We start from the raw sequence: 144,179 nt of genomic DNA, 5'->3' as shown, positions 1-144,179 counted from the left end.
CCCGATGGCGGAAGGTTGTTGGGGGAATTAGATCGTGTAATTCCTTCGCACACTCACCGAAATATATTTTGTAGAACACCGACAGACGAGCTACCCTACGCCGATGATCGAGACTCTGCAACTTGGTGTCTGTCAGAGTAGGGTCACCTATGAGTCTCTTAGCTCGTTTTTCCACCGAGTCCAAAGTTGCCAGTTGGTATTTGGCGGATCCATCCCAAAGATGGCAGCAATACTCCATACAAGACCGAACTTGTGCTTGGTATAGTTGAAGCAGCTGTTCTGGAGTGAAGTATCGCCTGACCTTAGAGAGAATACCTAGTTTTTTTGCTGCAGTTTTTGCTTTGGACTCGATGTGTTGCCCAAAGTTCAGATTGGACGATAGCTCTACACCGAGGAGCTGTAGGGAGTCGGTAATTTCCACAGAAACATCCCGGAAAGTCGGAGCCAGGTGTAAAGGGCTCCGTTTAGAGGAGAACACACACGCCTGAGTTTTTGTAGCGTTGAACGTGACCAGATTGGCATCGCCCCATTCGGAGACTGCCTGGAGGGCGACGTTCAAGCGGCTGACCATATCCTCTCGACAAGACTGGATAACATCCTTACTAGCCCTCGCACCCGAAAAGTATCTGTCCGTCACTGTGCAGTCGTCAGCGTACCCAAAGGTACCGGGGACGAGCAGATCGTTAATATGCAGCAGGAAGAGGGTAGCGGACAAAACTGATCCCTGAGGAACACCAGCGTCGATAGCCTTTTGGTCCGACGAGTACCCGTCAAGGACAACTTGTATTGAACGTTCGCTCAGGAAGTCAGAAATCCAAGTGCAAAGGCCAGGTGGAATACCATATGAAGGAAGCTTGCTTATAAGGCTCGCGTGCCAAACCCTGTCAAAGGCCTTCGAGATATCGAGAGACACGGCAAGTGCTTCGCCGTGTTTGTCAATGGCCTCACTCCAAATATGTGTGGCATACACTAGAAGGTCCCCAGTCGAACGGTGCTGGCGGAAACCGTACTGCCGGTCGCTGAGGAGATCGTTACCTTCCAAGTGGGCCAAGAGTTTGTTGTTTAGTTCACGTTCCATAGTCTTACAGAGTATGGATGTGACCGAGATGGGACGGTAATTGACAGGGTCTGCACGACTACCTTTTTTGGGCACAGGCTGCACGTTGGCAAGCTTCCAAGACTTCGGCATTTTGCCAGTCTTAAGTGACAGGCGGTACAGGCGTGTAAGAGGTGGAGACAAATCAGGGGCACAGGTACGCAGGACTATCGCTGGTATACCATCCGGTCCACTGGCCTTGTTTACGTCTAGAGTTTGCAGAATTTTAAGGATCTCTTTTTGGCGTATGCGTACTTCTGCCATAATGCAGTCAGCACGAGTTGAGATTGGTGGTGCTTTTTCTGCAACAACCAGACGCGAGTTCTCAGCAAAAAGAGATGCAAACAAATCCGCTTTCTCTTTTGCAGAGTGGGCCAGTGATCCATCAGTCCTCAGCAATGGTGGAAGTGACGGCCGACAAAAGTTAGATTCAACGGCTTTTGCCAGGGACCAAAACGCTTTGCTCCCAGAAGGGTAAGAAGCTAGTTTGGCCCCAATGCGGCTGATATGGTTGAATCTAGTCCTGCGTAACGTCCTTTTACATGCCTTGGCGGCTTGGTTAAAAGCTTTCTTCAAATTCCGAGAATTTGGAGACTTGCGCGCTCGAGCTTCAGCCCATGCAGTGTATGCCGACCGCTTTTTGGCTTCTGCACGATAGCATTCCGCATCAAACCATGGGCGAGCTTTTCCATTCGTCGCTACGTCAGAGTATGGTATAAAATATTCCATACCCTGACGTATTACCGCGGTAATGGCTTCAGCGCAGCTCGACGGATCATCAGAAGAAAAGCATACCTCTCGCCAAGGATAGGACGAGAAAAAGTGACGCATCTCATCCCAATCCGCTGCCTTATATCGCCACACCCGTCTTGGGCCACATGGGGATTCTTCGGGTGGGGAACAGACGGATATTGATTTTACCAGACAGTGGTCAGAAGTACCCAGTGGTGCAGAAACTGTTATTGAGTACCTGTCTGGATCAGTTGTTAAAAATAGGTCTAAGCAGTTGGCGGTATGAGAGTCTACGTCTGGTACCCTGGTAGCACAATTTACAAGCTGGGTGAGGTCCAGCGTCAAGGCTAGTTTACGCACTTCTCTCCCAGCATAGTCGGTCACCTGGTATGGGTACAGCCACTCCTGGTGGTGGGCGTTGAAGTCCCCCAGGATGACTAACTGTGCCGAAGGGTAACGCTCTCGAGCCTTATCCGTCGTTAGGGTAAGATGGTCACATAACTGAGTTGTCTCCACGTCTCCACTGTGCGAACGGTAGACACAGGCATACAGGATTTTCTCCTGTCCTGTGTCCACCAGAACCCATAGGATGGAGTAACTGGATGTCTCAAGGTGCTTAAGACGCTTGATGCAAATCTCATCACGGACGTACACACAGATTCCGGCACGAGGTATGAACCTGTGCTCCAGAGAATACCCGGGGTAGCTGAGGTACGCCGTGTCAGCCGGACATCTGATCTGCGTCTCAGTGAGGAACAGCAGCTGCGGTTTTTCTGTTTCTAGGTGGTGGTGGACAGATTCGAGATTGGAGTGCAGACCTCGGATGTTAGAGAGGTGCACTTTCAGTGGGAGGACGTGCAGCCGCTGTGTATACCTTTTTTTATTTTTGTGTGCTTTCATGTGGAGTGAATAGGTGCTGGGGAATGCGAACTGGACGAGGCGGCATCCTACCTACCAGGTGTCAGACTCTACACCGCCGCACGTAGGGAGACTGACGCGGAGACTGCGGGGACGCCCGAGCCCCCCCAGAATGGCTACCTGGTCCTCCCTTCCGGTCGCCAACCGGCAAGGTAGAACATTCTGGGATTTTTCGTCAGGTGGCGGGGCAGCCTTTCACAGGTGGCTTTCCTGCTACTTGGGCCCCCAACTTCCTACGGTCGGCCAGCGGCGGCACCGTGCCTCGGATCCCGCTACCCTCCGAAGCCAGGCACCCGATGCGGCAGTGATGAGCAGACAGAATCGGTCACATAGAGTGCCACAACTACCCAAACACATTCCCCAAATGGCTGCTCTGGGACCCGCCCCGGAACACGGCAATTGCCGTTTGGCGGCGCGACTTTACCCAGAGGGTGGTAATTAAGCCACGGCCGAAGCCTACCACCTCAAGAATTTTGTCGGCTCTTACGACAGGCCTTCTTGCCGGGCCGTAGGGAATTGTATTCTACTGCCCGTCCCTACACGGGGAACTCCACGCGAAAAAAAACGCGCTTGTCTGCCGACCTAGTCGTATAAATTATTATTTTTACCACAGCCTATTTATTGCCATTTGCCTTCATTATAACAGGTAACACCCATAAATGGGTTCCCCTGCGATAACAAAAAAAAAGGTAATACTTTAACCTAAACTAATCTCACTTATTATTTGAAGAAAGGGTATGATAGGTATATTTAATAATATAATTTTGATATTTTTTATCGTCTATTAGATTTCTATTTAAGATAAGAATCAAACAATTTTAATTGTACTTGCATTAATATTAAAAACATCAAATACTATAGGAATCGATGGATCAACAACCTTTCCCATCGATAACGTACTACCCGTCAGTACCGATAGTTCAAAAGTTTATTGACATTCAATAAAACTATAATTGTCACGTATTTTATGTGCTATGAAAACTTATTAGTGTGTTTGATTTCTATACACAAGACAACCAATTAAGGAGCGTTTTAGTTGATGGAATATCTTTAGACATACAGAAAAAGATTGGCTGTACCAAGTTACTAGATAAAATGGTGTCTGACAGATAAATTAATTAATATTGTTAACAGCTAAAGTTTCTAAGTGTATTTGTAAATGTAACCATTAATATCAAAAACTATGGATCAGATTTTGAAATTTATTTTACTTGTGGATAGCTGTGTTATTCCTGATTGTATGCTATATTTTATTTTACGTAAGTGTTATAATTATAAGTTTCAGTTAAGCTAATTTACTATTTAATATTTAAAAGGCACGAAAAAAACCCTGCTGCGCAGTTTATCCGCTTATGTAGATTTATTGGTAAGTGAAATAAAATGTATGACAGAAATGTTCAGAAAGGTCCCCCGTCGCTCTAGCTGGCCACCCCACGTAAGGGATGCTCAACCTGACCAGTCTACCGTCTGCAGAATGGGGAAACATGTCCAGGAGCGTTCCCCCTCCAAGCCAGGGAGGCCTGACCTCCAACGCCTGGCTACATGGCGTTGGGGGTCAGGCCCGCCCGACCTCCAACGCCGGATCACACCGAGCAACCGAGCAAAGCTCCAGGGAGCCAGCGCAACCCCCCCGGCCCGTTCGTCTACCGGTTTTTGGTCCACGGGGGTCCAGGACCTAAAACCCCTACCACTCGCAGGAACCAGGCAAGTGGCGTTCCCCCATCCGCCACCTAGGGGACGCGCCCAGTTGGAGATCCGGCAACTTCCCCTGGGTTTCCAAAGGATCCTAGTCTAACAGTTACTAGCTGTAAATCCTAACTAACATCGGAGATTTTTTTACTTTGTTACTTTTAAGCAAAGTATAGCGCAGGTAGTATGTTTAAAAATTCCGAAATATTCAGATTTATATCTGCCAATTTTCAATGAAGGAGCAATGCGAAATGATCTGAATTAAAAAATCGGTTGCCTGTAAAGTTGGTTTACGGACGATAGTTTAACTTGACAACGTCATAACAAAACATCTCCTCGGACGCATAGGCCAATCGAGAGGATGGAATGGAAGAGAGATAGATGCGGCGCAAGCGTACAATGAGCGCAACAGGACAATGAGCATAACGTAACAATGAGTCATCATTTTTCGTTCATGCAGGCGGCGTTCATCGATTTATTAGACGTTGTCATGTCAAAAAAAAGTAACTTTTGGTAATTTACTTCACGTTATAAGCGACTGTGTGTCTCAGATGCCACTTGTTATACTGTTATTAAATTCAAGCGATAGCGATCCATTGTTTGTTGGCCTATTAAAGAAGAGTTGTTGGTAGTTATGTTAATTTATTCCGAGGTACAGCAGTTTCGTGTTTTTAATTAGGTTAGATGTCTTACACTCCGAAAGACGGGAAAAATTTTCTCTTGTATATAATTACTTGGTAGCTATAATTTATATAATTACTTGGTAGGTATAATTTGTACTCAAGAAATTTTAATAATTTAAATGGATAACCCTCATATTCTCTTCCTTTCCTCTCTGTACTACCACACTGTATAGACCACACAGATACATCGTTACATTAATTTACAGTATATACAATTATCTTTCTAATTTATTTTCATTAGTTTATATTTAATTTTCTAAATTATGTTTGGGATTTCTAAAATTTATAGCTATAAAATCAGGAAAATAAAGATAGCGAATTAAACTATAACTTACTAGAAACTAAAACTTATTCGTAAACGGGAACAACGGCCGCAAAAGTAGCTTTTTCAGTTCATTTCTTCGTACTAATACTACCAAAGTGCCTTAATTTATTTTCGGAGCCCTTCAGCTTTAACAAAATGATGAAAAAGTTGACACAAAGCTATCCTATTTAAGAAAAACTATTTTCACAGTTTAAATGAGCACTGAATGATTTTATAAATAGCAGTAGTTGAATTTAGATCTAACAGGATTTTTTTATTACTCAAACAAGCGTACGGCTCACCTGATGGATAGCGTTTACCGTAGCTTATGGATGCCTGCAACACCAGAAGCATGAAAAACGCATTGCCGACCCTTCCCCTAACCCTCTCCAGGATCTCTGGCTAGCTTACGACAGCACTACAATGGTACTTGAGATAATTTTATTATTTGGCTGTGATCTTTTGTAAGTTTGCAGTGTCTTTCAGCCCAGAGCTCCTTTGAAGACATTTCCTAATGTATTCTACCTCAATAAACTTGTTCAGTAAAATACATGTTGAATTTTGTTTTTCTTACATTCACCTTTTCACATAAACATTTTTTATTTATATACATTAGATACTGTTGTAGAAAGAACACGTTTTAAGAAAATATTTAAGAATATTTAAATCCCGTGTGGTTTTTCGGTTTGACGTGTACACTGGAAAAAAAAAAACTATTTTGTTCCTATTAACGATACTAAATTAAATGTTATTTTACAATACAAAAGCACTGCACCTCGCCAACACAGCTTAATATATATAAATGTGATGCAGTGATTAATCTGTAAGCACTGTAGGATTATCAAATAGATAAAAATTAAAAGGAATGACAGTAAATTTAGTGTTTTATCGACGCTGAATGAATGTTAATTTTATTTACCATTTATCAAATAATACATGTATATCCGCATTACGTTTTTACATAAATGATATACATTAAATAAAAAAATAAAATAAAAAAAGTATGTGTCAGCTCCAACGCACGACTGGAGCTTACTCCTTCAGATTGACTGTCTAAATAGGCACAAAAAAGGCTTACTAGTCTAAAAAAAAAGATGAATACCACACGAAATGGTCAATAAATGAATCAAATAGGGTTCTGATAGATAGCGTTATTAGTAAACGTCGTCGTTACTACGACCATACGTACTTCGTCGTAGAAAACGTCAATAGATGGCGTTACGAGAAACGTAACGCGGTCATTTGTTAAGTAGATTTTACTCCTCATTTTTTTTTCATACCGGGGGCTTTATATGAAAATCGATTGTTAAGGAGTGAACTCCTAACACAAAACCTAAACCGAAAATTTAGTTTTTCAATTAAGCTTCAAAAGCGCTTTTAAACTATTACTGTACAAAGTGTCTTCAATTCTTTAGACAATAATCATAATTGATAATTATGTATGTGCCACAAATATCTAAATGTATATGACGATGATATGTGATGATGATGATGATATGTATATGATGTGATGTGAATGACCGGCAAAAAACTTGAAAGCTATTCGTTTTAAAGTCGCCAATACATTATTTAACCATTGCCAATTCAGTCACATGTCCTGTTGAAAGGTCGGTGTTACTAATGTTGCCATCCACCGTTATTTATGTAAAGTGTACCAAATAATTTGTCTTTGCTTTTAAATTAATACAAATTTATTTGTTAGTTGTTGTCAAATGTGGCATATTTATGGGTACCAAAAGCCTTGAGTAATATACAGATTTTGCAAATGGGTACAATTATGGGTATATTTTTTTTAAAAGTTGATGTTGTAGAAGTCGATCTCAAGAACCAATTACTTAATTTTGCTATTTTCATATTATCTCAAGTGCGTACTCTTATAATAACAAAAGCAAACGATAGTTCTCGATGTTCAAGGTGATTCCAAGATTCGTATTATCGTTGTTGATTTCCTAGAATTCCCGTTAGACAATGTAAAATTAATATTACTTCGGGATTCTCGCTATAATAAGGAGTAAATAAACATTAATTTCATCCACGAATGCCTCGTGTAGTTTGTAGTGGGATCATTTTAGTGTACCGTTTTAATTAATCATAATTAGTTATAGAAGCTGACTATCCCGTTGGCGTAGTTTACAGTGCTCTGTTACGAGGGTTGCGGTTATTTAAAAAAAATATATGTATAACAGTCAGCTGTTACCTATAACATAAGCATTAAGCATATTGCTCTCCGAAACACGGTGGGGAGACCCACAAATACTGCACAAACACCCAGACCACGGCAAACACCTGTATGGCCAATACAAATGTTTGCCATGTACGGGGATCGAACCCGCAACCGCCAACGCAATAGGTACAATCAATGGCTGTCACCGTTGCGCCAACGCGGCGTCACTAAAAGGTTTTTATCCCGGAATTTTCGCGAAATTGGGACTTACGCGGAAAAAACGTGTTTACCGCGCGCAAGGACCTGCCACCTAGATAGATATGAAATAACCAAACGTTTTCTATTAAATACGACAATTTTTGCGAACAAATCTATACATCTATACCGATATTATAAAGAAAAAAAAAAGAAAAAAAGAAATATACCGATATTATAAAGAAAAAAAAAGAAAGAAAGAAATATACCGATATTATAAAGAAAAAAAAGAAAGAAAGAAATATACCGATATTATAAAGAAAAAAAAAAAAAAAGAAATATACCGATATTATAATGAAAAAAAAAGAAAGAAAGAAATATACCGATATTATAAAGAAAAAAAAGAAAGAAAGAAATATACCGGTATTATAAAGAAAAAAAAAGAAAGAAAGAAATATACCGATATTATAAAGAAAAAAAAGAAAGAAAGAAATATACCGATATTATAAAGCTAAAAAGTTTGTTTTTTTGATTTATTTAACACCTTAATCTCAGGAACCACACTGATTGGAACACCTCAAATTAACGTGGGTGTAAAATAGTATACAACACTTCTGCATAATGTAAATTTCAAATGTTCTAAGAACTATTTACTGAATTCGGTGAATTTTCAGTTTGTCGATTACCAACAAACTTTGCAATATTATATCAAAAACTTACTCCTCTACGAATTTATGTCATTCGCTCACTTGCTTCAGCCTGTAACATCCCACTGATGGGCAAAGGCCTCTTTCCTCATGAAGGAGAAGGATCAGAGCTTAATCCATCACGCTACACCAATGCGGGCTTGCAGATATATTCCATACTATCAGTAATGATCGCTATCAGGTGTACATGATAGCAACCGGGACCGACAGCTTAAAGTGCTATCCGAGGTACGGTGGGGAGACCAACAAGGACTAACAATCAGACCGGCATAAAATTTTTGTATAAACACAAATATCTATTCCGACCGGGAATCGAACCAGCGACCGTCGGCGTTTAGGCACCGCCGACATGGCAAACGTACCATTACGCCAAAGTGGTCGTCCTAGCGAGCTTATGTTATTATGTGTTTATATTTGCCGTTCAAACTTTCTATATGTATTCTCATGAAGAGCGACAATGTTCTCATTTACATTGACATTGAGTATAATTGGAAGACGCCAAATTTGTACGGCTTTATCACGCACTGTTATATCGTATCGTTACGTGTCAGAATAGATATATTATTTTTTTTAGAGGAAGGTATTTAGACATAAACCCCCCACTTCTTATCTTTCGTTCCACATATAATTGTGTTTGTTATCAAACGAAAAAAACCGACTTCAATTACATCGACAAGTAACACAAGATTCGACGAGGAACGTTACCTCTGTATACTTTTCTACGCGGACACAATTAACGTTACAACTGTCTATACTAAATTTATAAAGAGGTAAAGTTTTTAACTTTGTTTGTTTGTAGGGGGTAATCTTCGCAAATACTGATCCGATCATGAACATTTTTTCACTAACAGAAAGTTACACTTTTCAGGAGTGATATAGGCTATATTTTATTGTTATCGAACAAAAATTCAGTGAAATATAATAGTATATGTAATCAAGTCAGAGAAATGTGAGTGAGATGAAAACTTTGCTATATATTTGCATCAAAATAATAATTAACGCCGAACGAAGTGGGCCAGATATATAGAAATAGTTAGTTCTTAAGTTGTGCACTTTAAATGTGTACAATATAATAAAATTAAAAATAAATTTGTATTCATAGACTGAAAATTATATAAACAAATATTATTTTCCTTATTCAATCAAGCGGCATCGATTCATGTTTCATTATATAAACAACCAATGACCAACTGGCAAGCGGTCCTCAATCAAATTAATTGTTCTACAAGGATAATTATCGTACTCATTTGATGGTTTCGATACAAACAACACCTGAGGCTGGATTCAATATTTGTAATCGTGTTGTTGTTATAACTATAATATAACAAATGAGTGCGTGTCATCTGCCATTTACGATCGGTATGTATGTTTAAGTATTAAGTAAAAGCGAACTTTCGTATGGCATTATCTTCATATTTTTTATGTATTTAATTATACGTGCTAGATGATCTTTTGAAGTACTTACACTATTTATTTTTGATTTTAAACTTTACTATTACAACTCGTATTTTCATGAATATATTTTTGTTTATCTCATAAGTTTATTCATCATCATCATCATCATCATTATTCAGCCTATCACAGTCCACTGTTGGATATAGGCCTCCACAAGTTCACGCAAAAATGGCGTGAACTCATGTGTTTTGCCCCTAGTCGCTGGGCAGGCGGGCTGCGAAGACGTTGCTGCCCGTCATAGGCCTGTGTATTTCAAAGTCAGCAGTCGGATGGTTATCCCGCCATCGGTCGGCTTTTTAAGTTCCAAGGTGGTAGTGGAACTGTGTTATTCCTTAGTCGCCTCTTACGACACCCACGGGAAGAGAGGGGTGGCTATTATTATTTAATGCCGTAACCACACAGCGTATATATATTTTTATTTGCGAAAAAAAAAATCTAAAATTATTTATGTTATGTGTATTGTGACGATTATTCGTGTTAGACATAGTATAATATACATACAAACAAGTGGTTAACTACTTACCAAAAAGATGATAGTAACTAGAGTATGGTGTTATAGTATATATGGCACTTAATTCCTAACATTTTGGTACAAGACTTCACTGCCTTAAGTACGTTTCTGATCTGCAATCAAATTTACAACTATTATCCCTTCTTTTAAGCTTTAGAAAAACAGAGAATTTTTCAATTTCAGAGGAAGAGAACGAGTCTTTATTTTATTTTTAAAATTTTTGTGGATTTTTTGACGGACAGTTTTTCGATATACATTGAAAAAAATACACATTTTAATTTGCGCTCAGTGCTGGATATGAAGCAATGAACATACAAAGTTACAGCCCCGGGCATTCACAAAGGTTTTCTCCATTACAATACAGACTTATAATAAATATTAAAATTTTGTTAGATCATTAACTTCTGAAGTTTATTTTTAAAACGTCATTTTTACATTTAATTACAATGTTTGCACGATCATAATATTATTATTTTGGTTAATATACCAAAAAAACCCTGATACTGACACTTGTAAGTATTTTGATTGAGATAATTTATTGGGACTATTTATGACATTTTTGATACACTTAACTGAAAAAGAATTGTTCCTATTTTTCAGAAAATGATTAAGGGCCTCCTTTTTGCCCCAGGGTGTCCACAGCTTGAAAGGCCTGTGTCTGTTTGCGGTGCTAAAAGGTTGCAGTAGTTTTTTTAAGACTTGCTCGACACACAAGCTAGGAAGCGAGTTTGATATCTACTATTACTCTTTCATACCAGTTCTCGCTTTCATTCATCTCGTATTTTCATGTCTCTTACTATTTCTTTCTCTTATTCATCACCTTTCACAACCAGGGTGAGTTATCACTAATAAGGAGTAAGTTAGTTTATAAATAATCGGATTATTTTTTGTCATCTAATTAAGCAGTTACTTCTCATATAAAAAAAATTAGTTGAGCCAAATGCTTCGTTTTATGTAATATAAATATTTTTGAAATTATTTTTACGGCCATGATTTGAAACCGTAGGTATTCGATTTTTACGATCTGGCCGTTATTTTGAAAAAGTTAAAAACAAAGTAATTTTCCGACGGCAAAAAAATTCCAATTTTGAATAGTATGTTCCTCGGTTCTTTTTGAAATTTCAAAGTTTTAATTGGATGGCTAAAAAAAATTTTTTTTTACTTTAATCGAATTCCATTAGTGTATCTCTCATCAACTCGATTTTATACTATTACAATAATTGTCAAATTCAAGATAAAAGAGAGACTAATCAACTCATAGGTATAATCACACGAGAGTACTCCTTGCCTTGCTTTAAGTCTTTGAAAAATGTAAAAAGTAAAAAAAAAAAAATAGAATGCATGCCAGTTATAATTGTTTTTCGGTTTTAAAAATTATCGCCACTTGTTTATATGTGAAAATTTGGTCTACAAAAATTATTTTCACAAAGGTTTACTTTAAATAAAATTGAAGCGCTTAAAATTAATTAAGCCTAACCCACTCCATAAAAATTCTACAGCAAAATCAACTAAAAATCGACAACGACGACGCGTTGGCGGAGCTGTCTGATAGCACTGGCTGGTAGTGACTCGTGGTGGTCGTTGGTGGTCTTGGATCCGATCACCGCTCATTGGAAACATTGTATTGGACATACAAATGTTTGCCGTGGTCTGGGTACTTTTGCGTGTTTTTGAAACTGCGCTGAAATCCATAATGGTCGTGAGTAGGGTTTTTATTTATTTATTTACAACATTTCACACAAATGAACAGATTTTATTCAAGCAACAGATTGTCTTTTTTCATTTATTTATGGTTTCGATACTAATTATACATTACCTCTTTAAATAAATCAAAACACGGTACGCTTTAGTTACCTTAATACCTCTTCAAACTAACCTACTTATATAAATAACTCGGGTAACATATTACCAGTCACTTGTTAACGATACGATATTCCAATATTCCGTTGTATATTCTAATGAGATCACGCTAAAGGCGTTTTAACTACTTAACTATCACGTAAGCTCGATTCGTGTTCAACTTACACCGAAGTATTGTAATAAAACATTCTTGTCTCGAATATTGCTCCATAACGTCCGTCGGTTTAATTTATGCCGTTGCTAAGTCATAAGGTAGGACATGGAAGGCTAAGGATGTAGATTTATTAGATGAGACCAACGAAAGAGGAAGTGTATTAGTAATCTTTTGTATAGATATAGATATTCAGAAGAGTCTAATGTCTATAATTGTGTTTGCATGCAAACGAAATAAAATCTACTTCAGTTTATTTATTTATTTATACTTTTTGGACATCAATGCATAATTGACAAAATACAGAATTAGAATTATAAGTAACACAGTTGCATGAGTTGCAACAGGCGGCCTTATCGCTAATGCAGCTGTGGCGTATCCACATACATAATTATATACTCGTAGTATTTTTATATGGAAATAATAATTTTTGATAAATGTCAAGAATTTGTATTTGGAATTCTTCTTTATCATTTATGCTTTACAATTTATAAATTCTATTTTATATTTTAATACGTGCACGTTGTTTTGGAATTAAATTGTATATTTTGCTACGTTAACATTGTTTTTTAGTTTATTATTATTCTTCTTTAACAAAGAGTCGGTGGAGATAGTGAAGATCTTATTATTACTACAACCGTTAAATAGCTTATTTGCTAAACAGCGATTTCTTCCAGGCAACCTAAAGTTTACATCGACAAGTAATACAATGTAGGTTTTTTTATACAACTAGCACGTCAAAATCAAACAAGCGCTCGGCTCTACGGCTGATAAGCAATAAATAACCGTAGCCTATAGACGGGCTGCTCCAGATTTTGAGCAGGATATTTGCTGCTGTGTCAATTCTGTGTCAATCTGTCAATCCATTGTCAATGTAGGTTGTTGAACAAATAGACAATAAAATACGCTCATTATTAGGGATACCCGTCTGTTCCCGATTAACTTTAAATGGGACAACGCGACAAGCACGAGCTTTCGATTAATAGAAAAGAATCATCAAAATCGATACACCCAGTAAAAAAATTATGAGGTAACACACAAAATAATTGTGTGTATCGTGACGCATTTTCGTTTCACCGATTTTCAATTCACAAAGATTCTAAAGAAGTTTCACTTGGAGAATAAGTCGAATTAAAAGCCTCCTCCTTTTTTGAAGTCGATAAAAAATACAAAATACCGATTATAATAAGCTGTGACTATAATAATAAAATAGTTCTCGAAAATTAGAGAATACGAGTGCTCTATATTTAATACAAATAAATAGATACAAAAATTTAAAATACTTGTATAATACAAGCTTTAGTCTTTGCAAAGTTAATACTTTCAGGAATATATTCAAATAATTTCTTATCTAAGTTAATAGGATCACAAAGACAATTTGAACATTTATTATTATTATAAAAAAGATATTTTTTGGTTTTGAATATTCAGTTTTTCGTCATTTTTTAGATCATTCGACATTAATTACCCAAACTCGAAAGGCATGATAAATTTTGTAGTAAGATTCCTCGGGATGCGCTGCGTTGGTAGCGGAACATGGCCAGCAACTTAGTAACGTGCTTGTGTTGCTTCTGATGTTGCGGCAACCACGTACCACTAGACTGCTTGGGCGCTTGTTTAGCCTCCTAATAATACAATTGAGCAACAAGAAATTTCCAGCCCAAAGTAATGAGCAGCCCGACTGGGATAGTACCTAGACCTTACAGAAGATTACAGCTAAATAATAATGGTTTTAAGCAGTGTTGTGTTCCTGTTGATGAGTAAGATGACCAGAACTTCTGGGAGGAAATGGGGATCAATTCACTTGCGATGCTTCTGGTTTTGACGTCTATAAGCTACGGTAATCGCTTACCATCAGGTGAGTCGTACGCTTGTTTGCCGACCTAGTTGTAAAAGAAAATACAACAAAATAAAACAAAATTTTCTATTTCTAACCGACTTAAAAAAATGAGGAGGTTTGTTTATTTTTATGTATGTTCGGGGATAACTCCGTCGTTTATGAACTGATTTTGATAATTCTTTTTTTGTTGGAAAGGAGATATCCCTAGTTTAGTACCATGATAAGGAAACCAGGATCTGATGATGGGATCCCAGAGAAATCGAGGGAATCTCTCGAAAATCCGCATAGCTTTTTACTGGGTGTATCGATTTTAATGATTTTTAATTTAATCGAAAGCCGATGTTTATCATGTGGTCACATTTAAATTTAATCGAGATCTGATTACAACTTTTGGAGTAATCTTTGATAATGAGTATTTACTTGACTATTTTTTCGTCTACCTACGTTGTATTACTTGTCGCGATATAATTGAAGTCAGTTTTTCTTCGTTTGCCTGCAAAAACAATTATACTACCTTATTATAAATAGCAAAGCATATACTTCCAGTTATTTTGTATCCATGAAATGAAGCTGCCAAGCAGCGGAGAAACTTAGCGATTTATTATCATACTCCTTTCTTAAAGTTTTATCTTAAACGTTAGTAACATAAGCTGACACGTTGCATGCGGGTGTGCTAAACTATTATCACTTTATTTCGTTGTTTAAACTTTTATTCCAGTGATTTTTCATAAATTAACGTGTTATGATTAAATATTTTCAATTACTACGGATTTGTAAAATATATAATTACAGATAGCTTCTTTCAACTTGTTATATAAATTATATTTTTCTGAAAAAGAAAATCAGCTTTCGACATGTATAAATAACATATCCTTTGTCGATAAAACAACTTATAAAGCTGTCTTAATAAATCAAAATAGAAAGAGGGTTTATAAACATATAAACAAACTTATAAAAACGAGTGCGCTTTAGACCTCTTGACTGAAATAAAACTGGCTATGAGAGAACGAAAATGTGTTCTCGCACCTTCCACTCTCTTGCGCCACCTCGTTTACCTCGCTCACCTCGCCCGATCACACTTTTCGTAACACTATCGTCATGCATTCACCAGCTTACTCTCCAAGTCAAGCGTGCAACACACCTTACCTCCTTGCAATATTAGTTTAAATAATTTACTTATTAACACAATTAATGTTTAATTTGTTGAAAATGTTAGATTTAGATATTCTTGCACTAAAAACATCTAAAATGATTACGTTAGCTGGTTAGATAACTGGATTAAAATACTTATACACTATTTAAAACATACATTTTAATAACTGTACTTCATATAAACTATTTTTTAAACTTCAAGCATTCTAAAAATTCAAATTTTGAGGTTTCTGGTTTTTCATAATAATCTCCCCTTCAAGTAAGTGTGTCAAACTTGGCAGTAATATCAATAGAAGCAAATCGTGAAGGCTGATTGGCTATTATGTAAATACGTCAGTCTGTCGAGTAATACTCCGCACCGCCAATAAGATGCCAAGCCAAGCATTTCATTAGGGTTGAGTTTGGTTCAACTAATTATCATTTTGGTCTTAGATTGTTAAAAATTTATAACTTTGGCTGAATGATTTTTTAAAGCAATTTTTTTAACCCTTAATTACTCGCACAAAGAATATTACATTACTGCTCGCATGGGGTCACAGATGACCCCAAACAGTATAAGTAGTTTTTAATATATTTTGAAATATACAAGTAAATGAAACTATTTTATTATTAAAGTACTTTGGTTATTCCATAATATCTATAAGTAATAACATGAATTACTAACTAATTATACAAAAACAAGTTAAACTAAAATTATTATCAATAATCAACAATTTGTACTTAGGTATACTGAGATTATAGTAAATACTCATATTTTTTAGGGACTCTCCGAATCACTCTTGTAACACTGTTGAAAGTATATCTAAGAATGATCATAGCACACAAATCTTGTACATTCCTTGCATTTTGGTACTTTGCGATCACATTTCCTCGGGCAGCTGTTGCAACGTCCGCGTTTTGCAGTGGTTGGCGGGACGCGATTTTCCAACTCATGTACTTCCATTAGACGTTTTTTTACCTCCTTAGGAGTTGCTCTGACTTCAAGTTGTCGTTTTTGGTTATTATGAATAAGTTTAACAGACAATTGCCGCAAGAAATTACGCCTCATGTGAGTACGTGATTTTTCGGTATTTACTCGATGTACAATGAGTGCATTTATGCCTGAAACATTTATCAGATGGAAGGAAATGGCTAACGGCCACCGTTTGGTTCACCTCCCTACATTGAATGTACTAGACAAGTGATCATTGGTGTCCATTCCTCCATTAGTGCTGTTGTAAAATGTTATTATTTCAGGTTTTTGCTTATCAGTTGAGGCTGGGTTGATATGAGCTACATGATGCATGGAAGATAACAACACAACAGCTTTATTTGGTTTTTGAACATAAGAAACCTGACCCTCCCACTTCTGCTTCATCAGAACCACCAACCATTGCGCAATTTGCTGTTCTCTCCTATCCATGACTAACTCTGACAAAAAGACAAAACTCGTAGTAAGACGAAATTTCTTGGTAATTTCATAATATAAAGATGAAAAAAACATATTTATAACAAACATTTATTCAGTGAACATACAATAACACAAATATAATTCATAATACACAAAAAAAAACATAAAATAAAAAACTTACCTCTCCCAAAAAGTAACGTAATTACTCGCACGGGGTCACCGCTGAAGAGTGCAGCGACGCATCCTTCCACTTCTGTGACTTGGTCGCTAGTAAAATACAAACTTAGACGCGCGTTATGAAGCTAGCGAAGGCGCGTGGGAAATCGGGCCGCGCCAAGTGCTTCATTTTTTAATCCAAAAATGGTTTGACCCCATGCGAGTAATTAAGGGTTAAACATATGATTATAAATTATAAGTTACATGTATGTCAATATATCATAATTTTAGCGGTGGATAGTATTATTCTGTAATTTAAATCCAATCGAAGTGTTTACAATATTTTTTAATGACGTGCTTAAAACTATTTTAAAATTACGTTTCATATAACAGACTATTGCTGTTTATTGTTGAGTCTGAGGCGTTTATTATTAGGCATTATTTATTATTCAATTAATATTACTGACTGCGAAATTAGAAGTTAAAAACAAAATAGGAAAAATAAAAATTGATATCTACCATGATGGGTGACTCGTATTAAACGAGTGCATTTATCACGTCGGTTTGTAGGTTAAAAAGTGGTCCTCTTTCGAATCGCCAACGGGGTGAAACGTGATGGCACTCGTGTATCGCCCCCGGGTCCATCTCATCGAATATGGCCTGACGTTTTAGGGTTCCATGTTCAATATTTACTAACGAACCCATCCTCAAACCGTTTCGTTTTTCTATGTTTCTTTTTTCGTCGGTTATTATCATACCTGATGCGATCGTTTTATTGAAATTTTAAAATTTTGACGTCACGTTTTGAAAATGCTTTAAAAATGGTTATCTGTCATCATCATTTACGCTTCAGTCTGTAATATCCCACTACTGGGCATAGGCCTCTTTCCCCATGTAGGAGAAGGAGAACTTAATCCACCACGTTGTTCCAATGCGGGATATATTCCCTACTATGAGTAATGATCGCTATCAGGTGTATAAGATAACAACCGGGACCGACGGCTTAACGTGCTCTCCGAGGCACGGTGGGGAGACCCACAAGGACTGCACAAACACACAGACTAGATCAAACCTGTATGGCCAATACAGGTGTTTGCCGCCAGCGCAACCAGTACAATCCATGGCTGTAACCGTTGCGCCATCGCGGCGCCATCATCAGTTATATTTGGTAAAATTTTATTTATTTGTGCTAAGAAAATAAGCAGATAGACACACAAAGATACATAGATAGTAGCTAATATATAGTCTGGTTAAGTTTCTACCAATTACTGTAACACGTAAAAGCACACAGCAATTGTTTGGTACTAAATAGTAAGGACTAAAATATAAATACTGTAAATAAATAAAACTAAAGTAAGCGAGAGACAGTGTCGAAGTCCTAAGGAGTTTACTCTATATGGATAAAATAAATATACATTTTCTTAATACTTAATACATTTATGACAAGCTGATGATCACAAATTAATTTGCTCTAGAATAATTAGACATTAGATAAGTAGCGTATGAAAACATAATGAATGACGTGACTTTATATTAAAATTATCTCTTATTCGCGTCATATTTGCAAGAAATTAGTGATGCAGTTTTTTAATGGATTAAACTATAATTTGTCACTAGGACTAGCGGTGGGAATATTACAGGCTGTTAAAAGTACAGAGGTAATAAACTCATAGAGGTGAGATCGATTCGTGTCTTGCTTATTTACTTAAATTTTTTTTCACTGAGAATATAGCGACCGCCGTAAATATCATGTATGATTACATAGTATAAAACAAAGTCGCTTCCCGCTGTCTGTATGCTTAGATCTTAAAAACAACGCGACGGATTTTGATACGGTTTTCTTTAGTAAATAGAGTGATTCCAGAGTAAGGTTTATTGTTATAATACGTGCATAATATAGTCGAGGAACACTGATAGTTTTTGCAAACGTGCGAAGCCAAAGCGGGTCACTAGTAAGAAATAAAATAAAACGTAAGTGAAACCACGGGAGCTGCTTAGTGTCATATAACGGAGATATACTTATAAATACTCCTATAGATATCTGTGTTTGTATATCGTAAAAGGAACGTCTCACGATTTAATCTACGTCTTGCGTGTCAACGTCAGTTTCGCTACGTGTGAGGCATTTCTGTCATGTCAAGGCCGCACCAGGCGTCTATTAAGGTGTATCTTCAAATAATATGGATGAGTCTACGCGTATAAAGGGTAAATTAATATATCCAGGCCTATTTATATTTATAGTTTATACATATTAGGTTATTTCTCGTATCATTTTTAGTCTGTGATATTTTTGTTCGTTTGTTTATCTTTGTGTGTTCTCAAATATATTTTCATTTTAAAGGTCTCACTCCAAAAAGGGTCTATATTTGAAAAAAATCGTGTTAATGGTAAAAAATTGAAAAAAAAGTGTGTGTGTCCTTATGTACGCACGTAAGAAGTTGTACTTCATCACCTAGCTAACTTCACGTTGTTAACTTCTTCTTCGTTGACTAGCTAACTTTAGGGTGTCGGATTTTTTGTGACGGTGTGCGCGCGCATCGTAAAAATTTAATCTCATCATTTTTCCCTACGCACCGAAAAAGTATAACTTCAAAAAAAGTAGGTATTTTGATTCGAATACGTCAAACGAATCTTGCTCAAATGAGAAATGCAATAAAATTTTCTGTTACTTTTTTTCTAAGCAAGCATTTTATGGTGTAGTGCAGCATGTGCTGTGTAGGTGCCTAAACAGCGGTGATGGCCGGTTCGATTTCCGCTTTGGATGAATATTTGTATTTATACTAATGGAATACTCAGTTGAGGATTAAGTTTCAACTCTTTTTTTTTATATTACTAGGTCGGCAAACAAGCGTACGGCTCACCTGATGATAAGAGATTACCGTAGCCTATAGACGCCAGCAACACCAGAGGCATCACAAGCGCGTTGCCGACTCAATTCCCAATCCCCCCAGGATGCTTGAAAACAGTATTATTTAGTTGTGATCTTCAAATTGTGATCTGTGAATTCTGTACACCCTTTCCACTTTTTTCACATTATACCCTCCAAGCTGGTTGTCTGGAAGAGATCGCTGTTTAGCGATAAGACCGCCTGATGTACATTTCTTTTAGTGAATTGTTTTATAAATTGTAAGGTTCTTTTTATGTGTACAATAAAGAGTAAATTAAATTAAATAAAGAAAGAGGTCTAAACCCAGCAGTGGGATGTTTAAGGCGGAATCGATGTTTTACAGGGGTTCTAAATCCGACTATTTTATAAGATCAAAACGATCATCCCTAATAAATAATAAAATTTATTTGGGTTACCAAATAAAACTTAGCAATACGAAGCAATTTCTTTCATGCATTAGCAAAAAGTTATTCATCATATCGGCGAGGGATAGAATGTTAAACAAAATGGCGAACATTTTTAGGATCAGAAGGAATCGTTTTGTTTACGATATAATTCTATAATAATGTGACATTGTGATTCATGAAGCGTTTGCGCTTGGAATTAGTGTCATTACTTTAAAGGTTATATTCATATATTAGCTGTGCCCGCGACTGCTACCGCGTATAATTTTACAAAATGATTATTATTCAGTTCGCAATTATAAAAAAAATCCAAAATAAAAGTAGCCATAGTTACTCCTTATTACATCATCTATCTGCCAGTGAAAGTCCCGTCAAAATCGATCCAGCCGTTTCAGAGATTAGTCGGAACAAACAGACAGACAGGCAGAAATTATAAAAAAAAATGTTATTTTGGTATATGTACCGTGTATGTTCATTAATTTAGTTAAAAGCGATTATTTTGATATTACACACAGACACTCCAATTTTATTTATTTGTATAGATTTTGATACATATTGATATGTTATTTAGGCGGTTGATGGAAAACCTTTCAGTAGGTTGTTATATCACTGTGAAAGCAATATGGAAGTCAAATGAATGTATGACGCAAAAGTCTGTAGTTTAGGGTTGCCATAATAAATAATATTTTCAATAAACAAATAAATCGATTAAATCGATAATCGAATTTAATATAATTAATTGCTTGCTTTTTATTTAGTCAATAACAATGTTTCTAAATAGTTTATTTTTCACCAAAGTTAAATTTATTTTTACTAAATAAACTTTTATAGACAACTTTTTTTCTTATTAATTCGATTTAACAATACTTTTAATCGACTCTATCGACTAGCGTTCACATGACGGACTATTGCACTAGGGGTCACAAGTTAGTTTTATATGTGACAAATATTTGTATAAGCCGTGGTACGTGACAAAACATTTGCAAGTCTACAGATACCGTTTTTAAATATAAAAAATGGTACATATTTATTATTATTGATAAATTTGGGTATTTAAAATTTGAAATAAATGAAATAATAATCAGTGAAACTACTAGTCTGATTTTCAAAATCATGTGACTGAAACTTATTTTGTAAAATATAATATCAGTGTATATAAGTGTAATAGTTATAGTAGTGTGCTATATATTAAGATAAGAAATTTCAATAAGCAACTTTTTCTACTACTATGTACGTTTTCTCTTCATTACACGAAATGAATATTTCATATTCATAAAAAATATATTCATACAATATTGAGAATCTACACGATATTATATCTTATATTAAATTAACGTAAACGTAAATAATAATATCATCGAAAAATGATAGAACTATATGTCGCTTGAGAGATGTCAAAAGGTTTCAAGTTAAAAAGTTTTGATCCTTGGCATTGACTATAAATTCAAAGTCTGATCTAGCACATAATTTGTTTCCGGTAGAACAAGCCTATTCTTAAAATATTCGGGTAAGAGGGTCGTACACAAACATACCAACAGCTTCTCGGAATGCAAAGGGTCGCTAATGTCGTGATATTTTTCCATCCTTTTATTCTAGGTTACGCTTGTACCAAGTCTGCTATGTTTTGTGTGACATACACAATACTAACGTAGTACACATAATAATGATTGATTTGACACTTACGGTAATTTAATAGTCATATAATGTCAAATTGATAGAGTAATATGATATAAGTGGACTGTATATTGGAAAAGTCATTGAAACGTCACGCCTGCAACACCAGCAGCCAAGCGCATTGTTAATCCTAGCCCTCACCATCCCCAGGAATTCTGACCTTGATCACCATAGAATCACTAAGCTACTTAAAAGCAGTGTTATGGCTATGATCTTTTATAAGGTTGGGGTGCTTCCCCAGAGGGAATTCTCCGCATTTGGAGAACATATTTACTACGGTGCTCTACCTCGATACATCTTTATCATTGGCCTGTATTGATTGCCGACATTTCAGCATTTTCTTTATATTATATATGAGATGAACACGTGTACACGGCCAATATATTCTTAATTATTTATTTTGATTGTTTTTTTATATACACACACACACATATATATATATATATATTATATTTGATTGTTTTTTTAATATACATATATATATATTAAATAAAAAATGTTTAGTGACTATGATTATTCAAAAAGGTTTACGTAATAAAAATAAGAGTAACTTTCGATTCGACTATGACCAAAGTGTAAACCACGTGTTTGTCGTTTGTAAACCAATTTATTTCGTCCTTGATTATCTATGGATTAATTCACGAGCTAAACGCAAGTGTGGTTCCGCATTAACTTGATTTATCTCAATCCTTCGTACAATTTACAGCAGTCGTTCGGGATTACCGCATCTTTATCTCATTAAGACCTAAATTTGTTGTTTTACTGCTTTGTTTTTTTTTTCTTTTGTGTTTTCGCCCGGATTAAATATAATTTCCTTTGTATTTAACATGATTGCCGAATGAGTATGTGTAAGTTTTTGTGTGCGTATTTGGATATGTATATTTCTAATTGTGTGTATGTACGAATCAAGATAAATTGACTAGAAAAATGTTAAAGGTTTTTTTTTTTATTAAATTATTTGTATCCCTTGTAAAAAATATGTTGAACACTTTTTAATTTTCTTTCGAGTTGTATTGTTTGTATTGACGATATTTCAAAAACCAATGACTCTAAGTTATTTCATCTTATAGATCGTATACTTATTAAATATAAGATATCGCTTCAGCCTTTAATATCCCACTGCTGGGCATAGGACTCTTTCCTCATTTAGGAGAAGGATCAGACCTTAACCTACCACGCTGCTCTAATGCGGGTTGTCGGATATGTTCCCTATACTATGAGTAACGATCGCTATCAGGTGTTCATGATAAAAACCGGAATCGATGGCCTAACGTGCTCTCCGAGGCACGGATTGTAAAAACATCTAGACCACGGCGAACATCTGTATGGCTAATACAAATGTTTGGCATGTGCGGGTATCGAGCCCGCAACCGCCAGCGCAATAGCCAAAAACCAGTGCTGCGCCGTGACGGTTGAGCCAACGCGTCGTCATTATATAAGGTATAAGTAAAGTAAATAACAATATAATTGTTCTAGTATTTTCCAAAATTCTGCAACTCACATACGCGCACTACTCTATGCAGACAAAAAAGGGCTTTAGTTTATCAAAGTAAAAGATATACGAATATATACAAGTACAACAGTATATATGTCACAACTGTAAAAAGAAACCGATTAAAATAATGGTTGAGTTATGAAAGGCTGGCAATACGTTAACAGTATCAAATGACTACGCTTAGACTGGACTTCCACCATACTTGCGATACGTAACTATAATAACTATATTTAAAAAAGAAAAAAAAAAGTTTGATAATTATGTGTAAATGTATATTTATATGTCATATTAGTGTGGTTTAGTTGCTATTAAATCCTGTTAATTTATGATTGGATTTGATTCTCGAAATTATTACTTTTTGGTTTTATATGAGCTTATTGCTTCTGTTTTTATGAGTCATTCAGTCAATATGGTCTGTTTTCGTTTAGAATCCCCTTTAGTTAGTAATCTATTAGCTGGTTTTAATTGAATACAAAGGGTTGCTGGAAACGGAATATGTTTTAAATAAGTGACAGGTATTTTCTAATATTTACGCGAATTTTACTTATTATAATACCCATAGAGGTAGGCGTAGACCACTTCTCACCATTTGCTACGATCCTTACATACTTCTTTCGCTTCGTCCACTGTCATTATTCCCTTCATACGTGCTATTCGGTTTAGGGTACTCTTGACCTGGACTTTTTTCAAGACGTCCGTTATTTGGTCCTGGAACGTCCGCCTAGGCCTACCCGTTCCAACCCTTCCATTCACACGCGCCTTATACACTTTTTTCGTCAATCGTTCTTCACTCATTCTCTCGACATGGCCAAACCATATGGTAAAGGTATGCATGCACCTTTCTCAATTTTTGTCACTACATCTTCTTTCAGACCACAACGATTGCTTATCTCACTATTTCTTATCCTGTCACTCAGTTTAACTCCTATCATACTTCTTAACGCTCTCATCTCAACTGCATTTATTCTGCTTTCATGTTTCTTCTGCCATACCCAACTTTCATTTCCGTACATGAGTGTTGGAACCAACACCCCCTCATGCACAACCAAACGACCCTTGTTAGACACTCTCACACTTTCCATCTCTTGTAAACTTTGACCCAGATACACAAACTCATTCACCAGTTCAACGTGTTCATCTCCAATCACGATATTGCAGTCTGTCACTGCTTCATCTCTTTCAAACACCATCACTTTCGTCTTCTTTTCATTCATCTTCATTCACCAAACGACCCTTGTTAGACACTCTCACACTTTCCATCTCTTGTAAACTTTGACCCAGATACACAAACTCATTGACCAGTTCAACGTGTTCATCTCCAATCACGATATTGCAGTCTGTCACTGCTTCATCTCTTTCAAACACCATCACTTTCGTCTTCTTTTCATTCATCTTCATTCCCTTTCTTACAAAAGCTCCACTCATAGCAGTTACCATCTCCTGCAACTCCCCGTTCGAAGACGCAAGTAATACTTGGTCATCAGCATACAGAAGACATTAATTAATTGGCTAGAACACCGACACGGTCAGGTGGAGATGCAGGTTCGATCCCAGCTGGAACGGTCGATTTTTGATATGATATAAAAAAATGTTTATAAAGAAGATATTTGACGAGTAGCTCATTTATTCTCAACCTACTTTCATTTTCTTTTAAATCTGTTAAACAATTGTCCATAAACAGATTAAACGGCCACGGTGACGCTTCACATCCCTGTCTAACACCTTTTTCGATATTAAACCATTCAGTGTATGTGTAAAATACAGATAGTGATCTATTGATTAATTAATTAACTCTTGTAAAATAGTAGTGTTAATTTGATTATTATTTTTATTAGGTATATATATATATATATATATATATATATATAAAGTGTGCGTGTACGTACGTAAGAATTTATACTTTATTGGCTAGCTAACTTTATGTTGCTAACTTTTCCTAGCATGACAAAAGAAGTATAACTTTAAAATAAAAACAAGTAAAATATATAATAGCATTGTATAGTACAAGTTCAGTGGATGATCAAAGGAATACAAAACTATCGCATGACGGAGTTTTTGTAACAAGTAAAGTTGTAACAAGCGGACATCAAAGGGCCAAAAGACATCGTTATCTTTTAACTTCAGTTTTATAACCGGATCTCTATAAAGAAACGTAACTTTATCGCTATGTGGCGACGTCGTATACTTTGCTTTGAACAGTATCATTAAGATCTGGCCGAAAAACATAATGTTTATATTGAGTGTTTTATTATTTTAAAGGAAAAATAAAATGGTGCAAATAAAAGAGAAAGGAGAAAAGTAAATGACTACAAAACTAGCAAAATTGTAAGCACGTCACCGAATCTTCCTCGCTGTTAACATAGCGCGCACACAGGAGCTTTAGTATATTTGACTACTATATAAATGTAACATCAACACGAAAAAAAAACTGACTTCAATTACTTTGAAAAGTAATACAACGTAGGTGCACGAAAATTTAGTCAAGTAAATATGCGTTATCAAAGATTATTTTAAAAGTAGTAATCAGATGTCGATCAAATTTAAATGAGACCATATGGCAAACATCAAATTTCGATTAAAATAAAAAACATCACATTCGGTAGTACACGTAGTGAAAAGTTATATTATAACGTAGATCGTCGAAAAAATAGTCAAATAAATACGCATTATTAGATATAACTCTTATCGAGTTATATTTAATAATGCGTATTTATTAGTTACACTTGTCAGATATTAATTAAATTTAAATGGTAATCGGTCCGCTCAGTCATAAGTTCTGAGGTACAATACATTAAAAAAAAATACAATCGAATTGAGAACCTTTTTCTTTTTGCAAGTCGGTTAAAACCGTTTTAATTCGCTGTCATCATCATGTAGGTTTAAGTTGATTATAATTGGTTTTATATTCTAAAATCAAGAACCAATTTTGTGCTTAAATGTATCTATTGGTGTAGTAAAATATAGCTAGAAAATTGATGAGCCATTAAGTCAGTCAATAGAGAAATATATGGCATTGATAAAATAAACATTTAACGATATACGTATGTGATGAATTCTAATTAAAATATTGACTGGATATTACAATATCTAAGTTTATTAATATCATTAGAAATGAAATAAATAACTTCTAAATACCTGAATTTCAATAATACGTTGTCGCAGCGTCCATATTACTGACTGTTGTGTTTACTATCGTGCGTTCGATTCCCACACATGGCACACATGTATTGGATTCATAGGTGTTTGCTTTCTGGGCGTTTGTGTGCCTAAACCCCAACACAGATGAAAATTCTATTGTGGGCCGTTGACTATAAAGTTTTTGTTTTTTTATCTTTTTGAATTGATTTAGCTGTCAATATTATTATTAAGAATATCACACATATTTTTTACTGAGTAACCTAGTTTGACTTTGATGATTCTTTTATATAAAGAGAAAAAATTGAGCTTTTCTGCCATGCTTCTCAACTGTGGGTTGGTCGGTAATTTCTCGTTCATGTGTAAGAATCTAAATATGTATGATAAGGTTTTATTATTCAATGAGAAACATGCAAAGATACACGCCAAGAACAAAAACTAATTTTTGTTTAAATTATTTTGTAAGTATCATCAATACATCCACAATCTTCGGGTCGGAGTTGTCTTGAATGTTGCCTCATGTTGCCTTATGTTGCATTGAATGGATAGATTTACACATAAACATAATATCAGAAAGGTTGTCGATAAAAACTATCCCTACTATCCCTAATAATATTATATAATGTATGTTTGTTTGTTACGCTTTTACGAAAACTACTGAACCGATCATCATGAAACATTACAAACATAGTTCTCAAAGACGCGGGTAAAAGCTAGTTACTTAGGAAAGTAAATAAAAACCATAACCGGATCTTTAGGCGTGTTCATAAATCAACATCTATATCTTAAAAACCACAAAACCCATCTGTCACACTAAAAACGCCTAAACAAACAATCTGTTCAACACTTTTACAATACTATATTTAAGGTGAAACATCGTTGAGGGGTACTCACATATTCAATTTAATGAAAACGGATTCAATTAATATGATAGGCGGTTAATTGATGTCCCGTATGACATGTACATAATATCTGTTAATTAGAGAATATACGTCAGTCAATGAAGACGTCGAATTACTTTACAATGATTAATATAATGCTTAACTGGAATATGACGTAATATTACAAGAGGTGTTAAGTTTATTTAGGTCATTTCCTCTTCACTCCTCTTAGCTATTAAGTAGAGATGGCCTTATTGATAAAACGTATAGCTTGTGGTGAATGCCATCGTTCAATATTTTTCAAACGTAGACTGGCAAGCTCAAGTTTTCAAGTGTTACGTAGTTTTGACGTTTTATTTGCATAACACATGTTATGGAAAAAAGTCTTAGACATAAATATTCGCTAACCCACAATAAAGAAACGTTGTCAGTTTGAGTCTAAAAAGAGGGAGACAATCTTGACCACGAGGCGGACCGTTACAGGCTGTTTATAATACTTGAAGTTACATATTTTATTAAAAGAGTGGTCACAGCACAGTTGAACAGTATTTGTAGATATACGCATATAACTTTATTTTTAGATTAGACGTCTCAGTTTTATTCTTCAGGGGATAACTAAGCTAAGAGCAACCTATTTCATCTTTGGATAATAGAATAAAATAATAATTTAAGCTATGCCTACTAAAACTAAGACAAAATATATTAACAGGACTGGTATTTATACCCAAATTCGAAGGTATTGGTCGGTGAGTAAAATTGAAACCTATACGAATAAGTAATAGCTTATGATGATATATTTTATGTTTTAATAATCAGAACAGCTCATCGAGTAACATATTGTACGTCATAAAGATCAGGTTATTGTATAACTTGATAAGAGATTATCCACTTATAATGAATGCTCGTTCGGTTATAGACGGGATTAATGAAATACGATTATAGCGAAAAATGTTACGTATTTTATTACTGTATCAATAGGCTTAATTATAGTATGTCAATTTTTATTTAATGACTAGTAGTGCGCCGCGGTTTCGTCCTTGTTAATTTTAGGAAAAAAACGTACTAATATATTATACGGCCCATAACCGCCCAGTAAATGGACTATCCTATAGTTCCTGGGGTTAGAACGTTAACGTTTGTGAAACGTTCGTGAAACAAACAATTCTTTAGCTTTATGATACAATAATATACATAAAGCGAACGGAAAGTATCGTAATAATTTGCTGTACTAATGAGATGGATTTTAAATATAAAACCTTAATGCGTATGAGATAAGTACCTATTTTGTTCTTTTTATCTATGAAGTATGTAAATGTTTTTCTCTCATTTCGATTGGAGGATGTCAACGCACTCGCTTGCGCTCATTGTTCTATTCTCATGTTTTTTCGCCTGGATTATTGCTGAAAAATTTTAGACATATTTTGTGCGTTTCAATTCTTTTTCACGAAATAATATTCTTAGAAACATATATTCGACGATGCATTGGCGCGTTGGCGCGGCAGTTGGTAAACATTGGTTGTTGCGCCAATGGTCGCTGGTTCGATTACCACTCACGACAAACATTTGTGTAGGTCATACAGATGTTTGTTGTAGTCTGGGTGTTTGTGCTTGTGTTTTGTGTGTTCCCGGACGACGAGGCTATTGAGTGTAAACGTATATATATATATATGAATTATACATTTTAGTACAACATATAAACGTATAAGTAAATTAATAGTCTACAAAACGAACTACGATATGAAAGAAAATAATTTCATGGCCGAAAAAATCTTGAAAGACTCAATCGTTTCTAAGATCCATAAGTACGAATATGATTCAAGGTTTTTTTATTCAGATATTTTCCACAACGACAACTGCTCACTTTAAAGATTTATCACATGTTCAATGGGTTATATTTATAGAAGATTTCTAGACATTTTCCTGGATCTTGGAAGTCGAAATTTTATAGGATTAAATTATTAAGTATTTCAATGACTTGAAATGTACAATAGAAGGAATGCCGTAAACTCTATGGTTTTATATAAGGTTGTGCTTAAACTCTAAGTCAACGTCTTATTTTGTCAAAAGTTTCTAATGCAGAAAAATTATTTAATTTCTAAAATCCTAGAAGGTTCTCATACGAACTTATATACTGTATATACTGCATTATTATATTATATATATATATATATATATATATATATATATATATATATATATATATATATATATATATATATATATAATATAAATCTCCGAAACTATAACACCTACAAACTTGAAATTTGGCAGGTAGGCTCCTTATAGGACGTAGATATCTGCTAAGAACGGATTTTACGAAGCTCTACCCTTAAGAGGGTAAAACGGGGGTTGGAATTTTGTATGAAAGTCCTATGTTTTTGAAGTAAGAGACTTGAAATTTAAAATGTATGCTCTATAGATGGTGAGAAAATGTCCAAATAATGCATCGTAATCTATATATATAAAAAGGAAAGTCTCAAAGAAGGAACTCACTCATTACGAGAACTCAAAACCGCTGAATGGTCCATCCATCCAGGATGGACAAAGAACGCCGCTAAGAACGGATTTTGCGATATTCCACCGCTAAGGGGATTTAATTGGGGTTGAAATTTTGTATAAAACATATACAGCAGCTATAAGTACGCATGATAGGTTATTTATACTGCAGTCAGAAAATAAAACTAAAAATGTGGTGTATAGAGAGGTTTTATAAAAATAACTATTAAATTATACTAAACTGTGCCTTTTAAAAAATTACTCAGTGTGATAAGCCTTTCAAGTGACTTAAATACAGAAATAATTTGTGGTAAACATCTTAATAATAATGCATAATATTTTCATAACTACGCAGACGTAGTCGCGGGCAACAGTTAGTGTATTATAAAACAAAGTCCCCAAAAGTGTACGTGATCGATTCCCTCAATATCAGAAAGAGAGAGAGAGGGCTTCAATAGGAAGGTTTATGGAACGGCTAAGCCGATTTCGATGTGAGTTTCACTGGAAGTGTCTCGGGAAAACTTTGTGACACACTGATATCAACGCGAGCGAAGCCGCGGGCACATCTTGTTTATATATAAGACTCATTATATCATTTATATATTTACAATTGTAACATTTTCTGCGAGAAGTCCTACTGACATCTGCATATATAATAGTTTATGACTCATCCAAGTTATCCACGTACAAATATTTAGTTGGAATAGCATACTATGTGTTAAAGTTCCAACATATTCCGGAGTTCATCATATGTCGACATATTATAACAGCGATTTAGGTTGATAAATATGTAAATCTGATCTCAAGGGTATACCAAACTTTGACATACCCGACTAATTGCTTGACAAGCGAGTCGTGTAACTTGTGTAAATCCGATGCAATCAGGCAAGTTTCAATGACGTAGGTGACAAGCGGTTTAGTTTGATACATTGTTTCTGATTCAAAGATTGCCTTAACCGTTTTGTAGGGTGTTCGGAATTGGAGTGAACGTTTTAGTCGCAAAGACTTGAATTGTATTGAATAAAAAATAATGACAAAAAATATTTTAAAGACTAGCTGTTATTTTAAATGCGCTAAAAATAATACAATAAACTTTTCCATTAAAATATTTACTATTACCATATTACGTTATTACACAATTTAATTATAAAAAAGCTTGTCACGAGATTTAAGTACTCGTATTTATATAAATATTTATATATTTATTTGTATTTGAAAAATTAAAATCAATCAGATCAAGCCATTTAAGTTCCTTGTTTATCAACAAAGGTCGATCTCCATACGCCATTTTGGGTGTTTCGCCATGTTGGATTTAGAATGACGTAACATAGCTAATCATGCATTGTCATCCAAAGTAAGCATGTATACAAAATTTAAGCTCAATTAATCGAAGATAAATGCTTCAAAATTGAGTTGCTAGATTCCAACAAACATAGATTCTTACATACATTGAAAGTTAAATAAAATCTTCTAAAAGTAAATATAATATACGCTTCAGCCTGTAATATCCCACTATTGGGCATAGGCTCTGATCCTTCTCCTATATTCCCATATAGGAGAAGGATCAGAGCTTAATCCACCACGCTGCTCCACTGCGGGTTGGCGGATATATTCCCTACTATGAGTAACGATTGCTATAAGGTGTACATGATAACACCTAGGATCGACGGCTTAACGTACTCTCCGAGGCACGGTGGGGAGACCCACAAGTACTGCACAAACATCCAGACTACGGCAAACACATGTATGGCCAATACGAATGTTTGTCATGTGCGGGGATCGAACCCGCAACCGCCAGCGCAACAGGTACAATCTATGACTGTGAATATAATATATAATAATACAATTGTGTTTGTTCTAAAAAAATACTTTAATTTACATCTACAAGTAATATAATGACAACATCATTAATGTGGTCGAAGGTAACTACACATATATATAATAATGCACATCAAAATCGGTACACCCAGTAAAAGCCAAAAGGTAAAACACATAAAAAATTAATTACAAATTGAGAACATCCTCTGTTTTATCGGTTTTTTGGTAAATTCTGTCTTTTGTAAGTCGCTTAAAAAAACGAAAATAAATTAATAGGAAATCAAATAAGAAAGAGTAACGTTAGGTACTTCATGCATGTTTGTGAGAGAATGAATAGTCAAGAATAAAACGTGAATATTTTATTTTTATAGTTTAAACCCGACAGCGAAGTGCGAACATGTGACCCGAACGTAATGGCGAGAGTGACAGCTATCAATAAATTTAACCACTGTGCTTAAAGTGTTATGGAGTTCGAAAAAGCTTGTGTGAGTATTATATACACATGTATACAGATAAGGACTTTAATTCGACGCAACAAATAGTTCATTGGGTATTTCGTTTTTGTCAATTTTTTTGTATCATATGCTCAAAAATTTGCATTTTAAATACATGATACACAGACCGAAGAGGCAGTAGCATCTTCGGTGCGATAAAGCTATCCCTGCGGTCACCAACCCGCCTGCTCAGCGTAGTTGACTATCGACAAAGCCCTTATCTACCGCGGCAGAAATTTCGGCCTTCAGTTCCCGGCAAGTAAGGGGTACATTAAGTGGTATAAAATGTATCTCAATACGTGGAAATTTAGATTCACTACAAAAGGTTCAAACATAAAAATAGTATTTCTGAAAAAATAAAAACTTTTACTGCAATATCAAATAAAACACAAATGTTGCATTGTTCTGTATTTGCCCAACAGACTTCAACTAAGCGTGTATTTATTTTTTTATAATTAAACTAGGAAACAGACATTACCTCCATTTGTACTGCAATAAAACGTGGATTATTTAAATAGTATAACTTAGCTTCAGGTAGAGACGAATAGCTCTGTTAAAGAGAGTAATGGCTTTAAAAGAGCTATTACACACGTCGAGATTATCTTTGTTGCGGTTTGGTGCTAACTGTGATTGCTGTTTAATAAATATTAATGCTTTGGTCACATAGCCGCGTCCTCTACTGCCACTGCGCTAGTATTGTGTTGTTTTATTGTAATGGTATAAAACTTTCAAACAGAAATAAGTGCTAGAAGTATAATGCTCAATAACGTTACACGTAATGGTATGAACGTGTTCACTAGGAAGAAATCTTTATGTTTAATAAATACGAATAAATGTAATGATAAGTGTTGAGTATGATTAATTTGAGACACTGAGTGTTTGAATAATCCCAACTGGTATATAAATGTGAATGTAAGTTTTATTTGATAAGCTTTAACGTAAAACTACTGAACCGATCATCATGGAACTTTGTACTCATATTTTTGTAGGCATTAGAAGTAACACAGGATACTTTTTATTTAATTTTTTTTACGAAAGATTAAATCTCTCTATTTAATAGCTGCAATGCGAGCGAAGCCGTAAAAATTGGTTTATATTATAAAGTACTAGCGCAATTTGCTAATAAAGAAAGTGAGTTTAGGAACGAGTGTTAGATCATCATCATCATCATCATTACAGCCTATACAGTCTACTGCTGGACATAGGCCTCCACAAGTTTGCGCCAAAAATAACGTGACTTATGTGTTTTGCCCATAGTCACCACGCTGGGCAGGCGGGTTGGTGACCGCAGGGCTAGCTTTGTCGTACCGAAGACGCTGCTGCCCGCCTTCGGCCTGTGTATTTCAAAGCCAGCAGTTGGATGGTTATCCCGCCATCGGTCGGCTTCTTAAGTTCCAAGGTGGTTGTGGAACCTTGTTATCCCTTAGTCGCCTCTTACGACACCCACGGGAAGAGAGGGGGTGGCTAAATTCTTTAGTGCCGTAGCCACACAGCACAGTGTGTGAGTGTTAGATAATATGTACGATTTTATTTTTGTGTTACCCACGCATTAGGAATTCTAAACATTTTTGAATATCATATCAAAAATTGACCGCTCCAGCGAGGTTCGAACCCGCGTCTCTAACTGACCGTGTCGGTTCGTGACCGTTTCGCTTAAACCGAAAATAAAAAAATCATCATATCAAAAAATTTGCTCTAGCGGGTATATCGTTCCATAGCTTAATTGGCTAGAGCGCCGACACGGTCAGTCGGAGACGCGGATTTGAACCCCGCTGGAGCGGTCAATTTTTGATATGATATTCAAAAATGTTTAAATGTTACATACATACATACTTACATTAACATTATTACACATTACATCTATCAGTTACATAGGTGGTGCATTATTTGTCAGTATTTTTGAATTTGTAGCTGTTTTCCTAATCTTGACTGTTTACTCCATTTTATTCTACTAAAGTATCAAACACGCTTAGGATATCATATAGTCTATGGTCGCCTGCAACACTAGGAGCATTGGGAGTGCGTTGCCGTCTCTACCCCTGACCCTCCTCAGAACCTAGTACCCATAAACTATAAAGGACAAACACCTGGCTATATGACAACGGACTAGTAGAATATACATCTTCAGAGTCAAGATTTTAACTCACTTAGCATAGAATAAGGCATTTTTAATTTAGGTGATACAGCATATACATATATTTACTTATTAATATACTTTAAGGGTCACCAATACAAATAATTGTGTTTGCAGACAAACGAAAAAAAAACCGACTTCAATTACATAGACAAGTAATTCAACGTAGATCGACGAAAAAATAGTCAAGTAACTATGCGTTATCAAAGATTACTCAAAAAGTAGTTATCAGATCTCGATAAAATTTAAATGTGACCACATGATAAACATCAGCTTTTGATTAAATTAAAAATTATTAAAATCGGTACACCCAGTAAAAAGTTATTGCGGATTTTCAAGAAGTTCCCTCGATTTCTCTGGGATTCCATTATCAGATCCTGGTTTCCTTATCATAGTACTAAACTGAGGATATCTTCTTTCCAACAAAAAAGGATTATCAAAATCGGTACACCCAGTAAAAAGTTATTGCGGATTTTCAAGAATTTCCATCAATTTCTCTGGGATTCCATCATCAGATCCTGGTTTCCTTATCATGGTACTAAACTAGGGATATCCCCTTTCCAACAAAAAAAAAGAATTATTAAAATCGGTACATCCAGTAGAAAGTTATGCGGTATAATACAACGTAGGTCGACGAAAAAAGCGTCAAGTAAAAACGCATTATTAGATATAACTCGAAAAGTAGTTGTTAGATCTCAAATAAATTTAAATGGGACCAATTGACACATACCACCTTTCGATTAAAAAAAAAAATTGTCTAAATCGGTCCACCTGGTCAAAAGTTCTGATACATAAAAAAAAATACAGTCGAATCGTGAGAACCTCCTACTTTTTTGGAAGTCGGTTAAAAAGTACTCACAGATTGTACTTTATATGCAATCATAACTGGCGATAATGTATAACTAAACATTTCTCTTCACTAGGAGTCTTCAGCTCTTTAAAGGTCAACGAATTCGCATTCGTTGGATTCCCTCGGATTTATTTGGCGCAGTGGTTTATGCATTCAAGGCGATAAACAATGATCTGTGTACGAATGTATGCTAATCCCTGTTATTGTGAAGTATGAGGCTTATGCTAATATATTTAGTTCGTATATATAATGAAATGGGAGTGCAGTGTCTGGTTTTTGCTTCGGCTTTATTCTTGTTCATTTAATTTGTTTTTGTTTTAAATATTCAAATTTAAAAAAAATATATCAAAAAAACAATAAAAAAATATCAAAAAATTATAATTTTCTAGAGGTTGAAATTGTTTATAATATTCTCCACAGCTTCTCGAGGATTTCTTCCAGAACTGTAAGACTATGTTATGATTCTTTTTTTATACAACTAGGTCGGCAAACAAGCGTACGGCTGGTGGTAGGTGATTACCGAAGCCTATGGACGCCTACAACATAAGAAGCGCGTTGCCGACTATACTCCTAATACCCCCAGGAGGACTTGAAAGCAGTATTAAAATTCTTTTTCTAAAGTACCCCTTGCACGGTTAAGTCGCTACATTTATACTAGGTATAATAATTGATTTAATCGATATTTAGCCGAAAATCTCAAGGTTAAAGGCTAGTTTAACGAATCAAGTATTTCTCTATTAATCCGCTTAATAGTTTAATTTCTCAAACGAACCCCAACCCATGGGACAAGGAACTCATTTGAAAATTAGATTGTACAGTCGCTGCGAAAACACTTAAGACGAGAGTAGTAAACAATGCTACCTCGAATTACAATTGTCAATGTTTGCGACTGTACAGAAGTAAATAAGCCTACAGCTTAAACAGTGATTAAGGGGAAGGCAAGAGCTCCCAAAAATTATTTGAGGTTTTTAATTAGTGAATTTTTGCTTGAAATAAGTCTATAAAGCGCAATATAATGTCGATGTAAAGAGTAATAGACATTAGAATATTCAGCGATTACAGTTGATAACAAATACCGTTTTATTTTTTATTTTTTAGTTAACTCAGTTTTCCTTTTTAATTGAGCAAAAACTGTAAATAATAAAATAAAATAATGTATTGATTTTCTCTCTAACGGACTTAAAAAAAGAAAATATATCACCAGGCAATATTTTCTCCTTTATTAATTCTCATTTATTCTTTTCAGCACCCTCACATACTCAGACACTACGTTGATTTTTCTGCGCCCATATTGCTATTTATTTTTCTTTTTGACGTATGTATGACCACGTCACTGTTTTTTTTTTAAATTATAATTACAACGCGGTAAGCTGATAACGATGGATTCATTTAAGGGAATCAAAAGCGAATTGTGGTAACTAAAACTTTCTTATTATCAAATTTAAAAAGTCCTCAAAACATAACTATCCATACGTAAGTGTTGCGATAACTGATTGATGTTTTTATCAACTAATTTCAGTTAAGCTGTATAACATGAGAGTGAAAATAGCACGAGACCATTGTATGTAAATTTCTTCACAATTACGTAATATATCAAAAGAATTTCGTCGATATTTAGAGATCACGGGGACACAGATCTATGTACAATCGAAATGACAAGGGTTAAGGAGTTATTGTTCGCGGATTTTTATAAGACCGTTAAGCTTTTCCCGGTAAATCACTCCGACCCTCGCCTTTATTGTGACCTCGGGGGATAAGTTGAAGGAATGCGATTTATTCGGGCACTCTTTGAAGGATAAATGTATTGTTCATACCGATATTCTATAGAAATCCTAACGTGAATAATGATTTCGACAAACAAAAAAAAGCTATTATGCATTTGTTGAGATGTGTGTTATATCGTTAGTATATATAAAACCGGATTGTTTTTGTTACCAAATTAATGATATATGATATATTTTATTCTAGAATTTATAAATATGGCATCTCTACTAATATTATAAATGGGAATGTAAGTTTGTTTGTTACGCTTTCATGAAAAAACTGATTCACCAATCATCATGAAACTTTGTACATATATTCTTGGACGTATTAGAAGTAACATAGGTAACTTTTTATTGATTTTTTTTTAAATTATTTAAAAAATGCGAGCGAAGTCGCTGGTAAAAGCTAGTAGAATATACAACTAAAATAACAATATTATTTCTTCACTTATAAAAAAATTTTTTTTGGAGTTATTTTCTTTTCTTTTCTTCTTTTGGCATGTTAGGGAAAAATTATGAGTAAATTTTTACGATGCGCGCGCATACCGTCACGAAAAAACCGACACCCTGAAGTTAGCTAGTCAACGAAGAAGAAGTTAGCAGCGTGAAGTTAGCTAGCCGATGAAGTATAACTTCTTACGTGCGTACATAAGTATACACATCTTTTTTTGCTTTTCACAGAGAACATGTAATCTGAACGATTTTATTTGAGATTAGATATTGCGAATTATAAAACTTAAGACTCGGGTTATTAACAACCGCTCTACTGTAGTTTTGGGTGTGGTGGGCTCTAGTGTTGTCATCTGTGTCGCAGGACCGACGGCCGATGGCCGTTGGAGCAAACTAGTCCTGGAGTGGAGACTGCGTCTTGGCAAACATGTGGGACGTCCTCAGGCCCGTTGGAGCGACGATCTACGTAAGTTTGCCCCTGTAGGCTGGATGAGAAAAACTTGGGGGGGCCTATGTCCAGCAGTGGACTGCAATACGCTGAACAGATACTGACTAACTAGTGTAGTGGTGCGATTAATCGCCTATAACACCGACGGCTCGCGGGCTCGATTCCCGCTCGCGATGGAAATTTGTATTTGTACAAACATTTCATTTCCGGTTTGGATGTTTGTCCTTGTGGGTCTCCTCAGCGTGCCTAAGAGAGCACGTTAAACCGTTGTTCCGGGTTATTGTCAAAAATACCTGATAGTGATCGTTACTCGTAGTACGGGAACATATCCGCCACCTCGCAGTGGAGCAGCGTAGTGGATGAAGCTCCAAACCTTCTCCTACATGGCGAAAGTGGCCTATGACCAGTAGTGGGATGTTACAAGCTAAATGCGAAATAACTATTTACTGTAATATATTGTTGTTAATTTTAATGTTGAATAGCAATCCATTATTATTTCAACTTAAATAAGTTTTAGGAACATTAAGATGTTTACAGTCGAAAGGACTACATATGCCAAAAGTAAAAGATATATTTTCAATCTATTTGCGTGATGAAATATATATTAGAAGATTACACATATATTATATTAATGAAACGAAAATATTTATCAACATCTATACTAATATTATAAAGCTGAAGAGATTGTTTGTTTGTTTGAACGCGCTAATCTTAGCAACTACAGGTCCTTGGAAAATACTTTAAGTGTTAGATAGCCTATTTATCGAGGAAGGCTATATAGGCCTATCCAATGGAAAATGTTTCAAATTCAGTTTTTTTTTTCTTTTGAGAGCTTCCCCAGTTAGCCCAAAAGTGACTATTGCACGAGGACAAAGTCGCGGGCAAAATCTTGTTAAAATATAAAATTATAAACGGACTAAATAAACGTATGTTGTATGTTATATTTTATAATGCAACCTAGCCTTAAGATAACATGAATTATGAAAATTGAAAATGTAAGATGTTTTATTCCTAGCGAGGATTCGCTTCAAAAGAATTTCATTTACATAGAACTCAGTGGACGAAAAAATTGAAGAACTGAAGTCTCTGACCGACGCTGTGTTCATGTTTTTTTTTTAGTTCGTCTACTCTCTCTTGTTTGAAGTTAACATAAAGGTGTTGCTGTATTTTTACACACATGGGCACATGTACATATTTATATGTACAGATGCACATTCGGTCATACGTGGTAACGCAAACGTACGCACAAAACGCACAAACGTATTAGTGCTTGTTAATACTGTGCACTTTTTTCGTTTATGGGATCTTATTTAGTATTATTTATACTTTTAGTATCAAAATGAACCTCTTTTATGTTTTTAATTAAAAAGAAATTAATAAGTCAGTTAAAAAAACAGATTCGATTACGAATTAATATTAAAAGAAAATTTTTATTTTTCACATGTAACATACAACAACAACACAGCTGTAACTAAAAAATATTGAATAACTATTTGTATATTTCATAACGCTATTACTTCGTAGCTAACAAGACTGATTCGTTAGGATAAACTGACTAGGGAATGAAACAGAAGCGAACTTTCCAGTAACACTGTTTTTTAAAATAGAGTAAGAGATTTTCAAGAAATTACATTATTGTTAATGATTTTTGAATACCTGAAGTTGTTATATTGTTTACTTATGTATTTACGAGTACATTTGTATAAAATGAAAAATAAAATATTTTTTTCGCTATAAAGCAAACACAAACTTAACAAAGAAAAAAAAAACTATATTGATAAATAACCAAGTCTTGCAAAATCAATATAAAAGTTTAATATGTACTCAGTACTGAATATAATAAGTATTATTAATGATAATGAGTAATATGAGTTTGGTGTTGTTAAGCCATTTCTAAAATAGTTTCTATTCTAAAAAGCGACAATGACACTAGCCATCAATATTGACGGATGGACGTCAGTCAGACAAAACGAATGTGACGCAGAACGATTCTAAATAAAAACTCCAGCTTTTTTTATATATACGTAGAAAACTTTTATTTCTATTGGGTTCAATTTCAAAACGTTTTTGTACCGTTTCAAGTTAAATTAGAATTTATATTCGCTTCACTCTTAAGTCGGGCCATTTTTACATCAACGAAAGTTTCTCTTAAATAAAGTTCTATTTTTAAACATTACATTTTGTGTTTTGTTTTTTTTTTTTTTTGTATTAAATTAGTATCTTTTATGTAAACGATTGGAACTTTTTAATTTTGTTTATTGCATTTTTTATATATTCACTTTAAGAATGGTTTGGTTTTGTGTAATTTAGAAGTCAGTAGTGTTTTATACGTTTTCATTCGTATTAGTACAGGTATCTAAAAATGTTCCACTATCAAAATTCCACCATGTTTGTGTTTTATTTAAAAAGGCACACTAAAATATCTTTATATGCTAAGACAAATTCATTACGTGTGTATGTGTAATGTACATGTGTTTTGCCCATAGTCACCACGCTGGGCAGGTAGGTGGGTCGGGCACCGCAGGGCTGGCTTTGTCGCACCGAATACGCTGCTGCCCGCCTTCGGGTCTGTGCATTTCAAAGCCAGCAGTTGGATGGTTATTCCGCCATCGGTTGGCTTTTTAAGTTCCAAGATGGTAGTGGAACTGTGAACCAATACACAAATCTGTAATTACATATTTTTTAAATATGCCTTTTTGTAGTTTTTGTTCGTCTATAAAATAGTACTAACTTCAAATAAACAAGACAACGCTATAAAAGCTATATATGGAAATTTAATGTATTGTAAATGTGGTGTGCATACCAAAAACTCGATAAAAGCATATGATGTAGTTAGAGAACCCTAATAAAAAACACATTTCATCTCCCCAACGAATCGCATATCAATCATATGGTACGGTGAATTGTACGTATATTTTCACCATGGGTTATAGTTTTTATCTAATGGAGTTTTTCGTAAGTATAAAAGTTAACTATCTATTAGGAATTTGTTTTATATCATTACATAGTATATAAAAAGTAAATATAACAAAGTAAAAAACGGATTTTGAATCGGTTTTCTCTAGTAAATAGAGTGACTACAGAGGAATTTTTATCTGTATAATACATGCGTAATATAGCAGAGGAACACTGATCGTTTTTGCACCGGGGCGAAGCCGGGGCGGGTCGCTAGTTAAAAATATTTGTGTACGTGGGATCGGCAATTTTTAACGCTGTAATGTCAGTATAATTGTAAATTTAGTTTATTGTACTTATATTTTAGAATTAAATAGAAAGGTTTATTTTATAGTAATTGCCAAATAACCGAAATACCATACGTAAGCAGTTAATGAAGGAACAGTAAACGTCCCTACAGGAGACTCAACTTATAATTGTTGATATCTAATATCATTAGTATAAAGAAAGCAACAGAAACTAATCTTTCATACAGGCAACTCCGTTTATGTAGAAAAATTGCTTAGAATGTTACACTTAAATTTTTTAAGATATATGCGCACTTGTTCAATATTCACTTCTACCATTTGTACATAATATTCTCAGCTGTTGTGTTTCCTTACAGATATTTTCCTTTAATACGAAAATAGTAAATAATGACGTCAGTAAACAGACAAATTATCCTGCATTTTTATTTTATTATTTTTATTTAACAGGTTTACCGACAGTTATTTACATTAATATAATAAAATAATTAAAAATGTTACAAAATTAAATGTAATTATAATACAACAATATTATGTAACGATGTTTAGAATTTTAGTCTGTTGGAACGAAATCCGTTCAAAATGGAACATAGACGTTAAAACTATCGACCAATAAAACTTTCAATGTGTGCGTTGTAATAAAAAATACATCCAAAATGTTTCTCATCTCGCGACAAACTCGTAAGCTTTATTGACATTTGCCGGTGAGCACCTTTACATTTGATTGGCTTTTACAAGAATTGGAAAATAACGATAAGGTACTGCCATGCCTATGATGCCAATTGATAGAGTTTTATAAAAAAAAAATCGGGTTTGAAAATCTATTTGTTGGAACCGAATTTTTTCACGTAATTGGATCATTTGTTGGATAGTGGAATAACCTGATGTACAATTGATATTTCAATACGGTATTTTATAAGCTATTATTCTGTTACAATTATGAAATATTAACCTCTATATGTCCTTACTGTAACCTTATCTGTAAAGAATTGCTTTGATATCCAATCTGTTATCAATATTTTTCATTCTTAGGTTTAATTTGTTCTTTTTTGTGAGTGGCTATGAATTATTTTGAACAGTAACAGTATGGTTAAGCTTGCCTTACATTTTTTTAAAGACTAACTGCGGAGTTTCTTGCTCTTTCTTCTCTGGAAAATCGAACACTCCGGATCGGTGGTAGATTCACTTTTAAAAATTATGAAACATTGCACGTAATTTAATTTTTTTTTAAATTTCTGTATCTGTATTTAAGTAAATACCTTAGTGAATTAAGGATGTCATAAGAGAACAGGCAAAATTACCGAACTATCCTATCTTTTTTTATAAACGTTTTATGATTTGACTTCCATTTTTTTTTAAATATTCACATTGCAGACTCTTGTTTGCTATCTCGGTAAACAAAAAATCTAAATACCTTAGTTAACATAATGAATGAATACGAACATAAAATGTTATACCATATTATTCGAATATTTTGCACGTCTATCATAAAAATATACATGTAACTGAACATTTTAAAAATGTTTTCACCGCTCCCCTGACGCAAGCCAATAAAACGTCGTAATTGAATTTTGACAGGATCATCCCACTCAAGAGTCGCACGTTGATTGGCTGATATTCAAATCTGTGACTAACGACGTCATTCACGGTACATGATCGTGATGATGTTTCGCGGTGGCGAATACTTTCGCGTGCCCGCGGCCTAATATGACCTAATGGGCCACGAAATTGAGGGAGTGCCTTATTTGTAAGGGTGTGGTTGACTATTTAACGTATGATCTGTGTACATTTCTCATTGACACGTGTGTCATTTTTTGATATATTACAGTAGTAAGTAAGTACACATAGTGTCAGTTGAAAAACAAGTAAATGTTGTGCAGAAATTACTTGAGTGCTGAGAAAATTTGTGTGATTAGTCAATTCTTATTTAGTTTCGTTTTTCTTTAAAAAGTCTTAAACACGTTGAATTATTTAATTAATTAATTGGTGGAGTTTGTAACGTTCCAGCATTGGACAAAGCTTTATTTTTCCATATGGGGACACTGTTGGAACCACTATCACTCTGCCCAAATGCAGAATAGTGTATTATTTTCCTACCAAGAATACTGATCGTTATCGGTTAGTTGGAATGACACCCGGGGCTGGGAGCTTTACGTACTTACCGAGGCAAAGTCTGAAGATCCACAAGAACGTAAACCTAGACCAGAAAAAAATATTTATGCAAATAAAATATCAGTCCCGAGTGGAAACCAAATCTGCAACCACCAGCGTGTAGATGCAGGCACCAGAATGGTTGTCAATTTGAATGTTTTCATATATTTTGTTTGAAAAACGAGTAACAGATATCAATTAAAATAATCAAAATATTTTTGAATATCATAACAAAAATTGACCGCTCCCAGCGGGGTTCGAACCCGCGTCTCCGACTGGCCGTGTCGGTCAAAAATGTTTAGAATTCCAAATGTGTGGGTAACACAAAAATAAAATCGTACATATTAAAATAATAAACTATAAAATTACATAATGGTCAAATAAATAGAGACGTAAGCAACATTTGTGATAAATGATGTGTGAATGAAATTACTAATTTAAACTAATCGAGTTGCCATATGGTAACGACATGTTTATTAACACTATTATTATTCGAAATACAAACATTTCATACGTGAAATATGAATTAAACAATTAACTGACAGCCTTGCGAAAGTTTGGTGCGCGTATCTTCTATAATATAAAAATGAGTCGCTGAATGTGTTGCTAAGCGCAAAACTCGAGAACGGTTGGACCGATTTCGCTAATTCTTTTTTTAAAATATTCCTTGAAGTACGAGGATGGTTCTTACGGAGAGAAAAATTCTAAAAAAAAAATTAATTTCCTGAAAAAGTCTAAAAACAACACTTTTCTATACTCCCATACAAAAGATTTGTGATAATACTTAAAAGTCAATTTGAACTTTAATACCATACGATAAAGTTTGTGTTAGGCGATACGAAGTTCGCCGGGTCAGCTAGTTTATTATAAATTTTGATTAAACAAATGTATAAGATTACTTTTATTTGTAAATATTTTTATATGACGTCACTCAGTTCAGTCTATTGCAGTCTGCTGGACATGGACCTCCTCAAGTTTGCGCCAGACATCTTTGTAGAAATTTATATCAAACCTTTTTTTACGATCTCCATGATTGCTTGATTGAATCAAAAACTATGGTGATAGGTTGTATCATCGTAGAATGGATGTATCTGAGAGACAGCTATATCACTGTATGCCTATAACAAACTTACTTTTCTTAGCCTATGACGTAGCACGGTTTCATGACATTTAAAACTCAAAATTTATCCAACGGAACGATTTCAACGAGTTTCCAGAAAATTTGAAAATTGGCCACTAATTTTAAGCTTTTTTTTTGTATAACTTCTTTTTTTACATAAAAACAAGGAAGAACGTATTATAAGAAAAAAAAAACCATAGTTGATTTACTCACATCATATTATATTTTTTTATACAATTTTGGTGAATATATCTTTTAAGTCAAGAGTTATCTTTGTTCATTTCAAGAGCTGTTTACTTAAAAGTCGCCATTAGAAGATGGAAAAGGTTTTAACGGTGAAACGGTTATGGGTAAATAGAACACTTGACCGTCTTTATAAAGGTACTTTTATCAGAAAATTGGCCTAAAAGTGAGGAGTTTACCTCATAAGTGGTATTTTATATTCGTGTATTCTTAAAAACGATAAATTTGTAAAGTATTAATGTATAAGAATGATATATAAATAATAAATATACAGAATTATTAACGATACTCATAATTATTGTATGTTTTTATATATTTTTATATATATAAGGCATATCACATTAAAACCACTAAATTATTTTAAACGACACTAGTCACGACTTGATGTCGTACTATGAACAAGGACAGTGTATTGTACCTATATTGCACCACAGTTCCCTTGAAAGAAATTCACTTAGGGGGTATACTCGTAATAATAATAATAATAATTACTGTTTTTGGTGTTCAATAAAGTGAAACAACAAGAAAACAGAAATAGAACATACCAAAGAATGAAACATTTTAACAATATATCTTAAGGTACAAAAGGCGTTCTTATCGCTAAAGAGCGATCTCTGCAAGGTAACCTTAGGGCAAAGGAAATGGTCTAGCGTCTTCATAGGTGTACAAGTTACAATAAGTTTATAATAATTATAAAAATAATTAAACATATACATACATACACTCAATAATAATGATATTAATAAATACTTTATTTCCAGTAATTTTTACATAAATCAATTTATAAAACACTTATCAAACTATAAAAATAAAAATATATAATAAAAAAAAAATTGAAATATATAATCTGCAGCCGACAGACCCGTGCTCCACCTGTTAGTGCCATACAAGTTCATTTATATTAAGTATTGGGGTGTGAGCTTAAACTAATTAACTAATGTTATGTGATCTCAACACCTGTCTGCTGGCATTAGTTTTGACTCATTTTACTGTCAACTGTGAAAATTAAAAGAAGTGTAATTTATGAAGAATATTCCGAAAAGATTAAATAATTGGATAAGGGTCATAATAATCACTATTTTTTATTTAATATTGTTTTCAAATTGGTGTCAGCCCAAATATATTATTATTATATTGTCTCGGTGAAATAAGGTGTATATATATAAAAAAAAAAACTTATCGCTTGTAATTATTTTTTCCCTTCCTGTAGTTTCATATAAATTGGACAAATAATTATACATATACTCATCATACACACATACAACACAATATTACAATTATTATTCTAAAACATAACAAGAAATACAACGAATGCTTTCTGTCAATAATTATTATCTAAGGAATCAAGTCTCAGTTTCATTAGAATTGTTTTTATAGAAAATCGAAGAATATTTTTATTATTATAGTATATTATAATAGTTTTAATAATATTTACTTACAATCTCAGAATGTATACATTTTGGTTTAAAAAATTGAAACAGATCAAATTTGTATCTAAAACGGCAAAAATAGACAGTAAAATAATCAATAAATTATTTTATGAACAATTAAATCATGAACATGTGTAATTATATATTGAATTATTACATTGAAATTTCAACGTGGGATTTTTACAAATCAATATCTATCAATCAATTAATGACATTGAAAATTTAAAGAAATTTAAAAATAACTTCAAAAATGGAATGTTTAAAACTCACAATTTTCTCTTCCTCACCACGAAGATCTTTAACGCCCATAACGCTTGACGGACTATTAACACATTGACACACAGTTTTTCTGGTCAATTTAAACTCTGTTCATTTAATGGCTGAATTTATATAGCTTTTTTATGAGGCCATAAAGTTCTTAGGACGCAGCAAGCCCGTTAATCTTGGCGAAATGTCTACAACGACGCGAAATGGTTTATTCAATTAAGGTTTCTTTTGATTTTAAGACTAACGGAATGTTAAGAAACTGTTAAATATAATGAGATCAGTATCAGAATATACACAAATAAACAAAACGTATGCGAGTATATAAGTTTTTTAATATAAAAAGAAACAACATATAAAGATATACTTCTCATCATCGTCATTGTTAGCTTTGACCTAAATTGCTATTTGATGCATTTACATAATAATCTGCTACTAAAAATATATTTTATTAAGTAGAGTTGATAATCTATATTATGTAAATGTTTTATTATCATTTAAGCTTAGAGCAGTACATAGATAAAAATATTTTTATAATAAAAATAAGAAGGCAAAAAATTTAAATACATTAATTTAAAAATCCTCTGTAATTTCGCTTCTCTCTAAAAAATTAGGGCACATTTATATCAAATAATATACTCATTAAATTAAAAATACACATATTTTTGTAAAGCTGTTTCACTAGCCCGTTGGCGCAGTTTGTAGTGCCCTAATGTAAATATAAAGCCCTGCTTTCTGTTCCGCGGGTTGCGGGTTCGGTTCCCGCCTAAGTCTGCGTATAATATATGTATATGTATTATTTGTATGTATATATTAAAAAAATAGATCTAACAATCGGATGTTACCTACACAAGCATTAGGTTGCTTATCATAGGAACAGACGACCGTGTGTATATGTTATTTAAAAAAAAGAACATATATTTAGGCAACTTAAGAATTTGTGTTAAAAATCTATCAAACAATACATAACCACGTAAGCACACCTGACTTTATTAACCATATTATATACAAAATAATTTTGTAGCGCTCAGATTGATGCAGACTTTTGACAGCTTCAGTCAGAATCTTGCATAAGCTATAAATAGGAAAAAAATTATAGAAATGCTACTCTGGAGAAACAAAGAGAAGGGTGAGTATTTATTAAGAAATAAAAGAAAATTATTTTTTATGAGAGGTATGTTATAATAATATAAATATTTCGAACCAGGAATGAAAGTATGTTTCTATGCGGGCAAATCTGCAAGAAACAGCTGGTAGTTTACAAACTTTATTAATCAATATATAATATAAAGGAATATAATATTTAACAAACTTAGCAAATTGGTCACAGCACGGGGTTCTGGCTGTTGCACTGGCGGTTGCGGGTTCGATCCCTGCACATGACAAACATTTGTATTGGCCATACAGATGTTTGACGCGACCTGGGTGTTTGTGCAGTCCTTGTAGGTCTCCCCACCGTATCTCGGAGAGCACACTAAGCCGCCAGTTCCGGTTGTTATCATGTTCACATGATAGCGATCATTACTCATAGTCGAGAATATATCCGCCAACCCGCATTGGAGCAGCGTGGAGTATTAAGCTCTGGTCCTTCTCCTACATGGAGAAAGAGGCCTACGCCCAGCAGTAGGATATTACAGGCTGAAGCGTATTATTTAACACAAAACACTGACATTTAAAATAAACAATCTATTCAGCCTTGTTACTATTACAGAGTAATATTACGTAGATTAATTTTTTTCTATTAATTAATGGTTTGACTGCCTTGATATTGATATTTCAACATCCAAATGAAATTGATATAATTGCTAAAACTTCTTTGATAGCGAGTGAAAAATTTATTGTTAACATTTCCTTTGTTTCATCGGACTTGAAAAAAAAAAAAGATTTAAATCAATTAGCTTTTTGTCCAACCGTCTGACCTAGATTCACTACTCGGCCGAAAGCCTCGCTAAAGCAATAAAAAATAATTTAAGATTCCTAATATTGTAATTAAAAATACAAGTTTAGTAAAATTTTTATTCGTGTTAAAATAAAATTAAGACCTTACCTTTGTTCTAGCGTAACAAATACCCAACGCGTCCGTCGGTCTATATAAAAAAAAATTACATATCTAATCATCCGTTCTAGTACATGCCATTAGGCAAATTGTGCTTTTTGGCCTATATGTGTTTGTAGGGTACCCCTCACATCCCCATCCCAGCTGTCATAGTAAATTCTTCTTCTTCATGTTAAAATGGCTTTCAATAGTGCCAAATGAGCACAGATGGTTTCACGTAGAAATAGTAAATACTTCCTCAATACTACGCATCAACTACACTCAATTATTTATTAGATTTGTTTTAATTCATATAATATTGGTATCATTACCTACACATTGTTTAAAAGTGTCATAATAATTGAACCGGTTTTAGTACTTTGAATGTATGGTATCAGAGAAAACCTTAAATTACAGCTAGTTTCAAATAAAAGTAATTGTGACGAAGTCGAATTTCTGATAATTGAATCTAGCTTCAGGGGGTATAACTCATGCCCCCTTTCAAATCTCTGACGACTGTGCGTCTGTGGGGAGTCAGTTGTTTTGCTCAAACAACGAAATATAAATACACTATCGCCCCCTCGGGGCAGTAACGTGGAAAAAAAGAGATTTTCGTGTGGTTGAATGAATTTTGTCATACTTTTAGTGCCACTATTGTGTTGTTTACAATCATAAAACAAGTTACAAATGTGTGTATTTATTTATTTTTTACTAATTTACAGCTGTTAAAAGCGTCTTAACAAAAATTGTCATTAACGCTACGAAGTTTCGTAGCATTGATTCGTAGCACTCAGTACGTTAGTAGCTAGATCCATTACAGTCGTATTGTATAGCCATTTAATAATAAAATTATTGCAGGGAAAAAATATCGTCATTGTTATAGGTTGCAAGGATATATATAAGTCAAGTATATAAATTGAATATTTAGCTAACAAACTGTTTGAGTTTTTGTTTTTTAAATTGTCTATAGAATAGATGAAACGAAACAAAACGTTTATTTCCTTTAATGGCATAATATTCTACAAGTAATAATTTATGGAAATATGAATCAATAGGGGACAAAAGTTGGTCTGCATAGTTTTAGCAAGACGACTCAAGATACTATTTTTCTTAAGAAGTCAGCATGAAACTAACTTCAATATACAAAACGTGAAAATAAATGTTAAAAATTATTTAATTTCTTTTTTTACTTATTTATTTATTAGGGATAGTACACAACACAGAAAAAGTTGTAAAAGAAACGAGAATGAAATATAATCGTTAAGGCCAATTACGACCATCCATCCGTTTAATATTAAATTAACAAATGTGCAAATAAGAAAAGGAAAAACAACAAAAATAGCAAGATGATAAAACCGATCAACAATAAAAAAAAAAAACTTATTATCATATTAAACTAACGAATATACCATTGGGAATTATAAATTACAAACAATTAATGACATATTTGGAAGGTGATATAACATAAAAAATATGATAATAGTAGTAACGATTATATAAATATTTATATAATATATACAAATAATAAATGTTTATATTGCTGTGTGGTTACGGCACTAAAAAAATATAGCCGTCCCCTCTCTTTCCGTGGGTGTCGTAAGAGGCGACTAAGGGATAACACAGTTCCACTATACCATACCATCTTACTACTGGCCTTGAAATACACAGGCTGAAGACGGGCAGCAGCGTCTTCGGTGCGACAAAGCCAGTCCTGCGGTCTCCAACCCGCCTGCCCAGCGTGGTGACTATGGACAAAACACATGAGTTCACGCCGTTTTTGGCGTGAACTTGTGGATGTCTATGTCCAGCAGCGGGCTGCGATAGGCTGAAGTGATTAATAAATATTTCATTTTTTATTTAGAGCTAGTTCTTCTTTTTAATTGTAAATATAAAAAAATGATTTCGACTTTAAATAAAAATTAAAAAAAAAATAACATAACCAAAGAATATCGAATAAGGCCTTTAGAAGTAGCTTCATATATTCGATAATGACTGGTATTCAAACTGACAATACACTTTCTTGGGCTAAAGCCGACCATTCACTGGGGTGCCGTATTCAAGATCTTGGAATAAAACTTGAAAGGCTCTATCGCAATTCATTATAATACCATTCAGATAAATCTATTGTGAATTTGATCCATTATATTCTCATTTATTTAAATCCCGTGGATAACAATGGATTTGTCACATTTCAATTACGTTTTAAATGTAATTAGAAGTTTTCTTCCGTGAATTATAAGTTCCTGTTTACGTGATAGGTTAAATAAAGGAACAGCTAGTAATACATAAACTTTATTTGGAATATCAAGTTTAGTAGTATGAGTACTGAAACTTAATTTTAGTTTAGTGTGGATTACATTTACAGATAATCGAACAAACCGATTTTTTTATTATTATGTATTAATAAAGAAATAAATTCTTTACACTCAACAGCACTCAATAGGACAACAATACATCTACCATAAGTCTGGGTTAAAATATACAAACATATATATTTTCAAGTATAAAAACATTTGTGTGATATGAATGGTACGAGTATATATGAATGATTTTGACCATGTGAATAAGTCTAGGACTAAAACATTAAATCTTAACAGACATTTAGTAATATAGTATATGCTCAGAATTAACTGAGAAATTATATTATCTAATAAATATCTGAGCAGAGAGCGAATATCTTAATATGAAGAGACAAAAGCCGTCTTATCCAAATATAATTACGAGTAGAGACATCACCTGGGACCGCCATGCATTTTAACTCAACCGGTTGACATAAACGCTAATTATATTAATTATTCCGTCTTTCAACATGTGGATATACGAGTATGTTTAAAAAGTATTTAATTAATTTACATGTAGAATGTACTTGAAAGGTGGGTGGTAAAGTCTGAGGTTACAGAGTTAGTTAATAGTTTCCGTTTGCGAATATAGAGATAATTCTTAATTTCGCTTGTTGTCAAAGAAATATTGCATCATATTGTTTAAAGAAATTCTTTTGTTAATTGAGCTTATTATTTTTTAGGATTATTCCAATTAAGAAAATAATGACACATGGCTGTTACTCAGCTTAGCCGTGCCCTTTGATCGGTGAAATAAGGACAAACTTACATTAAATTTACCCTCAACGTAGAAACTACAGTTAAGCTATACAGTAATGTATAGTATATATGATGCGTTTTTATTTATTTATTTATTTATTACGTAATACTACTAGACAAATGTATCTGCTGATATCTACGAGTACATTTCGAAAAAGAACCTTGTAGCACACTTCCATAACATTGCTCAACTGCGAATTTTCGCTTGATGTAAGTTTAATCACAAAACATAAAGTTAGAGCACTCATATGTGGCAACCCTTGCAGTATTTCAGTTTTAACTTCTTGTGTTCCGCTACATTCCTACACTGAAACGTAATAATACAAGACCAAATTCTTTCTAATTAATTCGTGGCTGAATGCTTGGCAAGGAATTTTAATTTCAGCTTTGTTATGTGTTATTTGTAAACGAGCCGACTACAACTTCGCATACTCGGAGGAATATTTGCTTTGGATCATTGTTTGTCTCCGGAAAATTGTAATGTTATACTGGACAAAGTTGTGGAGACGGTAGGGTAAGATGGAGTAATATGGGGACTGCTACAAACTGATGATACAATGTAGTGTTGCGGGCGACCATAGAGTAGTTAATTGCTTAGTTACTTACCATCAGGTGAATCGTATGGTTGTTGGAACGAAGTTGCTTATAAGACGTTGCGGAGGGGTACCCTAGCCGGCAATAAATGTTCGTAACATTGAAAAAAAGGGTAAGACTTTTATGTATAGTGTATGTATGATGGCTATACAGTGTCTAATGTATAGTCTACGTGATGACTGTTATTATTATTGCAGTTTGCTATTACTATTATATTTTCGATAGAATTATTATATATTTATATAAATTATTGTAAATAAAATAAAGGTGTTAAGATAATTATGTAAAGCACTTATTTTTATCAATAAAAAAGCATAATAAAAAACGTATACCCGAATAATTATTTTCTTTATATCTCGAATACAACTTGAAATTAACATTTTATAATAAGGAACTTCGTTCCTATCTGGTTTCCCACGACACCACATGGTTTTTGTTATCTAATGGTACTCATATAAGAATGTAAATATAAAAGCTTAGGAGAGTATTAATTACTTAGTTACATCAGAATGACTGAATTTAACTAGATGAAACTGAGTGACTTAAAACTATACATAGGCTTATCTACTTATCCATACTAATATAATAAATGTGAAATTGAGCTTGGTTGTTTGTTTGTTCCACTTACACAGCTTAACGGATTCACCGATTGCCATGTTTGGGATGCAAATAGCTTAGGGACCCAGAACGGAGATAGGCTATCTTTCATCCGATAGCGAAACATCAGCAAAGGCCTAACAGTGACTTAATGGATATTTCTATAAATGTAAAGCCAGAGATCTCACAAATTCAACTAATATTAGTGAAAGAATCGCAAAAATCTAATAACGGATAAATTAGCCAAAGACAATTAGTTAAAAGAACTATAATATTATACTGTAGTATGAATATTATTATACCCGTTTACTCTACGTTTACTTTTTTACAAAGTACAAATATAGGATTAAATATATATATATATTTCTCAATTTTTAATCATTACAATATAGTAGGGGTTTCAGTTAGTCATTTATTCCATCATTTCAGCCTATCGCAGTCCACTGCTGGACATAGTCCACAAACTCGCGCCAAAAATGGCGTGAACTCATGTGTTTTGCCAATAGTCACCACGCGGTGGGTTGGTGACCGCAGGGCTGGCTTTGTCGCACCGAAGACGCTGCTGCCCGTCTTAGGCCTGTGTATTTCAAAGCCAGCAGTTAGATGGTTATCCCGCCATTGGTCGGCTTTTTAAGTTCCAAGGTGGTAGTGAAACTGTGTTATCTCTTAGTCACCTCTTACGACACCCACGGGAAGAGAGGGGGTGGCTATATTCTTCATTGCCGTAACCACTCAGCATAGTCATTTATTACCGATATTTTATTTTGAAATGACATGCAACTTTTATAGACGATGTCAATGCAAATTCATCTGTCAACTTTTTTTGCAAGTAGTTGATTCTTCGTTTTCGTTTTTTTGTAAGAGAAAAAGAAAACGTTAAATTAGTATATTTTTTAATTTTTTAGTCTTTTTAAACGTAAACAACTATATAAATATTCACATCTACCTTATATTTACGGCAGTATGTTTGAATACTTTTGGATATTCCGTGAATTTTATTCGGTATGAAAGTTTTAACTCAATTTGTATTTTGCTATAAATTTTGCTGGAAAAAATATGTCAACTAGACATTGATGCGTTATCTGCGTCTATGCGAAACTAAGAATTGTTTTATTTGAAAAACTGGATTTACTTTAAAGCACTTTGAATACTTTTAATTAGGGTTCAGTTATTTCGTGTAATTATAAGATGAAAAGAAAAAAAAGTGTATGTATTAACAACTGCTGCTTGCCTGTTTCTCTGGGGCATATAAAGATAAATATAATATAAGGCATAAATCAACATTCTTAACTTATAAATTTTAGTAGTAGTTTGTTAAAACAAAATTAAAATACACATACATAATAATAAAAACACTAACTATTTCATACATTATCTACTAATAAAATTGTTTAACGTTGAACATTCTTAATTTAATCGCTTCGGCCTGTAATATCCCACTACTGAGGCTGCTTTGAGGCCAATGACCGCCTAATTCCCCATGTAGGAGAAGGATCAGAGCTTAATCCACCACGCTGCTCCAATGGGCGTTGGCAGTTAATTATAATTTTTAGTAATGATAAATTAAGTACACATTAATATTTTGTCATGTGCGGCGATCGTACCTGCAACCGCCAGCGCAACAGCCAACCAGTGCTGTGACCGTTGCGCCAATGCGTCGTAATATAATGTGAGTGGGTAATAAGTATAAGTATAAACGGATATAATATAAACAACAAAAATATGCTATAAATATTGCCAACGCCCATTGGAGCAGCGTGGTGGATTAAGGTCTAATGCTTCTCCTACATGAGGGATGAGGTCTATGGGATATTTCAGGCTGAAGCGTGTATTTTACTTCATTAACAATTTTTACATTTAATTTGTCAAAATTTACTACAATTTGAATTACTCGCTTCTAACATCATAATAGTATACCTACCTGTTTTTGTAATTTATTTACTTGTGAAAAATAAATAATAACTGTGTATACAATATTAGAAAACAAAAATAATATCCATAATAATTAATTAATTTTTTTTTTCTAATGTTTACGCGAATTTAACTCATTCTAATGAAACAACCTTTTCATTTAAAAAAACCATAATAAACCGCGATAAAATCCGAAAAAGTTGTTTCATTATAATGTTTTTTTTTTTAATATCACTATTATTGAGATATTTAATTTAAAGTTTTATTTGAAAGTCGATGAATGTGTATTACCTATTTTTCAAAACATTTTTAAAAGCCAATAGAAACTTAAGGAAAATATTTGGCTTGGATAATATAGATTATTATTATTTTTTTATTTAATCAATAATTTATATCAACTTCATAAATTTTTGTAATTATTTTTGAAGTGAAACTCTTAAAATCTTATTATTTATTCTTATAAATAATCTTCCTTAAAAATCCATTTCTTCGCAAGCGAAGCCGCGATAAAAGCTAGTCGTTTAAATATTACCGAGGATAAATTTTGAAATAGTAAATAACGGGGGTAGAACAATAAGACAAAGCTAGTACGATGAAATGGGTTCACTTTATTATGTACTGCAAATGCTCTTATATTTTTAGATTAGAAAAATATAATTCAAATAATTAAACAACATTCTAGGAAACAATAATTTCCTCAGCTTCTGGGAATAAATTACGTATTTCAAGACATCTGTTTCACGTTATTATTTTATAAGTTTTTTTAATTAACCAGTTATTTCTTTTGTAGGTCATAATATGTTTTGTCTTTCAATTATTTTATGTAAAGTTGTACGGTGCGTTCATTTTTAACCGACTTCAAAAAAGGAGGAGGTTATTCAATTCGACCATATATACTTATCCCAAGTATGGTAGTTACCATGATAAGGAAACCATGATCTGATGATGGAATCTTAGAGAAATCGAGGGAAACCCTCGAAAATCGTAGTGATGACTAGTGCGTTTGTTATTTTTTTTTCGTCTACTTACGTTGTATCACTTGTCGATGTAATTGAAGTCGTTTTTTTTTTCGTTTACGAGCAGACACAATTGTATATATTAAACTTTTTAGTATGATGTATCCATAAGAACGTTGTATCTATAAGAAATTTAAATAAATTACTATAATTTAATATCTGTTCTTATTTGTTCTTTTCGTATCCAGTTTTTCTTTTGGTAATTTTATTATTACTCTAAGCAAATTCTAACAAAATTACACCGTAGTCTTTTTTATTATATAATGAAAGGCCTTTCATAAAAGTTTATCATATGGATATAGAACAACAATAATTTTATTTCAGCTCCGTATATCCAAGGAAACGTGTTACAAAGCAATTTATATTGTAACCAGCTGTTGTCCGCGATTTTCTTCGCGTTTAATCGCTGTGAATTATGCTTATATGCATCCCTTATTATTTCATGCTTAAAGATTCCTAAAATCAAACGTTTCTAGCTTTAAAATCAATATGAAAACAAAAAGATATTTTCATTAAAAGTTGTCTCATTAAGTTTTAAAATTACCTATATCTACCAAAGAAATAATTTTACTGTCTGAAATTGACATAATACAATACATACATAATATTGTACACAATATCTTATATATAAAATTCTCGTGTCACAATGTTAGTTAACATACTCCTCCGAAACGGCTGGACCGATTTTTATAATGTAAATATAAATTTTGTGTGCATATCGGGTAGGTCTGGATTAGGGGATTAAGGGGTTAATATGGCAAAACAACGTTTGCGTGGCTAGTATATGTATAATATAATACTAGAAAATAAAATCATAAAATATAACACTAGCACTTAACCAATGACCGTCAAATCAAGAAATATATGCAAAGTAAAGCGAGCAAGCTCGATAGAGAAAATATATAAAAAAAATGAACCCAATAACCGAGATAAATCGAGAAAGTTATCTGAAACTCATAAAAACTTCTATCTACGAAATCGTTGGAGATAGTTACTTGCTTCCGCAATCTCATTTCGTATGATATCTTTCTCACTATTAAGCTTAAAAATGAATTCTCCACATTTCCCTCGAAAGATCGTTTTAAATTCGCTACTTTGAAATATTTATTCGAATAATAGCATCTAAAAGGCCGTGAAGAATTTCTTACTTGGAAGTTAGTTTTGAGTTGATGAGTTATTCATACGCGTTTGTTTTAGACTTCAAGTGTAAGTGTGGAGTTTGCTTGCAGTTTATGTTCACCTATACCTCGCGAATATTATTTTAAACTATTTAAACAGTGTAACGATTGTTATTACGTGTTGACGCCGCGTTGGCGCAACGGTTACAGCCATGGATTGTACCTGTTGCGCTGGCGGTTGCGGGTTCGATCCCCGCACATGACAAACGTTTGTATTGGTCATACAGGTGTTTGCCGTGGTCTGGGTGTTTGTGCAGTCCTTGTGGGTCTCCCCGCCGTGTCTCGGAGAGCACGTTAAGCCGTCGGTCCCGGTTGTTATCATGTACACCTGATAGCGATCGTTACTCATAGTAGGGAATATATCCGCCAACCCGCATTGGAGCAGCGTGGTGGATTAAGCTCTGATCCTTCTCCTAGTTGGGGAAAGAGGTCTATGCCCAGCAGCGGGATCTTACAGGCTGATGCGAGTATACAGCGTTAAAACCACTTGTAAACGTATCACTGTGAGGTTAAACGTACTATAGTTGGAGTGTACCCAGCATTTGTGCACTGCCTTTTATTGAGCTGGTATAAAGGCAAGTATTCTTTCTTGTGAACTAAAATATCCATAAAGAAAAATACAACAAAAAATATTTAATAAAAAAATAAATAAAAAGCGCGACTGCGACTAATAACCACTAAATAGGAAAAAATATAAAGCTTTGCAATTTAGTGTGAAGTGTGTTAAGGGCACCGTGTATTATATTGCATTCGATACTTTCACAAACAAACGGTATTTTAATGTATTAATTATATAATTATATATGTATTTCATATTATTGCAGGTGGGGACAAAAACGTTCTACAAAGCACTGATTCTGCTATCAATTGAATTTATTTGGGTTATTCGTTTGTTCCTCACTATGTTACACTATGTTTGTTTCATGGTTATGATAATACAAAATGCATACATTATTAAAAATAATATAGGTACTCGTTTATCTGGCAGCTTTCTATTTCTATATCAATTCTTGAAATATCAACTTACATATAAATATTAAAAAAAAAGTGTATGGCTCAGCTCCGACGTACGACTGGAGTTTAAACCTTCAGATAGAATGTCTAAATAGGGACAAAAAAGGCTTACCACTCTAAGAAAAAGAATAATACAATTTCAAATGGTAAATAAACGAATCGAATAACGCCATCTATTGGAACCCAGTAGAGTTAAGTAGATTGCGTTTAGGTAGATGATTATTAGAAGACGTAACGAGGTCATTCGTTCAGTAGATTTTACTTCTCATTTTTTTTTCTTTTTTTTTTAATACGGGATCCTTATATGAAAATCAATTCTTAAAAAGTAAACTCCAAAATCGTTTAAATATTTACATTAATCAGAAGGCGATGTCTATAAAACTACAATTTCAACAGAACTATCAACTGATATTAAATTAAGTTCGCGAAATTCGTAATTGTTTGAAATGAACCTGCATATGCTGTTGGTTTCGAATCCTAGAAATTGTGATATTTAAATAAGTATACTTCTTAAAGCTGTGTTATGTTTCCGCGAATATTATTAATCATTTATAGGGCAAGTAGCGCGTTATTGGAACTGTCTTTCGATTAGTTTGAAGAACGTCAGTAAATAATAATATTAAGTATTTATTATAATATATGTATCTATTATATACTAAGCGGGTGGAGTGACATCCAGTCACATATTAATAATAATTCTTTATTTATTTGACCAAAAATACTGTACTATTTTATAATCTGCCAAACTGCGTGACAGTTTATCGGCGTAATAAGCTTTTTTTTTACGTGGGGAATATCCATCATGGATACTCTCCAGCGCGGGGGCGCCAGAGAGTTATGTCAGACTCCTACTGACTAAAAACCACCACGTGTGAGCAGTCATCCGCCTGGGTGGGGCGAGATGGGGTCGCGCTAGCATTCGCCACCTGGCGTAATAAGCCTAACTTAACTAGTTTAGTACAAGGAGTAGATTCTAAGAAATGTTTATTAGTAGTTTTTATTAAATAGATAGTATACGATAATAGTAGTTTGAAGATCCTGTCTTCATGGTCCGAAAACACAGACAATAGAAACAGGTCCCGGTTGTTATCATGTACACCTGATAGCGCTAGTTACTCATAGTAGGGAATATACCTGCTAACCCGCAATGGAACAGCGTGGTGGATTAAGCTCTTCTCCTACATGGGGAAAGAGGCCTATACTCAGCACTAGGATATTACAAACGCCCATACCATGATAAACACCTCTCCTTTTTAGTTATAACACATTAAATAATATCAGTTGTCTACCACATTATTTTTTAACCGACTTCCAAAAAAGGAGGAGGTTCTCAATTCGACTGTATTTTTTTTTTTTTTTTTTTTTTTTTTTATGTATGTTACATCAGAACTTTTGCCCGTGTGGACCGATTTCGACAAATTTTGTTTTAATCGAAAGGTTTTGTGTGCCAATTGGTCCCATTTAAATTTATTTGAGATCTAACAACTACTTTTCGAGTTATATCTAATAATGCGTTTTTACTTGACGCTTTTTTCGTCGACCTACGTTGTATTATACCGCATAACTTTCTACTGGATGTACCGATTTTGATAATTCTTTTTTTGTTAGAAAGAGGATATCCCTAGTTTGGTACCATGATAACGAAACTAGGATCTGATGATGGGATCCCGGAGAAATTGAGGGAAACTCTCGAAAATCCGCAATAACTTTCTACTGGATGTACCGATTTTGATAATTCTTTTTTTGTTGGAAAGGGGATATCTGTAGTTTGATACCATGATAAGGAAACCAGGATCTGATGATGGGATCCCAGAGAAATCGAGGGAAACTCTTGAAAATCCACTATAACTTTTTACTGGGTGTACCGATTTTAATAATTTTTAATTTAATCGAAAGCTGATGTTTGTCATGTGGTCACATATGAATTTTATTGAGATCTGATAACTACTTTTTGAGTAATCTTTGATAACGCGTAGTTACTTGACTATTTTGTCGTCGATCTACGTTGTATTACTCGTCGATGTAATTGAAGTCGGTTTTTTTTTCGTTTGCGAGCAAACACAATTATCGTTTATATTATTAATATTTGATAATCTCTACGTTTACTGTTTATTAGTGAATGTCAACACATGGTATAAGAAAGGGTAGGCAACGCGCTACGGACCTGGTATTGCAGGCGTCTGTAAGCGACATTAACCAATTATTATTAGGCGGACCTTGTGTACGTTTTTTTATCACCAGGGTAAAGTAAATACGTCACGCTACAAGTCGCAAAAGCTAAACAATAAACAAAACTAATAACGTCGGTGAAATAGCGTGGGTTAGACTTCTAGTAATTTCGTCACAATAGTAAAGAAAATATTACCCAAATTTCAAGTTTTAAGACCTCCATATTCTTTTAAGTGCACAGTAGCGCTAAAAGATATGAAGCATCACATGTTTGTTCTATTATTTTTAAAAGTCACACTTTTTTTATCTTTGAAAATAAAGTTATCTGAAAATTAAAATTACGTTCTCCTAAACACCATATTTAACGTTTGTATACCAAATTTAACTTTTATGTACTTCCTTTTAGTTGACACAATAACTAGAAATATATCATAGAAATGAATTAATTATTATATGCGATTCGTCTTAACAATAGTTAAGTAGACTCAACCCAATTAACTATATGAGTCAATTGATGCCATATAGAATGCACAAGTGGGCTAAAGAAAGGGCGCGAACTACCGCGCATGCTCCAACTAAAATAGAGGAAATAAGACCAGTCACGCGAATTCAGTCTCTTCATGAACACAACCCTGGATGGACGTATCCGGTCTAAGGGGATAAATTACGCGAGTGTATATTAAAAAATAATAATTACGTAATTAGAGTCGGGATGAGAGTTCGCAAGCGGTAATGCAATGAGCGACGTGCGTTATGCCACCTATTTACTTGATCGTGTTACTGACAGTGCTGGACTTGTGTGTGCCGCTGTACCACGATCAGTTCGCTCTGCTCGTGCCAGATGGCCGTGCAGATGAACTGGCCCACAGGCATGGCTTTATTAATCATGGACAAGTAAGTACTTTGGCATTTTGAATTCCACTTCACAAAACTTCGTAACTTTACCAAACTTTCCACTTAGTTCAAAAAACGGATAACTTAATTTTATAGCATTAAAATAATAAAAAGAATGAACCGTATGATTCAATTATTAAGCTAAAATTGATAGAGATTTTTTTCGCTTTACTCCAAAATAAATTTATTTGATATCCTCAAACATTCGATAAATAATTCATATTTTACCATATCAAAGGATTTAACTCTGATGTGCTGAATCATGATATAAATAAATTTTTATATACTTTATTTTATAAGAACACTTAGAGTTAGAATTATTACTTTATGTATAACATAAACAGGCACAGGTTTTTACATTTACAAGTCTCGTAAATGTATTAAATACAAAATCAATTTCTTATCCAAGTACTCAGCCTTCACGTACAATAAAGATTCGAAGGGGTCTGTAAAGGCCTTTTCAAATATAGTATATTTTTGTGAAAAATATTATTTACTGTCTTCTCTATTTTTACTTTATTTCTTACTGTAATAATATTTTGTAACACTGTAATGATGACTGATTCTTATATTTTGAGCTCATATTTTTATAATAAATGTTTCGTCTGCTTAGCGATAGCAGTATTTCAAGAAAATAGGTATTTGAAAAATTTAAAAAGAAAATTCATTCTTATTACATTTTGTTTTTGTAAATAGTAAGAAATATAATACACTTTGTAAAGAACAAGTCTAGACTTATAGATTGAATAATTTGTAATAGCCGAGGGTAAACATGAAATTTGAATATTAGCCAAAGTATATTCGGGACAAAATAACGTGAATTTAGTTCACGTGATTTCCATTCAGTTTACGATTACGTATATTATTGTACTTGATGAAATATTTTATATCAGTTATATATGTTCATATTTATATACAGTTTAAACGAGCAATTTTTGCATATAATCTGAATCTCGGAAATGGCTCCAACGATTTTCATGAAATTTAGTATGCAGGGGATTTCGGGGACGATAAATCGATATAGCTAGGATTCATTTTTAGAAAATGTCGGTTTATCCCTGTTTTTAGGCAATGAAAAATGGCTACAATACCGTTAGAATACGAAAGTAAATTTCGCAATTGTCGATAAAGTTGTAATAGCTCAGGTGGGAAATCGACCGGTCGGGATCGACCGAGAAGACCACGGGTCAAATCCCCATGTCTCCAGATCGATTATTGTTTTTTTTTTCCTTTTTTTATTCTAATTGCACTCATAATTTTGTATTTAAATAACCAGTTCATATTTTTTATTATTATGTCGGTAAAATCGGAAAATATTATTCATATTTTATCAATATATAATTAACCAAAAAACACAATTTACTAAAAATACCGAGTTAAGCTCGGTACTCAGTAATTAAGTTCGATAAGCTCTAATTTTCATTGCCTATATTCAACGTATTTTTATTATTGTTTGTTTAAACCTTCCTTGATGTTTATCAGTATTACTGAAATATTCTTGATAATTTAGACTCTTATGGCAATCACGGAAACTTTTCAAATGATATGCTAAAGATTTTTATTAGAATATAATATTTAATAAATATGACAGTTCACTACTACACATGTGCGACATTTCTAAATTCATCATTAAAATATTACAAGATCATAACTTAATAGTTACTATTTAATACAAAGTCTAGACTAGTTTTCGCGTAGTGTAGATAAAAAGATAAATTTATACATGAAACAATTAATTGTTGATATACCTAAGACTATTTTATTTTTATATGTATATACTTCGCTGATATTAAGCAATGTGATTATACACACATGCATAGTTAATGCGAGCTTCATAGTACCGATTATATTTACATTAAAATATACCAAGTATTATAAATAGTTTTTATTTTGTTTCTTTATACATTCTACATTCAAATAATTATACGTTATGAAATGATAAAATATTAAATAACCGGAAGTTTAATATTCAATTCTATGATACGCATGAAATTTATAGTTTGGTAACACTGATTGTGGGTTTCAACTTTCAATTATTTAATTTTTTATAGACGAAATGCCGTTACAATTTTTTAACTGTATTTTTATTTTTGGAATGACATAGAATGTCATGATAAATATACTTATATTTCAATACTTTTTAATAGTCACTTTATTTTTTACTTTTACATAATTTTATATTTCACGTTATGATAAATTATGTAAAAGTAAAAAGCAAAGCCATCTAATATCATCATCAAGTTTGCTTAGAAATATTTACTTAGCGGTTTAGATTGTTACTATCTTCTTATCATAAATATTACATTAGCCTAATTTGATGAATATTTAATGAAGGAGGGTATATTTAGTTTCAATAATAATTATAATTTATATTATATATTTACTATAATGACTAAATATATGTATTAAAATATGAATTTGAACGAAATAATATACTTAATATTCACATTTTTCAGTACAATGAAATCATTATTTATAGTGAATTTTAATTTTAAACGAAATATAGGAAATAAGCAAAAGTCGCGTAAAATAGTAGAATCAAAATCAAAAACAGCTTTATTCAAATAGGCTCCAAGAGCACTTTCGAATAGTCATTTTACAGATTAAAAGTTAATATTTTAACTTTAATAATTTATAATAAATTGAGATTATTATAAATTAGTAAAGTAGGGTAAAAGTTTATTTTAGGTAAGAATTTTTCATTTATTAAGTTCTGAATTTTAAGTAAATTTTAAATTAACTTTCAACCTTTTTTTTTTCAATTATGAAAAAGAAAGAAATTTTATTGTTTTTAATATAGTAATTCTTTTAAATTTATTCAACGTATGATATCTACGGGTTCGTAATTATCCATAACTTTTTTTAAATATCTATATTTATAGCATTTTATTGCTTATCCGCGATCGGTTTTATTATATTGGCACTTCAGGCCAGCAGTCCACAGACTGCCTAGAAAAGCTAGTACATGGTCGAATATTGATGGGTTTTTCCATTACTGTTTATATACATCATTTTTCAGTAAGCTTCAATTTAAAAAATATATTTAAACTTTAAATTGCAAAATGTCGATTCGAAAGTGCTTTTGAAGCCCGTTTGATTCCGATGCCAAGTGGGTATTATTTTCGTAAAAATATTATGTTTAATCTAAATCAAGTGTTCTTTGTGGCTTTTAGCTTCGTAAGTTACTAAAAATTGACTTTAAAATATCTTCTTTCACACTAAAAAAAGAATGAACAAAATCTGAGTACACTTAAATTAATAGTAACGAAGTACACATTTTGCCTCTCATTATCTCTCTTTAGGGAACTATACCGAGTTAAAAGGTACTAACTACAACGTCCAAGCTCGGAGTAGGAACTCAAATCATGTCTGGTTACATTTAAATTAAACTAACGAAATTACTAAATGAAATAAACTTTATTTAATAATTGCGCCGTATTGGGCCTTTTTAATATATGCTGATATACTGACGGACAACAGTGGAAACATTACGTTTTTGACTTGAATAACAGTTATAGAACAACTACCCCTGCGCGCGTTACTATGCTTTTTATTTTTTTGATCGTACCAATTCAGAAACCTTTGGGGGCTGATGCATAACACTTTGCTGAAGATCATGACATAATCAAATGCATAGTTTACGATTCTATAAAGGCATACAGACAAATATTCATTTATATATAAATATACAATCAAAAGTTGATTTAATATCTTAAGTGTGTTCTGTGCAAGTAATCATGGTTTTTGACACTAAAAGAGAATTCATTAAAATCGTCTAGAAATAAGATTATTCAAACAGATATAAACTTAATTTGATGTACATTTTAAAATACTTTTGATTCGTAATTTTATACTAGCTTGAGGTACATTACTATGTTATTTGGTTTATAATGACTATGTTTAAGGTCGAAACTCGATACACCATATTCGCGTTGGCCTTTTTTCTTCATATAATTACTAAGGTGTATATATAACGTGTGTAAAAAAAGAAAAGTGAAATTTTTCTTTTCGAAAACAATTATATTTCAACATTTTGAGAAATTTCAAATTTCGAATAAATTAGTTTTTAAAACAAAACTTTATTTATCTATTAATTAATGTATATTTGATTGTAATAATATGTTCCTTATTTTTATTTATTTTTATTATGATAATTGTTCTTAATTTTTGATTTTGATTATTTTGCTTACGACGAGGATAAAGTGTCACTTTCTTTTTTTAAATATTATGTGTAAGTGTTGAACTGTACTGATGTATATTTAAATTTAAAATATTTAAATTATTTATGTTTTTTTTTGTGTTTTTAATCATTGTATTCCAAATTATTATGTACACTTATAAGTGACATGCATGTCAGATACTTTATTATTATATATTGTTTAATTTATAATTTTTTAATATGTATATTGTAAGTATGCTTTTGTCAAAAATAATTAAATTTATGTATACAATAATTTTAACACTGCCGTACATTTTATAAGTATTTTCATTCATACATATAGTTATATCCAATTTATACCTTTTCTAAGTGTATAACTTTTTTAAATATCTATATTTATAGCATTTTATTGCTTATCCGCGATCGGTTTTATTATATTAGCACTTCAGGCCAGCAGTCCACAGACTGCCTAGAAAAGCTAGTACATGGTCTAATATTGATAGGTTTTTCCGTTACTGTTTATATATATCATTTTTCAGTAAGCTTCAATTAAAAAATATATTTAAACTTTAAATTGTAAAATGTCGATTCAAAAGTGCTTTTGAAGCCCGTTTGATTTCGATTTTCTAAGTGTATAACTATTTTCACATAGAACTTCATTCCAATCAAGACAGCTAATTAATATTACTATATAGGAATAACTATTCCTTACTATATTAATCAAAATGAAAACAATGTTATTTTAAAAATCAAAACTAAATATTTGAAACTGAATACTACAAAATTAAAGTTTTATTTTCACGATGTGAGTTCGATCTCATAAATAAGTATCATTTTGTTATCGAAGTTCGCTCGCTGTAGTCTGAGATATTTATTGGCCGCGTATCGGGATCTTCGAAAACTACTGCCAATTTGTAACTCGCCCCCAGAGGGCTGAATATTTGAGAATGACGGATAGCCTCCACGAATCGTGCATGTGTCTCCCAACTGCAGAATTATTTAAGGGTTATTTATTGGGCAATAATTTGATTTATATAGGCATTTTTTAAGACTTTTTATTGGGTCGCGAGTGTTTTTTTTAATATTGAAATGTGCGGAATTATTTTTTTCGGTGCCATAAAACCGATTTTAAACATTATTATTGTATGTTTGGATATTTTCTAAATAATATTATATGTCCTTTGTAATATTCTGTATTTTAATGAGTAAAACTTTATGTTATAGGAATTTATAACTTTATGATATAAGACTTGAAAAATTATTCCGTATCTCATGCAATAGGAAGATGATCACGAATGATGTCATGATAGTTTTCTTATATTTCATAATTTAATTGACTTTAAAACATCATACTAAATGTCATGTAAATTAATAACAAAAAAACATATATTTCGACAATTTTTTTATTTTTACACCTTTATTTAAAATATGCCAGTAGAAACTAACAGTAACGTATTTACTTCAGCAACGTGATATTATTAAAAAATTCTACCTCTAATAATACAATTTTCCCCTTACAATATGATAATAAACTTATTTCTGTAACAGAAATTCTGAGAAATTGAATAGTTACAAGAGAATCAAGTGAAAATTAGTAGACAAAAGGTGAGACGACATAAGCTGATTATGTGTATCGTAATTAATATAGTAATTAATTATAAGTTAGTTTTCTTTCTGTGTTAAAAATATATTTATTGGTAGTAATTAATGAATTAACAAACGCTGTAATGTTTTATAACCGACTTCCAAAAAGGAGGCGGTTCTCAATTCAACTGTATTTATTTTATATATGTTACGTAAAAACCTTTAACTGGGTAGACTGATTTCGATGATTTTTGTTTTAATCGAAAGGTAGTGCGTGTCATGTGCTCTCATGTGCATTAAAGTCTAATTGAGATCTTACAATTATTTTTTGAATTACATCTAATAACGTGTATTTACTTGACATTTTTTTTGTCGAGCTACGTTGTGTTATACCGCATTTTCTGTGTGTAGCGATTTTGATGATATTTATTTAAATTGAAAGCTGATGGCTGTCGTGTGGCTCCATTTAAAAAAGTGGATTAAGCTCTGATCCTTCTCCTACGTAGAAAAAGAGGCCTATGCCCAGTAGTGGGATATTACATTATAGTATAGTATAGTTATAGTATATTAATTAAGAGTAATTGTGTAAACCAAGTAAATAGCAATAAAGGCTCCTTTTATTTTATTTTATTTATATTTTTTACTATGATTTTTTTATCGATAAAAAAAAAACTACTTTACAAAATTATCTTTACACCTTTATTTTATTTACAATGATTTATAGATAATAATTATCGAATGATATAATAATTATAGCAAAATGCAATAATAATAACAGTCATCACATAGACTATACATTAGACACTGTATAGTCACCATACATAGATTATACATAAAAATCTTACGCTTTTTTTAACGTTACGGGTGTTTTTTGCTGGCCAGGGTACCTCTCCTCAACGCCCATAAAACTTCGTTAAAAAAAACTTTGAACTGTCAAAAGATTGTCTCTCACCACTCTTTCATTTTGACAGCACAAACCTTACCTTACTATTATCATTAAATAAATAAATAAATATAAACCAAACTCTTGGTCACATAAATTTCACTAATATAAGTAACAAACAGTACCAAATGTAGTGAACACATTTACCATCGTTATTTAGAACCACGTCGCCATCCAGACAGTCAATAAAGCGCAAACACGTTCTTACATACGTTCAAACAATAAAATTCAATAGAACCTCGTTATTGGTACATGATTCCTAAAAAGTGTGCTATATGTTTACGGTTTTTGAATATATATATGACAAAAATAGTCTTGTGTAAGTTATAATTGGTTTCATTTTAAAATTAGAACACATAAATTACATATAGAATGATAGTTACAAATTTGAAAAATGAATATTATATATATATATTTTTTATGGGTAGACTTGATCCATACTACGCGTCTGTTTACTCGCAAACGGAAAAAAAAACGATTTTTATTTATTACGACTAATAATACAATGTAGGTAGTCAAAAATAGTCAATTAAAATAAAATAAATTTGTGAACATGGAAAATATCCTTCAAAATATATATTCTCGTCAGAAATTTAGGAAACAACTAAGGTAATTAAAAAATAGAACAACAACAGATTTACACTTTTTTAAATAATTGAAACTTACCATTTTGTACTAGAACTTTATTTTTCGAAACGGACAATTACAGAGTTGAAGTTCACGCAGGCACGTGGAAAAGATAAACTATTACTAAAATGGCGCAATATTATCAATTAAAAAAAATAATAATAAAAAAAATTCGAATTAAGAATAATTCAAAAATATCTTATTCGATGTTTTCAATTACTGTTTTTGCGGTTTTACATTAGAAAAAATAAACAGAACTTGGGAAACTATATATGGCCTCGTATGCGGTAAAGGTTGGATACTTCAAAAAGTACTTATCAGATCTTAAACAAAAAACACACCACAAGCAATAACTTTCCATCAAAAAAAAAAAACACAAGAATAATTAAAATCGGTACTCCAAGTGGTCATGAGCTACGCATAAAAAACAGTCGAATTAGGAACCTCCCCCTTTTTAAGTCGGTTAAAAATTATGTGTATCAATCTGCTTAATATCTTGCAATATTTATGCCATTGTTCATTATGAAGAAGCTAAAGAAAGAATATGAACTATATACACGTATAATCACAGAATATACGTGTAATAGTTATATGAACACCTAGAGATACAAACAGAAAACAATGAGAAATTTTACATCGAGAAAGTAGCGGGTGATAACTAGTATTTAAATTAATAAAATATGTTTATTTGTGTAGACATTAAATTAACAGTGTCTGATAAAGTTCTTAGCAGTAAATGAGGTCTTAATTAAGTTAAGCTTGGCTGGTAACCTGATTAATTTCATATACAACATGCAACTCGTAACCCACGTCTACATTAAAATATTAGCGATGTTTTTTTTGCTTTTAACGTATGTTTAGCATAAGGCATTGCAATTACGCCAGTGTAATTTTCATTAGATGACATTGTTTTAGTATAATAATTGTGTTTGCTCTTAAATCAAATAAAAAACCTAACCGACTATAAAATACTGTAAAATTCTTAAGATTAACTAAGCATTATAGTTTAATTTAATACCTGTAAAATACTGTTAATACCTTGTAGTCGCTAATGACCCTAGATGTTTAAAGCGACTTCAAACAAATAAAAAATAAATAAATAAATTACAAATCCCCAGCTTTCGAATAAAAAAAGTGCATGTGTTAGCTCCGACGCACGACTGGAATTTCCTTCTTCAAATCGGCTGTCTAAATAGGTACAAAAAAGGCTTAGTAGTCTAAGAAAAAGATCGAATGGTAAATAAATGAATCCAATAAAAATTAAGGGTTCCAATGGATGGCGTTAACAAAAACGTAACGAGGTCATTCGTTCAATAGATTTTACTCTCCATCACGTTATACGAAAATCGATTCCTAAGCAGTGAACTTCGAAAATAATCATTAAATCGGTACACTCAGTAAAAATATTATGAGGTAACGTAGTTAACAAATTAAAAATACACGATCGAATTGAGAATCTTCTCCTCTCATTGGCGTCGGTTAAAAATTGCGTACACCCCTACCATTATCATTGTTATCCTTTACCTAAGGTTGTTTGGAAGAGATCGTCGTTTTAGCGATAGCACCGTCTCTTGTACATTTCTCTTTTTTCTATGTTTTGATATATATTTTAGTTTACGATAAAGGGTACATATAAAGTAATAAATGTTTATATATTTAATTCTAGTTATTTTATTATATTTATTCAATTCTGAATTAAAAGTAATTTAGGAATGAATACTAGACTTTGTATTAAGTAAATAATTGAATTGTACTTATAAATATAAATACATACATAGTTGTTATTTGTGTATTGTAGATTTATTTGAATAGGATTATGTGCCAATATTAATATTACGTACACCTGCGTATTTAGAAAAAAAAAAAAAATAGTATTAAATTATTTTCATGGTAATTTTATGAATGAATATCCAGAACGGTTACTATGCTCCATAGGATGCCCTGTTGTCTAAAAGGAAGAGGGAGCTGACAACAAGGAACAAAAGAAGTTGCCTTTGACCCATTCTCATTACGAAATTGAACTAACTTAATACTGGTGCTAGATCGTTTGAGGCATCCATATACGAGCAGTACCCATTAACGGCTAGATAGAATACAAAAAAAATATAGCCTACGAATATTTTTGAAGTAAAAATTCTTTACGTACGCTTGACTTGGTAATCTGGTGAATGCGTGACGAGAGCGTTACGAAAAGTGTGACCGGGAGAGGCGAACGGAAGTCAAGAGGGAGATATAAGTTAGATGGAGCTAAAGAAGTTTTACTTCAGTCGTGTGGTCTAAAGCACATCCTTTTTTTATTCACTGTTCAAGTAGGCTTCTAAAGTATTTCATCGCCTTTTAGAAGTAGCGGTAAGAAGCTAAATAATTACTGTTTTAAAGTCAGATATATAGTACTTCATTTAACCATTATGATTTTTTAATTCGTCTTGCAAAAAAGCCAACGTTACTAAAATAACATTTAGAAATTATTAATATTTATCTATTAAAGGTTATTAGAAATTATTAATTCGCTGTAATTTTCTATCATTGTTGAGCACAAAGGAATTCTTGTACTTAAATTTTGAAATTTTAATAGTTCTGACTTGAAATTAATTTAGTATTTTTATTTGATTCGTGTTAAAATATTGATATTTTTCTTTTTTGCAAAATAGCTGATATAAAATATTATTACAGTGAAACCTCACCTTTAGTAATAGACACTAGGCAGTGGACGGTAATATATTGTACGCCAAGATATACAGTTTCCTGGAGCGACTCTATAAAATTCCTTGCAAACTACGATAAAGTTGAGAACTGGCCACATATAAATGAGTCATTGAAACTTCTGCCGCAAAATGTCTTTGGTTACAACTCGGACGAATATCATGGCACAGTTGTCATCTTTATGGTTAAGCTGTTCCATCGTTTTATTGGTTACTATGTAAGGGCTATAAATGAAGTTTTTACTTTGATTGCTTTGCGATATACTAACTTTGTTAAAGACCGTCTTTATAAGGTTTACCGACATCCTTAAACTATAAACTAAGGTTTAATTATTTTCTAAGGATTGGCAGAATTTAGTTTTTAATAAAAATATTTTAAGGTTTTATAAAATATAACAAATCTGCTAAACTGCGGTTATAGCACTGGCTGTTGTACTGGTGACCGTGAATTCTATTCTCACTCATAGTGATACGTGTGCTTGTACTTGGGAGTTGTGTTTGTTTCCGGATCCCAAACGTAGCACTAAATCCTACTAAATGCCATTTAGTGTGAGGCGTTTACTTATTCATTTCTTATCATTAATTGAAAAAGATCTTTGTATAACGAATTCGAAGTTTAATATAAATTAAAAACAAAAGTTAAAAATATCTGTCATGTTACAGAACCAATTAAAAAGTTTGCTAAGTCATAAAGCAGAATTATCTTCAAGTAATTTTTATTGATTGGGACATATAACAGTTTAATAACACTTAGAAAGAGGCACATAAAAATTGACAATTACAGAAGTTCAAAAACATTTCATACAGTATTAAAAAACAAAGTTTCAAAGTTTGTTTGAACGTGTCTGCCTCCGTAATTATCAATTAAATGTAAAAAGGAATTTTTTGCTCTTTCACACATTTAAAAGAAAAAATAAGGAATCACGCGGAATTTAAGGATAAAAACCTTCCAGCGTCCTCGCTCGTAGTATGAAATTAAAAGTAACACAAATAGTTTAATTTCATTTTATAATTTTGAGCTTACGTTCAGCTAATATATAAAAATACACACAAAGAAATGAAAAAATATATATTTCCAATTCTCTTCTAACTAAATTTGACTATATATTATTTTATGATATTGTTAGGAACTATTTTATTACTAAAATTTCCTGTTTCATTTTGAGATATAATAATTATATAATTATCCACTTAAAATATTCATACAAATTATTTGCCTTCGAACAAAATAGGCTCGTGAAGTATTAGTTATTGGAAAAGTAATAATTCAAAATGCTTAGTGACCGAAATAAATTGTCACTCCTTTTAGTTCATTTAGCAGTATTTTTATGAGAGATCCCTTTTTTTAAGCGCCTTAAAATAATAAAAAGATTCTCAATTCGACTGCATTTTTTGTGTGTTCCCTCATAATTTTTTACTAGATTTACTGATTTTGATGATTATTTTTTAATTGAAAGTTGGCGCTTGTAGTACTATTTTATCTAGAATTACATAAATTTTATCGACATTTGACGAGTAGTTTTTGAGTTATTTCTAATAATGCGTATTTAATTGTTTTCTCGACTGCCTATGTTGTATTACTTTTGGTTGAAAATTCGTTTTTTTTAACCTTTTGCGAGCAAACACAATTATTATCATCAATAGTTATCTTAAATCGTAATAACTGTGTTTGCTAGCAAACGAAAAAAATCGAATTCAATTAGATCGACAAGTAATACAACGTAAGTAAGGAAAAAATTAACAAACGTACTAGTTGCCTTGTAAACGCACTATTTAAATTTATCTGGGATACCGTCATCAGATCCTGGTTTCCTTATCATGGTACCACCCTTGAGATATCTCCTTTCTAAAAAAAAAATAATCAGCAAAATCGGTTCATAAACGACGAAGTTATATTATTATATTATAATATTATATATAATTGTATATATATACAATTTTGCTTACAAAATATAATTGTGCTTACAATATATGCGCGAGTTGAGAAACCTCCATTTTGAAGTCAGTTAAAAAACTAATTCAATCGTCGACAGATCACTTTACACTACAATATCCCATCTCTAATTTCTTCTAGCTGAATAATTCATTTTGTAACTAAACGAATTATTTTAGACGAATACGAATTCATTTTTTTTTTGAAATAAGAAACTTGTTATTGTAGCCCAGTTCCGAAGTTGCTAGTTTTTACGCAAATTGACTGCCAACTCGAATGCATCGTGGATTTTGTTCTACAACTTTTTCTTTGAAGAAAAACTTCATTCATATTCATTTCGAAAATATGAACTCGCTGTCTGGTGGATGTTGTAAAAATTCGTTTTCTCCTATCGTACTTTCATAAAAGAATATGAAATTTTCGTTTTCCATTTGTCTTTTGTCTATTCCATAATAATTATTGTAATGTAATAGTGCGCCAAAGCCATAGCCATCGTAAGTTGACGATGGAACTCTGGAGGCCTGTAATTGAGGGCAGAATACTGGAGAAGCCACGTTCACCACTGTGTATATTTCTTCAACGTAATTTGCAACGATATACACTCTGTTACCTGTGGTTTTTTAATGATAAGAAGAATAAAAGTATACGAAAATAAAATTCTTATTAAATTATTATATTGCTTATATTGTGCGTAAGATGTGAAAAAGGGTTTATTTACCTAAATTTATGTATAAATATTTGTTAACAAGAGCGGTCTCGTGTTTTTGAAGGACCGCTCAACCGTGCGCAGTATCGGAGCAATAATAACTTAACACTCGAACATTACGGTTCATTTTCATGTGCTTTTTTCAGGTTTTATTTCATATCTCTAAACAAAAACGTCAAATACAATTCTACCCTAAGTTAGTAAAATTTCGACGTATTGTTAAAAATATAACTTGTATCATTCTATAGTATCACAGTCTCAAGATAAGGGAGAACCTTCCTGTTGGGTTTTCATAACGAGTCATACAAAAAAAATTCGGATTTATCAACAATGTACAAGGTACATTTGTTTTAGCCAAATTTTAATATTTATGTTGATATTTTTTATACATCTGAATGAAGTTGTGGAAAGACTGACTAATCTCTAACTGTATTTGTTTGCGTTTACTTAAAAAGTACTCATTTACCGATTAATTATTCGCCATAATTTTCCTAAAAACTTAATAATAATCAAAGACCTAATACGCAATTGTTTTTAAAAAGACGTAATCTTGTATCAGAGTTTCTGAAACATACACAACAATATTTTGACTAATTACTAATATTACTAACATTCGAGACATCACTAAAGGCCGCTCTATAAATAATAGTTTTATATGCTAGTTGTAAGTCTAGAAAGGAACCTATTGAGGGTTCTCAAGTTGCAACAAAATATTTGTGCCTCATATATTCCTTTGAATTGTACCAGTTCACTGATTATTTTGTTGTACAATGCTTTGTATTACTGTTACAAGGATATGGATGTATACCAAATTATATGGTCGGTAAGGATTAGCAATATGAGGTATGTCTTGGACTGTGTTGATCTATAGGCCATTCACTATAGGTCAAAGTGTTCCAATTACGAAACATTTAAACTAATTGACAACATTTTGACGAGCTTTCACAGCTATTGATTGGCGTGCGTCTCATGATAATTATTTTTAACGGGCTTATCTTCTCGTGTCATAATGCTTGTTACCATACTCCTCCGAAACGGTTGAACTGATTTTTATAACATTTTTGTGCATATCGGGTAGTTTTGAGAATTGGCCAACATCTATTTTTCATACCCCTAAGTAAAAAAGAGGGGGGGGGGGTTAAGTGGGTTAATAATATATATGGCAAAACAAAAGTTTGCTGGGTCTTCTAGTTGATGTATATAATGGTCTAGCTGTTTGTATTTGTGTTGTATGTATGTCTGAATTTGCGACACTGTATTCTCGTACCCTTTGAAGCCGTTGAACGTAAAGCATTTGATATTATTAGTTAGTTAGTGGTAATAATATCTATACTTCTATAATATAAAGGATTGTTTTTTTCGTTTGTTTCTAATCCATAAACTCAAAACTACAATACCGATCTTAATTTTGTTCCATCACTAGATTTGTATATTATTAGTGAGTGCATATGTTATAGTTTAACGGGAGAAAACAAAACAGTCAAAACCGAGTAATCTACTCGGGCAAAGCCGCGGGTGGAATGCTAGTTGATTTAAAAATTTCTAGCTACTAACAATGTTTCTCTATCGAAAATCGAATAGAAAACTTTCCATATAAATAGAATACTTTTTACAAGAACATAACAAAGGGCTGACGAACGACACTTGAATAACAATCCTTTTGATTCCTATTGTGAAAAAAATATTTTTAATTTACAGTCAGACGACATTTTATATCTAACAACGCTGCCTAGAATTTTTATTGTAATTTAAATATTATTATTCTCTGCAATACATGCAATACATATTGGTTTTTTAATTTATTGTAATCTTTTTTTTTTTGTTACTACTGTTGTTTATATTTTGGTGTACAATAAAGAATATATTGTTATTATTATTTTCGATAATTTTTCTCAGTCTTTGGCTGGTTTATCTGCATTTACGGGTAAAAACCAAGTAAATGTAGCGTGTGGTGTGTTAAAATTATGTGTTGTGTAAAATTTCGTGTTCGTCAATTTGTAAGAACTTCCTTACGATTCGGCATGTATTTAAAATGGCGGCTTTTTATGGTGATGTAGAGTTTCCATTAATTCTAGTAGTTTGAGACTGTGTGACAGATGGTTTGGGATAACACCCGTGGTGGAAAGAGCTATTGGGATTATGTATACTTTATTTTGGTTCCAAATTCTAGCTACTTCACCTTTAGTTCAGTATATTTGTTGATTTTTTCAGAAATTGTTTTTTTGTAGGTCACGAGTGTTGGGAACAGCAATATCTATTACTATTATTATTATTAATCAAGATTTTGAGCTACATCTATTTCAACATCAACTTCATGACATGGTTTGTTATTTTAACTGGGATATCTCATACCATTTCACCTATCTTTATAGTTACGGGTACTGCTATGTTACTATAATGTAACATATTTGTATGTAATTTAATTCTGAATAATAGTAAACGCTTTATACTCAACGACCCCCAGTAGGATTTTTTCCTGTATCGGGGGTCCGGAAACACACACAATACACAAGCAAAAACGCCCAGACCACGACAAACATCTATATGGCCAGTACAAATGTCTGTTGTGAATGGAGATCGAACCCACGACCGCCAGCGCAATAGCCACAAACCAGTGCTGTGACCGTTGCGCCAACGCGTCTCCAACTTCACATTACCCTTCTATAAATTATGATACCAACGAAAACATAGTTCATCAAAACTGTAAAGATACAAAATTAGCCAAAACTAAAACGGACCGCAATAAATACAGTTGCAAAACACGGTCGCAAATACCGCTGCGGCGGAAGGAAGATAAAGCATTATAATATATTAGAGGCAAAACATCGGTACCGGCAGTCGACCCGAAAACCTCGAACTTAAATGCTATCGAGGCTATCGCGATCGTTTGTATATTACTTACATAAATGATACGTATATGCTGCTATATTATCGCGAAAATTGTTGTTTTGTTATCTATAGAAGCCTTGGAAGGTTGTAAGCTTACATGGGTTGTGTTAAATTTTTATCTTTCTCATAATACAAGATTCACAAACATTCCAGAAAAAAAATGTGCCAAGTGAACTACCGATTCAAAGGTATAACGGGGTTTTCAAATTTGTTGCAAGGATTTTCAAAATGAATTGTAATTTAAAATAATCAAAAAAAAAAATGAAGTCGTTTACAAATAATCTGTATGTTGTATTTAATCTGATAGAATTTCGAGAAATTCAGGATTCATAGCGTAATCAAATCTGGGTCGCTTCCTTTAATTTTAAAGTCGGAAAATACAGATCTTGATGACTCTTATGTGGAGAATTTTTTTTAAAAAAGACCCATTTTTTTATGTCACTAGGTCGGCAAACAAGCGTACGGCTCACCTGATGTTAAGCGATTACGGTACCTTATAGACGCCCGCAACACCAGAAGCATCGCAAGCGCGTTGCCGACCCAATCCATAACCCCCCTCGGACCTCTGGTCACCTTACTCACCAACAAGAACACAATACTTCTTGAAAACAGTATTATTTTGCTGTGATCTTCTGTAAGGTCGAGGTACTACCCCAGTCGGGCTGCTCCATATTTTGAGCAGGAAATTCCTCCTGTGCCCTACATCAGTTATAAAATTAAAATATTTAAAGTATTTTAAATCGACAAATACTTTATTAACGTCCATTTTATATTTCCCACGAAATTTCTTTTAGTAAATAACATTTTCAGTTAACATTTAATTAGGATAGAAGCTTTGAGAAACTAGTGGGTTTGAGGAGCGTTTTCTTTACCAAGAACGTATTTTCTGCAAACTTTGTCGGTATTTCCTCAATACAAACAAATAACTCAGAACTGTTATTTTTAACACTCTCGAGACCGAAAACAATGGAAAGATATATATGGAAGGTCATATTTTTTAAATATTTCGAAAACGGTAATTTTTAAACTACTTTTTATTATTACGGTGTGTTTCCGTGTTTATGTTATGTCCGCTTTGCACTTAATAAACCAATAATGATAATTCAGCCTGTAATATCCCACTGCTGGGCATTGGACTCTTTCCCAATGTAGAAGAAAGATCAGAGCTTAACCCAACAGCTACTCCAATATGGGTTGGCGGATATATTCCCTACTATGAGTAACGATCCCTATCAGGTACATGATAACAACCGGGATCGCCAGCTTAACGTGCTCTCCGAGACACGCTGGGGTGACCCACAAATATCACTAAATTACAATTATTGTTAAACTAGAATAAGGCAGTTTATAGTTATGTAACTTTTGTCAATTCTTGTGATGCCTATTTTATAAAATTATAGATTATTTGATTTAAAAATTAAGTGTATTATATTTTATAAATTTCTTTATGTATGTTGTCTACAAAAATTTTGTATTTTATAAAAAAAAATATATGAGCTTCTCTTCTGAGTATTTATTATTCAACGATACCATAATTTTTTTTTTTAATTTTCGCGCTTGCCAGTTTCATATTGATGGCGACCGCATTATTTTGATAAAGTTTAATGCATGAGGTCTGAACGTGGCTTGAATTGACCACTTTAATTACGCAGAATATACATAAAATTAATATTATTTATGATTTATATATATTTGAATAATTGCTGCGGATGTGTGGATATGTAAAAGCAAACGATGCGAGTTATTAATTAACTTGTTTATATGCTTATAATTAAATAGTTTTAAAAATATATTTAATGCTAGCGATTTTTCGCCATTTTACCCAAGTAGCTACAAATTCTCATAAAAGCCTATCTACTTTTATGGACTTTTAGCTCTTTATATTTTTACTTTAATTGTAACCACTTTTAATCATCTTAATTAATCTTTGCAACAAATACTTAGATAATTTCATCGTCCACCATGTACTAATGCTGCTAAGTGGAACTAGCCGCAGGCATTTATGACTTACATTAAAACAATTAAAAATGCAGCCCATTCACTCTCCTTATCATTAAGTGAAGTCTCTCTCACATCCTTGTTACAGTCCAACAGTGCAGTTTGAGGTTATTGACACTCCCGATTTCAATATGGCGTCCATCCTATAAAGAGATTTCTAGAATAAGCATGGATCATTTTTGAAACGTCATCTTTTTTCTAGAAACACGAGAAAAATACCATATCTTTAGTTTTCATTTTTTAAGATTTTACAGTCCCAATGAATACTTTCATTTAAACAGGACTTACTAAATCAAAATCAAAATCAAAAACAGCTTTATTCAAATAGGGTCCAAGAGCACTTTCGAATCGTCATTTTACAAATTAAAACTTTAAAAATAAATTATTATATTTGTAGAAGTTAATTTACCACCGATTCGGAATGTAGATTCTGCGGAGAAGAATCGGCAAGAAACTCCGCAGTTACTCTTTTGAAAAATAATATATAAACTGTGTTTTAGTACAAAATTAGAAACATGTTGCATAAAATACAGCGTCACTAAGTCCACACATCTTTATCAACTATGTAAACCTACTAGAACTACTAGACTAGAACTTACCGCGGTTATCGTTTTGTGATGCACGACATTGCGGTAAGTTCAGAATAAACGATAATTTATGTAATTAACCAGATCCAAAAAAGTAGCAACAGTATATCTATATTTAATGACACACACGCGATCGTCTGTTCCTTCGATAAGCAACTTAATGCTTGTGTTATAGATAACAGCCGGCTGATATTGATAAATACTTTTTTTTTGATAAATATACATAGAAATATTACATAAATATATAAATACACATAATACATCCAGACACAGGCGGGAATCGAACCCGCAACCCGCGGTGCAGAAAGGCCACTATAAACTACGCCAACGAGCCAGTCTAAGCAGGTTCTGTATTCGTCTGTTGTTTTTTTGTAAATGTTTTGCCTTTTTACCAGGTTTTTTTATAATTCTGTGTTTATTCGAAAGCTGGTGCTTTACATGTGGTTCCAATTTAAATTCATCGAGATTTGACTTTGTCTTTAGTTATATCTAATAATGAGTATTTAATTAACATTTTTTCGACTACCTTCACTCTATACTATAATATCTATATTAATATCTATATTACTATAGTCAATGTAAATTGAAGTCGGTTTTTCTCAATTGCAAATAATTATAATTATTATTAGCTATGATATCAAAGCTAAATAACGTAACTAAAATATACGAGTATTTAGAATTAAAATAAATATTTAATAAAATACGTTATGAAATATTTTTTCTAGCTGACACACGGATTGGAAATAAAAACGAATACAAATAAAAGCCTCATAAAGAGAGTTATTTCGTTACTACGATATTATTGGATAAATTTTGTGAAATCTGAAACATAATAATATGACGTTGAAATTTATTTGTTACGCGTTAATCTAACCAACCGACGTGTTAGAAAAATACACAAATGAAATGACAATAGAAAAATGTTTGTTTTTAATTTTTATTTTTTTTAAATTGTTAATAAAATATTTTTTGACAGGGACATGTCACTGCCGAATGAAAGGTGTTCTTAGGATAGTTTTGGAGCACATTCTATAAGATTGATAATAAAACCTGGTTTGTTTTGTTTTTTTTTTTTTTTTTATATATGTGTCTGTATCTTGACCGCGTAACACAAAGAAAATGCCGAATAAAAGTGAAAATAAATTTGATTAAAGCTAAGTATGAGTTGAGTCCATCCTACCACATAGAATAATCGGCCCATTGGGACGATGATCTACATAAATCGCCGTTAGGGACTGAATGAGGAATGTGGAGAACCAGAAAGTTTGGCCCAAACTTGGGAGGCCTACGTCCAAAAGTGAACTTCGATAGTCTGAAGCGCGTGACTTCATCACCACATACGACAACAATTGTTCATATTTATTTATATAGTAAATATTCAAGCTTTTTTATATACAATTTATAGTCATACACATTAAATAGTAAAACAGTAATAACAATTTAATATTACTATAGTATTTGAGAATCATAAATAATATAAAACTAACACTAAGACTCGGAAGAGCACAGTAATGATAATCTGAAACATGAGTAAAATCGAATAACCCGTCTATTATTACCTATATAAGGAGAATACAAAAGGGCTTCAAATAGGTTGATGGAAATCGTAACGTTCTTATATAATTAAGTATCCTTAAATCTGAAGAGTCACGCACATTCAATGAAATGAAGCCGTATTAAAAATATCATGATTCTTGTTTATAATTTAATTACGTCCCTCTCTTCCCGTGGGTGTCGTAAGAGGCGACTAAGGGATAACAATGTTCCACTACCACCTCGGAACTTAGAAAGCCAACCGATGGCGGGATAGCCGTCCAACTGCTGGCTTTGAAATACACAGATCGAAGACGGGCAGCAGTGTCCTTTGGTGCGACAAAGCCAGCCCTGCGGTCACCAACCCGCCTGCTCAGTGTGGTGACTACGGGCAACACACATGTGTTCGCACCATTTTTGGCGCGAACTTGTGGAGGCTTATGTCCAGCAGTGGACTGCGATAGGCTGAGATGATGATGATGATGATGAAATCATTATTGTGAAATAAATATATTGTATTAGAAACTTTTCAATTTAACCGTGTTAACTTGTTATTTTACTATATAAATTATGACTGTACAGCAATCGTCTATCAAATAGCGAAAGAAACTTCGTTTGGTGACTATATTCTTTAATGCTGTAACCACACAGCTAAGTATTATAATTATTTAATTTAACTGATTTATTATAAATGAATATAGAATAAATAAATTAAGAAAAAAAACAAAGTACCATACCAAGAAGTGTTTTGTTACGCTTTTTGCGAACTTGCTCTCATCCAGCTCAGTAGCCGCTTTCACTGTCAGTTACATACGTGCCATCAACTTTGTTAATTATGTTTATTCAAACAGACTTTGATAAGACGTGCTTATACATATACATATTTATACAAATAATTAAATAATTGTGTTTGCACGCAAAGGAAAAAAACCGACTTCAATCACATTGACAAGTAATATACGTAGCTAAACAAAAAATAGTCAAGTAAATACGCATTACTAGATACAACTCGAAAAGTACTTGTCAGATCTTGATTAAATTTAAATAGGAATAAACAAAAATGGGGATAAACATAACAAGCATAAACATAACACCACCATTGAGTAAAAAAAGAATAATCGAACTAGCTCTACCCAGTTACTAGTTATCAAGTAACATACATTAAAAAGATACAGTCGAATTTCTCCTCTTCCTCCTTTTTTGGAAGTTGGCCAAAAAAACATACTAACACTCTTAATCTGTTCGATCCACATGTTTAATTCTCTCTTTCTTTCGTTTCGACTTATTATCTTTAATATATATATATATATATATATATATATATATATATATATATATATATATATATATATATATATATATAAATTAAGAGTCACGTTGTTTGTCCGCGATGGACTCCTAAACTATTTAATCAATTTTGATCAAATTTGCGCATCGTGTGCACTTTGATCCTACTTGAAAGGTAGGCTATTTTTTATTTTATATATATAATTATTATATTTAGGAAAAAAAGGCAGTACAAAGCTCGCCAAGTCAGCTAGTTCGTATAGTACATATTTAGACAAAGTTGAGCTGCAAGTAATGTCACTAAATATTATTTTTATATTTTAAATTTATTTTAAGAATTTTTTATACTTATTATTGTTAAAACTGAATACAGAACTAACAACTTTCAAATAAATTACATACGTCAAATGGAAACATTTTCAATATATACTTTTTGACAAAAAATAAATGTAGATAATAATTTTTACAATATAATACGAACAATGGATATAATGTTGTGGAGTTGAAAAGAAAATTATTATTAATGACTCGAAATGAAAAGATGAGTCGGACTTTTTCAACGTTTCCTTACTTCTAAATGTCTTCGGAGTATAATAGGTCATTAAGAGATAAAATTTCATTCCTTCCCTTATTTACTATATAATAATTAAACCGCAGTAACAAAAATGAGGATAACGGTGCTATATTAGACACAAGTATTAAGTAAGTTTTAACCGCAAAAATGATATCATGATGATGAAATTTATCATGATCTTGACAGTCTTTATTTCGGTTCCCTTTCGGAGAGGTAATTTGATTTTGATGTGATTCCTAGTGTATCCTTCAATTGTGCCTTGGAGAGCACGTAAAATTTTCGGTCCAGATTTTTATCATACATCGAATGGTATACATGGCATGATAATATTATATACAGTGATTTATTCTATCAGAGAAGAAGTATCAGAGGTGGAGAGAGGGAAGGATAATCCACTGCTCCACAGTGGTTTTGGTTGATGTTTGTCCTTATGGTCTTGATTGTTATCACAGACAACTATCAGTTATCGTTACTCGTAGTAGGGATAATTGTGTTTGTTCGCAAACGACAAAAACCAACTTCAATTACATCGACAAATAATACAACGCAAGTAGACGAAAAAATTAACAAACGCACTAGTCGTCACTACGATTTTCGAGGGTTTTCCTCAATTTCTCTGGGATTCCATCATCTGATCCTGGTTTCCTTAGCATGGCATCACACTTGAGATATCTCCTTTCCAACAAAAAAATAATTATCAAAATATATGTATATATATATATATATATATATATATATATATATACGGTCGAATTGAGTAACCTCCTCCTTTTTTGAAGTCGGTTAAAAATAGCCACCAATCCTCAGATCATCGTGGTGAGATCAGCTTCGACTCTTCACCTGCTTGGAGAAAGAGTATTACGCCCAACAATGGGGGTTAAAACATTTATTATCAATCAATTTTACTATGTGCATGGTATAGATAATAAAAATATATTATAACAGCTATTAGCATGTTCCTGTACGAATCTTTTTTGTGAACTTTAATTATAACAAACGATCACGGTTGTATAGTTGGTTGTTAATTAAAAGCACAATTAGTTTAATAGTATCCAAATGATTTATTAGCTAACAAACGCAAATCGTATTAAGCGTCTCATTGATCCACGTTATCAAAATAACTAATTACCAATTCAACTATCTTCTCAGCGCATCGAGGAATTGCTATCCAAACATGATTTTGCTATACTAATTATATAATTATATAATTATATAATTATGTTAACTGATATATGATGTGATTATGTGATTTTGCCATTCGTAGATAATAAATGTGTATCCTTAGTTTATTCTTTAACTATATAACTTCTTGACCAACAGTTAAAGTGATAGCTACATCGTATTTTTTGTCTAAATAATATTCGCTTTCAAAGGATGTCATTAAACTTTTGATGATAACAACTCAAAAATACTTGCAAGGGAAACATTTTAAGTCAAATAAACAAGTAATAAATTGTGCTATTCCATAAGAAAATGCAACCTCACGACGTTATAGACATCGCAGCCGGCTTTGCCAGACAGCTGTCACAACTTAAGGCAAATTCATTGTTTCTTAGACTATTATATAAAACCGAAATGCACTATTCAATCTCTGTCCTGTCGTAATGCTCGGAAATAAATTTCATATTTTTGCGTTTTAAATCACCGGTATCTGCGCATTGCAGAGGTTCGCGGTTGCAGGTGGATTATCGAAATGGCTTGTTCAGGAAATGTTTATTTCTGTCGACCACAATACCAGTGAAAAGAAAACAAAAATAGCTCCCATCATCATTTATTAGCACTAAGAAATGACGGAGTGTTTCTTATTTTTAGAATGGAAGAGTACTACACAGTTGCAAGACTTAGTTCTAACAATATTTATTTTTAGTTTGTGATCAGGAATTATTTCAATTATTTCATGCTCTGCTCTCATACTTCTATGCTTGTTCCAATTCTATTCAACTCCAAATGCAGGTGACACATCGTATCATTAAATAACTGAATAAAAATACACACACGTATATATTTTATTTCTTATTTAACCAGTGAAAAGTAATTCAGAAAATATTTTAATATAAAAATCACGAGTGAAAAACTCTTGGGTTACGAGGTAAGTTTCAATTTGTTTCAGAGAAATCCTGACGTCTTTCATACCCACACAGCTTTGATTAGAAAGTTACCTTTTCTCCTTCCTCGTTAAGGTACATTCACAAAAAAATACTCACCCACTACACCTACTTTTAAAATATTTTATAAAGCTCGGCTTTTGAAAATGCAGTTAAAATGCAAATGATTTTTCTTCGTACTTTTTACACTTCTAAACAAATTTCGACGACGTCGTTTCTCGTCTGTTTCTTTATTATAAAAGTGTTTTTAGTTGTATAGAGACGTTGACTGATGCTTTCACAAACGTTACATCCAACACACATACAACATACACCAAGAAAATTTTAAAGTTAACACTAGTTCATTCGACTGTTTTCCCTCTACGTGATATTATAAATTGTTATTTGGCAGTAAAATACAATATACTGGCAGTTTGGGGTTAATTAGCAAAATTTCGCAGCCGTCGTCCAACATAAAATATAAAAGTTAGGCTTAATTTACACGAATAAATAAAACAAGTTCAAAATTATTTTTCTGCTGCTTTAAGCATACATTTTAATTCTAGTTTTTAATTTATTAGTTTTGAAACAATCTGTACATAACTTTTTATTTAGATACATTTATATTTATTTCATGTTAGTTTAAATATGAGATATTTCTTAATTAAAACCCCGAGTGAGTTAAAATTTAAGTCAAGCACGACGTAATATACATATAATGTGTTCTAAATTTTTAGGCTTCCTATTTCTTATCACTTTCTATAAACCAAAATCAATAAATACCGGTCCTTCCAAGCCCTCATAAGAATGAAATAACAATCACTTAGGTGTAGTTGTGCGTGTCCCATGTCGCCTACACACCGGCGGTTTGAAGGTCGATTCCCATTAGGGATGGATATTTGTATTTATAACATTTCTTTCCGGTATGGATGTCTTTCCTTGTGCCTCCCCACCGTGCCTCGGAGAGCACGTTAAGCTGTTGGTCCCAATTTTTTTTATAAATACAATTGAGATGGAATGGATTAACCTCCAATTCTTCTCCTACATGGAGAAAGATGCCTATGCCCATTTATTATCCCACTGTGGGATATAACAGACTGAATTGCTTATTGCCAGTAATTATATTATATTTGACAGGCACCCTTAAATTTATTTTCCCCTCTAAAAACTAATTCTAAAAAACCACAAACGTACGTATGTGCGTGTGTGCAAGAGAAACAAACGCACACATTTGTAGCTACCGAAAAATCTATTCCGTTTACATCATTACACTTAAAACTTTCAGAGATTTATTTAACAAGTATTTTCACTTCAAACATTCTATTTGCCAGTACCTTGTGTTTACGTACGTCGGAGTAGGAACGCTTAGTTGATCCAGATCAAAGTACTATCGATTAGTTAGGATTGTTTACTGACTGTTCGATTCCTTGAGATGTAGGGTATATGTATATTAGCAGTAGGACTTGATATGTAGTCTAAAATACCTCCCGATATACTGTTTTTATAATTAATATTGTATAATAGCGAAATTTATAGAAACAAGAAACATTTTTTTTTAGTTTTAAATTCGCTGTACGTCCATCAAATCTATCCGATTGTCATATGTCCTCATCACGCCTTTAATAAAAACAAATAATATTTTAAAAATGACCTAAAATACAAACCACACCATACTTGAAATCGATAACACTCGTATCAAACAAATAAACTTGATTGTTTACTGCTAACATTCCCTGTTTTGAGTCATTACCTATCTAAATACATACGGTCAAATCTAATATATAAAATTCTCGTGTCATGGTGTTAAACATTGAACTCCTCCGAATCGGCTTGACCGATTTTAATAAAATTTTGTGGGCAAATCGGGTAGGTCTGAGAATTGGCCAACATCTATTTTTTATACACCTCAGTTATAAGGGGGGGGTTATTAAGCGGGTTAATAACATATATGGCAAAGAAACGTTTGCGGGGTCAGCTAGTTATTTTTATATATTTAATAAAATGTTTATATTATGTAAAATACTATGAACAAGTTACACAGATTCAAAAGTGAATTGTAATGTTATTGAGGAAATAAAGTTCTTTAAACCTAAAACCTGTTGTAAATTGGAGATTGTACGAAATCTTTCTTATTACTTACAGTTGGTTATGCAATGATATATTTAAAATATAAAATGTGTATTTGATTGTAAAACAGAAAATATTACTCCGCAAGTTAATTTCGTCTGCTTCTATGTTTGGCATTGAATTATAAATGTAATAGTTTCAATATATATAGCGTGTATAATACTTTCATTTAATAAATGGAAATGAAACGACGCCTTTTTAATATTATCAATTTACTGCACATGGCGCTCATTTCGGTAAACGTACGAATAATGCTAAGTAGGCAAAAATATTGTTTTTCTACGATGTTCCAAATTTAAATTTTCCACATCAAAGTGTAGTTAGGGCTGCCGGTCGACAGATGGCGTTGAAGGCTGTAACTTTTACAACTGCAGGTTTTTTGGAACGTTTTTCTTGGAATGTTAAATTTTTGACTCTCTAATCACGATGAATTGAAATATTCTCATTTTCTTTCGATAACTAGTATATATATTCAAAAAAGTAGCACTCTATAGTGAAAACAATTTAATAAATAAGTTTGCGGTAAACATAACTTTCCGATTTTTTTTCCTCTGACTACCCACGTGTTAAACTATTTTTCTTTTCTTTTATATAATCAATTTCAATGTATTTGTTTGCTTCTCTTGTTATATACAAAGGTCTATTGGTATAGATTTTATTTGAACCCACTATTTTATTAAATTAATAGTTTTATTAGTATTAGACTATTACAATCAAACATTTTAAACCTTAAGATTATGGCAAATAAATTAAATAATACAGATAAAATAAAAATTTACTCACGTCATTTTGGCTAATGCGCCAAATGAAGTATTACTTCAAATATTATAATATATATATAATCGTATACATAATTTAAGAATAAAGAAAATCAGGGATCTCGAATTCCATTGGTAACTATTCTCGGGGATACGGTCTAAATGTGGTAATTTTTTGATAATAAACGCAATATAACTAACACTTAGAGCAGTAGAATTGTTTACAAAATAAAAATAATCTGTTACAGCATATTGAGTAACAAAAATATATTTTGAAAATACAAATATAGTTTTAGTTACGAAACGCACACACTTCAACGCACCACATTTCAGCCTATAGCAGTCCACTGCTGGACATAGGCCTCCACAAGTTCGCGGCAAAAATGGTGTGTGTGTTGCCCATATTGTTGATTTGTGTCCCCGTTATTTTATCTAAAAGCTGAAGATTTTACAAGAAAGAACTAAGTTTTACAGCTTGTTACTTCAAACTGGAGTCTATTTGTTTTATCATTACTACTGGTCGCCCGGAACTAAAGAGCGCTTATGATGCGAGACGTATTTGGCCAGACCAACAGACACGCCCTAACTTTTATTATAAAGATTATATTCTATAGGATTTGTATTTTATAGGAAATAAGATAAATATTTTTCAATATTTGAAAAAATCTATCTATAAAAATAATCTATTCTGTTGATAAGCACAAAACTCAAGGACGGCTTGATTAATGGGTAGAGCTAATTTTTCTTTAGTTTTCTAATACTATATGAAAAGTTATTATGAAATTATACTAATATGAAAAACGAGTGTGCTTTAGATCACACGGATGAAGTCAAACTTACAAAACGTAACTCTCTCTCTTTCTATCTTCACTAACTTATATCTCCCTCTCAACTTCCCTTTGTCTCGTCCAATCACACTTTTCGTAACGTTCTTGACACGTATTCATCAGCTTACTCTAGTCATGCGAGCGTAAAGAAATTTTAATTCAAAAATTGGTAAATTAAAAAAACCTAACGATCTTTTCAACTTCATACATTTGGCAGTTCTCGAGACAGGATAATTTCTGTCGTGTATTAACAGTAATATTTACAAAAAAATTCGCTTTGCTTAAAACTTTATATGCTCACAAAGATAACTATCACAATGTAACAAATCATAGTTGACATACTAAAACACGAAACACGAAAACTAAAACGCTATCAAACATTTAATTGAAAGCAGCGTGATCATAGCCGTGAAAGTAAAAGAAACGGTTATAAGCTTTAATATAAAACTGAGGCCATTTATAGAAATTTCCATTGGCATAATTTTAGTCAGTCACGAAAAAGTCCAGTGCTATACAATTATGGAAAATTTTCTCAGAAACTTGGACATGCGGTCTAACAATGGGCGTTTAGTAGAACAATATTTTGACCTATTACAGCCACCGGGGACTTTTGTATGAAATTATAATAATTTTTGTGCTGATAAAATTGTTATAGACTTTTTTGCATACGCATTTTCCTTATTTTCGTGCATAGGCTTTGTAATTTTAATGTTTACATATGATAATATTTATGTAATTGTGATACATTTGAAGCATCTCTAATTATGTCCAGTATATTTGTTAACATTTGTTTTACATAATTAAATATAATAAACATTACCACGGAGAAACAGAAGCCAATGTACACATATTGCAATAACAAAAGAAATTTTTCGGAAACAGTAAACAAGACATTACAAGGAAGTACAAGGTGATTACTAACATTTAAAAATACATCCCAAAAAGATATCCAAACACACTTAAGGTGAATGAATTTGCTGAATTAAAGTTATCTTTGGAGTTTGATATGTCAGTCAGTCAGCTCAGCCTATTGCAGTCCACTGCTGGACACAGGCCTCCCAAGTTCGCGCCAGACATTCCGGTTTCCCGCAAGCCTCATCCAGCCTACACGGGCGATTTTACGTAGATCGTCGGTCCAACGGGCCGGAGGACGTCCCACACTGCGTTTGCCAAGACGCGGTCTCCACTCCAGGACGCGTCTGCTCCAACGGCCATCGATCCTGCGACGCAGATAACCAGCTCACTGCCACTTCAACTTGCTAATTAGTAGTCGGTGTGTACACTGAGTTGCAGACACTTTCCACCAAAGAAGTCAACAAAGCAAACCAAACTTTTTCTCGAAAATATAGTCAAATAAATACGCATTATCAAAGATTACTCCAAAAGTTGTAATCAAATCTCAATGAAATTTAAATGTGACCACAAGATAAACATTGGCTTTCGATTAAATTAAAAATCATCAAAATCGGTCCACCCAGTAAAAAGTTATGCGGATTTTCGAGAGTTTCCCTCGATTTCTCCCGGTTCCCATAAACAGATCCTAGTTTCCTTATCATGGTACCAATAGGGATATGTCCTTTCCAACAAAAAAAAAAGAAATATCAAAATCGATTCATAAACGACGGAGTTATCCCCGAACATACATAAAAAAAATACGGTCGAATTGAGTAACGTCCTCCTTTTTTGAAGTCGGTTAAAAATTAAACTCAATTATATAAATTTGCTACAGATCCGCTGTCTTTAATAATTGAAATAACAATTACGATTGTATGTTGAAAATGAAAAAGTATTTAAAATAAACATTTGCGATGTAGGTAAATAACGAAACCATGTTATAATTTCCATTACGACACTAATATTATTATTATTTTAAATCAGACGCGACAGTTATTACTCGAGCGATTAATATCTAAGCCCCGTAACCCTTTAAGGTTGAATTACAAACATATTAGGCTTTATTAATATGAAATATGTTTGTAGTTGTTTCATTATCAGATTTGTTGATAATGGCACGTTTTATTATCATATAAATGGAAGGTATGTCGGCTATAATTTTATTTTTAGATACTAATGTTATATAATTGAATAATTTCGACCTTTGTTTGATCAATCAATAACCCTTTTGCCTGATCTATTATACTGATATCACAAAGTTGAAAGATTTAATTTACGTTTCTTTTATTCGTCATTTATATAACGAATAATAATATAATATACGCTTCAGCCTGTAATATCCCACTACTGGGCAAAGGCCTCTTTCTCCATGTAGGAGAAGGATCAGAGCTTAATCCACCACGTTGCTCCAATGCGGGTTGGCGGATGTATTCTACTATGAGTAACGATCGCTATCAGGTGTACATGATAACAACCGGTCAGTCAACTACCCTCACTCATTTTATTACTCGTCAGAATAACTCGAGTAATATAATGAGTGAGGGTAGTTGATTATCGAACGATGTGCATCTGTTGTTTATAAATTCCTTGCTAATTGCGTACGACAGTGCTATTACTGACAAGTGTAATATGCGTATGTGTGTCAAATACATGGTAGTGTGTGTAATGTTTTGTTTATTGATGTAATATATTTTTACGCATAATCAAAAAAATATTAGCATTCTGCACTCCTTCTCTATGTTGTTAGATTTAAATTTTTTATTCTGACATTTTTTAAAATATTGGATTTTGTGTCGATATTGTATATTGTCTTGTTTATTCGCTTGATACCGGAACAATATAAAGATGGTGACACCATCTACAGAATGGTTAATACATATTAATTTACGATTAGTCAGTCACTATCTTTATCTCTTTTGGAGGGTAGTCAAACGATGTATTGTTTAACTACCCTGTATTTATACTGTTATCGTTTAATAGTTCTAATTTTGATTATTAATTGTTGAAGTACCGGAAGAGCATAAAGATGGAGGCACCATCTTCCGAATAGTTATCTAATATTAATTTTCTAATGGGTCAGTCGCCATCTTTGTTATGTATTGGCAGGATTGTTGTCCTATAAATATGATAATTTGTAAATGAAGACACAGTTATTATTTAATTATTGTTCGGCTAGCGTTGCTGCTCGATAAGTGGCGTATAAGTGATAGTGGCATATCGTATTCAATGTAGTTAAAAGTGTGTATTGTGAATGAATAACTATAGATTTTAAGTGAGAAATAAATGTTTCGTTGAGTATTTTCAGTCGTGTTCTACAGTATAAACTATAAGTGTACGAAATTTCATACTCCGTCCGCGCATTTTTCGTAAAAAGGATACATTATTTTTGCTTTACGTCTTAATAAATAGATACCGTATTTTTTTATTTAAATTTTTATGTCCTGTTATATTTAAGAGCTTAATGGATGCTTTTACGATTGTCACTTACACTTGCCAATTAAACTATTTCATTTCGCCTTAACAGGAGTTAAGAGACATGCGCCATATTTATTAATCTAAAACAAAGCGATGTTCTAATTATTCGCTTTTGTTTTTACACTTCTTCTATCTTGATAATATTTTTTTTCTCTATTTTAATTTTTTCATTTTTAATAGACGAGAAATGGCTACCATTTCATCGCGTTAAGTTTATTTATTCGCATATTATATTCGAAATGTGTTAGCGGCTATTAGATATGTATATCAAACAGGAAATATCAACGGTCACTCCTAATTGACCAAAGAAAAATTTGTACAGCTTTTAGTTATCAAGTTACCGAGAAATGGCAGCCACTATTTACATTCTTTATCAATAAATACGAAGGTTTATTAGGAGTACGTCGAGATATGATTTGCACCGGTTATTATAGAGTATTTTTTTGGAGTAGATAACAAAAACAAGCACGATTTCTTCGACTAAGAAGGACTTATATGATTGTAATATATAGTTTGATAGTTTAATTCGATTACCGTGGGGTAGGGGATAATTTTTGTACCATAAGTACCAATAGTTATCAAGTACTTTTGTTGCCAAAAAGGACGAACAGTTTAACGTATTCTACGGCGCTAATAAATCAATAATATCTAATTCAATATCTTATATCATCCATGGTTACAGGACAAATGGTTCATTTTTCAGATAGATACAATTTAACAGGCCAATAGCGCTAGTATTCTTACTGGCATGGGCGTTATTTTTTCCGATTATAATCTTTTTATTTTTATAAAACTAGTTCGGCAAACAAGCGTACGGATCACCTGATGGTAACCCATTACCGTACCTTACAGACGCTTGCAATACCAGAAGTATCGTGAGGACCTTGGCGAGTCGGCTATTCTATAGACAATCGGGCTCCGACTTATGGGGTTTTAGTTTTGAGAACTGGGTGGGGGAGGAGTGAGTTATCCTCTGGTACCACTCCCATCGTGTGAAACCCCATGATTATGGATATATCGTGGTTAAAGTTTTGATGTTAGAATTGTTTTATTTAGAGCTATTACAATACCTTAGAGTCTTGACTCCACCTTAGCTCCGGTGCTACGGGAAGTGCACTCATGGTACGTTCCGCAGCTTTAACACGTTATTTTCGAACAGGAGTACGTAAAAACGATCTCGACTGCAAGATCAACAAACGATACGAACTGACATTTGATGACTGACAAATAGACACTTTCAAACAAAATAGCGCGTCACTTACGCCACGCGCGCGTTTCGTTCAAAAACAATTTAAGCACAAATGCATTATCATTGTCTAAATCACTGTATGTAAATTAATAACACAGTAACAATTATTGAAAATATCCATGGTTATAGTTATCAATAAGTATGTAATTACATATAATAATATTATATGTAATACGATTCTATAAAAAAATATACTTTTAACATTAAGCAAGAAAGACAGTAGTGTATGTGTATGTATGACTTTGTGGAAATATACTAATTTGATACATTTAATATTATACTCACATTTTCACAAGGTTTAGACGCTAAATATAATAACGCCACGACACGTCTTGAAACGAAACGATATAATAATGTATTCTAGGCACCTGTATATGTATATTTGATAATGTTATTTTGATATTAAACTAATTTAAAACCCATTTTATTTATCTTGACGCATCAGCCTGTATTATCCCACAGCTGGGCATAGGCCTCTTTCTCCATGTAGGAGAAGCATCAGAGCTTAATTCACCACGCTGCTCCAATGCGGGTTGGCGGATATATTCCCTACTGAGTAACGATCGCTATCAGGTGTACACGATAACAACCGGGACCGACGGTTTAACGTGCTCTTCGAGGCACGATGGGGAGATCCACAAGGACTACACAAACACCCAGACATGGCAAACATCTGTAGTCCAATACAAATGTTTGTCATGTGCGGGGATCGAACCCGCAACCGCAGGCGCAACAGCCACAAACCAGTGCTGTGACCGTTGCGCTAACGCGTTGTTTACTTATGTAAAATGATTTTGCTATAAAAATATTAAAATACTTAAGTATTAAATTTCGAGTAAAATTTCTTCAATAAATTTTGAATAACATGTTTTAACATGTTGACTAATAAGAATGGTTCAATAATATTTTGCGTATTAGAACTTCTAAAGCTTATTTTCGTTAAAACTAAGATTTATTTACAGAAGATATTTTTAAAAATTGTCCGTCGCAAAGGCGACGAAGAATGAATATATCTAAAAAAGCAAAATCGCTCTTAGTATTTCAAACAAAAACATTTGTGTTTAGCTCAAATCGAAGAAAAAACTCTTAATCCTCCTAACAATCCAACGCGTCCACTTGGAGCGGAGTGTAAATATTTAATATCGCTCCCTTGTTATAATCTTTTTATCTCGTCTAACATCGATTCCAAGAAAAACTTTTCATTTCTTTTATATGTTTAATCTAAGTAAATGTGTTATTTATTTGTTTTCGAGAACTTTACTGCTATATCTAATATTAAAAGCAAGTTCTTTTCTATTTGAATATTATTACCTTATTTATCTTTGGTAGAAATAAAAATTAAAAATATTATTTTAATGTATCATACATTGATAGTGAACTGTTAACTTACTTAAAATAGGAGGAGATTCACACTTCGATAGATTTTTTTATTTGTGTTACATCATAACTTTTTATTGGATATAACATGATGTATTTTAAACATTTTTGAATATCATATCAAAAATTGACCGCTCCAGCGGGATTCGAACCCGCGTCTCCGACTGACCGTGTCGGCGCTCTAGCCAATTAAGCTATGGAACGATGTACCCGCTAGAGCGAAATTTTTGATATGATGATTTTTATTTTTCGGTTTAAGCGAACCGTGGCGCCGTCTATAGTGAGTTCTTTACAGAGACCCGTAACTATTCAAAGTTTCATATTACAATGAAAATCTTTGACAAGAGACGACACCATGCTATTTTTAATATGTACGATTTTATTTTTGTGTTACCCACACATTAGTATGATGTATTTTATGATTCTTATTTTAATCAAAAGATGATACTTTGCGTGTAATCCCATTTTTTTATCTAAACCTAATGCGTACTTTTTGAGGTATCATTTATAATGAGTATTTAATTTTTTTATATGTCGACGTAGATTAAAGTCGTTATTTTTTGTAATACCATTCCATTGTGTATTTTATTGTTTTTTCTGCTGTGTGGCAGTAAAGAATATAGCCACCCGCTCTCTTCCCGCGGATGTCGTAAGAGGCGACTAAGGGATAACACAGTTCCACTATCACCTTGGAACTTAAAAAGCTGACCGATGGCGAAATAACCATCCAACTGCTGGCTTTGAAATATACAGGCCGAAAACGGGCAGCAGCGTCTTCGGTGCGACAAAGCCAGCACTACGGTCACCGACCCGCCTGCCCAGCGTGGTGACTACGGGCAACACACATGAGTTCACGCTATTTTTGGCGCGAACTTGTTGAGGCCTATGTTCAGCAGTGGTCTTATATAGGCTGAAGTGATGTGATGATGAAGTGATTCTATTGTTCACGATTAAACCTAACATTTTGTTCTTTTCATAAAATTAAAAGAAGGTACGTATTCCAATTTAAAAATAACAATGACAATAACCGTAGTGATTACGAAACAAAACTAATTTCAGAGTTTTTCATGTTTTGTTTTGTGTTAAATACAAAACACGTAGATTTAAATTTTTGAACACACTGACTATTCTCAATTGCCCTTGATTGCAATTCGCAATTTAGACAATTTTGCGAAACTTGCAACGTTTGTTCGTTCTGCTTATGTTGCCAAAAATGTTCTGCGCCGTGCCAAAAGTGCTGTTTACAACATACGTTTTGAATTAAAACGTCTAAACGAATACAAATTGCTGAACTGTATGGTAAACTTTATGGATTTGTTGTTTTACCTTTACATTTATTAATGTATTGTTCGATAACATTTGTTGACAAAACAGATTTTGTTGTGTGTTGGTAATCTAGGACTTTTTATATTTACTTGTATCTACTCATTTTAAATTGTAGTTGGTTAATGATTATTAAGTCCAAATTATATTGAATAGTAGTTCGAGAAAATTCTTAATATTTTTTTTATGTCGAAACTAAATAACGAAAGGAGACTTCGTATTTTGTTGGATAAGAGGTATTTGCCCAGCAATCGAACGCTAGTAGGTTCTTACAACACAATAGGGTTATTAATCTAACAGAATTTTAGCGAATCAAAGAAATTTAATTTTGAACATAAATCTACAAATAATTACGAATAAGAAATCCGAAAGACTTTTCATGCTCAAAATCTTATGACAAGCTTATTGGGTTGTTATCGAATTATAAAAAAAAATCTGTCGACTTTTAAAATTTTTCGTAATATACATAAATCATCTAAGCCGGTAAAAAGATCTCGAATGATTAACTTACCAAGTAAGAGCACTTTATTTTTTTATTTATAAACAATTGACTTGATAACGCTCCGCCGCGTGCAATTTACTAATGAAGACAGCGAGGAGTGAGCGTTGCAAGAAATATCAGAAATCTGCGTTATTTTTGTAACTTTATCTACAGTAAGGTTCCTTCATTACGACGACGCGTTAGCGCAGCGGTCGGTGAGTATATATACGTTAGCGCAGCTGTTGCACTGGCGACAGACTTTTGTATTGGCCATATAGATGTTTGTCGTTGTCTGGGCGTTTGTGCTTATGTATTGTGTGTTTTTTTGGACCCCCGACACAGGGGTTAATCCTACTGGGGCCGTTGAATGCGAAGCATTTGTTTTATTTATCATTATTATTACTTATTACTAGCTGATCGAACAGACTTCGTTCCGTCAATAGTTAATGGAAAAAAATAATATTTTTTTTTTAAGTATTAATACCTTCCGTGGGCCTTAAAGAACATACAATAAAATAAATTAGCCGGATTGGTCGAGCCATTCTCGAGTTATGCGCTTAGCAACATTCATTTTTATTTATATAGGATTAATTTGTAGTAGCTTTGGATGGCATTATTTATTTATTGTATATCTATTTGTCGAACTAATACAGTCATAGATAACAGTCAAATTTACATGAAATTTTTGCGAAATTTAAAATATCTAGATTTATAGAAATTACGAGTAAAGACTGTCTATTACTTATGTATATAAATTATAAAAAATAAAATAAAAACACCTTTGGTAAGATTATTCAATTGTAATAATATTTGACACATTTTCTTTTGTTTTAATAATAATTATTAGCATGCTATTAAACCCAATAAGTCATAACAGCAAACGGTACGAGTGTAAAAAGTCACGAATGTTATCAATCATTTCTCAGAATTAATGTAACGTCAGATTAGGACTGCGTTTTATACTAACGGCTAACGAGTTTTTCTTTTTTTCCGAATATTGTAGCATTGGAGTAGGTCAAATATTTGTTTGAATTTATATGCCCCATTACGATTTCATGTCGATGATTGGAACTCGTAACCAAATGATATTTAAAATATTGATTGAATTACTATTAAATCAATTTCTCTTGTATATGAATTACCTATAATAAAATAAAAAATAAAAACTGATCTATTAATAATTGACAATTTGAACAAGATGTACAAATATACACAGACGGGTGCGCTAAATATAAGAAATAAAAACTTGAATCTGTACTGATAAAATACTTAGACAAGACAGGGCACAGGCCTCTTTCTCCGTGTAATAGAAGGTTGTTGCAGGTTGTTGGAGTTCCACTGTAGGTTGACGAATATGTTCCCTACTATGCGCAGCGATCGCTATCAGGTATTTATGATAACAAACGGGACCGACGGCTTAACGCTCTCCGAGGCATGGCGGGAGACCCAAAAGGACTGCACAAACACCCAGATTACGGGAAAGATCTGTATGGCCAATACAATATTTGTCATGTATGAGGATCGAACCCGCAACCGCCAGCGCAACAGCCACAAACCAGTGCTGTGACCGTTGCGCGAACGTGTTGTCACACCGGAGTGGTTGTTATATATTTTATATTGATGACTACATATGTTCTTTTTAATAATTAGGTGAAGAACGAACACGACATTTCATTGGAATATTTGTAATGGAAAATAGACAATTGCTTCTTGATTGCAATTCGCCATTAAGACAATTTCACGAAGCCTGCAACGGTTTTTCATTCCGTATGTATGTATACACAATGCCAAAAATGTTCAGTTCCTTGCCAAAACGAGTTCTGTTTACTACGGCTTGAATTAAAATGTCTAAACCGAGATAAATGGCTTGGTTATTATGTCCGTTTTAACGTGGTAATTATACAGAATACAACTGCCCGCTGTAACTATCTAATTTTTTTGGATAAATAATATAATGAAAGCTTCCAGATGTGAAGTACTTTTTAATTATTAAGGCTCCCTTGTAATTTATGGAGATATTGAAGATTGGCTTGATTTAATGGTTTTTAACTAAAAGAGACAGAATTTCCATTAATTATTATAAGTTATTTGAAAATCTACTTATAGAGGGTAGTCTAAAAACTTTCTTCGATGTTAATACTTAGAGGTATTGGTAAGTGGAATGGGGTAATAATTATTTATCAGCCAGTTTCAATACTTTATCTATCTCTAATTTTGCTTACTAGAGATAGAATGTTTGTATAGTGTGAATATGAATTATTTGCTCATGTATATAATACTAGGTGACCCCGCAAACGTTGTTGGAACGAAGTTCCTTAGGGCAGGCTTGACATTTGGCTGGGCGACTGAACTGAAAAAAATATGATACTAAAACCGTAAGAAAAATATATAACGGAAGTGACGTAATATCAGTCACACGACTGTATAATCTATATCTGTGTGACGTTTGTAAAACTAAAATATTACTAGTAATTTTTTTTTAAAAATTATTTATGTAATTTTACACTGTCGACAAAAATAAATAAAGACACATGTTTTTTAATTTCACCTAATAGTTTGAATTATTATTATTATTTTGTTTGATTTATTTTATTTTACGGTATTTGTTATTTTCTAAAATACTAAATTTCCTAAATACTTTTATGTTCTTAATTAAAAACCAATCAACAAAATAAAAAAAAATCTGAAGGAACTTCGTTCCGACCTGGTGTCCCATGACACCACATAATTTTTTACCACATATGTTATTAAACCCCTTCCCCCCCCCCACCATAACAAAGGGGTATAAAAATAGACGTTGGCTGATTCTCAGATCTACCCGATATGCACACAAAATTTCATAAAAATCGGTCCAGCCGTTTCGGAGGAGTATGTTAACTAACACTGTGACACGAGAATTTAATATATAAGATTTTTCACTTAATTTTTTGTTCAATCAAAATAAAATATAGCCTATGTCACTTCTGAATAGTGTAGCTTTTTGGTAGTGAAAGAATTTCATGATCGGACCAGTATTTGCGAAGATTACCTCCTACATACAAACAAAGTTAGAAAATTTACCTCTTTGTAATATTAGTATAGATAACGATTATCACTAACTTTACCTTATTGTTCCTCCCTTTTATATCTCGTTTTTTTTTCTCTTTATGTATATTTTAGTAATAACCAATTCTGCACGCCTACAAACATCCACTCTTGTACGTCTCAAGGTTGGCTGGTAGAGAATGCTTTTAGCATTAAGCCCGCCTTTTGTGAAATTCTTTAATGTATTGTGTAATAAAGTATCACTAAACAAAGTATCAAAAACTGAGTCATAATTTGTCCTCAAATAATTGTTACATAGTAATTTATATAACTATTTTATTTTATTAATAATAATATACTGAATACCTAGAATATAATACATATAAATATAATAATAATGGTACCAAACTAGGAATATCTCCTTTCCAACAAAAAAAGAATTATCGAAGTTGGTCCATAAACGACGGAGTTATCCCCGAACATACATAAAAAAAAAACATATATATGGTCGAATTGAGTAACGTCCTCATTTTTTTGAAGTCGGTTAAAAATTCTTTCTTTCTGTATTTATTTTTCTTTGTGTATACTTCTAAGCTTTATGATCAACTATGTATTTTTTTGTTACAGATTGGGAACTTGAAACATTTCTATCTTTTCTCACACCCGCACGTAAGCAAAAGGTCTGTCAACGCGAGTAAAGTTTATGAGATACGCTTGAAAAATGATCCTCAGGTGAGTGCGAAACTTATTACCTGACTATATCCGTCTACTGACGTAGATATAGGTGTTATTTTTTGACTTATGTTACGACAAATCAAAATTGTTAATTAATATGAGGTACTAAAACCATACTTATGTAAGAGTATAAAAAGAATAGCTTAGAATCATTAACATTAGCAGTTACTCGCAGTTTTACGCTTCAGCCTATAATATCCCACTACTGGGCATAGCCCTCTGTCCCCATGTAGGAGAAGGATCAGGGCTTAATCCACCACGCTGCTCCAATGCGAGTTGGCAGATATATATGAGTAACGATCGCTATCAGGTTCTCCCAGTTTTACATACATTATATTCGCAGTTTTACATACGTTATATTATATTATTTAGACTAGCTCGTTGGCGCAGTTTGTAGTGGCCCTACTTTCAGTTCCGGGTTGCGGGTTCGATTCCCGCCTGAGTCTGGGTATAATATGTGTATATATATGAATTATTTCAATGTAAAATTTTTCAAAAAAAATTAGCTTTAACAGTCAGTTGTTACCTATAACACAAACATTAAGCCATATAATTTAATATATTTATTTATTTTACTTTCAACTATAGATAATCCCGCTGGGTTGAATTAAGTCGCTAAGATCCTAGTTACACAGTTGAATCCATGAATTTTCGCTTAAAAATAAATAAAATTGTAAAAAAAAAAATAATTATATTATATTATTGTAGAAAAAGGGACAAAAAGCTAAAATAACAAAAAAGTATCTGTTGTATACACAATGTAAGTTTTTTAGTAACATTTTTTTGAAGATTATGCCCCATTAAGCCTTAGGCTATATTTCGCAGTATCACGTAAAATAAACACGGTGACACTGACTTTCTATATTAAATTTTTATTTCATTCTATTTAACGTTGTAAAATATAGTTTAAAAAAAAATCAGCGATTATACGAATAATATTGTTCTTTTTTCTCACGACAGTCATAGATTCATTTGAGAATTAATAACATCCTGCGTTATTATAAATAGATCCTATTATGCGCTATACTAGAGTGGTGATGGGATGACTGGTAGAGATTTCTTTTAGAGATAAGTTCGCCATTGAAAACTTCCTATACTATAATGACTATCGTAAAATTATTTAGTTCAATAAAGAATATATATACAGAAGCTTCAGAGTCGCAATCAATAATCGAGCCAGTCAAGTTTTTAAAAACCTGAAAATTTCTTACAATTTTTTATCAACCTGCATATAAAAAAACATCTTAAAGCTTAACTAAAAACCAATTACTTTCCTTTCTTAACGTAATAAAAAACTGAGTTCATTTTACTGAAGAATAATTGTGAAATAGAAATTTGTATATTTTTTTTCAATACTAAAGTTGTTTATTTCAGTTTGATATAACAAAGTATAGAAATACTTAAAGCGATATTCAGACTTCAATAACATCTACGTAATAAGTTTTCAATGCCTCGAAGTTGTAAAATTTTATTAAGTTTTTATTCTCGAGAAGCTCTATAAGAAAATAACGTCGTAAAAAAAATTCGAACGTTTGTCGATGGATAAATATTTAAAGCAAATATAGAAAGTGTTTTATTCCATTAAAATTTTTACGCTTCAGTCTTACATTTCTTCTTGGACGAATGTTCGCTAAAATTAAAAAAAAAGTGATCAAAATACAAATTCTTCTGATTTTTTCAATCCCCGTCACTTGTGAGTAACTCTGATGTAGTTGAAGTTGGTTTTTTTTTCGCTTGCAAGCAAATACAATTATATAACGTAACTATTACGGTTAGTAAATACATTCACTGTTTTAGAATTCAGATATGAAATCAGATGACGAATAAAAAAATATTTTCTTATTTCCATGTAAAACAAAAGTAAAATAAATCGATGCGGGTGAACGAATTCTGTACACGAAAATACGATTATGTTGATAATACGCGTAAGTGTTACAAAGTTAAACGGCTGCCTAATTTCAAAACACAGTAAGGGACAACAATTAAATTTTTATAATTATAATCGAATCATGTTCAGGCGCCATTGGAACGAAAAATGCTAAAAAATCGATTTCAAAAAATTTGTCAATTACTGTGTTTTGAAATTGGGCAGCCGTGAAAATGTGAACACGGTTAGCCGAGCGTAGCCAAAGAGGCTGGAAAGAGTCGACTGCGAACCTTTGATAGCTATTGGATAACAATAACATATATGATACCTTTTATTGTTTACAGTAGCACATTATAATCTTTACTAAGTGATAACGGGAAAAATAGTAGCTCAGTATCTACTCTGAGTTGTGAAATATTTGTTACATGTTATATATAAATTATTAATCAAGTTTGATCGTTAACATTTTATTTTGTGAGTAAATTTTTTATTCTTCTTATAAGAATAACATATTATAGCTACTTATATAAGAAAACTATGGACATACTATTGGACGACGCGTTGGCACAGCGGTCACAGCACTGGTTTGTGGCTGTTGCGCTAGCGGTTGCGGGTTCGATCCTCACACATGACAAACATTTTTATTGGCTATAAAGATGTTTGCCGTTTCTAGGTGTTTGCGCAGTCAGCAGTCGGTCCCGGTTGTTATCATGTACACCTAATAGCGATCGTTACTAGTTACATAGTAGGGACTATATCCGCCAAACCACCTTGGAGCAGCGTGGTGTATTAAGCTTCCTTCTTCTACATGGAGAAAGGAGGCCTATGCCCAGCAGTGGGATATTATAGGCTGAAGCGAACATACTATTTAACTTCTTGACTCCACATAAAAGGGGCGATACGTATAATCAAAATTATTAAATAGAATGCTGATTATAATGTTAGTTGTATAGTTCGTTTGCGTAGGAGGAAAGAGCTACGTTCGAATAGAATTTTGGTTCTCTAAAATATTTATTGGTTTAGTTAGGCGTACAAAACTTAAGGAGTCTTTCGCATTTTAGAGCTATGCCACGAATGCTTGACGGAGACCCCATTCCGGGTTTCAAATGAAGTTTTCCTTCTTCAGGACCCTGACGATTTTGAGTTAGGTTTATCCCTCGGTTTCCTTTTACGACCCCCACGGGAAGAAAGAGGGTGGTGCTATTCTACTCGGCCGACACCACACGGCATAAAAATTATATTAGTTAACTATTTAATATGTTAGAAAAATTGTTTCTGGTATAGCGGTGAATAATGTCCTATTAACGCAGATGTTTTGGTTCTCGCTTTGAGCGGATATTTGGATTCGTATTTGTATAAATATTTGCTTCAGTTCTGGGTGTTTATTCTCGCAGATCCTTACCGTTTTTCAAAACATAAATAAAGCTTTATGCTTAAACCTTTAAATATTTCATATTATATAATATTTTGGTACGCGTTCTTTAGTATGTGTGTGTGTATGTTTGTATGTTGTTTGTAAATATACTTGTTTAACTTTAATTTGTGCAAAAGTTCTAAGCTAGTCGTTTTCGTAATAACACGTGTACAACTTTCATTTTTATCTTTTAAATGTACGAGAAACATGAATAAAACATGACATTTGGATGTAGATATTTTGTATTAGTTTCTTTTTATCACAGGCTCTACTCTACCTCTTAAGTTTATAACAAAATCAGTACCGTGATAGTTATCCAGAGTTACTTCAAGAATTTGTACTCCAATGTGCTCAAATGTCTGCCTTACATGATTGGTTTATTCTCTCATTTCGATCCATTCCGAAGCATTGATTCCTCCTCGGGTTGAAGTTATCTGAAGATGCTACACGCTATCTTGTTATTACACGCTCTGTTAGACACAAGCAACGGCTTAGCTGTCAAAAGCTTTGACTACTTGAGGAGAATCTAAAGTTATTTGTCTGCTAACACTGTGTGGACTTGTTTGCTACTAAACGATAAAGTCTGCAGTTGATACATTTTTAATGTTTTTTTTAACAATAAAGGCATTTTTGATCTCAAATAGTAACGTAAAATTGAGTCATGTTAAAACGACGTGTATGGCCAAAAAGTAGATATTAAATCTAGAACAACGAGAGACGCTTCATTATTCATTTTCTTATTATAATGTCGGTATATTTTTTCTTCAAGTTCAATCAAAGAATAATTGTTATTTATATACGAACTACGCAACAAATTAATAAAACTTTTTATGTCTAAATGAGTATTATTGTAAATATTTTTTTTATTTGTAAATTTTCATTGAATAAATAAACAAAAGTAAAATTGAAAGGATTGAGATGACGCAATTTAATTTCTGTATCCCTAATGAAGGCACATACGAGCTATAGTTTTGCTGAGGTAAATCAAATTATAATTTTACTAACTAAACTTTAGTCAGAGCTTGGGTACTAAGCAGTCTACTTAATATAATTATAAAATCCAGCTAACTAGAATTATATAACCTATTTTCTATACGTATCCGTAGTAGTTTTCACCTTTTATTCTTGGCTTCGCTAGCATGAAATGAGGCAATTACCTCATCGCCGAGCTTTGTGGAGAACCTTCAACGTTTACTTACACTCAGAACTAAATATACTACAAATATAATTATTGGAACATATTGTGCATAACGTTTCCAGATTAATAGAGAACAAATTTCCATTTCAATTTGATTACAACAAAGCGTTTTGTGCTGGTGGTTGCAGGTTCAATCCTGCTCGTGACAATATATGTATATCTATCAAGCCATGTATTTGGCGATTTTTCGTAACATAAAATATTTATTCATTACTCCACAGTAGAGCAGCGTGATGAATTGAGTTCTGATAACTCCTTTATAGGAAAAGTGGTGTTTGGTAAACCGTGGATAGAGTACAATCACTTACGGAACATTAATTTTTAATTAAGTTCGTCGTTATTTTATAGCAAAGAAAATTTTAAATATTAAATGCCTAAGGGTTATATTAATTAGAATGTGAAAAAACTGCACTTAGTCAGTTTCCACTTCAGAGTCTTTACAGCCGTTCATTAAAGATTTATGTGAAGTTTTACTTTTTTCATTAACCTCGAAGTGAATTATGTGACGCGTTTTCAAATGTCCTTTTTAGCTTAGTCATTACTAAATTATCGTGACGTAATTCGTTCGTGTCAAGAGATAGTAGTCTGTTTTTCTTATATTACTTATTTCAATTATCAATTTTAATAACCTATGTTTTAGATTTCATATTCCAAGATGCGAAAAAATGTTACCAACATTTTATATTTATTAATTAAGCTAAAAATTACCTTAGGCTTTTTCTGTTGATATGAGTTTGTCTGTACCTTGGTCATGCATCGTGTTAAAACTTCGTACAGTTTTCCAGTAATAAAGGAATGAATATAAAAAAGTATAAACGTGAACGAAGTCGCGGGTATAGTTCTTGTATATACTACAATACTCTAATGGAGGACTCGTTTCTCTCTTCCGAACAATAACAAAAACATTTTTAGCACTAAAATTATTTCTATCAAAATGAAAACAAGCTTACTGGTGTGGGGTATAATTTGAGTGATTCTTGGCTACGGCGTTTACTTTCACGATTCCGATGATAAACAAATTCGTTCATCATTCAATAACCATCGTTTCCGCTTAGGGAGTATACCTATCAATCAGATCTGAGGCCTTTCGATTGAATATCGCAAATTCAATAAATGATATCGGTGTTACAAAGTGAGTTATCGTAAACAAGCGGTTCTTTTGTTTAACTTTGGAACATTGTTTCTATGTATTTTGCATTTTTTTTTCTATATACTTACGAATATATAATTATATATTATAGTTTTGTCAGATTAAATTGAACCTGCTTTGCTTCAGGGAGTTTAGTGTTCGATACGTTCTGAATCGGTGTGCAATAAGTATTTATAAATAGAAGTGTTATTTAAATGATAATATTTTAATATGTATAATATAATATTGGAACGAAATTTCTTATGGGGGTAGACGTAAGTAAACACCTATTTTCTGAGCTTCCTATATTAAAATGAATTAATAAAATTACCCTAGAAAGTTGCAAAGAAATAGGTACATTTAGATACATTTTTTTTTAATACTTTTTTATACATTTCATGGTTGTTCGCTTTGTGTTGTTGTCTTTAGTCATTGTTATAGTTATTTACTTGTTTCCTTAATACTTCAATCACATTGTTATACTTACAAATTTGTTTATAGCTACCTTCATTTAATTAGGGATTTATTTGCGTTTTTAGTAGGTATACGAAAAATTAATAATGATTACAAATTAATCAGATTATCGGAGTATTAGATGTAAATCGACTAATTAAAAGGTGACAAGTTGATAATTTGTCTATCTTGTACATAGATTCCGTTGTACATAGGCAAAGGTCTAATATACAGCCTATAAAGCCGGAAAAGTAAATAAGTTTTTTTTATATATTTTAACTTGTTTTCTTCTTTAGGGTTAATGTAGTACAGTTTGTTTTTTTAACCGACTTCAAAAAAAGGAGGAGCTTAGCCAATTCGACCGTATATATATATTTATGTATGTTCGGGGATAACTCCGTCGTTTATGAACCGATTTTGATAATTCTTGTTTCGTTGGAAAGGAGATATCCCTAGTTTGGTACCATGGTAAGTAAACCAGGATCTGATGATGGGATCCTAGAGAAATCGAAGGACCCCCTCTAAAATCCGCATAACTTTTTACTGCGTGTACCGATTTTGATGATTTTTAATTTAATCGAAAGCCGATGTTTATCATGTGGTCATATTTAAATTTCATCGAGATCTGATTACAACTTTTGGAGTAATCTGTGATTATGCGTATTTACTTGACTATTTTTTCGTCTATCTACGTTGTATTACTTGTCGATATAATTGAAGTCGGTTTTTCTTCGTTTGCCATGCAGGCACAATTATTATCACATTTATTTATCTATTATATACACAATTATTTATCTATCCGATCAATATTTTGTTTTTTATTTTTTTTTATTTTAATGTAACAATTTTATAGCTTGATTTGATTATTTTTTTGGATTTCTTTATAATTTGTAGTAATCATTTATGCTTGGCTAAAACATTTATTAAGTTATATTTATATTTTACTTTTCTGTTGTTTGTGATGTTGTATAAATTTTTGCATACTGAAATTATGTATTTACATTGATAGCTGTTATTTTTACTTTGAATCTTTTTATTTCTCTCTTTTTAAGTGCAATCTCTTTTACGCAGCTGGTAGGTGTATTAATGAGCACCTTTAATTCTGTATATATCTTTTGATGTATGAATATTATATAATAAAACTATGTTAGTTTGTTAAGTTGTAGTATAATAAACTGGCTTGATTAATTAGCTTAGGAATAAGCCTACAATAACTTAACCTAAAAATAAAGCAAATCAAATTTTTATTGCCATTTTTCTGTTTATTGTTTTGGGGATGCGGAGGAACAAGGTGTTCAGGTCCTCGTCCGCCAACGCAAAGGGAGGATTCTCCGACCAGACGGGTATTGTGTATGGTGGGCTACTGCCCCGACGGTTGTTGTCGGGTATATATACTCAATTACTCTGATAACTTTGATAGCGCGATGTAGGATAGGTCAGTTTTCTTTAGTTTGTATGTCTCGAGACAGATGTCACTACATTGTGATAATTAAATTAGAAAAACCATCTTTTAACCAATAATATTCGTTCGCGTGGTATTAAAAAAATCTTGTTTAGCTCGCAGAGTTGCAAAATAAAAATATATCTAAAATAAAAGTAGCCTGAGCTATTCCTTATTACATCAACTATCTGCCAGTGAAAGTTTCGTAAAAGTCGGTCCAGCCGTTTCAGAGATTAGCCGAAACAAACATACAGACAGACAGATAGACAAAAATTTAAAAAAAATGTCATTATGGTATATGTACCGTCCATATTCATTTAGTAAAAAGCGATTATTTTAATATAACAAATAGACACTCCAATTTTATTTATTTGTATAGATAAAATATAAGTAACAATATGCAATAACTACACTTTAAATAAAGAATTTTCAAACTATTATAAGAATGTTTCCATTCTAAATGTAATTGTTTTAAACACGTGACCATAATGAGTTATACGTGTTCATTCTACGTTAGCTGAATTAATTTAACGTGAATTGATTACATTCATTTCGAATATTTATGAAGAAGACTAGCTTTCTACCAATCAAGGGGTCTTTAAACAATTTCAAGATACTTTCTTCAAATGTATACTTGGATTATATTGTTCAGTGTTAGGCACAATTATTTGAGGTATCTAATTAATGAAAGACCTAAGTTATAGTAACTAAATTATCTAGAATTTTAATTAATTCTAATAGTTACGGCAATTTAATTAATTTAGTATGTCTTCTCATTTGTTAGTATTTTAGAGAATTTACTAAAGTGTCTACAAGTTGATTGCAAAATTATAGTAAATTTTCTTCTGCATATCGTTTTCTATCTTTGGTATGTATTTTCAGAAGGCATCGAGAAAACTTTTAAATGTTCTAAGTTAAAAATAAGTAAAAAGTATGTGATTTTTATTAAAAATTAATCATTTAATGTGTTGCTAAGCATAAACTCGAAAACGGCTAGACCTAACAGTCGGTATAAGTTATTTGCGAAATGAAAATATAGGAAAATGGAGCAGAAAATTGGAAAAACGAACGACTATTTAAACTTTAAAAGTTTTACAGTTCACAAGTCAATACATCATGGGTGAGCTAAGGTTAAATAAAAATTAATCAAAAACTTCAATTCGTAGGTAAGATGGGTGATGCAGCAGCGAGAGTTACGAAGAGTCAAGAGAAATCAACGCCCTCGACACGTGATGCGCGATACGCCGATGGCATTTCCAGACCCTTTGTTTAAGGAGCAGTGGTATTTGGTAAGTGTGGTTGTAATATAAAATGTAATTATTGTTAAAACCATAAATAATTAACACAAGTATTCTCTATTGCACATTAAGATATCTTACAAATACAGAGTAAAAATGTTTAAGAGAGAAATGTAGAATAAGCGGTTTTATTGTTAAAATTGTCGGAAATCTATAATATATATAAAAGCGAAAGGTCACTCACTCATCACGAAATCTCCGAAACTATAACACCTACAAACTTGAAATTTGGCAGGTAGGCTCCTTATAGGACGTAGACATCCGCTAAGAACGGATTTTACGAAACTCGACCCCTAAGGGGGTAAAACGGGGGTCGGAAGTTTGTATGAAAGTCCTATGTTTTTGAAGTAAGAGACTTGAAATTTAAAATGTATGCTCTATAGATGGTGAGAAAGTGTCCAAATAATGTATCTTTAGAAATCAACCCCTTTTTGGGGTTGAAACGGGGGATGGTACGTTGACTCACTGATCACGAAATCTCCGAAACTATAACACCTACAAACTTGAAATTTGGCAGGAAAGCTCCTTATAGGGCGTAAACATTTGCTAAGAACGAATTTTACGAAAATCGACCCCTAAGGGGGTAAAACGGGGGTTGGAAGTTTGTATGAAAGTCCTATGTTTTTGAAGTAAGAGACCTGAAATTTAAAATGTATGCTCTATAGATGATGAGAAGGCGTCCAAATAATGTATATTTAGAAATCAACCCCTTTTTGGGGTTAAAACGGGGATGGTAGGTTGACTCACTGATCACGAAATCTCTGAAACTATAACACCTATAAACTTGAAATTTGGCAGGTAGGCTTCTTATAGGACGTAGACATCCGTTAAAAACGAATTTTACGAAACTCAACCCCTAATAGGATAAAACGGGGATGGAAGTTTGTATGAAAGTCCTATGTTTTTGAAGTAAGAGATTTGAAATTTAAAATGTATGCTCTATAGATGGTGAGAAAGTGTTCAAATAATGTATCTTTAGAAATCAACCCCTTTTTGGGGTTAAAACGGGGGATGGTACGTTGACTCACTGATCACGAAATCTCCGAAACTATAACACCTACAAACTTGAAATTTGGCAGGAAGGCTCCTTATAGGGCGTAGAAATCCGTTAAGAACGGATTTTACGAAACTCGACCCCTAAGGGGGTAAAACGGGGGGTTGGAAGTTTGTATGAAAGTCCTATGTTTTAGGACTAAAAGAAATTTAAAATGTATGCTCTATAGATAGCGAGAAGGTGTCCAAATAATGCATCGTAATCTATATATATATAAAAGAGAAATGTCACTGACTCACTCATCACGAGAACTTAATAACCGCTGGATGGTCCATCCATCCAGGATGGACAAAGATGAGGCAGGGAGGTAGATTATAGTTAGTTGACGTCCGCTAAGAACGGATTTTGCGATATTCCACCGCTAAGAGGGTTTAATTAGGGTTGATAGTTTGTATGAAACATATACAGCCTGAAAATAAAACTAAAAATGTGGTGTATAGAGAGGTTTTATAAAAATAACTATTAAATTATACTAAATTGTGCCTTTTAAAAAGTTACTCAGTTTGATAAGCATTTCAAGTGACTGAAATAAAAAAATAATTTGCGTTAAACATCTTAATAGTAATGCATATCTTCATAACCACGCGGACGTAGTTTAGTGTATTATAAAACAGAGTCCCCAAAAGTATATATGAAAGATTCCTTCAAAATCTACTAAACGGATTTTCATGCGATTTCACCAATGGAGAGAGGGCTTGGAGAGAAAGGTTTACGGAACAGCTAAACCAATTTCGATAATAGTTTCACTGGAAGTTTGCCGGGAAAACTTTGTGATACACTGATTTCTACGCGGGCGAAGCCGCGGGCACAGCTAGTCTCTTTATAAAGCTAAGTAGGGTATTATATTTTATTAAAAAAAAACCTGGTTTTCAGTAGTATTTCTTAAATGAAATGGATAATAATAAAATAAATAAATTAAAGCTTGACACTTAACTTCCCATTAGTAGCAGTTTTCTGTGTTCGGAATATCGGAAATTAGCACATAAAAATACAAACATAAACCGACAATCATCTGTATGGTCCATACAAACATTTGCCGTAAAACCCAATACACTTCAAATGAAGTTGTAATAGCTGCGTTAAGATGTAATGGGTTCCATGTAGAATCAAATGGCTGTTAATAAGTTGAGAAAAATCCTCACAAATGTTAAAAATCCCAATCATCTTCTAGAAGAGAAATTTTTTACTCTTTTTCATAGTAACGGAATCATCACAGTTTCTTTTTTAATAAGAAACAACATTTAACTTCTTTCCTATGACAGAGATGCCTGTGTAGTTAGGTATTTACAGAGTGTTTCAAATCAAATTCAATTTACCCTAAAATACTTGAAAATGCTCAATGAAATTAAAAAACAAAGTTTTAATTGGCTTTAAAATGTAACAAGAAAACTTTGAAGCTAGTTGTGCAGTCGCAGACGAAGCAAAAAAAATAATTTAATAGTGTAGTATTACACTTACTTTTTAATTATCAAGACCTTGAGAAAAAACTTCACACCTAAATGGAGAAAAGAAACGTGAGCTTAACTTGTTAACTTTGAATTATGATTTTATTATTTAAATTATCGGATACCCGTAATATCGTCGATATTCTTTATTATTATACAGAATATATTATTTATTTGGTGCTTATTGTCGTAAAATAATGAGCATGTAAAAATAGTAATTTTTTATTAAATAATAATAATAATTAGCTTAATTAAATCAATTGAATGACAATACAAAAAAAAAATGAAGTAATATTTGATTTTATTTGATATCCCTTTCGAAATGTAACGCTATAATTATTTATTATACGTACATGAGAACAAAACGATCTCATTACTGGCTTATAGGTTTATTTATAGACACCCATTTCTAGACGGTGTATCAACATTAAACCAACATCAAATTTAAACATAAACCTTCGGACCACAACTGTAACCGCATCTAATTTAGTTACCTTAAGTGATACTGAAATAAACCTATAGATAGTGACAGAAAAGTCTAAAAGCAATTGTATAGCCGTCTATTTCTGTCACAAAGATCCCCTTAATTGGTTTGTCTACGTAAATATTCTTTATGTATGTTTACGTAAATATTTTTGATAAAGTATTATATGTAGATGGTATGATAGTATGGATATACTTGAGTAGCGATCGTTATTTGTGGTAGAAGTTATCTGGCAATCCAACAGTGGAGCAGCCTGGGGGATTTTAGTCCGATCCATGCTTTATATGGAGAAATAGGCATTTTCCCAGCAGTAGAATATTAGAGGTTGAATTATTTATTCAAAATAGACGATGGGTAAGCACAAAGATCACAAAAGCTGGTTGTTGTGTGAGCCAACCCGTGTTCGAACCCTATTCGTGATTTATTTTAGTAAAAAACCACTAAATAATATCGTGATTTTTTACAGTCACGGGATAAACAAATGAGATTTATATTAAATTCAAAATTAAAAAATAATAAATTTATTTATATAAAAAAGCCAATATTTTTTTATACAACTAGGTCGTCATACAAGCGTACGGCTTACCAGATGGTAAGCGATAACCGAAGCTAAAGTTAGTACCAGCACTGGCCACCAGCTCTTAATAATAAAAAAAATATATTTCAATACGAATTGGCAATTCTAAACCATTAAAACTAACTTAAACTTAATTATGTTAGTGCAGACTACTCGTATTTAAACCAAATGACCCTATAGCTATTAAATAAAATACGACTAAGGAGACAACTAAAAGCGGTTAAGATACTAGAATCTAATTTCTTTAAGTAGGACAATAAAACGATTCAATCAGTGGCCATGTACATGATTTTAAAGGCGAATGAACTCGGTTAAGACAGACAATAAACATGGAGTCTTGAAATAAAATGGATTCCTTACAAAGAACATGAAGTTAGAGATATCCTCATAAAATCTTAACTTAAGTATTTCTTGAAGTCAGAAGTGAATTTTGTCTTGATTAAATTTGCTGTATCCTAAGCTTTTTATGTCAATTTCATTTTTTTTTAAATTTAAAGTTACTGTGTTACTTTTCTAAATGAAAATGTTTTTATTTTAAGTTTATATTGAAGTCGAACATAATAATAGTAGCATTTCTCATGATTCGCTTGTTTTGTGTGTGTTTATATTAAATTAGATTAATTATGTTTTTGTACGTCTTTGACATACTAAATTTGAACTTTGTTATATGAGTACTAGCTGTGCCCACGGCTTCGCCCGCGTTGAAATTAGTGTGTCACAAAGTTTTCCCGGTAAATTTCCAGTGAAACTCTCATCAAAATCTTAACGAATGAAGATATGCATTACTATTAAGATGGTGAATGCAATTTTTTTTTATTTCAGTCACTTGAAATGCTTATCAAACTGAGTAACTTTTTAAAAGGCCGATGTAGTATAATTTAATAGTTATTTTTATAAAACCTCTCTATACACCACATTTTTAGTTTTGTTTTCAGGCTGTATATGTTTCATACAAACTATCAACCCCAATTAAATCCCCTTAGCGGTGGAATATCGTAAGATCCGTTAAGGGGATTCTTAACTAAAGTTGATTTCTAAAGATACATTATTTGAACACCTCTTCACTATCTATAGAGCATACATTTTAAATTTCAAGTCTCTTACTTCAAAAACATAGGACTTTCATACAAAATTGCAACCCCCGTTTTACCCCCTTAGGGGTCGAGTTTCGTAAAATTATCTCTTAGTGAATGTTTACGCCTTATAAGAAACCTACCTGCCAAATTTCAAGTTTGTAGGTGTTATAGTTTCGGAGATTTCGTGATCAGTGAGTCAACCTACCATCCCCCGTTTTAACCCCAAAAGGGGGTTGATTTCTTAAGATACATTATTTGTACGCCTTCTTATCATCTATAGAGCTTACATTTTAAATTTCAAGTCTCTTACTTCAAAAAAATAGGACTTTCATACAAAATTGCAACCCCCGTTTTACCCCCTTAGGGGTCGAGTTTCGTAAAATCCGTTCTTAGCGGATGTCTACGTCCTATAAGGAGCCTAGCTGCCAAATTTCAAGTTTGTAAGTGTTATAGTTTCGGATATTTCGTGATGAGTGAGTGACCTTTCGCTTTTATATATATTATAGATTATAGATTATAGATTATAGATAAAATGACTGGTCTTTAAATTTTTTTTTATACTGCCCAGTCATTCTTTGCGCAACTTGAGCTGTAGTATTCCTTCTCTTAAATGAGAAGTTAAGAATTTCAGGATATCATTGTCTATTTTTCAAGGATTTAGCCACGTATTTGTTTGCACAGAAATTTCATGTTATCTAATATATTTATAATGCTATCAAGAGAAATAATAGTTTTCATTGATAGTCCGCTTCTTATTATAGTAGAGTGATTTTAATTCAATTTTATTTATTTACAATTATCAACGGAAAGTCACAGACTTATTACAAATAAATAACAAATAACGAGTACACTGCCTTCCCATTTATAGGCGATTACAGCTAAATATTAAAAAAACACGCAACGCAATTTAAAATAGAACTCAAGGAAATGGAATAATTAATAAATAAATTAATTATATTACAGAACTTGTAGCCTTCTTCGATAAATTAGCTACTTTTTTATTTTCATCATTCATCATTCATCATTACAGCCTATACAGACAGTCCACTGTTGGACATAGGCCTCCACAAGTTTACGCCAAAAATAACGTGAACTCATGTGTTTTGCCCATAGTCACCACGCTGGGCAGGCGGGTTGGTGACCGCAGTACTGGCTTTGTCGCACCGAAGACGCTGCTGCCCGTCTTCGGCCTGTGTATTTCAAAGCCAGCAGTTGGATGGTTATCCCGCCATCGGTCGGCTTCTTAAGTTCCAAGGTGGTTGTGGAACCTTGTTATCCCTTAGTCGCCTCTTACGACACCCACGGGAAGATAGGGGGTGGCTAAATTCTTTAGTGCCGTAGCCACACAGCACATTTTATTTTAATAAAGACAAAATATTGTACAATCGTACACAAAGTAAATAGATGCGAGTATCTACATACGAACACATGAGACGAAGTCCACAATATTTGACAATTTATATAATCTGAACATCAACTGTTGCTAATGAGTCGTGTTTGCAGAACGGCGGCGCCGCAGATGGTCTGGACATGAACGTTGGGTATGCCTGGCGCAAGGGGTACACGGGTAAAGGGGTAGTTATTACAATATTAGATGATGGCATCCAGCCCAACCACCCGGATCTCTTGCAGAATTATGTAAGTTATGAATTACATAAATAAAGTAGATTTATTCACGTTGATTTCCGAACCTATTTCATTATGTCATAATAGTTGTTGGCTGTTGCTTTAGTTATTTATTGCATTTCGTAATCATTAGGTAAATTAATAAATTATTTTTTCAAATAACAACAACTAATTAGTTATATTACACTCTTTCAATTATATTTGTCTAATTGTTTCTTAAGTAATTATTACTGATACTATTTTAACCTTCGATATTATTGAGTACATTATCAGACAACGGATCGTAACAATATAAACTATGCGGTTATTTCAATCCCCTCCATTTTATGCGAGAAAATAATTAAATACAATAACAGAAAATAAGCGGTGAAAATATGAAAAAATCTTTACTGTATTATACAGTTAAATAACAAGTTTTTCTTTTGTAACGCTCATAGTTATATTGTTGGTTTTCCAAATGACTTTTCGCCATTACTAATAGCATTCATTTGCTAGAGTAAAAATATAAATGTCTCATATTAAATAACCGCTCTGGTGTAATGGTGTATGTAGTCGCTTAAAACAACGGCGGTTTGCGGGTTCGATTCCCGTTCAGGATGGATAGTTGTAGGTATTTGTACAAATATTTCTTTTTTGTTTGGATGTCAGTTCTTGCGGATCTACTCACCGTGCCTCGGAAAGCATGTTAAGCTATCGGTCCGGGTTGTTCTTATAAATACCTGATACGATTGTTACCTATGACCAGTAGTTGGATATTACAGGCTTAAGCGAATTTGTAAATCATCTAAATATTTATATAGAATCAAAAAGTGAGTATATAAAATAACGCACACATTTTGTGTATAGTGGATAGAAAATTGTATTAAAAATGTGCTGAAATTAATTTTGTGCTATAGAAGCCGTAGTTACAAAGATGACTTTTTAAATTATTCTACCATGAAAAGTTAAATAGTGTAATTTTCTTTACAAATTTGCCCTCGTTTCAGAAACAGAAGCCAATTTTATGGGATAGTTAAGCTTCGTTGAAGTAGCAGTGGCTTCTTCATTTATGTAATGTGTAGGGTGGACCACCCACGTACTACTTAAGTTTCATTGCTTCCGAGGGATTTCTAGATACATTTGCGGTTTCTCTATCGATTACAATGTACAAAGCTGCTGCCTGTTTATTGCGACCGTTATTACGAAATTATTATTACGGTTAGGTATTAAATGTTGCCTTTTATGTTTCATAATTACATATCAGCTCGGATAAATTTTGTGCTGAAATTTTCTTTAAACTTTTTCTTATTTAAATTTTCTACTTTTTGTATCACATTTCAACCTGTAATATCTCACTGCTGGGTATAGGCCTCCTTCTCCACGTAGAAGGTTTGGAACTTAATCCACCACGCTGCTCTACTAAGGGGTTGGCGGATAATTATATTCCCTATTATAAGTAAATCATCACTGTCAGGTGTATATGATAACAACCGGGATCGACAGCTTAGCGTGGTGTTCGAGGAATGATGACATACACCCATACCGGAAAGATATATTTGAAAATATAAATATCCATCCCGAGCGAGAATCGAACCCGCAAACTGCCAGTTTGTAAGCGCCAACACGTGGTTGTTTTGTTCAGCAGCATTTTATATTTATCATTTTATAACTTTTAAATAAGTTTTATATGTACATATATTTTTTATTTCAACTGTAGTAACATATAAAATATATAATTTTGCATAAAGTTATTTTTAGTATGTAACATTGTGTAGGATCCCGCCGCGTCAACAGATATAAACGGAAACGACACTGATCCCACACCGCAGGACAATGGTGACAATAAACATGGCACCCGTTGCGCTGGAGAAGTCGCTGCGGTCGCCTACAATAGATATTGTGGCGTAGGCATCGCATACAATGCTAGCATAGGAGGTGTGAGAATGCTAGATGGCCTAGTTAACGATGCAGTGGAAGCTAAAGCGCTCGGATTTAATACTCACCATATAGACATCTATAGCGCTTCCTGGGGACCCGAGGACGACGGAAAAACCGTCGACGGACCTGGCCCCTTAGCTAGAAGGTATTGTCTAAGTACGATTAAAAGAGATAGCTAGAGGCAAGCTCATTAAAAACGACTTTTTGTTTCAGGGCTTTTATAAATGGCGTTACAAATGGCAGAGGAGGAAAAGGCTCTATTTTTATATGGGCATCGGGAAACGGTGGAAGGCATACCGATTCCTGTAACTGTGATGGTTATGCTAATAGTATATTTACAATATCAATATCTAGTGCCACTCAAGGTGGATATAAACCTTGGTATTTAGAAGAGTGTTCGTCTACTTTAGCCTCAACTTATAGCTCGGGCACCCCTGGTAGGGATAAAAGTGTTGCGACAGTCGATATGGACGTTCAGTTGCGACCGGAACACATATGTACCGTCGATCACACGGGTACATCAGCGTCCGCTCCATTAGCGGCCGGAATTTGTGCTCTGTCATTAGAAGCGAACTCGTTATTAACGTGGAGAGATATGCAACATCTTATCGTAATGACGTCCAGGTCACAACCATTAGAGAAAGAGGAAGGATGGATCGTTAATGGTGTAAAACGAAAAGTAAGTCATAAATTTGGTTATGGACTAATGGACGCGGGACAAATGGTTTCATTGGCGGAACAATGGGTAAACGTACCGCCTCAACATATATGTAAGTCGCAAGAAATAAACGAGGACAGGTCAATTGAAACTTCTTTCGGCTATACGATATCCGTTCACATGGACGTGAATGGCTGTAGCGGCACAATGAATGAGGTCAGGTTTTTGGAACACGTTCAATGTAAAATATCACTAAGTTTTTTTCCAAGAGGAAACTTACGGATACTGCTTACTTCGCCAATGGGGACTACGTCTACCTTGTTATTTGAAAGGACTCATGATGCGACTAGTTCTAACTTTGACGACTGGCCGTTTTTAAGCGTACATTTTTGGGGTGAAAATGCGGAGGGTCGATGGACACTTCAAATAATAAACGCGGGAAATAATCACGTTACTCAGCCGGGTGTGTTGAAAAAATGGCAACTTATTTTCTACGGAACAGCTACAAATCCAATAAGATTGCGAAATAAAAGTTATTTCAACTCGAATAATGTTCAACAAGAAGAGAAAACCTATCACATTAACGACGTCTACGATGCGTCTGAATATTCGCAATTTCTCAACGAAATTGAGCTCGGTATTTCAGATAGGCGAAACTACCCGAAAAACATTCCATCAGCGCAGAGAAAAAATGTATTGGCGGATGCCAATGACAAGCAAGTGCAAAGAATGTGTGATCCCGAGTGTGACTCGCAAGGCTGTTATGGAAAGGGGCCAACTCAATGTGTTGCATGTAAACATTATCGTTTAGATAATTCATGCGTTTCCAGATGCCCACCCAGGAGTTTCGTAAATCAGGGTGGCGTATGCTGGCCTTGTCACGAGTCATGTGAAACTTGCGCTGGGGCTGGTCAGGATTCATGTCTCACCTGTGCTCCCGCACATTTACTTGTGGTTGATTTAGCCGTGTGCCTTCAGCAATGTCCTGACGGCTATTATGAAGATCAAGATGCAAATGCTTGCTTCCCTTGTGCAGAACATTGTGATACGTGCTCAGAAAAAGCGGATATGTGTTCCTCATGTGCACATAGCTATGTTTTATACAATGGATCGTGCTTAGCCGCTTGTCCTCCTGGCACATATAGAAAAGATAACTTTGGCTGCATGTCGTGCCACGAATCGTGTGAGTCCTGTAGTGGGCCGAGTGAAACTTCATGTGTTTCGTGTAGAATTGGAGATTATGCATTTAAAGGTCGCTGTGTATCCAAATGTCCAGCAGGAAATTACGCAGACATTCAAAAAAGAGAATGCATACCGTAAGTGTCAAACCAGCTTTATATTAGTTTTATTTCTAACGATTAACATTTTAAGGATAGAAATATTGTTTTAGATGCCCGATTGGATGTTTAATCTGTACGTATGCGTTTTGTTCTGTTTGCCACGATAAATGGGTTCTTACTAAAAGCGGAAGCTGTCAGCCAAATGGAAACGATAAATGCGATACCAGTAAGATATTTTTAATAAATTTTTCACATAGTTTCTTTTCACATAGTTTCTTTTCGTTTATCATCAGTGCGTTTAATTTAGTGAGATTGTTTTTGAATGATTAAAATATTTGTCTGTACATTCTGTTGTCGTGTTTTTTGGTGTTCTATTGTCACATTACTTTTATGTTTTATAAGAAAATGTATGAAATGATACACAAAGGCCCACAAAGCATTTTTATATGAACGCGAACAAGCGTTGAAAAATGTCAATTTAACAGATACCGAAGCTTTTACGTCGTGCCGTCGGAGTCCTTTGTTTAAAAAGTCTTTATTTACAGACGAATATTACGAAGGAGGGCGTTGCAAAAATTGTCATTCCACTTGTGAGAAATGTAGCGGACCAAATGAGTGGGACTGTTTATCTTGTTCAAGCCCGTTGTTATTGCAGGGATCGAGGTAAGAGCACTTTATTAACGCGGAACCTTTTATACACCTTTTGGAAAATCCAGCTAAGAAATATTTTGTTACAGATGCGTAGCAGAATGTGGACAAGGTTTTTATCAGACAGCTGGAAGTTGTTCGAAGTGTCCCCATACGTGCACAAATTGCGTATCAAGGTTAAATTGTACAGCATGTGATGGTGCTTTACGTTTGCAGTCAGGGACCTGTCGACCTACTTGTGCACCTGGATACTATCCTGATGAAGGAACTTGTTCAAAATGCTACCTATCTTGTGAGACTTGCACTGGTCCTAGGAGAGACCAGTGCGCATTATGCCCTCCAGGCTGGAGGCTAGCTGCTGGAGAGTGTAGACCAGAATGCCCCCAGAACTTTTTCCCATGGGGGGATAGTTGTAGAAAGTGTCATCATTATTGTCAAGACTGTCACGGTGCTGGGCCGCAACGGTGTACATCCTGTCCGCCGCATTTCTCTTTAGAAAGCGGCTTATGTGTTGAGTGCCTTAGTTCTCAATATTATGAGCCTAGAACGAGGACATGCCGTCCATGTCATGATTCTTGCAGATCTTGCTCTGGACCTGGTCCCACTAGTTGCGTAACATGCGCGCACCCGTTGCGTTTAGATAGGTAAGTAGTTTATTCCGTAATTTATATAAAGTATACTAATAACACATTATTTAATACTTTAACAAAACACGTATTATTCATTCGGATTAAGCGTCATTATATTACACAATATATTAAAATAATACCTATTTGAGGCTACGGCGTAACGTAAGTATTTTATAAATAAAGGCTTGGAATATGCTTAAAAGGACACACGCAGTATGATTTAATATCAGGGATCGTGACATTTATGTCTAAAATGATATATGTTACAAATGTATTTTAACTTTGTTTTATGAAAACTTTGATTTTTCTAAACCGTTAGCTAATGATATTTTATAATGCTACCGTAATTTTCTAAATAAAATCGCCGTTGACTTTATTTAGTCCATAATCTAAATTAAACTGGGTTAAAACTATACTTAACTAAGTTAAAGTATAAAATTATTTCGATGTTATTTGTTATTTTAATGTTTAAATAACAAACGTTCCGATGTTACAATGAGAAAAGTATACAGTAAAGATGATATAATAAAAATAAAAAATGATAAAAAATTCAAACCGCATTATCGTTTATGGCATTTTATACCGTTGACATATTTTTAGTCTCTGATTTTGTTCGCTTTGAAGCAGATGAATTAAAAATTCTTTTGCATTAACGAGAGAAAAGTTTTAGATGGTTACTGAAGCGCTTTTTTTTATTTCAGAGTGAATCACAAATGCCTGCCGTGTTGCACAGAGAGCATGGTTACGTTCTATTTGAGTACGAACCAATCATCTGACTGTTGTCATTGTGATCGAGATGTGGGTGAGTGATATCCGGACGAATTCTTGTTCAACTTCAATAACAATATGGCAGCGATTGTTCTCAATTATTATTTTTACATTCAATTTTTGTAAAAAAAAAACATTCTATATATATGAGAGTATAAAATATTTATGAGAGTATATAATAAAAAATTTTTTTTCATGTAATGTTATTAATAATATCAACTATCAAACAATCTTCCATTTTATTTATTCGAAACAATATCATAGTTTTAAATTCGAAATTATAAGTCATAATAAAAATCGTAAATATTCGAACGAATTTAATTTTATAAAGAATACTGAACGTAAAATATTGTACGTTTTTAAAAATAGTGTTCTCAAATACGGCAAATTGCATTTTAGAGTCATAAACTTTTGTTATTACACGTTATTTTAAAACGGACTGTTTTATTTTAATTTGATACTAGCTTTTACCTGCGGCTTTACTTCCATCGATTTTTTAAAATAAAAAGTATCTTATTTTACTTCTAATATCTTCAAGAATATGAGTACAAAGTTTCATGATGATCGGTTAAGCAGTTTTCGCGTGAAAACGTAACAAACAAACTTAGATCCATATAATAGTAATATAATCATACTCTATAAGAGTATTCGTATTTTAGAGTACTTACATATATATGGTATATGCGAATAATAATCTGATTATATCTAAGATACCGGCAATATATATCCTATATTAAAGTATTTTTAGGTGGTTGCCTCAACGGATCATCGGCGGGTAAGAGACGCATTGCAGAGAACATAGGGTCTCGTATGACGGCTTCATTTTTTGTGGACGACTCAAAAGACACGGCGACTGTGGTCGACCGAGATTTATTGGTTATTATCAGCGCCGGTGCCACAGTGTTTGTAGTGGCGATTGCGTTGATCGCTTTAAGGGTATGTCTTTTTTGAGTATTGATAATGCACATCCGTTTTATTCATAATTTATTTAACACTTCAAATGTAAAATATAAAAAGAAACCTATGTTTTGTATTATGTTCTAAAATGTTAATATGGTGTTACAAAAATGAATCATATAATTATGCATATTCTAATAATTTCCAACATATTTATCTGTTTTCTTATATCTTTATTGTATTTACACATACACACGCATCTATATATTTACACATACACACGCACACACTCAGACACTCACATAATCATCTATCACATACCTCATGTTTTATATTTTATTATTGTTTTTCCCATAAATACACTGTTAGACATATCAGTAGTTTTACATTTAAGTTACTACTCATATCGTAACACTATATAAATTGGCATAGATACCTACTATAACACAAACTATAATCAATGATACAATGCACAAAAGAGAAATGATAGGTAATTCTTTATTCTTGTTACAGTTCAGATCAAAGAGACGTAAAAATCTCAAAGTATTTCCTAGAACGACATACTCACAACTAACGTCTGTTGACGAAGATTACACCTCAGTGAGTCTATCACACACCGCTTTGAGGATGAGACCAGAAGAAGCCAGAGAAGAACCAACATAGCAATTTAAACCCTAAGTCAATACAATTAGATTAAATTTATACTGCAGACTGATATATAGAAGATTCTATAGTTACATTTTATTATTATGTATATACAGTTAAAGGCTCTAATTATTTAAAAAAAAATGTGTGTATCAGCTTCGACACGGGACTGGACTTCTTGAGAACGATTATTGGCCAGTTTTTTTTTTTTAATTTTAAAGTAACATCCTCCTCTCAGTTACCTTTGCCATTTTTAATAATAAAATATTTATTACTATACGGCGTGCGTTTTTTTTTTACAATAGTTTAACTTCAGGCTTGAAGTTCTAAAATTATTTAGAATTGCTAGGATTGTATGAAACTGACAGCTTTTCATTTGTTTTGTTATCTCAAATGCACCGACCAATCAATCTCCCACGTGTGTTCTCCACTCTACGTGACATTGGCGGAATCAACCGCGCTTCTCTGGCACAACTGAAAGCCATTAAACCAATCAATCAATCAACGATAATTATTGGACAGTTAAATATATACTTATTCTATTTCTCGTGAGACGTTGGGCATTTGACCGTTACTCTTAGGGAAGGTTAGCGTTACTGTTCTACTTGATTTCATTCCCATATTTTTGTCTGGCTATCTTATCTTAGAAGTGAACCCCAAAAAGTTTCGCTAATATACTTTGCTTTATCTTGATATGTTTTGTTAATTATACCGAATATTAATATCGAATAATTTATGTAAATTATAGGCGGAATGTTGTTGTAAAACTATAATTTGTGTTACAAATTGACCCAGCTATGTCAATACTTTTTCACCTATTCACCTATTACGCCATCTTGGAGTGTGAAACGCAAAGTAATTAAATGCAGAAAATAACGTACGATAAATTGAAAGCAGGAAGAATTAAATACAATTTTAATTTTTATGGGAATATTTGTGTTAATTTTTGACGGAACTGGTTCTAATTTATCGGTTCTTTGAATGTTTTCCCTTGTTTTAGTATTTATATAAAACACCGGTGTTGTTTGTAGATAATAAAATTATAATTGTTATTTTTTTAGATTAGAAAATAATAAATGATTCAAAATCGTAAAATTAATTAAATTACTAAAACTGTTAAAGACATCGTAAAATGTGAAATATTTCCTTATCTTTTTTAATTATGTTCCGACTTGGATATAAAAGCGAAGTTAAAAATTTAATATTCTACCCGCCACGCAAGATTACGTTTTAAATGCGGGCACGGAGCTTAACTTTTTTTTAGAGAGATTTCTTTGGTTTTTTTTTAATATTTATCTAGTCTGTATCATCCTTCATGTTGTATTTTATATTTAATTTTAAAAAACATATAATAAAAAAATTGTGTTAAAAACATTTGTGAATGAGAAATATATGTATTTCTTACATTTTTATACTAAAATAATTACCTTTAATTTACTTAAGAGCCATTTCACAATTTTACGCTCTGCAAGTTTAGGTAAATTTGGTCGCATCGCGCGAGTCGTACGAGCCGCGCGATCTTTGTGCTAGTACGTATAGTGTGACAACCAAAAGACCATCGTGATCATTTTCTGATGTATAATAAAAATTATAACTATGGTATAAAATGTTTTTTACATAATTAATTTGTTAAAAATTTCAAGTATGTTATATAACAACAGTCAATAAATTTAAAATAAAATTAAAAAAATCAATTTTATGAAACAATTTTTTTAAATTGATTTAGTTTTTTCAGTTTACGAATGAATCTAATATTTACGATATGAATAAAAAAGCATTTAATGACATCGACACCGACAAACATATTAATTAACAAATAACAAGACAAACAGATTGAAATGCCTATTTGTATTGATAGTGTGAGAAAAGAAAATTAAATTATACATTTGTTTACAGAAATTAATTATTTTACATTATATTATTTTACAGTCATTTTCGTAATATGTTTATTTTATTTATATTTTATTATGAAAGTATCAAATGCGTTTTATCCGCTCTAAAAACAGGCGCTTGGCGCGTGTGAGCGAAAGAGACGGCTGCGCAGAATTTGGCGTGGGCCTTACCTCTAAGAGCGCTAGCGCTCGACTGATTTACCGAGCTTGATGCGTGGCAATATATACTATCTTTTTATTATTTAATATAAAATGTATTAAAAATAATTACATCTTTTAATTATTTTTTTTTGTATTCCTTAATGATGGAAGTTTACTTTGATGAAGATAGTTCGTTAAAATTTCTTAGTTTTCTAAGAGAAATATCGCTTTTAAAATTGTACTTATTTGGAAAATATTCGTAACTTTAAATTTTTTTTATCGTTTAATAGAGATACAAATGGAATAAAAATCTATGATAGTGGACAACAAAATTATATTCCACATATTATGATATTTTTTTAAAATGGTTTCAACGTAGAGGTTATTGAAAAGTAGGACTTCAAAGCATACATTGCGACCGTTTACCCAGGGAGGAGGCTGATGAAAAGGTTAATAATTTTATACACATAATATAAATCAAAATTCTGATCTGACTATGGACTACAACAAAGGTTGCTCTATTATATTTCAAGAATATAAATTACATTATTGCATCCAAAACTGAGATTAACGACGTCAAAATATTACAATTTCGCGGATTGTTACCGATTTTTGTGAAATGGCTCTTAATAACGTTTTGAAATATGTGTTTGTGTTTTTTCATAGTTATCCGCCAATTATTTTGTAATTTTATATTAATACATACAAGCATTGCTTCCTATTGTATACTTTTCTAATTAAAAAATATTATGTGTAATGAACTGCTAATATTGAAATAAAACCAGTGAACATTTATTAATGGCTTTTAATAATGCGTTCTGAATCGAATAAGTGCAGACATCTATAATTTTTTGACTTAGGCCTTACTATAGACGCAGAACTATATAGACAATAGCTTACCTATCCTATGACGTCAAAAATAAAGTAAATGAATTGTTTCTGATATCAGCGCGTTTTAACAAACATGAATTCTGATTTTTGAGTTGTATAGACAAGCTTATATAATTATTGTTGACAATGTTTATATACTATATTATATTGGGTTAGTAGTACAAATATTTTCGAAACGTATGTCGATATTATGACCGGCAATTACTGCTCATGTCATGTCGCACAGAGTCGAGTTGCTAGTGTTCGTTTCTCGTCGCTTTGATATAGGGGTAATCTATTCGTCGGATAATAACGACGAATTACGAGAAAAAAGCGTTGTTACAAGCCATTAATTCATATATTGTCATTGTATGCTATGTGCTATGTCAAATAAGTTTTACTAGAATTATTTGTAATTATTGCAGACATATACACGTGTTAGATAAAATTCTTGAATATTTCGCGTTGTAAATAGGGTATATCAATTATTATATAAACTTTGTTTGGTGTTGTGTAAATATGTAAATAAATACGATGTAAATATATTAATGGTTTTTATGACGAGCATTTGTTTGTTTTATTTCTACGTAACTCAATTTACCAACAATTATTTTATAGACTCTCTTACAAATTACTTTACAGAAAAACCTAATAAAAAATAATATAAATAAAATCATGATAAAAATTGAGCAAAATATTGCATAGCCGATTAATTATACTGCAATAACACCGTAACATATACTGTGTTTATGAATAAACGTAGAAGAAAGATGATATCAATTTGTATCGGATATCAAAATTTAATAACACATTTTTATTATTTTTTTTATTTTTTGTAATTATAGTGACATGCGACAAAGATGCTCGTATTAATAAAAATATAGGAAATAATGTTTTCATAGACATATATGTATTTCAATTTAGTTTTTTTGATTCATATATTTGAGTACTATCGGGAATCACAGCCCAAAGCCAACAAAAAATGTTTCATTTGCGTAGTAAGCCAATTCATCTTAATTAAGTAACAATGAAACAGGAATGAAATAATACATTGTAGCCATAAAAAATTCAAAAACATTTTATAACATACCTATCATAATGAATTTTTACATTTTTCAGACAAAAAATTCAAAACAAAAAATAACAGACCTAACAATATGAAAATGATACGTAAAATTTAAACGTAAAATAGAACGCAATTTAAATTATCTATACATGATGTTTATTTATTCACACTATACACGATTGCATTACGATCGATTTCCGATATATTATTCAAGTAGGTTTTTACGAGAACTGTCAAGCTTCGTTCCACAAATACGTCATGTCAGATCCACGCGAAGCTAAGGAGTGTGAATTCAATTGAATATCGCAAGAAATTCACTCTATCATACACCCTAATATATGGATATATCTATTCCAGCGGTAGAAAATTAGTCTATATTTGTCAAAGCCTTACAGTTAGCTCGATAAGCTGTTGCTAAATATTTTGATGTTAAAAATTATTTTAAGAGTAGTTGAATACTAATAGAAAGCAGACAATTATTCAATTGAAATGTTGTTCTTCCTTAAATATTTACACACACATACAATTTTTAATTCATAAAAAAATAATGTAATGTCTCATTCGATGGCAAGTAACTTTGTTATATTGTGTGCCGCCGAAAGCAACATTCTTATTTACTGCTACAATATTCTTATACATATCGCTTATTATCATTGAAAAAGTATTTTTTAGGGCATACACTATTGGTTGTTGCGTTTTTTATTTTCATGAAAGGCATATCAACCCAATTTTTCTTTGACGTAGATACAACGCCAACTTAAATTTTTTTACTTGTCACCTTGTTATGTTCCACGTTCAACAACTAAAATTTATAAGCATTCTTACTGCTAATAGTAAAAATTCTGAAATATAGTCTTAATTAAACATTATTATCTCACGTTATAGTGAGATTTTTAAAACTTGTTACATTATATATAGAGTCTGCTTAAAATTTTTTCAACGTTGAATTAAGAGAATTTAGATTTTTAGAATATATACCATAGTTTAGTTTACCACACTTCAAGCACATGTCTGACTCTCAGCACAAATGTATATAATATAATTATTACAAACATTTTTGACACGGAGTGAGACGGAGGAGACACGGGTTCGAACCCCGCTGGATCGGTCAATTTTTGATATGATATTCAAAAATGTTTGGAGTTCCTAATGTGTGGGTAACACAAAAATAAAATCGTAGATAATTATTATTACACTTTAAATAAATTCTTACGAATTGGAAATACATATACTTAAAATGGAATAAAAGACACATCTCTGATTCTCATGACAATCAAAAACTTTCACATTGCGATACAAACATAATTTACATTGACACGTTACATTTTTTCCCATTAACTTTAAAAGCAAAACATCGAAGTAAAGTTCGTAACAAATAAACACGAAACACGAAACAGTCATTCCAACTCCTGAGATTAGACATCATAAACAACAGATGGACCGGAGTTTTGACAGGTGAGCCCTAGAAGCGTACAAATGGAACAGGGGAATGATGAATGAAGAAGCCCATGGGATGAAAGTTGAAGTGACAGATGGCAACGGTAAGCATTTATAGATTTTATAACACTTACGTATTGTATACACACTTAAGTGTGGTTAAAATTCTGTTCAAACTATTATTTATTATACGATTACTGTATACCAAACGTAAACTAATATTATTTTTATATAGCCCATTAAAGAGTAATGCACTTGTTATAGTAGATTTATAAATATAATAGTTTTGTCAACCAGTAAAAGTCCATTATCAATTATTAGTTGACTATGGGTAAGTGATTCAATAATAATATGACGAAATATTACTAATTAAAAATATGTATTATTAATTAATAACCAACTGGTATTAAAAGGTATTTTCAAAGACTGAATACGAAGAAGTCGAAAAATGTACAGGTTTATATAACGTTTACAGCAACGAATAATAACAAAAAATTATGTCTAAGCAAAAGATAGATAATAAATATTTCATGTACAGACAAACTTAACACTCGCAGATTTCAAGAGACCTTCTCGCTATCATTTATTATTCTGTCCCGGTAATAAATTGAATGGACTTCCTTAACGATAGAAAAACACAACTGTTCTTATCTTTAGTTATTCGGGTAAGTATTTGAATGTCACAGTAAGTGTACAATGAAAAAGTTAATGTATAGATATAAAACGTAACGTTTAAATGTACAATTTTATTTAACATTTTTAGATAACGTTTCGAGTAAGTATGTTTTTATTTTATATATTAACATAATATTATACAAATGACTACAGTGAGAAATTCGCGATTCGTAGATATTCTTAACAGTTAAGTTTATGGTTTTATATCTTAAGATTTAACTTTATAATTATGTTTATTAGTGATTTGTTTGTCCCGTAAGCTAATATAAAATATTTTTATATTTCCCTTTTCATTTATATGTACATTGGATAATACAAAATTTTTTTATCTGTAATTCACATTTTTTTTGTAAATGTTTAAGTATCGAACTCGCAGTGAAGGTACATGGATTTTTTTATTATAAAGGTTTGGCAAATTGGATACAATCTTCACCGATGAAAGCAGAAATCAAGTCTTAGTTGAAGAGCGCTCGTCAGAAGAAATATTTATTTTCTCCCTTCTTGAAACTTTGTAGTTTTTAAGACACTAAAAACCGCTAGCCAACTTTCTAATTACAAGCTTTTTCCTAATTAAAATGTTTTAAGTATCTTTTATCACTTGTTTATCTATCTTAACCCGAGTAGAAAAAAGGTCAGGCTCGACCAGATCATGTATCTGGACCGGATCAGGATAGAATAAGGTATGCCTGATCCGGCAAGCTCTATCATGACCAGGTCCGGTCCAGACAACGATAGCCTGATATAAAATATAATCAAGTATGGTAAGGCATAGTGGATCAGGACCAGGTCCGGTCCAGACAAGGATAGCCTGATGTAAAATATAATCAAGTATGGTAAGGCATACTGGATCAGGACCAGGTCCGGTCCAGACAAGGCTAGCCTGATGTAAAATCTTACCAAGTATGGTAAGGCATACTGGATCAGGACCTGGTCCGGTCCAGATCAGGATGGCCTGAAAGAAATGACGCGAACTGAGCCTGAATCGCGCTATTAATGTTTTTAAGCGCACTTAGTATATATACAGTTATCAGGACAATCTAGCAGGGAGTCCATTTCTACACAGTGGAGCAGTCGTAAGTAATAGGAAATAGTAGTTAGTAGTTAATCATTAGAAGTTAATAAATAAAGTTTAATTAATAATAATAATTAATTAATAACATAAAAATAAATAAAAATAATTAATATTCAAAGTAAAAACATAAATAAATAATACATTGGAAAAAATAAACGAAAATAAATATTATAATAATTATGTTAATACATATTTATATCAATTCGCTTTTTTTTGTTATACAATTTTTTCAAAAATATAGGTACATTCGTGTTTTTTAAAAGGACCGAACCGAACCCGCTGATCAGGTCCAGACCAATCATCTGCGTTACATGCCTTATCTAGTCCTGATCAGGCATGCCTGGTCCGGTCCTTCTAAGGAAGACGAAAAAATTTCTACTCGGGAAGTCACATTGTTTGAGCCCGATAGTGAAATATGCGGTGACCCTTCTTTCTACCAAGTAGGTTTGATTACCGCTTCGGCTCTGATTGTGACTTTTTATATTTTTCACCAAAAATGTTGCAATATCAGCCGCCTGTCACCTAAAAGCTAACATTAATTAAGATTCGCTTCACTTCAGCCTATCGCAGTCCACTGCTAGATATAGGCCTCCATTAAATTAAGGTAATATAAATTATTATTCAAGGTGATATAAAGCAAAACAAAATGATGCAATAATATAAAATCATCATTATAACCTATACACTCCACTGCTGGACATGGCCTCCACAAGTTTACGCCAAAAATAACGTGAACTCATGTGTTTTGCCCATAGTCACCACGCTGCGCAGGCGGGTTGGTGACCGCAGGGCTGGCCTTGTCGCATCGAAGACACTGCTACCCGTCTTCGGCCTGTGTATTTCAAACCCAGCAGTTGGATGGCTATCCCGCCACCGGTCGGCCTTTCAAGCTCCAAGGTGGTAGCGGAATTGTGTTATCCCTTAGTCGCCTCTCACGACACCCACGGGAAGAGAGGGGGTGGCTATATGCTTTAGTACCGTAGCCACACAGTACATAATACAACATGGTCATATCAAAATAACTAAATTAACGCTTTTTAATTCAAATCCATCCACACAGTTTGTTATCCCTAACTGACCAGTTATCGTAAAATTAGCTGTGGTCGAACATAATTTAATGGAAAACCAGTATAATTAGCCGCTTTGTGTTATAAACGAATGACCGAATGATTTTGTAAAATATTTTACATAAAGTTAATAACACATTATATATTAATGAAGGAAATTTTGTAATTCTGATTTATTTAGTTAATGTTTGGTTTATTAGCGAGTATAAATCGCTAATAAATATTATTATAAACATCAATATCAATAATTTATAAACCAAAATATAAATTATTACTATATAATTATATTATCAAAAGAAAATAATTTGTTTGATGTTAATTAATGAATACAAAAAATTCGAACACAGAAAAACATAGCTCAAATATCTAAAAAAATATGATATTTGTACTAATGTGAAAGGTAATGAGTTCGAAAGGTAACATAATTATATAATCCATATATTTGTTTCTAGATAGGGTTGTCATGGGTGTTTTTAAAGATCTATTATTTCCTATATTCGCCATAAAACACATCCATACGATCAATTGTCGTTAGAGAAATTATCAGCCCGAAGAAAAGTTCTTTGATACTTTATTATTATTATTATTATTTAAAATTTATCATCCATGGGCTCTAAATTGCCGATGCCTTTTGTTAATATCTTTAGTTATATTAATTTTGACAGCCCTGTGACAGTCAGTTCTTTGCAACATTAGAACATTTCCAACCTAATAGTAGTGTTCTAGTAGTAGAATGTAACAAAGCACCTGAAACGTGTAAATCTCGATGAAACAGTAGACTTTAGACTATTAACTGAGGTAGGGCACAGCAGGAATTTCCTGCTCAAAATATGGAGCAGCCCGACTGGGGTAGTACCTCGACCTTACAGAAGATCACAGCTAAATAATACTGTTTTCAAGCAGTATTGTGTTCCTGTTGGTGAGTAAGGCGACCAGAGCTCCTGGGGGGGATTGGGGATTGGGTCGGCAACGCGCTTGCGATGCTTCTGGTGTTGCAGGTGTCTATAAGCTACGGTAATCGCTTACCATCAGGTGAGCCGTACGCTTGTTTGCCGACCTAGTGACATAAAAAAAAAGACTAGGCTGAAGACTGTTCCTTAAGAGAAAACTAGTTCGTCTTTATTTTACTTCTATACGTGATTAGACTATGTGTCTAATAATGTTTTATAATAATAATGTATGTTTAATAATAATAATGTATGTATGTGTGTATGTGTGTATTTACTATTGAAAATTATTTATATTAACGGTAGGGGTGAAAGTGGCAATGGTAATGGTGACTAGTGTTTACGCAGGAAACGTTCGAGAAGAGGGTAGTCCGGTATAGGACACTGCTAATGCCGTCAACATCTACCCGCACACTTCAGTCACGTGAACAAGACATTCGTAGATAATGTCGAAATATCGAGCTCCGCAAAATGAAAATAAAAAATCATGGTAAATATCCTGTTTTTAAATAATTTTAGCGATAAAAATAACCATGTTAATTTAAAATATTACAGTATTTAACCACAATTTTGTTTTTAATTCATTACAAAAATTATGCAATTAATCAAACGAATGTTAAAAAGAATCAAAGAATTTCCGTGAAAAGTAAAACCACTAACCTTCAAAGATTCGCCCAAAAAATGAAATAATATAAAATAAACTCATTTATTAACATTCATGTTTGATTTAAAGGTTTACTGATAAAGTATGACTTATATGTCGTTTTACGTATGATGTTTTATTTTCATTACTGTACATAATAATATGGCACGGCACTTAAAAATGAGGCCATTAGCGGGGCGACAATAAAAACAGATTACCGCCGCTCCTGACAATAACATGTAACTCGTGATACACACAGACGCTACAATGATACAGTTTACACGCAAAGGATATTATTTTTAGGCTAGGCAGTTGATGCAGTTGGCTATGCTCAACCTGCTTTCTGTATCAAGAATTGAATGATTTATATGATTTCTGTTCTGATTTATGTAATGTATATTTGTTGTTATACTATTATATAAAAAAAAATGTGTTAACTCGCAAACGAAAAAAACCGACTTCGATTACATCGACAAGTACAACATAGGTACAACGTAGGTAGACGAAAAAAATAGTCAAGTAAATGCGTGGCAACAAAGATTACTCATAAAGATAAACTAATCTCAGCTTTCGATTAAAACAAGCATCATCAAAATCAGTTCACTCAGTAAAACGTTATGAGGTATAATATATCGTAGGTCGACGAAAAAATAGTCAAGTAAATACGCATGATTAGATATAACTTGGAAAGTACTTGTACCACCTTTCGATTAAATTGTGTTGTATTACTTATCGATGTTATTGGTGTTGGATTTTATTCGTTTGCGAGCAAACACAATTATGCCTATAACAATATCCTTTGCAGCCGTATCACACGTTACAACACTCGAGATAAACACTGTCGCATCCCAAAATACATCTTCTGGAAGGAAACAAATAACGTAAAGAAAATAAGCCTGAATTTCTCTTTACTTTCCCGAATGAGGAATGAATGAACCATATTATGGAGTCAGATTTCCAGCTATTGTGATGTTTCAATGCAAGTTGTAATTGCCGTGGAAGCTATTCTTTTGTGCTTAATCTTCTGACGCTGTTTAATCAGATTTATTGTCATTGTATTATTTCGGAATTAAGGGCACGTTTATATGTCTTTTGATACAATGAATACGTCTTTAATTTATATTTTTGCAGTAGATTCTGGTTAATAAAGCTGGATCTACAAGATTTATGCTACGATCTTATTAAAATTAAAAAAAAAACTTACAACAAGAACTTATTTTATTTGAAATTAATAAAAATGTGGCTATAATATATCTTATATATAAAGTTCTCGTGTCACAATGTTAGTTAAAATACTCCTCCGAAACAGGTAAACAGATTTTTATGATTTTTTGTGTGCATATCGGGTAGGTTTGAGAATCAGCCAACATCTACTTTTATACCCCTTAGTTATAAGAGGGTTGAGGAGGTTGGCTAAGATCTAGATTAGGTAAAACCGAATTTCGGGACCGTGGGGGGATGGGGGAGGGGAGGGTGGGGAACACTACCCCTGGTACCACTATCACACCTCGGAACCCCATGGTTATGGAGATATCGATGGTTAAAGTTTTGAGGTTAGAAGAAGAATTGGTCATACGTTAGTTAAGTGGCCTCCAATTTATGGGGTGAAATGGGGGTGGGAGGGTAAAGGGTGGTGGGGAGGGTGGGTTTTTTAGCCCCCCGTAGTGTGCGTTTCGCGTAAACCCCGTGGTTTCGAAGATATCGTGTTTGAAGTTTTGGGGTTAACTTTACGTGATTCAGAGATATTACAATACCTTAGAGCTCCGTGTCTGACTCCACCTTAACTCCGGTGCAGCGGGAAGTGCACTCATATGCTCCATTCACCAACTTTCACATTTTATTTTCGAACAAATTTACGTAAAAACGATCTCGATTGCAAGATCAACAAACGATACGAACTGACGCTTAACGACTGACAAATCGACATTTTTAAACAAAATAACGCGTCAGACATAATATTCTAATAAAATTAGTAACATTGCGTGCTAGAATATAGGTTTAGAAATTCGATAAATACCCAAAACCGAATCGGAGCACCCCACTGTCCACGTGGTCTTGGTCTGTCCTACCCCTAGAGTGTTTTTTTTGTGCCGCGGAGGCGCGGAGGGAGGGCAGCCCTCGCCCGCCGTGCGAAAGCGCGCGAACGAATGCGTAGAGGAGCGGCTGAGGCTGGTCGCCGAAGGCGACCAGCCTCCGCTGCGGAACGGAGCATGAGTGAGCGTGCTTTCGCACGCAAGGGCGGAAGGGCTGCACTTCCCGCAGCGCCGGAGCCAAGCGTTCCTCTAACTTTCGGAATTCTTCTTCTAACCTCAAAACTTTAACCATGGATATCTCCATAACCATGGGGTTCCGAGGTGTGACAGTGGTACCAGGGGTAGCGTTCCCCACCCTCTCCCCCCCCATCCCCCCACGGTCCCGAAATTCGGTTTTACCTAATCTAAAGCTTTACCAGGAGGTTAATAACATATATGGCAAAACAACGTTTGCGAGGTCAGCTAGTTATATATATAAAGTCTTAATCGAAATTAATCCACATTTATCTCATGTTGTATTTTATAAGCACGAAACCTTTCGATCAAAGCCTGTTAAAAGGGGTCTCCATCAATCTTCATGTGAAATTCTAATGTTTGTTTTCATATTAAGTTTGTGTGCTACGATCAAAAACAAAAATTGTACAAACGAATCTTCCGACATTTATTCCGAGCAAGCGAATAAGCTCCGGACGTTATGTTTGCTTTTTATTATTTAGAATCAGGTTAACGCTTGTAAATTATAATGCGCTTATAATTATAAAAAATGAGAAATGTCAAAAATAATTTTGAATTTTAACTGCTTTTGGTTTACGCCAATAAGCTGTTAATAATGTGAGATAACCGAGAAATTAACTTTGAAATACAGAGATTTATTCTGAATTTCAAATGTTGTAATATTATTACTGGCGGAAATTAAAATTTATATTAGACTGCTATTCAAGATAATATGAAAACATTCTGCTCTACATTCTCTGAATGGCATAGTGGATTACTATAAATACATACTACATCTACCCGGAAACATCTATAAATATCATCAGAGGTACAGCAGGAAATTTCCTGTTCAAAACTAAAGGAACAGCCCAACTGGGGTAGTACTTCGACCTTACAAAAGATCACAGCTAGATTCTAACAGTAGTTAATCCAACAGATCGATTATATTCTCACATCAATTTCTTTACAACGTAAAACCGCATTTAAATATAATGATGCGTCAACGGTATACTTAGTATTTGCTAGAAGTCTCTAATTAAAGTAATTATCGAGAAAACGACGATTTGAAACTACCAACTATGATTCAATGCCTAGCAGTTAATGTATTTTTCAATTTTCGAATGATTTAAAAATATCGCTGATGATATTATAGGCTATATAGTTGGCGTAGTTATTTGTAATAGTTAGTAGAAATTCCAAGAGGCCGTGAGTATTTATTACTTAGAAATGTTTACTAACTGTTATAAATTCTAGTCGGATTCTTTTTGTCTAGTTTATTTTTGAAGTAAAACATCTTTACGCACGTTTGACTTGGTTAGTAAGCTGGTGAATCCGTGACGAGAGCGTAAGTGTGATCGGATGAGGCGAACAAAGCAAGAAAGAGAGAGAGGTGCGAGCACACATTTTCTTTCTCTGTTTGTCTCATAGCCAGCTATGTTTCGTATCTAATACACAGTACAGGCCTATTGTGAAGACCTATTGCTAAATAAGTTTTAATTCAGTCGTGTGGTCTAAAGCACACTCGTTTCTTTTTTTATATAAGAAGGTATATACATACACATTACAGCCTATACAGCCCACTGCTGGACGTAGGCCTCCACAAGTTCACGCCAAAAATAACGTGAACTCATGTTAGAAGAAGGTATATAACAATTCTAATAAATAGTTTAATAAATCTGTTTTTGCTGTAATAAGACAAGTATAAATTTATGAACAAGATCATCGATCTCTATTACTATTGACTATTAAGTATCGATCAATAATAATAAGATTTATAAGGTTTATTTATCTCATCACCACAATATTGTAAACAACATTTGATAGGTACATAATAATATGAGCATTAATATAGTGGGAGAGCTTAGGCAAGCTAGACTCGAGTTCTGTGTTTCAGGAAACGGGCAATGCTTTGTTTTTGTTTTGTTATTAAGTGTAGATTAAATCATTAATCTAATTGACTAACGGTCAGTTCATTACTACTATTAATATTAAGTTGATTATTGTACGATTCCAAAATCTAAATAGAAGGTTATGTCTATCTTAGAATTGGTTTGAATACTTAAATAAATAAAACACGCCTTTGCATGCTGTCATTGTAAATATTTTTTGTTTAATTTTATTTTTGTACTGCTGTTTGTTTTCCATTTTTTACTATGTAAAAGTGTTCGATTATATTTATGCAAGAAAGTAATAAATAAATAATTAAAGATAGCGATGGGTTAGTGTTTTGAACGCTTCAGCCCGTAATATCCCACTACTGGTCATAGGCCTCTTTCCCCATGTGGGAAAAGGATCAGAGCTTTAATCCACCACGCTGCTCTAATGCGGGTTGGCGGATATATTCCCTACTATGAGTAACGATCGCTATCTCGTGTACATGATAATAACCGGGACCGACGGCTTAACGTGCTCTCCGAGGCACGGTGGGGAGACCCACAAGGACTGCACAAACACCCAGACCACGACAACCACTTGTATGGTCAATACAAATGTTTGTCATGTGCGGGGATCGAACCCGCAACCGCCAGCTCAAGAGGCACAATCTATGTTCAAAACCAAGTGTTTTGAACGGTAGTATTCAATTATATTGAAAAACACCGCTTTGATATTCACAAACAAATAAATGAATCAAGGGGTCAAGGATCGTCTTAAGTGTGACGGAAAAACATATTTTTCCAGAGAGACAAGAAAAGTGAAATGTCAAAAATAAAGTAAAATGGCTGCGTTATTTGTTTTGATGACAAATACCGCGGTGGTCCAATAAATACGGAATCCTCCACATTGTTTCTAGATACCCATCGTTAATCATTTTTATGTTAGTAATTAATAAAAAGATTCTAACGACAATAGGAGCAATTGTAACATTGAGATATCTGACGATCTTTTACTTTCATTTGTTTCAGAAGATGAAACAAATGAAAGATATTACAGATGTTGTTATTGAGATGAATGTCAGAAATATTTCTTCATTGATATTAGTCGTTGTCGATATTAGTGATTTTTATTTATTTTTTTTAATATTATTTTTAATAAAATTCGATATTCAATATTTATCAATATAAGTTATTAGTTAGGTTTTGTATGTATTATTAATCTACTAATACTAAAATTATAAAGCTGAAAATGTGTTTGCTTGTCTGCTTAAACGCGCTAAGTGCAAGAAGTACTGGTTTGATTTAAAAAATTGTTTTCGTGTTAAATAGCTCATTAAGTGAGGATTGCTATAGGCTATTTTCACCTTAACGCGTGCGAAATCGCGGGGCACAACTATTAAAATATATAAAGTTATATCATTACGTAATAACCGTCACTGAGCTTACACAATTTTTTGAATTCAATATTGCCATAGGCATGTGTGTGTGTTTTTTTTTTCATTGCAGAGTGTTGCCAGTATGTGGCACTTAAAGGAGATTGATTATTATTGAATAATTATCTTATGAATGAAGGTCTTTCGTAACATAATTATTGTAGCATAAAATAAGTAAAGTACAACAACGAGAATATTATTATAACATTGTAAAATATTCATTGTGTTATTATTTTTAAATTTAATATAATTATTATAGTTATTCTAAAATAATAAACCTTATAAAATTATACCAGCTAAAATAATAAGTATATATTTGCTTTCTTTCTTAATTGTAAATTCATAACCACTAGCGTTTGTATTATCTTTATTAATTAAAAATATATCCTTAGAAATAATTTTCATCTTCGGCATTGATAAGTTTGATATAATAGCAACACAAAAGCTCATTCTTTAATCTAATTGGTGTCGATCTTGACATTAATTATTGAATGCATTTTAATAAAATGAAACAAGGTAAACAACTAGTTTTATACTGCTAGATAGGAATGTGAAAAGTTTACTTGTTTTTTTTTGGACACATAATACGTACAGATATTTTTTTAAATAAATCAATAATTAATATTTACGACATACACACAGTCATCTCTTTCTAAAGTAAGCAACTTAATGCTTGTGTTATAGGTAACAGCCGACTGATATAGCTACATTTTTTTTGATAAACATACATATAAATTATACATATATACATAAATATATATGTTGCAAACGGGCTAGCCAATTTCACACATACACACACTGGAGGCAGAAAAGCGTAAGTCGATACTATAAATATAAAGTTTCGTTTCAGCCCGTAATACCCCACTGCTGGACATATGTTTCTTTCCCCATGTAGGAGAAGGATTTCAAGATCTCAAAGAGTTACGATCGCTATCAGATGTACATGATAACAACTGGGACCGACGGCTTAACGTGCTCTCCGAGGTAAATAAAATATTTATTTATTGCAAATACAACAAAAAAATATTTAAAAGCTACTGTAATTGGAAAATAAATAATATTAATTTTATTCGAAATATTTAAGAACCCTTAAAGAAAATAAGTCTGATAATAAAGGGAATGTTTCTAAATTATACATCAAGAATTTTTTGTAATGTAGTAATTTTTATTATATACGTGTAATTTTGTTGAAGTTGTTGAACTCAAATTGAAGATCAATTAATATAATCATATACAAATAACTGAAGTAGCGAGTGAGGTAGATTCGGTTGGTCGGTAGTGACTTTAAATTCTGAGGCTCAGTGGCTCGGAAAATTGAGAAGTGGATTAGGCAAATCACTTTTCATTCCATCCCGTACCCGACGAAGTTTGCCCTTTTAAATTTTATTATCTTAATGCGTGTTTTCGCTGTCGTACGACAATTTAAATAAACGTTGCCGATTTTATTAAAACCTTTTCCCGAATTTGCTTTTATATTTATATCGTAATATTTACCGGTGGTTTTTATTAATCACATATCAGAAACGATGAGAGGACGAAATTAAACTGACAGCAGCAAACTGGAGTAGTGTAGCTTAGGACAGCTATCATTGGTGATCGTTGGAGGTGACCTTTGGTAATAGGAACGCAGATCTGAAAGACATTTTATAGTATTATGTATAAAGTTTTACCATATTTTTTTTTTTTTGTTTCGGAATAATTAACTTCATTATTAATATTATGATATATTGAGTTCATGTTGTATTCAACAACTGAGATCATATATTACAAAAATTACTAAACATTATTTTTTTTTATTTTTATGGAATTAATACAAAAATGATGTGCAATCGTGATCGACTAGCTGATGTTTGTCGATTTCCCACGTTAGTAAGTAAAGAAATAGAATAAGAAGAATAAGAAGGTGGACTTATATATAAATATTGCTACTTATGTATAAGTATATAAAAACCATAAATATATAAAATATTAGTTTTTAACTTCATACTAATAAAAATGTTATGCCTCAGACCTTTTGATCTAATATTTTAGCTTTGATGCCTCTACTTCATTTTTGAAAAAAAAAATCAATTCCATTTTAAAGCACATTATTATTTATCATTACAGCCTATACAGTCCACTGCTGGACATAGGCCTCCACAAGTTTACGCCAAAAATAACGTGAACTCATGTGTTTTGCCCATAGTCACCACGCTGGGCAGGCGGTTTGGTGACCGCAGGGCTGGCTTTGTCGCACTGAAGACACTGCTACCCGTCTTCGGCCTGTGTGTTTCAAAGCCAGCAGTTGGATGGTTATCCCGCCACCGGTCGGCTTTTTAAGTTCCAAGGTGGTAGCGGAACCGTGTTATCCCTCAGTCGCTTCTTACGACACCCACGGGAAGAGAGGGGGTGGCCATATTCTTTAGTACCGTAGCCACACAGTACATTACATAGTACATTATTATTTATAAATTAACCTAATAAATTTACAATGCTAATATGTCTCGTCATAATGCGAATGTGCGCTAGAGCCGTTTGAAGATTCTGGTCTATCTGAGAGCGGATTTACTTTTGCGTCTATTAATATTTTCAAAAGCAACAAGCTATTTTCTTCTATTTCGAATCGAGTTTTTTATTCATAATAATGGTGCTTCAAAAGTATATAAAAATATATTTTGTAACTCTACACGTTAAAAAGAAAAAAACAGAGGTCGTTTTCTCATAAAAACACATGCGAAATGTTGTGTCAAAAGACATCGGACAGGTACTGATGAACTCGGTATCACGAGCTCAAAAGCGATTACATACAAATTACTACGTAATAGTCCATCCCCTAACTAAGGACAAAGAGATTAAGAGTTTAGCGGGAATTAATCGCTAGTAGTGAAACCCGTCCCTGTTTCAAGTGAAAATGGATTTCATTGCCATCGAGCGGGAACGACAACTTTCGCGCCTATAAAAGAGTTTATTTGTCACGAATTTTACAATTTCTATTTTCGAATTTGAACAAATTGGGCGGTATTCGCTTTCGTTGGAAGTTTTCTTTTTAATGGACTTGATTAAATCATTTAGGATTTGATAGACATTTATTGTGGAAAGTTTTGCCTGTACAATATCTACGAAAAAAAAATTGAAATAAACTCAACCATGTTATTAATATATCACTCGCGTGGCTAAAAATTCGAATCTTCAATAATGCCGCCTCATGTATTATACAGAGTAGTGAACACGTAATTGAGACCTGAGGTCGATGGTGGTTTTTTTTATACTTAGTCCCTAGACCAATCCTGCATGTCAATAACTATCGTAAGAAAATTTGTGGGATCTCAGGTAGGCAATTTATCACGCCTTATCATAGTGTTGGCTATCGAAGAACCCTTTACGATTCTGTATGTAATATATGGAGGACGAAAATGACGACTCAACAAAAAGTATGTGTATGTATGAATTGCGAAGCGATATTTGACCCTTGTCAAAGAACGGTCTTCGTAAATGAGATAGAATAAATAAAGGATCTGCGTGGGTTCACGTTAAAAGTTTTATAAATATTGGCTTGTTTATTATTCTTCTAATATGGATAGTTTCGGGCTCAGATGTCCCACGGGCTTAAGCACGTGTATTTTAATTAAAAGGTCAACCTTTAGTTATTCTAATGGAAATACTATATGGTGCGCGATCAAAGGTGAATCTACTTATTATCTGAGTAGCAGGGACCATTATAATTATATATTATAAATAATATAATTATGGCACCTTTTAAAAGTGTGTCAGTAAACACAGCTGATTTGACTTCTCGGTATCGGGTCTGTTCGGTAGGGTATTTTTTCTAAATCAACAGTAGTCAATACAATATCTATCAAAGTATATATACTTTTAGGAGAAACAAACTTATTTATTTAAAAAAAAGACAGAAAACCGAACACTTAACTTCTATTTATTACTCATTTTTACAAATATAACAACTATCACAAAAATTGGTAATTATGTACAACCCTGGACACTAATTTATGGGGTTGGGGGGAAAGAGGGGGGTTGGGGGGAGGAGGAGGGGGGGGGGGGGGGGTTTCACCCCTCCGGCAGACTATTTTCGTGTAAACCCCGTTGTTACAAAGACATCGTGGTTAATGTTTTAAGGTTAAATTATGGGGTTAAGGGAGAAAAGGGGGGTTGGGAGGGGTAGGAAGGGTGGGTTTCTACCCCCCCTAACCCCCCTGGCAACTATTATCGTGTAAACCCCATGGTTACGAAAATATTGTGGTTAAAGTTTTGAGGTTACAATACCTTAGATTTGATTATTACAATACCTTAGAGCTCCGTGTCTGACTCTAGCTTAATTCCAGTGCTGCGGGAAATGCACTCATGCTCCATTCCACGACTTTCACACGTTATTTTCAAAAAAAATGTACGTAAAAACGATCTCTATTGCCAAATCAAAATACGATACGAACTGATCTTTAACGACTGACAAATAGAAACTTTTAAACAAAATAACGCGTCACTTAGCATTACTTTTAGAAAAAATTTAAACACAAAATCATTATTCTTATCTAAATAACTGTACATAAAATAAAAACAGTAACAATTATTAAAAATACGATACGAACTGACGTTTAACGACATAGACAACATAAACAGTTCTAAAACAGACTATTAAACAAAATGATTGTAGTGTATTTTATTTTAATTTCATGTCATACTTTTTACTGAAATATATTTTTATTTTTATTGTTACGAACACTCGAAGAAACTAGCGCCATCTAGCGGCAACCATTGAAACCACACAAAGACAGAGACCGCATGAAACTCTCTACTCAATACTAGATGGCGTTAGAGGAACTACTGTGGAACTTTGTAGAAGTATAGTCTCGAAAACCGGGCACATGCGCGAACTTTCCAGAATGGTCTGGGCCTCGTGTCGGCCGATATAAATAGCCGCAGGGAGGCGAGCGAGTACAGTTCAGTTTGAGCGATCTTCGAGGCGACTTCAAGAGTGAAAACTAGTGATCAAGAGTGGTACCAGCGAAACCTACGACATTGGCTACGACTGAGGACATTGTGAGTGCTTAGTGTTTGAACTTAGTGCTTAGTGTTTGAACCTAGTGCTTTGTGTTGGACCTAGTGCTAGTGAATAAAGTCTTGAAAAGAGTCAGCAGGTCTTTCTCTCCAAATCATTCGAACCCTAACACGTAACAACTGGTGTCGGAAGTGAGATTTGGAGATGCCATTGACTCCGAGAGAAGACTTTAAGGACTTCAAGGGCGTCAGGACAAGGGCGCAACGAGCTGCGGAGCCCACACCTACTAGGGACCAAGCTCCGCCCACCACGGACCAAGCCCCGCCCACTGACCCCGCCTATCATGCCCCGCCCACTGACCACGCCCCCCAGGCCCCGCCCACTCAGGCTCAGGCCTCGCCCACTCGGACGCAGGCCCCGCCTACTCAGGCTCAGGCCCCGCCCACTTTGTCTCAAGCCCCGCCCACTGGATCCGCCCACCTTACCACGTCCATCAGCGACCCCGTAGCTTCTACAGACTCTCAAGTGGCTCTTCAGTTAGGAAGTTTAATTAAATTAATGGAGCAACAAAAGGCTGAAATTCGTAGTGCTTTGCAAGAATCACAAGAGCAAACAAGTTTCAAATTGCAAGAATCAAAAGAGCTCCAAGAAAAAACGCTTTGGGCTGTAAAAGATGTTAGTGACGCGGTGACTAAACTTCGAAAAGATGTCGACGTAGTGGAAGAACGAGTTACCGGGTTAGGATTGGATCTTGAAAATGTGAAAACCGGCCTCGCTGAACTACAGAAGAGAGTAGTACGCCTTGAAACCATGAGAATCGCGATGTCTAGTGGAAGTACCGGAGTGGCGCAAGGACCGAGAGTGAAAGTGCCTCCATACGACGGTACTACTCCGTGGAACGCTTATCGTCAACAATTCCAGACGGTTGCTACTGCCAACGGATGGACGGAAGAGCAATGCCTGACCGCTCTCACTGTTGCGCTCAGAGGGCAAGCTTTGTCGGTTCTGGAAGCACTGCCACATACAGGAAACGGGTTCCACGGCTTGATGGAGGCACTTGAATCCCGATACGGGGAGCGACACCTGGAACACGTGTTCCGTGCCCAACTGCGTGACAGAGTCCAACGCTCAGGAGAAGGACTACAACAATGGGCGTTGGAAATTGAAAAACTCGTCAGGAAGGCACACCCAGGAGCCGACACCAAGATGGTAGACACGAATATTGTTCAAGCATTTGTCGACGGAATCAAAGACCTGGAGGTCAGAGCTGCAGTGAGGCTTCGACACCATACCTCGTTAAAGGAAGCATTGGCGCATGCTTTGGAGGTAGAGGCTGTTCGCCATGACATACGGCAGACCCATAAGATCCGCGAGGTCTCTGAGGAAGTTAAGGAGGTCAAGGCTCCTACGAAGAAAAGCTATGGAGTCATGTGCTACAAGTGCGGCGAAAGGGGCCATCTTCAGCTCAACTGTCCGCAGAAGAAGACCCAGATAGCACGGATGAAAAGGATAGAGGAACAAATAGAGGAGCTGAAGAAGCAAAGGGCTTCGCCTCCTGCCCGGGATCAGGAGTATGACTTCAAGACGAAACACCGCG

The 144,179-nt window shown here is 33.1% G+C and overlaps 1 protein-coding gene across 1 annotated transcript; it reads left to right on the top strand.

The window, feature by feature from the left end:
- Positions 1-60,705: 60,705 nt before the first annotated feature.
- LOC123659229 (furin-like protease 2) lies at positions 60,706-122,244 on the top strand. Its single transcript, XM_045594478.1, has 12 exons — positions 60,706-60,846; positions 99,615-99,719; positions 108,391-108,513; positions 114,662-114,796; positions 116,539-116,846; positions 116,915-118,675; positions 118,750-118,865; positions 119,185-119,302; positions 119,377-119,931; positions 120,618-120,718; positions 121,433-121,620; positions 122,095-122,244. Exons 1-12 carry the CDS (start codon positions 60,706-60,708, stop codon positions 122,242-122,244), a joined length of 3,801 nt encoding a protein of 1,266 aa, XP_045450434.1.
- The last annotated feature ends 21,935 nt before the right edge of the window (positions 122,245-144,179 follow it).

Source organism: Melitaea cinxia, chromosome 13 (genome assembly GCF_905220565.1).
Source record: "Melitaea cinxia chromosome 13, ilMelCinx1.1, whole genome shotgun sequence".
NCBI lineage: Eukaryota > Metazoa > Arthropoda > Insecta > Lepidoptera > Nymphalidae > Melitaea > Melitaea cinxia.
The sequence above is the reverse complement of the archived record's forward strand: the minus strand, read 5'-3'. Positions and strand labels throughout refer to the sequence as shown.

Coding starts and splice junctions, on each gene's coding strand:
- LOC123659229 (XM_045594478.1), top strand. CDS start 60,706: ATGCCACCTATTTACTTGATCGTGTTACTGACAGTGCTGGACTTGTGT. Junction 116,847..116,914: donor CCTGGCCCCTTAGCTAGAAG/GTATTGTCTAAG, acceptor TTTTTGTTTCAG/GGCTTTTATAAATGGCGTTA. Junction 120,719..121,432: donor TCATTGTGATCGAGATGTGG/GTGAGTGATATC, acceptor AAGTATTTTTAG/GTGGTTGCCTCAACGGATCA.